The 116,557-nt window shown below is 40.8% G+C and overlaps 1 protein-coding gene across 3 annotated transcripts; it reads left to right on the top strand.

Moving 5' to 3' along the window:
* Positions 1-38,750: 38,750 nt before the first annotated feature.
* Positions 38,751-86,047, top strand: OLFM4 (olfactomedin 4). Of its 3 annotated transcripts, none has more exons than XM_085576979.1 (6): positions 38,751-38,876; positions 65,338-65,415; positions 68,932-69,084; positions 74,991-75,203; positions 76,086-76,239; positions 83,854-86,047. In XM_085576979.1, the coding sequence occupies exons 1-6, from the start codon at positions 38,766-38,768 to the stop codon at positions 84,645-84,647; spliced, it is 1,503 nt and encodes a 500-aa protein (XP_085433105.1). In that variant the 5' UTR covers positions 38,751-38,765; the 3' UTR covers positions 84,648-86,047. The 3 variants fall into 3 exon arrangements, with proteins under 3 accessions (XP_085433105.1, XP_085433113.1, XP_021386565.3); XM_085576987.1 differs by lacking the exon at positions 38,751-38,876 and adding an exon at positions 50,020-50,052; XM_021530890.4 differs by lacking the exon at positions 38,751-38,876 and adding an exon at positions 62,970-63,117.
* The last annotated feature ends 30,510 nt before the right edge of the window (positions 86,048-116,557 follow it).

The raw sequence follows: 116,557 nt of genomic DNA, 5'->3' as shown, positions 1-116,557 counted from the left end.
GGTTTCAGTGGAGGTTGAAGCTAGTGATTGTTTTCAGCATTAAGCTCTGGGATGTTGGTTGGATGAGGTGACCCCAGAGGTTTCTTCCAGCTTAAGCCTATGAGTCTGTGGGGATTTATTGCTAAATCAAGGCTGGAAACGGCATTAGATGTTTATTTGGCTTGAAAAAGTACTGCCACTTTTGTATGTCTGAGTGTGTGTGTACATGTAAATATGGGAATACTCCTGCTGCAACTAGTGAATGTGTGGCTCTGTGTACGTGAGGGACCATGACACTTGTGATGGATAAAACTTGCTTTAGGATGCATACCAAATCTTTGTTGGAGGCAAAGCCTTTCCAGTGAGTGGGGTATGGTATGACCAATGAGGACTACTTATGTTCTTCAGAATACACAGTTCATCTTACAATATTCAGTTTGAGACAGGTGGCATGGCAGATACACCACTCTGCTGCTTCCCTGCAGTGTTGAGTTGAAAGCTTTGTCAAGCACTGGAGAATTACCACTTTGGAGGCAGAAAGCTAATGTGCAATGGTTAGGATAGAAGAAGTCTCTTCAGGGATATAGAGGGACCTGGCTTCCATATGTCTTCATAAAACTACTGGAAAATGGTCCTCTTGATTCTGAGCTCCTGTTAAACCATATTCCTCACATGAACATAATGAAAATAAATCATCTGTCAATCTGGAGACACTGAGCAGCATGGAGAAGAAATAAAGCATTAGGTCTTAGAAATGCGCATCTTTCTTAGGCACCCCTGGGAAGCTTGGTCCGTGTATCAGTGCTGAGTGCAGTTGGCATATGAGGGCAGAGCAGTGATTTCCCTTCCCCAACACCACACATCTTTAGCCCATCTGGAGAACAGCATGGTTAAACTTACACTGACTGAAGGCTCTATGAATGAATCTAAATGAATGTACTGAAGGTTCCTCCATAGCCTGTTTGCACCCACTGTCAGGATCCCTCATGCTAGTGACTGATGGCATGCTGGCAATGACAAACCCTTGCACTGATGAAGCTGCACTGTGTATGTGGGCTCTGTCTTGCTGTGTCCTCTTTAATAGAATTATTTTATACAGCACAAATACTTCCAGGCTGGTGCTTTTATTTCAGCACAAATTGATCTGTGCTAGGTTGACTGCACGTGTCTTGTTGCCTGTCTTCAGCCCAGTTCGGGGCACCTTAGAAGGAATATCTGTTTGCTTTCCAACTGGCTGAGACACAGACTTCAATTTTGTGTGCTCCTTTGCATCCAGGCAATAAATCTTGTAATAGCTTAACTTTTTATATGAATGCTGCCTCAGGCAAGGACTGTGTGGCCTAGAAAACAGGAGGTTTAATATTTTATAAAATCTCCAAATGCTGTTTTGCTGCTACCTCTCCTTGAGTGAATGAAAGCCACAGTAGTTTGATAGACCTCCAGACTCTGAACAGGATCAGGGCACAGAAATAATCATGGACTATCTCAGTTAACTGACATTACATAGAAATCAAACACTGGGGAAAAATGGTTTGAGTAAAAACACTTGAGGAAATCACAATCCATTTGAGGAATAAGCAAAATCTAAAAAAACCTCAACCTGTGCCCCACAGGTAAGTAATTTGAGGAAAATTGGTCACTTGTCTCTAATAGTAGCAAGACTGGGGTGTGTTTTGAGCTAGGCAAACCATTCATATGAAGGTAGACATGAGATCAAACAGTGAAGTCAACAGCTTGGCTCTGTTCTTCAGTAGTGTTAGAACTTTGAATTACTGAGGTGACATTACTGTGGCCACTTTATTTGCATCTATTAGGCACCACTTGCAGCAAGTAATTGGGGACAGTTGGATTTGTTATGCTGGATCCCCCAAAAGGGAAATACTTCCCTTAGTGTGTGTGGGTTAGGACTGATCCATGTGACAGTGGCACTTAAGATTCATCCATGAGATTCATCAATACTGACATAGAGCTTCTTTTAGACTTTGATGCAGTTGAGGCCCTTTTGTCTTTCTCAACTGTCTCTCTGGTCTCAGGATAAAACTTTGAAAAGCCAAGTGAAAAACAAACCATGCAGAATGAAAAGAAGCCAAGAGACTCCACGACAAATCTTAAGATTGTAGCAATTGGCATTTTTCCAGGCATAACATACACATTTCTTGAGGCATTAAAGATTCTGTGTGTAGCTCTTGGTATCTTATGCAACCTCTTCTCAACAGTGCAACACAGAAAGGTGTGCATAATACCTTGGCTATGGGCTTATTATTGGTAGAAATTGTATCAGGAGAGCACTTACATGTGTTTCTCCCATGGAATTCCATAGAGTTGAGTGAAAGAGAGGGAAGAGTTAGGGGACTATGCATTCCCCCCTCTCTTTTTTTTGGTGTGATGGACTATGACATGTCACACACTGTGGTTGTATCCACTCCTCAATTTTCCCTCTTAAAATGACTGAAGACAGACAGGAAAGGCAATAGGGTTCACTTAAATACTTGAAATGAAACAAGGGACTAAATGGTTAGCAGAGCTGTATTTGTACAGCCCCTCTGGAGACTGGAATGAATTGGTTTGAGCCAGGCACTCACACTGCCATTTGCAAGCCCTGCTCAGGATCTCTCATTTTAAGCATAAGCTTAAAATGGTCAGGGAGGCATCCAGTGTTGTAGAGCCTGAATGCACTTCATCATTAGCTTCTTTTTTTCCCTTTTTTTTTTTTTTTTTTAACAGTGCTGTTCTGACCACATTTTCAACCAGAGAACAAGACCCATCTGATGGTGAGCAAAAATGCACGACTTCTTGGAATTTTTCATCTCCAAGTGTTATTACTACCAGTCAAGAAAGATATCAGATGGACAACTTGTACCAGTTTTTCTCAAAAAGAGGTGGGGAAGAGATAAATAATGGCTCTTGAACATGCTTCACTTATTCATCCATAACAACTGAATGGGTTAAAACTAGAAATGTGTTGAGAAAGGGTAACTGGCACTAAGATCTTCTACAAAGGTTGTGATAAATTACCTTTGGAAAGCCCCTTTGCCCTTCACATGGGTGACAGATAAGGGGTCATCAGGAAGCTGCGCTGGCAGTGCAGGGTGCTAGGGCTTCAGGCTACTTTTTTCTATACTTTCTTCCAGCCCTCTGTTCCCATTTTGTATTTTCATACCAGTGCAGCTGCTTGGCTTGGTTCTGCATTGCCTCTGCTTTCCACATTCCTGCCTTTCATTCCTGCACAGGTTCCTCACTCCTGTCTGTTCCTCCTCCCTCCTTACGTCAACCTCTTGCAACATACACCTTGGGATACCCGTCCTCCATGGAGCTTGTTGCCTCTGAGCAGAGAGTAGTGGTGGGGGGATGCAAACAGTGCCAGAGAGAAAATCCAGGCAATTAACAATGCAGAAAATAGTCAACCTGGGCTCTGTCTAATCTCTCTCTCTCTCTCTCCCCTTCCCCCTCCTTCTCCCTCCCTGTTTTTTTCTTGGGGACTTTGTCCTTTTTTCTGGAGCTGTGCTTGGCATGTTGATGCAGGTCCAGTGTGTGAAAAACAGGCTGGGTCTGGTTCTGTATTTAAGGGGGATTTCTTTAGAGCCATCTGCCATCTCGAAAATTAAAGCAGGGAAAGGTCATTGGGATAAACCGATTTGCTAAACAAAACGGTTAACAACTCATGAATAAAACTTTAAAAAAAAGAGAATATCCTGAGGGGAGGGGCAAACTTTATAACAAGAAAGAAACACACCCCAAAAAACCCACAGTCTGCCCATGCTGATCTCCACTCACCCCTTTCCAGTTAATTTCCATCCTTTTGGGGAAGGGGCTGGTCTCCTTCTTTCCTTCCTGAACCCCCCTCCCTCCTCCTCCTGAGCCCCCATGCCTTGTGTCTTCCCTGGGAGAGGAGGACTTGCAATCTGTACTGGGGTAGTGGCCCTGAGCTTCCTAACGACTTTCCAGTGGTAATGTCCAGGGAGCCTTGTGCCTCCCCTTAGCAACTCTGCAGCAGCAGCAGGAGCAACTAAGTCACTTTTGTCCCTTGCTTGCTTCAGCAATGCCTCCTTTACTCTTTTGCTGGGTTTCTTGCAGGTCACACACAGGAGCAGTGAGCCTGCCCCTGTGCAGACAAGAGAGAACTCACAGACCTGCACAGGCACAAAAAGCAGCAAAATCCTCCTCCTTCCCCTCCCCCATTTCAGCAGTGAGAAATAATAAGGATTATAGGAAAAGCTGGCTGCTGGAATATGGCTCACTGGCCATGCTGGCCACAGCTACTGCACTGCTTATCTGGGCTGAGCCTGACAAGGGAGCAAGCTACCTGAGATGGAAAAGGGGATGAGGGAAGCTCACAAGCCACCCATCACCTGCTTTTGTTTCTCTGCCCAGCAATCAGCTCTCTGTATTCTCCGATGAGACCTTAGCACAAACACAAGCAGATAGTTCCCATGTTTGTTTCCACTTTGCAGGGCCTGCCCTAAGCACCAGCTCTCAGGGGTCCCCCAATGGAAGAAATCCTTAAAATGGTTGCTGCCTGCAAGACCTGCTAGGGGCTATGAGGGGTCTTCTTGGGCATGGCTGAAGAGAGCCCCATAAGATCCAAAAAAAGTTCTTGCAAGGAGCACTGTGAGACTGTCCAGAGGGCCTATCTTTGAGGGTGAGTATCACATCTACCCACACAGCAGTGCTCTGGATCCACATCCTTGCCCTGCCCTCTAAACCATCAAGGTTGTGTTACAGCCTTCACTATCTTCCCCTTAGGTCTGCGGGAATGATGAAACCTGCCCATAACCTCAGGGACAGAAGCTGAAAACATCCAGTGCCAAAGGGATGCATGCCTGCCTCTTTATGGGTGATGAGGGTGCAAAGGGGGCCTGTTTGGTTCTCTCTCATGTTGTTTTTCTCACTCACAGGTTCCTGATGTGGGAAATTTCACCCATGCTCTGGCAACTGCCAGAGAAACTCAGGCATCATTGCATCCAGTCAGCAGGGTTTTGTCCATGTACTGCCAAAAAAGCTGTAAATGTTTTGGTGTGGGTTCTCTGGAGTCAGCTTCTTTCTTAGACTCACATGGCAAGCAGCTAGACAGTCTGGTTTCTCCCCCAGCCATGTGTGGACAAGGCCATGTGCCACCAAGGCTATGGGAAGAGGGTCTGAGAACACCAAGGTATATAAGGTGCAATCAGGCCTGCATCCCATCCAAATCCATTTTGTCATGGATCAGAACCACTGGCTCTGCTCCCATGGCCCACTCATGGCTTGCCAAACAGCAGCTGGAGGTGGGGAATGCTGCCTTGCCTGAGCTGCTGAAGGAAAACTACATGGGCTATTATGTAAGACCTTTCTAAAGCTACTTTTTGTTGGTATTTTGGGAAAAGTAAGAACACGTTAACGAAATTTGGCATTTATTTATCTGAAGTCTGATGACATCAATTGAAAGACATCCATTCAGCCAGTTCTTTTATAGTGGCTTTTAGTGTGTGCTCTTTTCTCTTGCCTTTCTCCATTTTATTTAGCTTTAGAATGGCTAAAATGAACAATATTAGGGGAAAATGGAAGTACTTGACTGAAAAGAATTAATGAATATTGTTATAGCTATTACTACAGCAGAGTTCAGCTTTTCTATTGGTCTTGCAAGAGAAAGCATTAAACTGCCAGAGCAGACAAGGAAGGTCCCTCTGACCATACAGCTTGCTTTATCATCAAACTCAAGTGGGCAGAAAGGCTTTTTCTGTGCTTTTGTTTAACTTCCCAGTGTAAATGAAGTTGGCCTACATTGCTGATATGCACCTATATCAAACTCATACTTGACTTTATAAATTGTTTATAGAATTCACACCATGAATTTTGCATAAAATAGTTGCAGAAGAATTGTGCTTGGACTATATTTGCTTTTGCATGAGTAAGGTGGTGAGTACTTGATGTTTAATTGATTAACAAACAGGACTGTCCAATATATTTTCTTTCTAAAATGCACACTATAAAACAAGAATCTGTAACAATTAAGGTCAAAACACCCCCAGAAGAAAAATCTCATGAAGGTTGAGCTGCAGAAACATTTATAAATGGAAAACTTCAAAATGGGTGATAGAATAAAAAATGTTGTCCGTTGATTAATTTTTACTCTCATTATGCCTCATTTCCCCTTAACTCATCCTACATAAGAACATGTAGCTGCTGATTGCAGTTCACATATCCAGGTGATTTTTCTTTTGGTTTTGGGAAGTAGAATATGCATTTAATATGTTGCTTACTCACTTTGATCTTTGACAGTCATTAATACAATTTTAATTTTAATTTTTGGACTTCCATGCTTATATTTAAAGTATTAACTCTGAAACATCATTCTTCTCCAGGAACATGATTGCTTCTGACTTGATGTATTTAGAGTTAGAAAGAATCAAAGAGCCCGACAGGGTTGTGGCAAAGCATTCGAGATAAGTGTTTTTCCCCCCCACATATTACTTATTTATTAAAGCTGGTGGAGCATAACTAAAGTGGGGAAAAAAAGACCAAGGAAATACAGAATACAATGGCCTTCAGATTTTAATGGGAGATATGGCTGGAAGCAGTTTCTAAATTATTAAATAAATCGATTTTGTTCTCGCAGTCGCCCTCCAAGGTGTGTTTGTCAGCCTTATTATATTCATCTTCAGTGCTATTCAAAACCACTTACAGAGAAACATGTTTTTCCTGGCCACAATTCTTCAACCCTCCTAATTAAACATGAGATTTACATTATAGGTACAGCATTCTTTCCTTTTCTTTCTCTTTTTCAACTTTCATTTTTCTTTTCCTCAGCCAGTTCTCCCCATGTTTGGTTTCTAGGCCCAAAGACGAGTAGATGTCGGGTGAGCAAACCTGTAGGCAGCCCTGTTCCCATTTAAAATTCAAGACCTATTGGCTAAAAACATTTTTTAAGATAATGTGTGCAGCACAGTCCTGCTTCTGCTGTTCGCCGAGGATGACAGGGCACAAAGTATTAAACAGCTTATTTGTGACAGCAGGGTTGTAATAAAAGGTTATTGCACAAAGGAAAATACTTTAAAAATATTTGATTTATCATTTAAGTGGTTCTGTGCTCTCTCACTCTCTCTCTGTGCAGATGCATATTACATAAAATCCATTTGCTCAGCTTTTCCCATGAGTAATCCAACCACAGTGGTTTGGAGAAAAAACCTGAAGAAGCAATTGAGAAAATTCCGGTTTTGAAAGTTATTATTAAATGCCCATCGATAAACCAAATGTGCTGTCGTGCTGAGAGGGGGAGAGGAAAGTAGTAAAGTATTTATTTCCCGAAGATCAACTTTACAGTCTCCAGCAATTAAAAATGGATAAAGGCAGTGCATTCTTCTCCCTTCCCCCAATTGCCAGTGGTGCTGGTACTCAGCACATTGAAGCATGGATGGAAACTGGGAGCAATTTTTGTTCCTCCCTTTATGGAGGAGAGGGACAATGCTCTGCTGAGAATCAGCACTTCAGAGCAGTGGCATGGGGTGTACCTTTTGTGACCATTCCCTCCGCCAGCATCTTTGATAGAATACAGACTGGGAGAGGTCTGTGAAAAGACAGCTGCATGGAACTCAAGGTGAGGTACTTTACAGCACATGCCTAGAGGTTGTGCTTTTAAACAGGGTTTCTTTGTACATGCATAAACATCGCTAGTGTTCTGCTTTCTGTGCGGGTTTACCACAGAGAAACAGAGCACAATCGTACTTAAAATAGATTACTACCTCTCTAGAAAATATATGCCCGCTGTGTAGTGTTCTTCCAGCTGACTCTTTGCTCATTGTTTTTTCTGAGAGATGTAATTTTTATTATTACACATTGTACCCATAAATAATATGCAACTTGAGAAAGAATGAAAACATTCCTCAGCTCAATTAAAAAGCAGGTTATCTCAAGGCTAGAGCTGTTGCCAAGTACATAATGGCTGTTTCACTTTACTGCCACAATCACTTTACTGCCAGAGCCAGGCTCATTACTTTGGGCTACTATGCATCTCAAGGCTTTGCTCTGAGCAATGCAGACGCTGGGTAGCTGCCTCATCTCAGGAACTGCTCTGGGAAACGCTGTGCATCTTGCACACCTCCCCACTTCAGCTTAGCTGCAGGGGACAATAATTCACTGTTAATCTATGGGCAGCAAATTGCATCAAGCCTTGTGCTGAGCAAGGTGTTTGGGAGCAGAGCCCATTCCCCAATTCTCTTTATTCCCTCACTGCTGCTTCCCCCTCCCCACAGCCCCCGGCTCTGGGAGCTGACAGATGGGCCCATGCCCACTGGTTTTCATTCTTCTGGATGCGTGGTGAAATGAGCCTGGGCAAGGCACAACCTGGAAGTTCCTCTTGTGCAGCTCCTCACCTTTAGTCACAGTCAAATCCTCTGAAGTGAGGGCACGGGGTGGGATGGTCACAGGAACAGACCCATACCATTCAGTGATGTACCACATGAAACTTCATTTACTTCACAAGGTGAGTTTAGTGGGTGGAAAGTGATTTTTTTACTCCAAGCATTTCGTTCTATAACACACAAATGTACAACACACATGAATCAGACCCCCAACCTCACTCTAGTCTAGACCAGCACCTCAGACCCCAGGGGCCAGATGTTTGCTCTGACAGGGGGACATGTCAAGTCCTTGGTGGCAGCTCGGCCCCTACATGGGGTGGTTTCACCTGGGGCAATAGCTGCTTTACTGTGTCAGCTGTCCTAGTACATACGTTCCCCTGCCCCCAGGAGACTGCTGTTTTTAACTATTTATTACTTTCTAAATTAGACTGTTGGCATAAGCTGCCAATGACTTTGCTAATTGCATTGCCCCAGGCCAATCTCGCTGACTTACTCCTTACTAAGGCCAATTAGCAGTTGCCAGAGTGGTTTCTGTCACCCGCTGGCCTGCCGCCCCAAATGTGAGTTCAGCGACAGTTATATAACAAAGTTCACCTAAATCTCTGTTCTCTGGATCATTATTTCCATCAGATAGAGCTGGGCAGATGCAGATGAGGTCTCACAGAGGGTCTTTTGAGGAGGCTAGTGCCTACTTCATGTGCCCAGGACTGTCTCAATAGAGATCTTACCAATGGTTTTGAAAGAAATATCTACCTGGTCCTCAGCCTTTCCAGGACTTCTTTTGAATACTTTGAAACTAATTTGAAAGCAGACACAAAAAAAGCTCCATCTGCCCTGTGAATGAGTGTATGGGGATGCAGCCATTTTTCTATAGCGCATGAAGTCATATAACACACATTGCTTTCAGTGATTTAAACAGAGAAATTGCTGGTTTTCCTGCCTCCATGTAAATGTGCAGGACATACATGAAGGCAGTGACATAGAGCAGAAGGAGAATGTATGTTTCCATCCTATTCTTGCAGTCCCTTAATGATGTGGTGTCCCTGTTGAGAGGTGTAATGGCTGGTGATGCTGACAGTGAACATGTTGCTCAGTCTCACCTTTCACTGGGGCACTCCACCAGAAACCTTGGGAGGCTTTGTGAGGTTCCGGCAGAGGGAAGCAAGCCTTGTGTAACACAAACTCAGTGAAGAGACTGTGCAGCCCTGTTGGTGGGTTATTGGTGCTGTTTTTTTAACCTTGTTCTGTTTTTAAGCTTATTTAAATTATGCCAATGCAAGGGCCTTGGTGGGCCAATTAGTCAAACATTGCTGTTGATTTTAATCATGGAAATTACACAAGGCTGAAGCTTTTCTCCTTTGGTTTTTCTCATCTGCACTCCACTGTGGAATGTGATTGCACTGCTTATGTTTATGATATCAGTGCCAGAGATAGATATAAAGCAGTCCATCTGGGTTCTGCCAGCGAGGTAGCAACAGCAGCAAAAACTTTGCCCAGAGTTTGCATGACCCTCACTGTAACACTTCAGAGACAGGATTTAGTTCCACTTTTATTTACCAGCCAGCTGGGGTGAGAAAGGAGGCATAGTTCAAGACCAGGGAAGAAGGCAGTTGGCAAGGATGCCCCTTTTACTCAGAATATAGGGAAAAATTATAAGAAAGGACTAAGAAGGAGATCTGATCAAGAACAACATGGCTTTTGTCTACAAGGGTGGCAATGGTGAAATGGAGATGGTTCATTGAGGTTTCCAGGTGGAGGGGGAACTAGGCATGATTTTGACAGCATGCTCAACAGAACCAGTAGGGACAGCTCCACTGCACTCATGCCTTTGGGCTGCACTCTGCACACCAGCACACAATTAGTTCTGAGGATATATAGCCTCATGTCAGCAGACCCTTCCCAACTGGAGCAACAATGTGGCTACTTAGGATATACAATAAATTCCATTCCTTCAGGACTGCAGTTCTGGCAACTCATCCCCAGAGATTCACTTTGCTGAATTAGTTCATGCAGTTGTTTGTGTAGGCACCAATAAAGTCTTTGCACATGCCTTTGAAAGTAATTTATAGTGAGCACTGTAGAGTTTGCTAAATATTCCCGGTGCTAAATCCTTTACAAGGAATCATTTGAACATGATGATATCCTTATCCACTTTCAAAGGCAGAATTGGAGAGGTTTTAATGATAACCACTGTCTCTGCATTTTATGCATTTTGGCTGAGTTTTTCAAAGTATGTAGGTAATGAGGACATCCAATTCCCATTAATTTTAGGGGCACCTTAAAAGGCTTTATAAATCTCAGCCTTTATGCTCTAGCCAAGAAGGGAAGATTGATTTCCATAGTGAGAAAAATTTTAGCAAAGTACAGATAACGTACTATAAAATTGTCCATGATAGCTCACAGAAAAATTAACCTCATTATCTGCACCATGTATGAATTTCTCTTCTTAGTGGCTTACCTTGCATATCAAGGTAGTTGAAGGCTATGATTGCTGATGTGGTTGATGTTACATTAAGGCTGAAATTGCTAAGTACTTATCTTTTTTTCTGCTATCCTCTTGGACTCATGAAGTTGCTTAGAATGCTTTACACAGCAATGTCACTTAGATTGGACTAAAATTTGTCTAGGAAACTGTTTCCTATTCCTAGAGCTTCTAGACATGTCTTGTTTGGAGCTGAGGTTTTTTGGCAAGATTTTTTCAGTTCAGATCAGTTCAGCTTTGATCACTTTTGACCGCTCTTTTTATGGTATTTTCTTCTTCCCCTAGGTTTTTCTTTGCTCTCCTTTTGATTGAGTGGAATTTGTGCTTTCTTCTGTAAATCTGTGATCCTTAAGCAGACTGGAGACTTTATACAAATTTCTGTGAACTACAAGCTTATATATAAGCTAATATATTTCAGCTCTTGGATTGCTCAATGGTTGCTTTCTGACAAATTTTACTTTAGGTTCATAATTTTGAATTTGATCTGCTTTGGTTGTATATAAGGGGTAAAATGATATATTTGCTAAAGAGAGTGATGTGGGAGAGAGATTGCTCTTAGTTCACATGCATTTTGTATGCTCTTAGTTCACATGCATGTGTTTGTATATAATGTGGGAAGTTGTTCTTAATTCAGAAATTGCATACATGTAAATTGCAATTGATACACATGTCTGTAGCTGCAGAAACACATACACTGATCTCAGTCAGTATAGCTCTCACCACTGCTGTCTCTCAGCACCTTTGGCTTCACCTTCCTAAACTCCCAGTGCTCCTCAGCTGACATTCCCAGTCTCATGTGGGAAAACTGAGGCTCAGGCCACCAGCTGGAGTGAGTGACATTTTTTACATGCACCGTGTAACTTAGCAAGTAAGGGTGTAAAGACTCATCTCTTGGTGTACAGTGGTTATATCCAAGAGGTGGCACCTGGTAGTTCCTCCTGGCTGCTGGTTCTGGTTACAGATCATTGCCATGTTCTGCCTGTTGGGATGGTGGGCTGAAGCCTTGATGTTGAGCAGCCCCTTCTGTGTCCCAATTTCTGTATAGTGGCAGCCTCCCCTTGCCTCCAATACCTACCTCTTCACTGACTACCATCTTATGAATGGATCTTGATGTAGAAAGAGTTACCATGGTACATATAATGTATTTAATACCTATACTCTCAGCTGGGTGGGATTCAGCTGGCCCAGCTTCAGCACCACATCAGGTTTGAGCTGTGTCTGAGCTCCTGCTATTCCAGATGAAGTCACAACAGCTGTCCAGACTCCACTGACCAGAGCATGACAGGGGACAACACCAGATCACAAGGCAAACTACAACATATAACCATGGCACATGGAACTAGTTCATAACTATGTCATAGATACCTCATGGTGGAGAAAAACTAAACGTTCCTAGAGACTGTGTTGGGGTCATTGTTTGGAAACATATTGAATGACCATTCTTACAGTTTGGGAGACAAGCTGTTTAAACTCAGCAGCTCTGTATGGAGAGGTTTTACTGGGAGATGTGGTGCTGTACTGTGTACTCTCCAAAGCAGAGCTATTCATCTAGTTCCTTATGTGGAAGTTTGCACGGCAATGAAAATGTGAATTATTTGGCTCAGGTCAGTCCCTATTATGTGGCTTGCTGAAAAATGTATTGGTTTCTTACAGGCAAAGCTATTCCCATGAATGCACAGCACTAAATTCATCCTTGTTATATGCCCAGTGAGTCACACTTGGGGTGAGTTTCATCCAGAATTTTTATAGGTATCAGAATTATATAAAGCCATAATTATTAAATGCTTCCTTTTTTTAGAGCTGCAATATGTAATTGTCATGTAGGTTGCGGTAGTTTATGCCTTTAGTTACATTGCCAAGGTACTTAATGTTTAATAAAATCCTTTCATAACCCTTTGTCATTAATACATAACTTGAAAGAGCTGGGACAACAGTCATGGAATCTAAATGAAGCAGTAAGCTTGTCACTTTTTAGTATTCCTCATTATCTATCTTTCAAAGTAGGCTACTCCTTAAACAAACAGACTTCCTGGAAAGTATTATTAAGACATACAAGACTAGTGCTATAGGAAGGAGCCCTGTGAAACAATTTTATATAGGGTTATTTGTTGATAATGTTTATTTCTTCAGAAAAAAACCCTGAAAATAGTATCTTGTTAGAACAAAAAGATTGTTGGAGTGTTTTTCCTTTTTTTTTTTTAATAAAGTTACTCTGTATGCTTAATAAAGTTCCTTTACTAAGCAATTATAGCATTTTATTCATTATGCATTACACCTTGTCAGATGTGATGAAGGAAACAGCAAACCCTTTCTCTGCTCTTGAAAACCAAAAATGTAAATAGTGGCATTAGTCCCGAGGGAAGAGCTGTGTTAACTGTGGAGCACTGCGTTAGAAATCCTGGATATTGTATGTCCCCATTGTTTAGTTAGTGTGGGGTGGTTACTGTGGGATTTAAACCATATGTCGCTTGAATTCCAAAATTGGCCTTTTCAGTAAGCTGTGCTTTATCATTCAGTATTGATCACAGATAATATGCTTTGCAAATTAGGGGTGGTTACAGTGCCTTTGTCCATAATAGATGTTGTCATTCATGTAGAATAGCCTGAAAGTGAAGAACACTTTAAACAGGGTTAGAGCTTCTATGGTCATCATTAATGAATTTTCTAATGCTGTCTGGATTCCATAATCGTGTGAAGATCAATAGCTATAACAGTATAATGTAAACAAACAGAGAATCCATTAGGAATGGAGGGGCTGCGCTGAAGCATTTTACTTCTCGTCTACAATGGTACATTACTTATTAGCAGGGCAAAACTGAATAATTGAATAAAACACAGCCTGAACGAGATGGTGATTAATGAAAGTGAGGCTATGGCTGAACGAAGACAGTCTTAGTACCTTTTTTAAGTGAAATGAATTTCAATGAATTTAGCTGCAGTAGCAGGATCAGTTTTAGGTATTGCTGTGATACTAGAATACTTATGAGCTGGATGTTTGAAAACAGTGAAATAACAAGACTGTTTTGTTGTCTCACACCAACACTTACATAGTGGCAGTGCACTGATGCTCCACTGGGGTGGGACCTGCATTACCACAGACACAGGAGAAATGCAGAGGAAATTGAAGTGCTTGTCCCTGAAGGGCATGGTCTTACATATAAAACTTAAGAAAAAGAAACTAACAAGGAGATGAAGGGATGATAGGAAGAGTGGCTGGTGTTGAGTTTCTCTCAGCATATTTTAGCATAGTCTGGATAGCTGTGAATCTCTCATCCAGCTGGCAATAGCAGCCCCCCTGCTAAGTCCATTGCTGACTTGTGGCATTGTGAGAATTCGCTGCTGCAGAATGACTGAAAGTTGAACTCAGATGACAGAGCAGCCAAATCCACCACAATGGAACCTGATAAATTGCATTTCTTCTATACAGTCTGTGATACTGGGCCACATGTGTGGTTTCTTTAGAGCTTCATTAGCTTGGTTGCAATAACAAACATGGAGGAATCTCTTGTCCTTATTTGCAGTGAATGTTGTATTTCTTCTCATTGTTGTGTGCCATTTACTGAAGATCTCCTTAGCAGATAATAGGAGAAGCTCAGACCTGGGCACTTCTCTGGGTTCTGGGGGGCTGAGCCTGTGGAGGCCTACTGGTGTTCATATACAGCACTTGGGCAGGGCTGACGGTGTATGTGCATGGACAGAGGACAACTGCCCAAGACTGAAATGTGTGCCACACTCTGCCTGCCAGCCTTCAGTGGGAAATGTCACCTGCAATATCTGTCATGCTGCAGAAAACTGCTCCAGCCTATTTCCCTGCCTGTTTACCTACATTACAGAAGAAATACGAGATGTGTGAGCCCAGGATGTAGCACAGCCCCAGTTTGTGGTTGTTGCGTACTGTTTCGTGGTTGGTTGACTTTTTAAGGGGAACTGTGGTGTGACACCAGACCCACCTGCCTTGATTGTGACAGGATGTCTCAAGCATTCCCAAGGATTTTTTTCTGTTGTAGTGCAAGCCTTACTGTGACTTTGTGATTAAGACATTCACAAACCCACATATCCCATGTATCTAGAGTCTAAAAAGCGCTGACCTCACTCAGCTGAGTTTCCTATGTGATGCCATTAATGTCTCTATTAGAGTCCCTATTTTCAGGAAATTTACAGGAACTTTGAGTCGGTTGTTCCTGTGTGATGCTTGAAACAGCTTGAAGACAGGCCATATGGAACTAACAAACAGAGAGACTGCATCTCCAAAAGAACCTGGGGGACAGAAAAGGGACAAGAGACTTCTCTCTCAAAGAAGTTTCCACTCCATAACACACCTCAACTGAAATACAGCACAGCATATCGTTGGCATGAATATAAAGTTACTGTTTTCCACTTACCAGCACTGACACCCTCTGAGGAGCCCAATCAGTTATGAATATATACTAGGGAGCCTTCTCTGTCCTGTCTGTGATGCTGAGATCCCCAGTCATGTCACTGCTTCCATTTCTGAGGGAAGGCACAGAAGAGCATTTGGTTTAATCTTTCCTGAGCTGACAGTTTGCTATTCGTGGCATTTTCTCAGATTACATACTTTGTGTATCTGACAGTAGCTTGTGATTTTTCAGCAAGTGGAATGCAAGGGAATGACATGGATCCCTGGAAGTCTAGTAACACATCCACAGTGAGCTATTCTCAGAACCCTGAAACATTGAGCCTGTGTCAACAAAGGGCCCGGAGAGGCAGGATCCATTGGTGTCTCCAGCCAGGCACTGTTGTCCCCATGTTTGCTATCCAGCTTCCAAAGCATTACTTGATTTTTGTCCGAGTGCAGACTTGCAGGACTGAACCCAAAGACTTGATCTTATTTCAAACCCGGATTTTCTTTTTTCCCATGTCTAAGAAATACCCAGCTGTAACTACCCTGGTCTGAAACTTGGCTGAGAGGATAAAAGGGCAAAAGCATTGTGTAATTTTCTGCTATTTCTGATTCCTGAGATCTTTCTGGAAGTTTCAAATTTTGTGCAACTATCATGTCTCTTGGAACATTTTTCTGTCATTCTAAATTGTCTTGCATTTCTTGTAAGCCCTTGAGGCTAATTGCTGCAGAGCTGTACACTTACTCCTCAGCTCTTCACGTCTGCAGCCTGCAGCCTGTGTGGGTGCACATCCACCATGGCTGACTCTGAGCATAACAGGTTTGGCTTGTGTGGCTTATTCTTTCAGACACAGCAGTGGCAGAGCAAGGCGATATCCTTTCTTGCCCAGCAGGGATAGGGAAGCATTTTAGTCCCTTTTGCACCACTGAGGCTATGCCTGTACACTGCAGGCAGCCCAGGCCTGTGGGCACTGTGTGCCCATGCCCTGGAAATGATGGAGCCTGTGTATGGCTCAGCATGGAGCAGCCCCACACAAAAATGGTCATCCCAGCTCTGCTATTAAATTAGACAGAAGCCAAGGACTGCTCCGAGGAGAAGTGACACAGCCTGGTTTGCGTCCATGGGCCTCTTCTCGCCTAAACAAAGCAGCCTAGTGAAAACTGCATATTTAGGAAAATCCAAAGCCTGTGCTAGTCTCTTAAGGATGCCTAGGCATTATGTTTAAGAAAATAAATTGTTATGGGGCAAAACCTTAGCAGGGAATGTGCTAAGAATTACCCAGTATAGACAACAGTAGAGCAGGGCACAAGCCATCACCACGGCCCTAGTTTATTTTCCTATACAATCTGCTGGATCCGTGGTGGCTCCTGAAAGGACTCCAGGTTTGCTTGTACTCTGCAGATGTGAGCTCACACTTGGCAGTGCTTTGCAATGAGGTGAGCTTGCTCTGCCTGCATTTTGAGCAGACTTGGTCTCATTCTGCCTCCACTCAGAGCTGAAAGGAACCCTTGTGACCTGCCAGTGTGCTGCTTTGACTGCATAAACTCTGCACAGTTCTGGGGTTTATTACTTTTGGCTCAGGGCTGGGCAAAGGTGTTACCAAAACTTCATTTTGTCCATGAGTAAACTTGGTGCTAATAACATCTGATACCTGGGATCAAAGTGCCACAGAAAATACATCTCATGTCATCCAGTGCACCAGCTTGCTGGGACAGTGACACTCACCTGAGTTAACAAATTGTCCAGAAATTCTGCATCTTGCAGAAGGGTGTAGGGAGATACTCCAGGAACAACGAGGCTCACTAACTCCAGGTCTGTGCCAGGTTCTGGTTTTCCCACAGAATCACACAGGATTTCTCCATGCTTTCTTCCCCAGCATGTATATTTTCCAAACTTTGTCCATGGCTTTTGATATTTTAACTTCCCATTTTTCTGAAAATAGAGGAAGAATATTTTTGTCTGGTAATATGTAACAAATAGCCAAACTGTTCATGTTCAGGATTTGAAATTCCTCAGTGTCTTGTCCTGATTTGAAAAGAACTATTCCATTTAAAAGAGAAGTTTCTGAGTAAGTGCTGCTGGACACACGTATTTTTGCTAGCATTTATATGGAACGTGCTTCAGGCTTATGTCAGGCAACAGTGGGACTCCAAAATCCTGTCTGTTACTGTATTTAGCTTCAGATTTCTTTGTACTGATTTTACATTTAATTTTCTAGGGGTTTTTATATATATATATATATATATATATATATATATAATGTTATATAACAGTGGTTTTAGTTGTGATCTTAAAAAACTAAGGAAGGGTAAGGTCTGAAAATAGTAAGCTACAGGTATCAAATGGTGTCTACACTGTGAGTTTGGGTTTGTCTGGAATGGCAGCACATGGAACCAGGACTACATGAATATCTACTGAAGTGTAAATGAGCAGATTGTTCATGTGTCACTCTGGACTCAGACTTGCTTGGGAATGCAAATCTCTTTTGTTTAAAAAAGAACATCCTGCTTTCAGGAAAATATTTAATTGAAACAGACGATCTACAACAAAGAAGACAAAATTTTTCAAAAGTGGTATTGAGAAAATGGGAAAGAAAAGGATATACCTTAATTTCTGGGATGTGAAGATTTCAGATGTGTGAGATTGAAGGAGGGAAGTTGTATCTACTGTGCTGCTGGATGTAATTAGTTTCCAGATTATATCACTTTTGATAATTAGATCTACATGAAACCTCCAGTCAAAGACTTCACAAGCATTTCTTGTATGTCAGCCTGGATATGTGCTAGTTGGAGTGATAGATCTACTGGATAGATCTAGGCTAGTAGATGCTTTGGGAAACACCTTCATCTTTCTTTTAAGCTGGCAGATGGTTTGAGTCCAGGCTGGACTGCCTGCTGTTGTTTTCAATGAAGGAGTGTTACCTTTTTGGATTCATGAAAGACTCTCAATCAAAGCTAAAATGGCAGGCTAGTGCAGCGAATCAATAAAATCTCTACTTTCAGCTGGAGTGTCGGATAGTAATTCTTCTCGTGTCACTGCCTGGTTAAACAGTCATACTCCCACTAAAAGCCCTATAAGACATAATAGATTCATGTGGCGTTAGTCTATTGTACTGCATTTACCCAGAAAAAGGGAGAGAGGTTACTGTTTCACTAAAACAAACCAGACACTGATGCATTGTGTATCAAAATGTATTCACCCATTCCGCTCTGCATCATTAGAGCAGGGGGAGCTTGTTTTCTATACCACTTGTGGAGCAGTGTGAAGACATCTGACAATATTCATTGCAAATCCCAGTTTAATGATGACTTAGACATCAAATCCCAAATGATTTTATACACTGGCTGTCTGATTTGCCATTACAGCACATATTGTGTGCTTCTGTTTATTAAATGACAATAAAGATGTACAAACTGGATGTATTCGAACATTTTCCAAGAGGCTTTAGAATAAATCATTTGGCCCTGTGGAGCAATTACCCAACTGTATCATTTCTAATTGCAGGAAATTAACTTGCTGCATCTGATTTGATGTATTAAATTTCATAGTGTATCATGTTTTAGTAGAAAATGTTTATGGGACAAAGAGTTTTCATTCAAAATGAATCTGAAAGTCCTTAAATGTTGAATATCAAGGTTCAGAGCATGCAAAAAGGAATGGCTGCTTTATGCCCTGCAGCTGGAAGCTTGTGGCCCTGAACCAGCTCTATTCAAATGCAGGCAACTTTCCGAGCCCTTGGGGATTGCCCAACTGCATAGATCAGCCAAAGATACCCTTCCCCTATTTACTCCTGCAGACTGACCTTGTATCAGAGAACTGAATTAACAAAACATATGCAAGGATCTGAGTTAAAACTCTGCTTGGAGGCCTCTCATGTACATCACACTCTCCTGAGACAGCCAGAAGATACATCCAAAGTCAGATCCAAAGGCAAAACAGTCAGTGCCTTTGAGGGGGAAAGTTCATGTTCCAAATTCTACCTGTCTCCCTTGAGAAAGAAAGCTGTTCAAGCAGTGGATGTTTTGTTTTCTGTGACCCACATGGTGCTCACACTTCTGCCATATCTACTCACCTACCTACCTACTTACCTATCCAGCTAATTACTTATCTTCATGCATATTACTAATGGGAATAATTGATTATTTTGAAGAAAACCATTAAGGCAGTATTTTCATTCCTTATTTTGGAGAGAGTCAGATTACACTTGCTAGTATACATAGCAGTGCAATGTGCTAACTTTGTAATTCAGAGGTGATGTGCAGGATTTTTATACTTAATGAGACTCGCATACCACATTATCTCACCATCTGCGTGGATTTGGGAATTGTAGAAAGTTCCCATTAGCCATATTAACATCCATCATTCTTTAAGCTCACTGTGAGGATACAACCATGGAAATGTTTCTTTCACATTCTTCCTTTGAAAATCCACTGAACTTTTGCATCTTGGACAACTTAAATATCTCTCTCTGCTGCTAGATCAGGTATGACCCTGGCTAAAAAAGGGCAGACTACAAAATATCAAGGGTACCCTCCTCCACCTCTCTGAAGCAAACCTCAGCAGATGTAGACAAGATTTTAATAGCTACAAAAAGAGAAATGCATGACAACCTAATTAAGGGAATATAATAGGCTGTCAGAATATCTCCAAGAAGACAATATATCAATGTCTAGTTTGTTGCAGCATTGCTAACTATGGTAGTTTGCCCCTCTCATAATCTTTCATTCATCCTCTATTGGTCTGATTTCCAATAATACTTCACCACCGCATGCATCCACTCTCCTTTTCAGTTACCTCACAATTGCTGACATAACTCTTTAAGTACAGAAGAATTGGAACTGGTAAGTGACAGTAATAAAATAGCAGTTAGTGGTCCACCCCACTGATAGCCCTGATACGGTACATTAGAAGGGTTTTCATTTTCTTTCCCTTTCTCCCATCCTGAGGACCATTTTGTCCCATCCCAACATCTGCAGGAGGTCAAGGTCCAAAGGGCCCAGGGATTTTACACCATCTGCCACCAGAAAAAAAAAAAAAAAAAAAAAAAAAAAAAAAAAAAAAGAAAAAAAGGAAAAGAAAAAAGAAAAAAAAAAGAGAAAAGAGAGGGAAAGGAAGCTCCTAAACATTGATCTAAAGAGCTATTTAAAGTTATTTATCACTGTAATGGCAAACCAATCATATTAATTGTACACGCCCATTGTCTTTCATGTACACCGCAAGGCCATGAGACATTATTAAAATAGATTTAAGGCACTGCAGTTGGAGTTCTTCACCCCTCCCCTTTCACCTTCCCCGACCCTTTGGGAAGAAGAAATGGAGTGCAGTGATTTTGCTTCTATTCTTTCACGGTGAAGCAGGCTCTCCTGTTCTGTTGGGGATCCAGCCCTCCTCTGAAGTAGGAATGCTCTGTAAGTGCTGTGAGACATCTCACCCTAGTCTGTGCCAACTTCTGAAACTGCTTCTGAAGCTGGGCTGGAAACAGACTCCAGAGACCCCATAACATTTCATCTTCCTGTATATTTTAAGATTTTTTCCCCCCCACTTGCCTAGGAGATGTAATTCCCAGTCAAAAGGCAAGAAGACAACAATGGACTTGGAGGCTTTTCTGTTCATGTGTCAGTAAACAGCACTTTTGGTGAACCTGGCTTTGTAAATGTTAGGCAGCTGTGGTTACAATAATGTGTCTTGAATGAAATGTGCCAATTGGAGGAAATTGTCAACTCATTATTGTGGCTAACAACTGAGATACAAATGTTTCAGTCAGAGCAGGAGGTGATTTTTTAAACAAGGAGAATTCCTGAGGGGATTTTTTTACTAAAATCCATATGAAGTAGACCTGAAATAATTGTAGTGACAATGTAGGGTGCAGCTCTACTCCAGCTGGAGTTGATGACAAACCTCCATCTGATTTCCACAGGGCCAGGATCATGCCCTTTGGGGAAACACACCTAACATTGGTTTGTGCTCTGCAGGGTTGCTGATGTGTGCCCAGCTATAACCCGGAGTTCAGCTCAGCCAATTTAAACTAGCTGGTCAGATGGCCCAGTGCCCACATGGATGCTGCATTTCCTCTGCTGATCCAAACACACTTAGCAACCTCCCACTGCTTGCTGGCTGTGACAGCTCAGGGCACAGACCTGAACTCTGCTGCCCAGTCCTCACAGTGCCCAGACGCTGCCTGACCTACTTTCAGACTCTACAGTGCTGTTTTAGAGAGGCCTCTTCTCTCGGCTTCCATTATATTTGTAAGCACATGTGCATGGCTCCCCAGAAAGCTACTCTGACACTGGTGTCCTTGTGCAGGCAGAGGACACTGGGGTGTGTTTGTATGGGAGGGTGAGAAGGAGGACAGGAGGAATGGGACCATGAAAACTTTAAATCACCAAGAGACTAAAGTTGCCTCTGGGGAGAAGCTGAGAAAGGCCAAGAGAGGAAGGAGGAAGGAGATGTGGTAGCCCTGAGCACAGAGAAGGCCCACAGGGAATTTCACACTGTCTTCATGCTGTTTGTCACAATGAAAGAACATTAATCCTTATTTTCTGAAAATTTATATTCTCCTGGGTCTCTCATACAGATGAGAAACCTTGGTCCAAAACAGAGGCAGAGGGTGGAATGGGATTCGTCAGGGGCAAAATGCCTTTGGCAGGGACTTCACCCTTGTCCTGGAAAGTGGTGGAAGGACTTCTCAAAGCACACACCAACAAAAGACTTGCTGAAGCCAGAGAGTGAAAGGGAACAAAAATGAAATTGAGGCCTGTAATCTCTTTGCAGTTCAACTGGGATAAAATATATTACAGAATTATAGAGTCATAGGATGGTTTGGATTGGAAGTGACCTTAAAGATAATCTAGTTTTCAACCCTCCATCATGGGCAGGGGTACCTTCAACTTAACCAGGTTGCTGTTTCAGTGGAAAACCCCAGCTGACCTGGCCTTGAATGTTTCCAGGCATGGGGCAGTGACAACTTCTCTGGGTAACCTGTGCAAGTATTTCATCAGAACAAAAATAAACTCTTGCCTGTTCCCTCAGAGCCCTTCTCCCTCTGGCCTTTCTTAAGAGAATGACTGCATGTGTAATGATACAGTAAAGAAGATAAAAAGTGCCTGGTTTACAATGAAATAATGTACCTTTTGTCATGATATAAAACAAAAAATACTTGAATGAGCAACCTTAAATTTCCATTAAGAACAGGTTTTCAAGTAAGGCAAGCAAAATATTAACTTCTAGTTGCAAATCTCCATGTTTAACACTCAAGAAGTGCTTTGCATAAATACTGTTGCTTCAGAATTCATCCATAGCCTATGAAATATTTAAAGTAATCTTGGCCAGCACCCCAGTAACTAGTCATTAGTATTCTATGAGTTGCAGAACAACCCAAATGTAAACAGGTAAATGCTGGATACTTCGTTTTTACTTGTCCAAGGCCGAAATAGATTAATTGCATGTTGGAAAGTTTCCAGTTGGTACTTACCACAAGGTGAATCGTTTCAGTGTTTCACACAGTGTTCACACAGATTCCTCCACCCAACCTGCTGCTACTCAGGGAATGCACACACAGCACTGGATCTTTCAGGCACCTCTGCACTGAAGGGTCTGTTTTCCACTGCATCATAACTGGCTGCAGCAGCAGATGCTGAAGCTCCTCAAAGGCTCCTCAAAGGCACATGTGATAGTGCACTGTCACCAGGGACAGTGCACTATCACATGTGACATCCAAGTCTCTGCTAAGAGAGAGCTGGCAGAGACATTGAATCTTGGCAGCTGGACAAGCAGATTCTGGGATGTCCCTTGGTGGAAGGATAGTGATTGAGGGATGTGACTATGGAAAGTTGTCTTGGTGGTCTCACAGTCCCCAGAGAACAAGGCTGATCTCCCACAAAGTAGACATTACTGTCCTACTAAGCAACAGATGTGCCAGGGAGTGACTTGGCACAAATCAATGAATCCTTTTCTGTAAGAACTCAAACTGAGACCACAAATTCTGATAAGGACCACATGTGCCTTTTCTAGTGAAACAGCAATTTCAAGCAGACTGCATCAGCAGAATCTGTCCTCTGAGGTAGGAGTGAAAGCACAATATTTCCAGTGGCATGCTGAAGGGAAGACAGGTTTGGGATTACAGCCATCATATTAAGAAAAAATTTATGTCCTTCTCTCCACTGCCTTCTCTTTACCAGTACAGATGAACTGTGTTCTTCTCCTCACCTGCTGCACCCCCTTCCCTTTTAGTGACCCACTTGCCCCAGAATATCCTGTCCCTGCGATGACATATTTCCAGGATGTGTACAAAGAAACTGAGGCTGTGCTATCATGTAACATACAATATTCTCATGCAGCACTTGCTGTTGCCAAATTGTGAAGTTTCTGTAGCTCCTCTGCTCTCATGCCTGGTTCCCTTGTGTCTACTCCTGTTTGCCAAAGTCTTCCTATAGCCAGTCTACATCGCTGAAATTATCAAAACCTCTTAATTTTCTTTTGGATTTCTTTTCTGCCATTTTCATGAGTTAGTTCAGCTTCCACAGGGACCCTTTAAGTAACAAACTGGATGAGTGAGAAGGGACTTTCCATACAGGGATAAACAGTCACATTGACTACCCAGCCCTCTAAAAAATTATTTTGAAACAAAATGAGTGTAAAAACTCAGTTGCCAAAATGCTGAGCAATTGGCATTTTTTGCTGAAGCCACTTCTGTTCTGGTGCTGGTTCTGTGGGAGATGCTTCATGCAGTGAGTTCCCAGACCTTGGCACTGAGGGTAGGTAGGCAGTTGCATGCACACCATTTACAGAGAAACTCAAAATGGAAAGCATCAGCAGACCTGGCTTTTCCTTTTATAGAACTATACACACACCTGGATACACAATGACTTGGTGAATGGCTCATAACAGGCATTCTGAAATAAAATGGAGATGAGTGTTTTCAGCTCAGGCACCTGGCAAAAATAATGTGTATGATGTGGGAAATAAACAGTAGCCCTCAAATCATGTGCAGTAGGGGTGGCTGTGAGCTCATCATTTGTTTTCATCCACAAAAGGACCAACAGCTACATCTGGGCAGAGTGAAAAAAATTATGATGAAAAGCTTGACAACTAGCCAGTTGAAAAATCTGGTCTAACTTTTCAGGATAGGATTTATCTCTACCATGTGAATGTATACAGGCAAATACAGTGTTTCTCCTTCTGTAGTATGAACATGAAAATAGCAGAAAATGACTACTTATTTTGTACTTGTTCTTCCTCACCTAAATGACAAGCTACCTTCTCTCCTTTTGGGCACTTCAGTGTTCCTGATTCCTTCACGTGCACTTCTAGTTCAAATTAAAGTCTGTGCAGGCATTAGCAGGCACATGTCTGGGATGAGATTGTACCTTGTTGCTCCTTGGAGGACTCAAGCAGGTGGTGCCTTACAGAGTAGCCTGAGGGAGCTGTTCTGAACCAGGTAGGGCTTTTTGCATTGTGCTGCGGCCTTTGCTAGTGAAGAGCTTCAAAAAGGTGTGGTTTACAGCCCTATCCTGCCCCATATTGCTTGTCTCATTTATTCCAGACAAAGCACAAACCCTTAGTTTTTAGATATGCTAAAATACTGTATTTTAAAAAATATTTCATTCTATTTGATCTGTCATTTTAAAGATTAAACTGATTTTTTTTCCAGTTCAGGAACATTTTGTTCTGTTTTAGAGCTCATTGTTATACTAAAACTTTTTGAGAAGACACACCAAGGAGAAAACCACAGACCTTGAGAGGAGATTCTTTGTGTGAAAATATTGATTTTACCTGACACACCTGCAGTGAGTGAACAAAGTTGTTCCACTTGTATAAATTTAATTCCTATTGAAATCTGTTTTCTGGCCTAAACTAAACAATTAAAAATCTGGAAAGAAATAACTTCCATTAATTTTCATGGTTTTGCTGGTCAGCTTCATTACTTTGCTTTTTGCAACCATCATTCTTCTATCAGACCACCCTTATTTGACATGGCATGAAGGGTGTTAAATATTTTCAACTTAAAGGCTGTCAGTATTAGAAGAGTTTTTGTTTAATATGAGTATTTATTGCTTTTCACTAAAGACATAGGGTAATAAAGAAACCTATTTTCTTCACATACTAATTACACAGGCGCATAATTAAACATCTTAAATAATGAAATAGATGCTCTGTTAAAGGCTAAAAATATGTGGCCATAAATTAGTCATTTAGACTATATTAATAAATAAGTCCTGGATGTCAGTTTACAAAGATTTCCTTTCTGTAATGTGACCACTGGTACGCACATGGCAAACACATCAGACTCCCCATCCAGACGCTGCTCAGTTGCATTTCTTTGTGTTCCTGGATCACTGCGCCTCACAGAGCTGCAGGGCTTTGTGCACATTTCGAGTCTGATGTGATTCTTGTACGGACAATGGTTTTGTGCAGAGGGGTAGGGTGGCTGTGTCTGTGGAGGATGCATATGAGGCTGTGTGTCAAACCCTTCTGAGTGCTGACCTGCCTGGGTATCAGTGAGGCTGGGGCTTCATCCCCAAAGCCGTCTGGGAAATCTCTGCGCTTGTTTGCCATAGATGCATTGTTTTCTTAGGGAGTTAATTACCTTTTGCTTCTTCATTCACCTTTGCAGAGTGAAGATTATATGTAGGTAAACTACCCAAATGAATTGCTCTGTGGACTCAATAACTAATATTCATACTGGACCAGGAAGAGTTCAAGCTACAAAGAAATGCTAGTGGTTACTCTTAGTGAGGCTTCCTAAGGAAATCAGACTTCCATGATCCCACAGTCTGTGGGATCTTCACCTTTACTGTTGTATTCTCTTCAATAACAATTGAAATGTCAATTTTAAGCAAATTCAACCCAGCAGCAAAGGCTCTAGGACATTGTGGTACTGCAACCTCTGTGAACACAGGCAGGTAAATAGAGGAAAGACAGGCTGATTAGTGCTGCCACCATAGGAAAACCTGCAGTGAGAGCAGAGCCAAGCAGCAGGCACTACAGAATCCACTTAGAAAAGAGAACATGGCCACTGGAAAAGCTGTGGACAAGGATCAGTTTATAAAACAAAGAAGTCACTCAAACTGTAAGCACCCTTGCACAAGAAGGCACTTGTTTAATTAGGTTAACTGAAAAGATAGGGAAAGGGCAAATTGTTTTTGGAAGAAAAAATCCACCCCACATCTCCACTGGCCTTTTGCCCTTTTCTAAAACCTTGCTCAAATTGAATCTTTGTGAAGGTTCTGAAATATTTAGTTACTGCCTATCCTTATTTTTCACATTTTTTTTCTTGTGTATTTCTGGACTGTGGCCAGAATGGAAACAGATTGCTGAATACAGCAAAAAAAGCTGTTCTCAAGGTACTCCCATGCCATCTGAAAGCTAGAAATGCCATAAATCTTGAGCTAACATGCACTCGAAACCTTGAAACTTGCTGATAGTGCACTTCATCTGTGCTACCAGGTATAACTGCTGACTGTTCTTGTATTAGCAGGTCTCATCTTACCAGGGCTGGCCCGCAGGTATCAAGGTAATACTGCTGTTCTACAGACAATTTTAACATCATTCAGTGCTGCTACTTTGCAATGCACACTCCTAGTGTCAGCCAGGCTCTCTGCTGCATTGCCTGTGCTCTGCTCTTGTCTCTGTCCATTTTATCCTCTGCTGTCTTAGAGCTGAAATAGCACTTGCCTGCAGGCTCCTATAAAGTCCACTTTGAGAACAGAAGATGGACTCTTTCTCCTACTTCTCTGCACGCCATCTCAGAGCCAATAGGTGCAGAAGAGCAGAGCTGCTCTGTATGTGAAAGCAGTGCAGGACTATGCTTGTGTTCAGGACATGCTTGGAAGAGGGTCTTATAAACCCCTACAGAGGCATGGAAATTCCTGTGCTGCTACTCTGTATTGCAAACTCATCACTGTGTCCTAGAGACTGGTCTTTGCTTCTGTTGTCCAGCAGGATCAGGTGACCTGAGGTAGAAAGAATTGTTTGGCTTTTGATGCTTGTCCCCTCAAACTCTTAATCTTTCCAGTGCTAGCAATGTGTCATTGTTGTATTACATTACAGTACTTGGTGATATTGCATTGCTTTTTCATCAGTATTATGAAACTTACAATCAATACTGCCTGCCTAAAGTCTCTTATTCCTTCTACTTGTTCGGTACAGCTTTGTCTTACTTTAATTTAAACATTCAAGATACAGGCTGTGCCTTTGCTAGGTTATTCATCTTTAGAATAACATATCCCTGATGATTCTCAGGATCTCAAGAAACTTCTGTAAGACAGAAAAGGAACAATGTCTTTATTAAAACTTCAGAATTTCTAGCCAGCTTTCAAGATGATTTAAATAAAAATACTTTAGATAAGTCCCAGGAAGTCCCAGTTTCATCATACCCCAAACATTTTCCATGACTATTTGACTTGGGGTTTTTTAAGCAAGCACAACCAAATCTAGTAAAGGGAAATGATGAATATTTTCACATCTATTTAATGAAAAATATTGAATTACTACAGAGTGCAAATGGATTCCAAATATGTTTGCTAAGAAAAGTCTTAGCAAGTTCTAAGAAAGTTCTTCTGTTATGGATTTTATTCTCCTGGACAGTCAGTCTCATAAGGGATAATCTTTACTTGCACAGATAAGCCTGTATTCACATGAGAACTCCATTGCTTTCCTGGAAAACTGCCTAGGGAAGTAAGTCCTGCCACTTTTGCTGAGCCCTTAGCAGATATGTGAATGGCAATAAACATAAGTAAATTATGTATCACTCAGATCTGTATCATCTATTCATTTGGAATGCCACTTGTCCATGTGAGTGTCAGCAGATCTCAGAGCAGAATGTGAAAACATGCCACAGAAAACTATAAAGAGACCTTTTCCCTCTTTGATTGTGAAGGAGGCACAAACCATTTATTTCATTTAATGTCTGGCAGAGACAGAGAGAGAAGAAAGCTGTTCAGACACCTCGAGAAAGACACTTATGAAGAGTTTGGGTTTAGTTATTCTGTCTTAGGTCGATTGGTATTTGTACCTTTGTTGAACCCAGTGTACCTTCTTTCTGGCCACAGGTCCTTTGTAGGCTGACCAAGCATTTGATAGTCTCGTATTCAATAATTTATGCAACTATAATTCTGAATATTAATGCCCTGCTGATGAAGCACCCTGCATATGGATACTTCCTGTCCCAAGTAATCTTCTTTCTAGAGAAGCAGACAAAGGATAGGTTTGGGCCACTTTATTTTTCCCTGAGGTGAGGAATAAGAGAGAAGGTTGTTAAAAAGGAAGTCTGTGTCCAAGCCAGAAACTGGCTTTGTGTTTCTTAAATCCCAAACTGCAGTTTTAACTGTCCCTTCCTCTCAAGTAAATGGAAACATTTATGAATTAGTCATGCTGGTGAGGTTATATAGTGATGGGACACAGGCCAGTGAGTGAGTGAGTGGGGATTTATAAGGAAGGGCACAAACATAAACTATACATATGACTGAAATAATCTTTACCCATAAATCAAAATTGTGCTCTTCCTGCCCTGGAAAGATGTATGCCTGTTTTTTTTCTTTATGGTCTTCTAGGAAATAAGGTTTGAAAGTTAACTTCTCATCTTTAAGATAGCTGTGTTAATATCTACAGTCCAATAATGTATCCTTTTGGGTTGAAATAATGTTGGGGGAATTATATGAATTCAGGTGGACCCTCAAGTTCATAAGAGTAAAATTAGTTACCCCTGTTGCCTGTCCCTGAACTTTGAGAGAAGAAAGGTTTCAAAGAAAGGAGAACACAGTGGAGATGAGATGTTCTCAGTACCGAATTTTTAGAGGCTGGATGAGAAAAGAGAAAAAGGAAAAAGACATCACTCATGCCAAACATACTGAAAGTTTTCACATGATTTCTACAAATGAGTTGCATTGGAAGAACCAACCATTTAAGTTATGCAAAATCAATATGCTGTGGATACGAACATGTCTCAAGGACAATTTCATTTCCACAGAGGAGGTTGATGGTATTTGGGAAGTGCACGTTGAGGGTTGGAATTAACCCAGAAGAGCCTGTTAGCTACGAAGAGAACTGAAGTCCAGTAGGTGACAGATTTACATAGGGGTAATCTAGGAGAACTAGAGGTTTACCTCCATATCCATGAATTTTCACATAGGCTTTTTTGTTTCTTTTGTGTTTAACAAAATAGCATCACATTAATCTGAGGACCCTCACAAACATTTAATTATCTTTATATTTCATGGCCAATATGGTGTCAAGTGTTCTGCTGCATTCCATGTGGTGAGGTCATCCTGATCTGGTGGTTGTGTTTTAAAGCTGCAAGATATTCAGAGGAGCTGAACTTTCACAGGCATGGCATGACTGGAAATCAGGGCTGGCTCATCCTCTGCTGTAAATGTGTGTCAGTGTCTCTTATTGCTCACAGGGCAATACAAGTTCTTACCAACAGCAAGGCTGGAATACATGGTGTGTGCTCACCATTTGCATTTCCACCCTGTGGAACAACACATTTTTGAATCTCAAAATCAAACAAATCTTCATTTTAACACATCAGTATCCTTTTATTTGTACAAAGCATTTTTTATTTCTCCTGGAAAAAAACCTAAAACCCACCCCAACAATTCTTGCTTAAAAATATCCTAAGTAACATTGGATTTACTTACTGAAGTGTTAAGTGGAGCATAGAGATTTATTTAAATTTCATTCATTGTCACTATTTAAAGGAAAATGAGCATCACAGAAAACATAACATTGTGGAGTATAAGGTTCTGGCAGCTTGGCATCTCTTTCATACTCTTATGGAAAGTAACTATCACGCCAAACATTTTCTGCTTTGTCTGCTTTGCCTGAGCCACTTTCTTCTAAAGCAGAAACAAAACCTGATATGGGATGGAGATAGTAAAACTGAGTAATGATGGAAAGAAATTTGGTAAATTCATAAGTTTGAATATGTTTGAATAAAGGAACCTGGAATGTCAGGAATTTGGTAGGAAGCAGCAAAGAAAATGACAATGTTCTTGATCATCTTGCCTCACTTGGCCCAATAAGAGTGTTTTTCAACGAAAATAAGGAGCCATCACATGCAAGTAAATCTTTGATCTCAGTGAATAATTGCCAGCTTTGTGAAAATGGGGGTGACAGCATTTTGTATGACAACGTTGCTGCTCCACATTCCCTTACTGCTGTGTATATTTTTATAGGTTCTTCATAAAAGTGAAATTGATGGGGGAAGTCAGCCTTGTCCTACAAAAACTGCCATGTTAAACTATGACTCTGGCAGTGGATGGACTTCTTCTTTCCATTTTAAGTAAATCCTACTTGGTTGTCCTTTAATATGCAATAGTTTTTTTTTTTTGTTTATATGTTTGTAGCTTTTGAGAACAGCAGCCCTGTGAATAGCTTTCAGAAGCATCACAAAATTTTTCCAAATTAGAATCCCAGGCAGAAATTTCCAACTCAAGTCAGTAGAGCAGTTATACCCACAGTCCTTTTTGATCATTGTCTAGTAACACCATGGTGCTCTGAGTGCTGGGAGCACCTGCTATGCAAAAAAAATGTGCTCATAGAAATTCCTTCCTATTTGTATCCCTGTCAGTAGATTTCTAGCCTACATCATGAACCAACAGTGATTTTTGGCCTCTTTCCTAATTCTATTGAGTGTAATTGCAGGAGCTGGTACTGTTTGGACAAGTCGAGGATCTTTTAAAAATCAGGCAGCTACTGCCTTCTGAGATGCCTTTGATAGCTGTCTTCTGATATGCAGTAGCTGTTTAGTTATGGTGGATGATTAATTCACAATTTATATTTCCCTATACCCTTTGCTGTTTTATATTTTTATATGGTGTCATTTTTTATTAATTTCCTTCCAGAATTAAACTTCCCTCACATTTTCTACTGGCTTTATACTGCTTTTCCTCTACTTAAAACAGTCTTGGTGATATAGCAAAGCACTGTCAAGGTTGTGCAAGGTTCCTGTGAGACCTCATCTGGACTACCTTGTGTAACTTCTGTTTGGGAATAGGCATACTTTTGCACAAGTGGTTGGGGAAAGGGAGGAAAAATAGAATATCCTAACTTGTTTTCCTTCAAAAACTGAAGACTGAGAGAGAATATAACTGCTCTATGTGGAGCAGGGGGTTAAACACCAGCAATGAAAAAAGAATTTCTTATGCAAATGTTGATGTTGGCATAAGAACCACATGGGTATGGACTTGCTCTGGATGTATAAAGCCTTGGAGTCATGAGAATGTTCCTAATGGTTGACACAGTGAGATTCTGCAATGGTGTTTTCATCAGAGGAGGAAGGAATAACTGCTTCAAGAATGGTTTTGAAGGAATAAAGCACAATGTGGTGCCTGGGGTGGTAAAGGACCAAAGTCAGTGAATTCACAGATTAATTCCAGTTTCTCTGTCTGGGAGTCCCAGGCCCAGACTGTAGATTTAGATTTCTAGAGGAGTCTTAAGTGTTTTGTCTCCCATTATATTCCACAGAGAACAGAGAACAATTGACCTCAGCCAAATATAAATATGAGTATTTTATCAGTCTCCACTTACTGTAATGAATAGACACCTACTTTTAGACACCTCAATTTAGATGTTAGCACTGGAATCTCACTGTACTCTGAATTAATTAATTGCATAGCCCATGGGGGTTTGACTCAGATGGCTCAGAGAAGTGTCTTGTCCCATCTGAGAGCCAGAGGGAAATCTGAAGAGGCAGGAAAATATGGCATAAAACCTGTTCTCTTCTGAAGGATCAGCTGGGGTTTCAGCAGACATGAGGGTAACTTAGAAAGCACAAACTGCCTATATTTTGGTAACTGGATCGGGTCTCAGACAGAGGGAACATCCAAAGTGAGAATAAATCCAAAGTCATAACCTTGATAACTTTCTCTCCTTTCCTTTCCTTGTCCCCTCTTGTCTTTCTCTGAATTTCTGTTGTATTTGCTTAATTTGGTTACATTTGCAGTTACATACTTCAGAACAGACTGCAGAATCTTGAAAAGCAAAAAGAATTAAGCATATTTAAACTGAAAAGAAATAAACTAAGATTGTAACTTTCCTTCCCAAGTAAAGGCTTCAGCGTGTAGTGGGCATGTGGATTCCCTCTGTTTAGCCCCAAACCTTCTGCTGATTTTGCACTAATGTTTTCAGCACGGTAAACTGAGCATTTTAACATTTACCACCAGGTTTCTCAATGACACCAGTGAGTTTCTTCTTAGCCAGCAGAAGTATTTTCATAATGTAGGCCAAGAAAGAACCTTAAGGAAGGGCAAACAGCACCAAAAGGCAAAGCGATGGTTCCCTGCAGGATCCTGGTTGCCAACCATTATTAATATGCCCATTTTTGGATTTGTCTTTGGGGCTTTCCTTGCACTGTGACATTAGAAGTCTTGGCAGATGTTGAAAGTAAACAAAATCTGCAGTGTTTTATGCTTCTCTGAATGGAAGGAAGGTGTGACTGATCACTGCCTTGCAACCCCTTGATAAGTACTGAGGCACGTGGAGGGAAAGAAATCCAGAAGCCAGACTGTTGTGAGGGCTTCTTGAGGGAGTAAGAAGAGAAGGAGAATAAACCAGAAGATTTAAGAGGAGACAAGAGATTATGCAAATATGAGCTGTGAATAACATCCTGGCAGTACAGCCCCTCCAGAGATAACTTGCCACCTGCATTTCTCTAACAGGCTCCTCCAAGTCAGTGAGAAAAATAGAGTAGCTTTTGAACAAAAAGGGAAGAGCTAGAAATCAAAATCTGACTAAGCGCTCTTTAATTCTAGCCACGTTAAACTCCAAATACTGCCAAAAACCCAGTAATAAAATTTAATTCTTTCTGAGGACATGATGATCAGTCATCCGGCCAAAAATCAAAGTCTCCTGGGAGTGTTTCTTCCATTGCAGGGCTTGAGTAGACTTGACCCTCTCAGCATTTCATATTTCATAATTGAACTCAATGTCCCTTACACTTTTAACATCTACCTAGATTAAAAAAGAGCATTAATCAATCTTTCCATGGAACAGCTCTGAAGGGGGAAGTAGGACATCAGGTTCGGTTTAGAGAGGCCTGGGGGATTAAGGTGATCAGCGTCGCTGTGCATGTGTTAGTTAGTGTGTGTCCATGTCTGCGTCACAAACAAACAACAAAGTCTCCAAAAATTGCTGCAATATATATGATCTACCACCACCCCAATAGCTTCACAAAATAGAGCACCATGCTTCTGCAGCTTATCTCTGGAGAAGTAAAAAGAAAAAAAATTTAACAAGCGCTTTTTAACTGGGTGCTTTGTTATGATTTATAAATTTCTTTTTTGAATAGCCGGGGTTTATCTCTTTCAGCTGCAGGAACTTAGAGCAAATGATAAACGAAAACATCAAGCCAGAGCCTGCGCTAATGTCTGACACAAACATGTCATTCGATATTTAAGTATTTATTTATTCATTTATGTTTTTGTAGTCTCTTTTTAGGCGCAGAACCTTTGTATTTATTGTAATAATGGTGACAAAATGTGGGAATGGGGCGGGGGTGCGGGGGGAAGAATGAACGCAAACGCACGGGAAAAAAGAAAGCAGCGACACCAGAGCCGGAGGACGGTCCCCGCAGAGGTGGGGCTGTCGCTCCCCCTCTTTGCTTTTGCTCCGAGTCAGGAAACCCATCTGGGGAGCGGGCTGCACCCCGCGTCCGAGGGGAGCGGGGCGGAGAGGGCGCGGGGCCGGGCCGGAGGGACACAGGGGAGCGGGGGCGGCCCGAGGGCGCTGCCGCCCGTGGGGCTCTCCGCGTCCCACGGCCCCGGGGGCGCGGGCCCCGCGGCGGGGTGGTCCCGCCACCAGCACGGCTACAAATCGCCGTGGCTGCGGGCCGGAGGGCGCGGGGCCCCGGGGCTGCCCTCCCGCCCGGACGGCCTGCAGCAGCCGCGGGCCAGGCGCGCAGCGGAGCGGGGAGCCGACAAAGGAGCTGGCTGGGGCTGGCTGCCGGAGAGGGGTGCCCGGCCGAAATCCTTCACTGCTCCGCCGCACAAACCCTCTAAATCTTCATCAGAAAGTCATTAGAAATCTGTTGGCGGGGCCTGGGGCAGATTGCCGGGGGAAGGGACTGCAAAGCCCCTCCGGGCTCCACAATACCTGAAATGAACTGGAAGGGATGGGGTGGGGCTGGGAAGCAGATTTCCTGCCATAACTAAAGACCCCTTTCAGCCTGCTCTGCTACAGTTTTACGATGTGTTAGAATTTACATTCACGTGTTGTTAACCATTCTTTGGTGCAATGAAACGTTTTATCTGTCTGACCTCAACCTTTGCCATATGCTGGTGCAAACTGTTCAACTTAAGCCTGGACGAGTTTAAGAAAAGGAGGAGAAAAAAAAAAAAAAAAAAAAAAAAAAGAGGGGGAGAAAAAGGAGGGTCCAAAAAGCACATTGCTGGGTAGCCTCTGTTGTTGCTTGTGATAGCTGCCTTCCTCTCCGTTTTCCATGGAAACGTTTTAAAAGCCAATTCCAAAAAAAAAAAAAAAAAAAAAGAAAAAAAAAAAAAGAAAAAGAAAAAGATCCATGCAGAATAATGAATAGGGGTTCAGAACATGCCAGCTCTTCACTAATTGTCCACTTTACTTATGCTACTTCATGTTTGAAGATTCTTTTTATGTTTTGGAGAGATGGCAATGAAACTTCTTGCTGGATAAAGGAGAGGTGTATGAAATGAATTTGAAAATGATCAGGAAGAGTTTTGTAAGGTTTTTATTTATTTTATTCTAATTTCCTGATTTCTTTCTCAGTCCAGTTATTTTGAAAGGATAAGAGATACAGACTGCGGAAGGAGAGTGATAGTTGTGTGAGATAGCCTGGTAATTCTGTAATGAAGGATCCTATTTTATGTTTTTAAAGATGTGCCTGGTTAACTTGTGAATTTGACCTCATTTTTGTCAGAGACTGGCATTGTGGCAATGCCTCAGGCTTGCTATTTTTTCTTTCTGAAACTGTGGTTATGGATTTGTCTCTACATCTTGCCTGTTTAGCTGTGGTTAGGTATTTCTCACCTTATGTTTTCTGTATACTAAGCAACCCAGGGTGCACTTCCTAATATCTGGTGTGATGGATTTTCATGGTATTTTCTATTTGAGAAACATCAGATTACCTTCATCTAACAGGTGCCTCTGGAATCTAGGAAGAATGGTCTTGGATAGGTCCCTCAAGAGGATGTCCACAAAGATGTTATAATGTTGTCATGTTCAGCAGCAGGGGGACTTTGGGATCAGAAAACCTTGAGTTCAGCCGTTTAGCTGTGAAGGTTTGTTTGCACACATATGGAGTTGTTTATGCCAAGGCTTTGAATGCTTGAGGATATTGGGTTATTTGGGAGTTAGGTAAGTCCTTAGTGACTCAACTGGTAGCACTTATGCTCCTGGAAGGCCCCCAGTGTTTTGTGAACCTCCCTCTGTAAAGCCATGCTTACCCTGGGGGGCATCCAGGTAAGAGACTACTTATGGCTAGATAGGCTCATATACTCACCATCATAACGAATCCCCAAATTCATTAAATTCAACCTAATTAGATGTATTCGCATTGATACAGCCCATCAGTAATCCCTGTCCTGGCTCAATCATTGCTGCAGTCCCTTGTATATATTTTTGCATTTCTTGGTATGCGGCATGATTCTCAGGGAAATAAAAATCATTGTTGCTTTCTGTGAAACCCTGTCATATTTTTATAAGTAATTTCCATTCTGTTATGGTCTATTACACATGATGTTTTGAAAGAGTGAGAAAGAGTTAAGCAAAATGAAGACCATTATCAATATTTCATTTGTCACGGTGGCTGAAAAAACTACATTTATAGGTCAGTCCTTTTCAATCCGTTCATTGATTTCAGTACTCAAAGCCCTTCAGGGAGTGTCTAAAATCCACTGATGTTTCAGAGTGCTAAGTTTTGTGTTTGGATGTCTGATAAAACTGAAAGATGTGTCAAAATCATGTAACAAGCTCTGGATCTGATTTACCACTGTACACTTTCAGTCTCTACTGGTGTTAACTCTGGTGATTTCATTGGAATGGAGCTAGTATTGATTTAATTCTTGTGTCGATGTGACCCTCCAGAGACACACTTCCCTGCTCTTATTCCCACTGACTTCAGTTCAGAATATAATCAGGATCATAATTAGAAATGATGACCTGATTCAGTCAGGCATAAAAATACAAGTCAGCCTTCAAGTTTCTCAGTAATGCTACTGACTGCAGTGGCACTACTTTCTTACTTGAACTCAAGTATGTGCTTACATCCCTTGCAGATGGCAACCTATGTATGTAGGTTCTCTCTTGAATTCTCTGAAAGTGGAAGTCTTTTGACTGGGTATAACAAGCTTTGGAACAAGCCCATAAATAGAAGAAACTTGGTAAGAGGAGGGAGCAAAAAAGAGACTTGGGAGCAAAACTGCGGTTGCTCCTCAATCTCCATTTATTCAATTCCATTTTCTTCAATTAACTTTAATGTTTACAACTGAAATGCTTGGAATTTGATCAAAGTCCTTTCAGAACATATTCATGGTATTGTCTACAAACTTATTACTCTAAGAAAGCAAAACAGGATAATGCATTTCTTCCTGCAGATTGTGCTGTCTATGCTAGGTGTCATTTAAATATCTGGTGTCTGAACAAGCATAACCAGCAGGATTCAAATGCCTTTGTTTATGTGTATTTTTCAGTCAAAAACTTGCCAAACTGCAGTTGCAGGCTTCTGGGGCGAGAACTTGGCTTGGAATTAAATACTCTGGAAGTGGACTGGATCCAAGAATAAATAAAATCATAGTTGAGGTGGAAACACCTAATTACAACCATTGTCCAAAAATTCAATGTAAAAATAAGGAAAATATTACTTATCACATGAAAAGGTGAATTTTTCTAGTTCCTTTAGGAGATTTTAAAATCAGCTGATATATCAAAAGCTAAATTATCTATAAATGACCTAAATAATTGAGCTAAATGATCAATATTTATATTCAAGTGAAAGAGGACCGAGGCAATGAAATTTAAAAATGCATGTATTGTAATGTGATTTGAACAGTCAACATTGGTAAAAAGCCTAACTGTTTACTAGAAGATTACTTTCTGATTCAGCATTACTACACAGATCTACATCTGTTGCTCTTCATTTGAATACTAAAATTACTTCTAATCTAATTAAAAATAGAAAGCAAGAAGGAGCTTGCTGTCCTTTGAATGTCCTCAAACTTGTTAAAGCTAAAAGTTATTCAACATTTTTTAAGGAATTAATTGGATTAATTAATCAGGGGCTAGATGCTAGCTAGTGAGCTCCAGCTGGAAAGGTAACTGTGAGGAATAAGATTTTTAATGGAACACCAACAATGTACTTATTGCCTGCTGGCATCAAATAAGTACCTGTGATATACCTAAGTTACCTTTGAAACAGCTAAATTGACCTATGTTGCCTTTGAAATGGCCGATTTGTGTTGGCCTAGTGGCAGCAGTGCTGGGGTCAGTATGGCTTGGTTGATCTCATACTGCAGCAGACCAGCTACTGCACTTGGGCTGGTAGCACTGCAGGGTGGCTCAGATCTACATTTTCTCTCTCTGAGGAGTAAGAGGTTACGTGACAGGAGGAGAATGCAAATTCAGGTAGGCTGGGTTGCGTCTTGCCTGGTATTACTTTTCTTTTCTTGCAGATCTTTAAACTGTGACCTAAAAAGGATTTGCATGACAGTTTCCCCTCCAATATTATAAAAGCATTATTTCTCTTAAAAACATTATATTGCCTCTAAAAATTTAATCTAGCATCATAGCAATAACTTTTTTTTTTCTCCTGTAGTAATCGTTTGCTTGGAAAAGCCTCCTGTTCCTGAAAAGAGCAGGAAACAAACACAGGTATATGCAGGGAACAGAGTGTGAATTTCTGAGTATTACATCTTATGATAAGTGACCAGGTAAAATAGGCAGAAACATAGTAGCTTTAAGTTTTCATGTAACATTTTATATTCCTATTTAAGGTGTCCACTTTCTGTAACTACGAGAGGACATTGGTTTGTCTTTTTTTTAATGTGGAGGTGAGTGAACACAGTGTAATAAATGCCATACTTGTTCCTGGTCTTCTAGTAAGTCTTGCTGAATTGCTTTGCAAATTTCAGATGAGATTAATTTCACTCAACTTTAGCTGTTCACAAAACCCAGTGACCTTTGGTGAGCACCAAGAAATATATCTTCACAGTGACTCTGGAGGAGAAAATGCAGGGAGCAACTGGCTTACATCAGATGCTTCAGTCTTTGGCAGCTACAGTGAGCTGAGGTAAAGCTCTCCCATTATGGTGCTGCTGCATGTCTGGGAAAGGGAAAACTACTCCAGGTGGTGGTTTTAGTTGACCAGATGTAGATTGTCAGATGTAGATTTGGTAAGGTGAATGCTCTCTCTGGCATTCCTGGAAGAAGACCTTCATTTCTTATTGTCCTTTTAGGGAATGATCATGGTGTGTAGGCACAGAGTTTGTGGTGACTGGGATGGAGCTGCGGCCGAGCCTCATCCTCAGTGGGCCACAGCTGTGCAGGGCAGGCGAGCAGCATTGCAGGTAATGAGACCTGGAGTGCCCAGGTGCACTGGCCAAGCAGGAAAGGGAACAGAGGGCACACAGGTGCAATGCATGAACAATGAGGGGTGTGAAAGGCTGGGATAAAGCACAAGAAGAACAGATGCTTGCTGCCTTCTGGAGTGGTACATTGGTACTCTGTATGGGCAGATGCCTGAAGCCTTCTGATCAGGTATGGTGTTACTCTGTATGGGTTGAAGCCTTCTGAAATTATATGGTGAAACTGTGTTTTCTGGCTGTCTGGACTGTTGCATATATTATGACAGTGGTGTATCACAGCAGTTTATTGTTCAGCACTTGTGTGTCATGTCTAGGTGCTGCACTGGAAGTGGGGTCAGTGTGTGGTTGGCTGCTAAGAGGAGCTGTGATCCTGTAGGTACAGCCTAAGGCACCCTATTGTCACAAAGAAGGGAGTGAGTGTGGTATGCTTGCCAAAGGTAGAGGCTTGCAGGATCTCTGAGTGAAACTATTTGGGTAAGACTGAGGTGGGACTTAACTGCAGATGTGTCTGCTCTGCAAATCTCTTATTTCAAAAATGTTGAGACCCTAGACCTAATTACCCAGATAAATTATTAGCTATTAGTTTTGGTCTGTCCTTTTGGAAAGTGTCAAAACAGGAAGGTTTAATACTACAGGGGTAACTTTCAAAGAATTCAGGACCAGTTTTTCAAAAATATGGCATAGGATTCATTTCACCTGCCTCTAGATGTCTGCAATTTAGATCATGTCTGTTTATGACTTAGAAGTATTAAAGGGTGTGTTTTCAACACCTGCTCTATAAGAAATGGCTTGCCCACCTGCAAGTGCTTAACTCTTCCCACTGACTAGGCTAGCCTGAAGCAGTGAGTGCAGATGAGGCACCTTGGCTTTAGACATTCATCATTAAGAGGGACAAATCCTTTTCTTAGTTTGTAGGTACTGCTGTTTCAAAATTACAGATTAAATTAATGGAAAACTTGCTGCTAATTTGCATGGGAAGTGTAACCTTCCAGCCCCATGGGACTTAGTCATGCGACTGTTTCACTGCTCACAGGATCTAAGCTGTGTTTACTACTGTTTAAATAAAAATAAGTCTCAGTTGATTTTAACTAGTATCATGCTATAATCCCAGTATAGCTCCTTCCTCAGTATAAGCCATTGTGTACGAGGATGAGTTTTCTAGTTTGACATTGGTACTTTCCAGAGCACATACAGGAAGATTCCAAACTCTCCATTGCAGCCATGGAGTGCAGCTGTAGCTAGCAAGGAGCCTTGCAGTACCTGTGTGTCATCCTCTGGCAGGTGCTCTTTGTGCAGCTGTGGGCTGCTGTGGCTGACATGAGATCTGCTTCAGCCCACACACACATATAGGGTGTGCTCCTTGCTGAGTGCTACAGCCACTGTCTTATGCTGCCTGCTCCTGTTTGCTCTCCAGCAGTCCCTCTGGCTCCTGCTGCTGTGCAGGCAGTGGGCCAGGATGCCAGAAGTGGCTTCTGGTGCTGAGGATTGTGATGTGTGTATGACGAAGAAATGGTGCAGTCTGTCCCTAAGAGCCTCACCTTCATCTCGGATATTCCCCCTTGGAGTTGCTTCTGCTGCTGCCTGCTATTGAGCTGCCACCAGTGATTGCTCTAGGTGGCCAGAGGAATGGCAAGAAGATGAAGAGTCAAAAATACAGAAAGATGGTAGTATCAGAAGTCTAGAGGTCTTGTTACCTACACATAGGACGTCTCCTGCTAATACACCTGGTGTAAATATCTCTCTTGCTGTCCTTCTTGTGCTGCCAAATGCAGAACTTTGTTTGCAGCGATGGTCATACTATTCTTGTCATCTCTTTCATGAAGAGTGGCAGAATACAATTAAGACAGAGAATTGTTTTGCCATTTTGGGATTTCAGGGCATATGTCTCCCTTCATTTCACCTCCTGATAGCCTTCGGGGAATGTAGGGAAATTAACCCCATTCACAATATGAGTGCTTGTAATTAGAATTCTCATTCACTCTTAATAGTCACTGATCTCCATTAAAGGCTTGATTTCCAGGTCTGTTGCATAGTGCAGTGAAGAGGAAAAGAGCTCAAGGTATGAAGCTTGTTGTCAGAATGAGGGGAGCTGCTCTGTTGGCTCTGAGAGCAGGCTTGAGAGGACCCAGCTATGCTTGACATACCCCAGGGTGCTGTGTGGTCTGGAAAAGCCAGTCAGAGGAGTGAGGGGGGCTTTTAGCAGCATTTTATTAGACACTAGGGCCAGGAATGGGTTTATAATCTGTTGTCATGGTTCAGCTGACAGATGGGAGCTGGTGAGCAGGGGAGTCTTGGATGGGTTTGATGCCTGGGCTAGCTACTCTAACTTGATGGTAAGCTGATGATGAAAGTGCCCCTGTGCAAAGAAGCTGTGCTGGCTAGAGGCTGAGGCAATCTGAGAACCAGTTTTAATCACACCAGTGCAAATTTTGTGAGCAAGCACACAGTCACCTTGGCAGTAAGCAGAGAGATGTTGTTAGGGGTGTGTAACTCTGGTCCATGCTCTCTAGACCAGGCTAGCACAGACTGGAAAGAATATCAGACACAAAGTAATCACTGTAATATAAAGGTTAAAAGTTCACCTATATTACGATGTACATGTCCCTTCTTAAAAGCATCTAACTGTTGAAAAACCTAATTCAGGAACCAGGAAATAATGTAATTCAAAAGCAGGAAAAACCCACTAAATAGGGCTCTGTAAGGTATAGGAACAGTGGATTAACAGGGTACAAGGAAGCCTGCCAGATTTGTGTTGTATCCGAAGCTCCACCATCCTGTTTGGCAATCTTGTCTTTACAGCTCAACAAGTGTCACGAGCTGGCTGTGTGCTGACACATCAGATCTGTGACCTCTCTTTTCAGCCCTGTGCAGCTGAACTGACCCTTGCAGCCAGGGATCAGATGGAAAGCCATTACGGCTGATTCCTCACCAGCACCATGTCCAGACTCATGTCACTCCTGCTTCGAGTCATCCTGGGAGCAATCATCCATGCATTGATTTTATAGCAGTGCTGACACTTGCTTTCATTCTTTTGGAGCCGGGGAGAATTGCTCTTAACCATGCCCCCTGCTGCCTCGGGATATAATCTCAGGAGCATAGTTTAGGGGCACAGCCAGCTTCAAGGAGCATTACTTTGCTTCAGTGCATTTTTATGTTTCCTTTTCCCTGCAGGCCTGTTTATGCTAAGGGGGATGTTTGAACCAGGGAATGCACTTCTTTTTTCTTCTCCTTAGTAAAGTGACAGTCAAAAAGTCTAAGTATGTGTGCTGTTGTAAGAAAAGTATAGACATTTGCCCCATTTGCTCCTGGGTAGTGTCATGGGCTTGTGTTAGCATTTAGCTTGGTAATAATACCCTCCCTTAAAGGACTTTGCAAGCAAATCAGTTCATCAATACAACAACAATATGAAGCCTGCATTTGCCAAATGCACATCCTGGGAATAAGTTTTCAAGGATAAAGCTTCAGTAAGAGTATTTATGCAAAAACTTTTTTTTTTTTTTAGCATCAGGACCAAAATAAGATTTTTTTTTTCATAGATTAGAAATTGTTTGAAGTACATGTTTATTTTTTTCCCTCTGTAATTCTAATTAGCTAAATTAATTTTTGCTTTCTTTTGAAATTAAGGAGAACAAATTTTCTTGTACTGAAAGGCACAAGCAAATAGTTTCCAACAGTCTGTTTGTACCTGAGTTTTTATTATATTTCTCTTGAATGGAATCTCAGGAAAAAAGTGAAGAAAACTGTTCACAGGGGAAAGAAAAGCCCAACATATTGAAAAAGAAATATATTTGTATGATGATTTCTTGTGGATGCATACAGCATGTCAGTGTTTTGATAATGGAAACAATTAGTTTTAGAAACAGTATAATGCTTGCTAATTTCCAAATAATGGGAAATGGTCTGCCTGACAGGCTTTTCTTTCTGGTATTTATACTGCTTATATAGGAGCAAAATAGGAGCAGAGGCAAAGCAGGGCAGGCTCTCCAACAGCTGCATTGGACCCCTGCTGTGTCTCTGCCAAAGCCTGTGCAGTGGAACAGCAACAAGGAGACAGGCTTTTGGGGGTCCCCTTATGTGATTAGCCCTCTCCTTTTGGCCTAAAAAGGGAGAGAAATGTCAGGGTTTTTTAGGAGGGAAATGAAGGCCACACCCACATAGGCAGATGGGTTGTTTTCCATGTTTTTCCATTGCATGAACAAATATCGTTTGAAAACGAGCATGATTTGGAAAAGTAACCTGGCTGAGGGTCTTGAAGAGCTACATTATACTAAACCATTTTTCCTTTTCCTATTTAATTTCCTTTCTGAAACAAGGGGAGGGAATTGTGCCTTACTTTTTGCTGTTGTATAAAGCAAATGGGGTTGGAGGTCTGTGGATTAATAGAAGAGGAGACAGCTTCCTGCCCTCTGTCAGTGGGAGATAAAGATACCATCTAATTTCACGGGTGTTTCTGAAAGAATCCATGAAGTTTGGTGTTAATAGGAAGAGTGGGTGGAGAGAAGGACTTTCCTGGAGTAGAGTGCATACTTTACACTGACCAGTGATCTCATGAGCTAGTGATATTGCTCTGGCAATAATTGGGATGAAGGACTATAGTGGACTATTTAGGCAGCTAGAGGTGATTTTTGGGAAGAGGGATTAGTTAGCCTGGCTCCTATTTAGTTGAAGAAGTACCTGAGATGGGACAGCATGAACACAACCATCCATACATTACCCTCTTTGCAAGATATGAAGGTTGAAGGTCTGTCATACGTGGTGCCTTTGGCTGCTCATTTCTTCCCTGGTCTACATGCTCAGGAGGCAAAGAGGGATTGGTTCCCCATTGGTAGTGAGAATATGTGGTGGCACTGTAAGTCACTGAAAAGCATCACATATTTTGTGAACCATCTATTCCTCTCTGTAGAGATAAGGTCAAGTGTTCAAGTCTTTTCAGTTTCCTACCGAATTCCTTACAGTGACATCTTTTTGGAATATTTTATAAAAGTGAACTGTCCCTTAAGAATACTATAAACTTAGAGCAATAAGGATCTTCCAGTTTACTGTCTTTTGGGATTTTATACCTGCTAAATGCTAGAAAGCTGTACATGTGACCCAAACTGCAAATATGTAGCAGAAAAAGGGTGGGACACACAAGCCCAGAGAACATGGGTGGCAGGAAGATGCAAGGCTTCCCCTCGAGGGCTAGCTGTGTACCATCTGCTCAAGAAGGGCTGGAAAGCTACGTGGTCAAGGAAGGCTTAAAAGGATGAAAGAACAAATAAACAGAAGTTAAAAATTAAAATTAAACAGAGTGTTATGAAATGCCCAGGAGAAAAGAAGACTTCTACACTTATGAGGCTTTAAGGCTCTGTGGAGCAAGGGCCAGTCATCTTCCACACTCTTCAGCAGGCACAATATACAGCCTTGTACATGGAAGCACACATAACAAATCTTATCATTTTTGATATGAGTATTTTGATTATTCAGTGTAACATGGATGAGAATGAGCAATTAAAATAAAATCTAAATGTAGATTTTATTTGCACAGATACTGAAAAGTATCTCTCTTTAGCAAAGCCTTTTGCTATTGCTCTTTGCACCCTAGGGAGTCTTCAGATGCCTGATCATTTCCCTTGACTCCCTATCTCTGGGGAAATCACATCTTTTTGTTGGTTTCCTTGGCTTCCCAGGCAATGTGAGGAGCTGGCTCAATGTGGGACATGAATGACAATTCATTGCCAGAAGGGAAGTAATTTTCAGGCCTCCTCCCCGTCTTTTCTTGCCGTGAGTGTAATAATACACTTTGGAAACATTACTGTGGTAATCTGAAAACAGCAATGCTGTCAGAATTCAGAAAATGCCTGATAGAACTGATCATTCACATAGCTTAGCTATGATGTTTAGAATTGCTGTACATCATATTTCATTCCTCACTAACATCCTGATGGATTTTTCCCCAGTGAGCTGTCTTTGCACTGAAGCAGTATGAGAGCACTATAGGTTGGATGTTATTTTTCTTCTCCTTCTTTCCTGTCTACCTCTTTTTTTTTCTTTTTTTTTTTTTTTTCCCCTTTTTTCTCCTTTCCAAAAAGCTACTTCGTGTTGCAAAGATCATCAGATGAAATGAATGCAGCCCAGCTGGGATTTGCTGGAAATGTGTTCAGCTTGGCAACACCTCTCACAGAGTAGCTGGGTCCCTAAAAGCTTTGTTTAAAACGATGAAATGAAAACAAAGGAGACATAATTAGCTACTGTGTAATAATAGAAAAGGCTTGTATCCAGTTACTGTAAAAGTCATTTAATGAAGGGTAATCTGGACATAAGCCTGCACACTATAGCCGTGAAATATTTAAGCTTTTTAATGAGAGGGAAAATGGAGAGAAGGGTTTGCTAACGTGATTAGGAAAAATGCCTTTCATAACCATTTTTACAGGGGCTTGCAATTCTGAAATGGAGGTTTGAAGCTTTCTTCAAGCCAAAGCAGCAATAAAACTTTTATGCTGCACCAACACTTAAAAGCTACATACATCATGTTGGTTTTATATGTCTGAGTGGGAACATCAGCGTACTGCTTTTTATGTCTGCAAAGGGCTACACTGGCTATTGAGTCGCAGCTCCAGTTTCTTCCACTTACTTCAGATTGTAGAGTGCCTGTGGATGAGCAGTCATTAATCTTAAACTGCAGTAAAAGTTGTTTTCAGTGATGCTCTTTCTCATCTCCCCCTCCTTGTTCTGTTTTTGCTGTCTCTGTTCCCTATCTTCTCCTTCTTTCGCCTTCCTGCAAAGCTCCCTTTTCTCATGCTTGCTCTGCTATTGAAACCAAAGCAAATGCTCCTTGGTCTGAGGTAGACCAGCTGCTCTGATGTGATGAATACACAGAATTATTTTGAGTCCATTGTCAGGTTACTAGACAAAATGCAGGAATCAGCTGGGGATTTTCTGTGATGGGACAATCATAAATGATGTAATAAAACATTATTGTATACCTGTGTGGTATTTAGAGGTGGGATTTACTATTACTATGGTATTTACTTAACCTGAGTGCAAATGTGTCTGTTTTTGCTACCTATACCAGGGAGGAAGGGACAATCCTGTCCCCCTGCAGGGAACCCCATCTTTCTAATCAATGGAGAAAGGTGGGCACATCTGTAAACCCTCTGAATTATAGATGTTCCTCTTTGTTCAAGAAAATGGAGTTTCACAGTGGTACACCAGATTTCCCAGTCTTTTCTAAGATACAGGAATGGCTGAGAAGGGCCACATTGAGACAGTGTGAAGAGTTATCCATGGCTATCTGACATCTAGTGGGGAATTATCCTGGAGACAGGGTGGTTTCCACCCTAAACCTCTCCATGAAAAGTCTGATGGTTGTTGATAGCAGGATGCACAGTGGTAGAGCCTTCTCTGTAGTCCTCAGGACAGTGACTGGCAAGAGCTAAGGAGGGCTTGGAAGTGAGGAAGCTCTGGGCAGTGGTTGGAAGTTTTGCCACTGAAAATTTGAAGGGTGGAAAGGAGAAAGGAATGTGAGTTTGTGTCCTTACTGTGCCAAAATATCGCTTGGCTTCTATGCACTGCCATAGCTCAGCTGAGCTCTTCCCCTGGTTTCTAGATGCCTATTTTCAAGGGCTCCATGAATTGTACTCATTGTCAGTGCTGCCAATTAGAGTAATTGTTGCCATTATTTCAGTGATATCTCACAGAAATAACATGCTCATAGACACAGCTTTTTCACTCCTTCAAAGTCATTGCTGTACCATCAGAATTTTAGCTCAAAGGTTTTTCTTCAACATATACATATCTGTAGGTCTGCCCCTCATATTCTTGCAAATTCTTCATTTAGTCTTCCATGTAGAAATGGAGATAATAAATATTCATACACTTTTCTTACCTTGATATGCTAATTCTGGTATGAATGGTAATCTAGAAGCAGCTGAAAAAGATGCTTGATTCTGCTATTATTTGTGAATCCTGCACTGAAGTATTTGGCTGAGGGTGTGACAATGCCAGTTAAGAGTGATTTAACAAGAATTGTTCTCTGGAGATACTGTTTTTGCTATATCCATTGCATAAAATCACTTAAGATTATTGAATTTCCTATTTATTACCTTATAACATCGGTGATTTGTCTCAAATTAAGTGAAACTGATTGATTATTTTTTCTCATCTCTTTCACAGCCTTCTAAATAATGTGCTGATCTCAAGTGCTTGGAGGTGTGCACCTAATAGTCCCTTTTACTTCAATGGGCTAGTATAATGAAATCAAATACTTGTAGGAGATGGATCTTCTATAGTTACCGGCTGTATGGTATAAAATGAAGAGTTTGTTTCTGGCCAAGATGAATGGATGTTCAAAATGGTTCATTTAGTGTTAGAAACAGTCACAAAAATACCCTTAATTCTCCAATAGTATGAAAATATGTCTCAAATGAATCTCAAACACTAAGACTCCCAGACTTTTTAAAAAGCTTTGTATTTGAAAAGTCTGGGACTGAAACCTGTTTTTTTTGGTTTGTTTTTTTTTTTTTTTCACTCATATTGAGCAGGGATCCAGGCAGTTGCACTATACTTGATATTGGTGGATTTAGGATGAAAATATAGAATAATGACTGTCTCTCAGCCAATTATTTGTAGTATGGAACTCGGGACTCTGCTATTGCCTTCAGTGGCAGCAGAGACCTACTTTCATCTGTGCCAGAACTCGATGGGTTAGAAAAGCAGCAGTGGCTCAAATCAAACCAGTCATTCCAAGGTAACCTCTGATAGATGCTTGAAAGAAAGACAAAAGATCACTGGACCTACTTCTAAATTGGTAACTCTGATCAGTATGTAACCTCTCATGTACCATTGCATATTTGCTGGAAGAGGTGTCATGGAAATGGCAGAATTTTTTATTGTTATTAGTGTTTCAGTGTAATTGCAAATAACAGGAAGGATCAGAAAAACATATAACCCTCTGATGGTCAATTTTACATGTCACTAACTTGTCTCTATTTTTAATAAATATGAAATGTTTGTTGTCTCAGCAAACCTTGACTGGTAAAAGATCAAATGACCTTTGAATATAAGGGGTTCAAAAGACCAGATGCTTGGAATTGAGCTAATTGTAGATTCAAAGTGCATAAAGCTGAAAGACTGAGCTTGTGTTTTCTCATTTAATGCTACAGGTCACTGGGGTTACATGCTCTTAACTGTGTGAAAGCCTTGTAAGTATGAAGGCTTCTTCCTTTATGTCCTAGCGGCTTGGCAGCAGAATAACTCATTATGGTTAGAAATTACAATTTCCTTTCTAAATGTCTGGAAAGACAAGAAGGACAAAAATTTAAAGCCCTGATTCAAATATGCCCAGTTTCAAGCTCTTTAGCATGGGAACTGTGAGGATTGTATTTAACTGGTGGTAGCTGACACTCAAATAATATCAATTTGGCTCACAGCATTACCAGATGTAGCCATAAACTGCAAACATCCTCTTTATTTCATTTTCCCAACACTGTGTAGGTTAAAGAAGAATATTTGCCTTTCTAAATGGTCAAAAATTTAAGTCCATAAAAATGACAAAAGTTAGTAAAAAATTGTTTAAAACATTTAGAATAATTAAATTTTACTTCTCTATGGTTTTGGTAATAGAGTTACTGTAAAATATCACTATAATTTTCAAACAATGTTTTCTGTTTGTGAGATAAATTGTTTATCATATTGATTTTATTGTGGAGAGGATGGTTTGGATATTTTCATCCTAATTAGACACAAAATTTTTGTCTCGGACCTGGCCTAACTGGACCCAAATAATGTGATTTACGGAGGCTTCAGATGTAAAACTATCTTTTGTGTTTTCTCTAGACCCTGTTAGTCCTAAGAAAAGTGAAATTCACTTATCGGATTTATTCAGTCTCACTACTGCTATTTCACCCTGCTGCAAGGAGGGGCCTAGTGGGAAGGACTCTGAGGATGTGGGAGTTTAATAATTCTCATCATAGATGTGCAAGACAATGGAGGGAAGAGTGGGACCTCTGCCAGAGGTGTCAGTCGGAGGAGGTGGGTCATTGACGCTTTGTATCAAAATGACAACACCCAGTAGGAGTTCCAGCAGAGGCTGCTTGGGAGCGCTGGAAAAGCAGTCAGTTTTGTTCTGACAGGGTGACCAGGAGCTGGCATTGTATCCATGGCACCCTCCCCACTGCACTGCTGTATGACCTGCTGGTGGGAAATGCACTGTGCAAAGACAGGCTCTGCTGCCATGGGAGGAGTCCTGCAGAAGTTCTGTCAGGAAAGTTCTGACAGCTTGTGCTTTTCTGATTTGGTAACCAGCTGATGCATGGCTTGTTTAGCTGTGCTATGAGGGTAGCAGGCCTTTACATGCTGTTTTGTGGTGGTGTGAGAAATGTATGCTTCTCATAAGTTGGTTTGCTCTGCTGCTGCTTAAGATTTACTTGTGCTTTTATTACTTTCCTTGTTTCAGAAAGCAGATTATGAGAATTACTTTTGTTTCAGCAAAACATACCCTTAATCTACCCTAATCTTCAATTTAAAGTTGCTGTAGGCTATTTCCTGCATTGGTCTTAGCTAAATATTACTGTCTAAAAATGAGGTGTCTAGCCTATAATTACATAGCTTGCCTCTAAGACTCCACTGCCAGTGGGGGGAGAGAGAGAGTTAATCCAGCTAGCCTGCTTTGTACGGACTTGATCCTCTCTGGACCAGCTCATGCTTCCCCCCTTTATGAAAGGATTTGGTGACCACATCATTGACAATTAACAGATTTCTGAGCCTCAGCTTTGCCGTATGTACTGACTGAAAATGCGTTCTGTCCAATGCTGCACCACTCCACAAGAAATCAAACGTCACTGCTGAAGGTAGACTTAGAGGTTGTTTGCTGCCATTGTCATCTCAGGGAGTGGTAGCAAGAGGGGAACTTGCATCTGCAAACATTTCTTCTTGTCTGTAATCCATGTGTGCACATTTGAAGTGCTTTCCAGGTTCTGGCCTCATTACTGTCTTCATGGGAAATTTTTACACTGCAACTGTTTTGTCCCTAGACACAAAATGAATGAATTCTCTGTAACATACAGTGACACGCATTGCTAGAGGGATAGAAGTGAGTGTTTTACTGACAAAAAGACTCTGTTAAACAGCATCCATCTTCCTCTTTGGAAAATGGGCAGTTTTTATTAAGATATTTCTGTGAGTGCCCCTGCTATAATGCATTTTCTTTTGCATTTAGACTTGTTCAGTACCTCTTCATTAGTACTGTTAGATCATCAGGAAGAGCAATCCATTGCACTAACTGGCTGGGATTCCAGACACAGAAGCTGGCACAGAATGAAACTCAAATGGTCACTATCTGCCTGCCAGGAATGGGTTTCACCGGGAATGTGAGTTGTTTAACACATCTTTAAAAAGGAGCACATCTTTTTTTGGTGCTCATACCTTCTCCCCTCTGTTCAAGTGAACACTGGCTTTTTGCTTTCTCAAGAGTGTGGCTGGTCCTGTTGGAAAAGTTTGTTGACACTTAGAAAGTCTCTACTAAAATACTTTTGGCCTTGAGAGATTGTGAATTTTTATGCAAAACCATAGTATTTTGGGTACTGAATATTCCTAAATTTCATAATCTAGAAACGCTGGGGTTTTTGCATGCTTCAATCTAAAAGAAGAAAATCTTTGTAAAAGAATACCAGCTTTGATATAGACACCAATAAAAGGATTTATTTAATGTCTGAAAGTCAGAAGTCCAGTTGAAACTAGCTGTCTTCCTTTCTCTCCGATTAACAGAAGGAGATACCGTAAATACCATAAATATTTCCAAAACACTTGCCTTAGTGTTATGTATGTCATTCCTTGGAATTACTTTGCTGTCTACTTATTTTAGAGATGAATCCCATCCCAGTTTCCCATTGTTTATCCCTTGATATCAAGGTGAAGCTGGATGTTGACATAGAAATTGAACATCTAAATACCATTATGGATATAGGTCCAAGCTGGAAATTTTTTAAATGAAGTTTGTTCACGAGTATTATCTTACCTTTTCAAAGGGCAGAGGAGAAAAATCTCTATTTAAATCCTTTCCTTTGAAAAATACTACAATCTGCTGAACACCAGTAATTGTGTTCTAAATCTTTATAGCCTTAGTTCTAGCCTTTAAAATATATTTAGAATAACATACTTAGCTGTATTTCTTCTCTTGCCTTTAGAATGCCAGGCACACCAATAGAACTATATGAATAATAAATTATAATACTGTTTATCATCTAAATTGTTATCATTTAGAATTTTTCTTTCAAGTGTTTCTTCTAGAAATCTATTCAACCCTCCCTGATGACACATTTGGATGAACATTTTTCAACTGTGAATGCCTAAAGTTAATAATCTAGATCTAAATTTAGGCACAAAAATGAATGACCTGATTTTTCAGAGTTGCTGATTACTTATTTTGACGCATTAATATGAATTTAATAGCTTTGCTGTAGGTGCCAAAGTCTTAAGAATGTTGTTTTTTTTTTCCCATGCACAACTTGTCTATCAAACTGCAGAACATGCAGAATTAAATTACTAATGAACGATGACAATATGCCATATAAAAACAATGTTACATTGATTCATTTATTTATTTACATGGTTGGGCAGGCTAATATTACGCAGAAAGTTCATGATGAAAGCTGATTTATAGTGGTTTGGACAGAAAAGCAGGCATTTCTCCCACTTGGAAAGAGACAATAGTGAATTCTGTGTGAAGAAAGTGCATCCTCTGTTTGTTCTTTGTTGTATGCCAAAATGAAATATAATCTGAACATACTTTGTTCATTCTATAGAAAAGCAAAATTAGTTTTTCCTGATGACTTTCATTGTTCCAAAAATTGTGGAAAACTGGATGCTGCACAATAAATTGATGCATATTGTGAAACAAAAGCCTTTCAGAAAGCATTAAGAGCCATATGCTCATTTTAGAGATATGTGGTGCTGCTTTAAAATGTGGCTTCCTTGCTGTGTGAAGACCTGAATTGTCAAAGCTCTTGGCTACTTACATTAAGGGGCCATAAGGATTTGCTTAAAGACATTGCTGAATTGGGGCCTAATAATCTGCTTTGATATTCCTTGTCTGGCTTAGTTTGAGAAGGTCCCTAAGCTACTTTAAGAATGCCCAGGACTTCAAGCAGAGTCTACTGCACTGTCGAACTGTAGGATCTAGACTTCAAAGATAAGGGTAATAAATACCCTTTGCTCGATGTGTTGTCTGTTTTTTCATTGAGTTATTTTTTGATGCACACAAGGGCATTTTGTAAAGAAAGTCAAAAAGGACCAGATGCTAATTTTCTTCATCTTTGAGTTGGTCTTTGGGCCTTGATCAAACCAGTGGGGAGATTGAACCACAGGGAAAGTGGGTGCAGCATCCTACCTACTGCACTTAATTTGCTTGCAGAAGCTTTCAGGAGAATGTCTTGAATAGAAGTAAGCTTGGTGAGAGTGGCACAGCTCCACCTGACATTATATTGACAGCAGGTGGCAAATGTGGATGGAAGTGCCTGACTGTTGCTGAATTAAGCATACAGTCCCTTCAGCATCAGCAGCTGTGTGATCACTGGGGAGTTGGTTGGTTACATGTGTTTTTTTTTCACATCTGTCAATTTAACTAAATTGGTGGTCTAAATGAATAGTGTCATGCACAGGAACATTACATGGATTTATGACAGCTGAAATGTATAGAACCTAGTGGTTTTGGGGTCCATGAAGCAGTGAATAGATTTCAGAAAAAGCATGATTTTCATCTGTGGTAGGCATAAACTCGATCCATTATTCAAAAGAGGAAAAAATAAGAATGCAAAAAAAAATTGCAGATTGGATTCACAGGGCAGTCTTCTGTCATTTCAAGAAGAAGAAAAACGAATTTGAGAGAAAGATTTATGTTTGTTGCCTCTTTTTATGATGCTAGCAAAGGAAGTCCAATTTCCTCCTAATTAGATTATAACAGGTGCAAGCAAATCCAACGGAAGGGAAGCTGCTTGTATAATATCTGTAGTGCATTTGGAGTAGTGTAGCAGGAAGCATCTCTCAGCCATGGTTTTCCTGTGGTACTGTCTGAGACCTGTCCCGTGCTCTGCCATCAAATAACCCTGTTACTGGGCTTGGAGAGATGACCTTACCCTCAGGTCAGGTGGCTGAGTTCAGCTGAACCAAGTGGGACAGCGAGTCCCCTTCTGACACTTGTTTCACACTGATTTGTTCCTCTGAGAGCTGTGTTGCCTTGGGTTCTCCTGTTCCATCTTGTGCACTCTGTTTATTGGAAGCTTGGGGCTACTGCTTTCAGCTGTGTGAGAGTGCTGCAGCCCTCACCAGTTCTTCACTGCTGATCCTGCCTCAGGTTCTCCTTCCCCCCTCCAAACCAAAGAGGCAGAAGAAAAGGATAACACATCCTGCATGCAGACTTTGCCTCCTTCAGCCACTTAAGCTGAGGTGCTGAGATATGAACAGAGAAGGCTTGAAGAGGGTCATGTTTTCTGCTGTGTTGCCATGTTGGTTCTGCCAGCACAGTGGGAGGCGGAAACTTGTAGAAATGTCATGCCAAGAATGGTCACAACTTGCTTTTCAGATTTCAGGTTGTCTTGGTGTGTAAAGATGGTAGAATTTTTCTCCTTTCTCCTCAAACTTGCACTGAGGAAGCTCTATTGACATGCCTCTGATAATGAGAATGGAGTCCAGATGGGCAGAAACTGAACAAATGGTGTAAGAAGATGAATGGATGTTTTGCTCCTGCTTTTAAGCAACCCAGGGAGAAATGTTACTTCAATTAAAATGAAAACTAATGAGTTGAGAAACTTTAATTGCATTTTAAAGGAGGGGTAGATTTTCTACTTTAATTTTGAGTCTATAACTTAATATATAAGAAGGGTGATGATCTACTTTTTAATTAAACAACTGAAGAGATCAGAACTGAGATCCTAGTTGACTAGGATGCTAATGCTCTCCTTTAAAAACTGCTAATGAAAAACAGAGGATTAATGTATGATTATTATAAAGGAATGCATAGAATCATTCATGATGGAGGATTTAATAATTTTCTTGTGGGCAAATTGAACTATTCTGATATAATGTGTATTTTTGAGGAAACAAGGTAAAGTCTGTTTCTGTGTAAATACATTTTACTATTGCTTCAAACTCCTGGTGAGATTGTAATGATAAAGCTGCATAAATACTGTCACAAACTGGCAGAAACTAGCCTGGCAGGAAATTTCAAATCCAATGGTAAACTTCCACAGGCTATGGGAAATTAGTAGCTGTACTGCTAAAACAGCCATTGCGAGTCTAATGGGAAGAAGCCTGAGTTTTAATACATAGATGTGCAGATGGGGCCTTGTCAGGTTTATGGTGTGACACTCTTTTACCTTCAGGGAGAAGCTAAAATCCAGACTGTAAAGAAAAGGTTCCAGAGGCTGGATCTGTGGGGAAAAAAAACCCCAAACCAACTTTTTTCAGATTTGTTTTAACTAGTCAGAGTGGTATATAAGTGCATTTCCAGAAATTAATGGCTAAATAACTGAACATTATAATCCCTTTTTAAAAATCAATTTTGATTTTTTTTCCCTACTTCTTTCCTTTTGGCCATAACTTCATCTGGTGCTACATTCTTACCTGTTTTTGATATGTGTTTTGAGGAATTTCTTCAGGCTTGTCTATATCTATTAACAGCAATGCATTCTCTTGGCAGATGCACTAATTCCACTAATTGGGTGTCTTCTTTTTGAGTTAGCTTAACTCCAGTGGGTGTGGATGTAAACTATTTCAGATATTTCCTGTTCTGAAATGAGAGCCTATCCAAATATTGAGGAAAAACTTATTTTTCGTTAAAGCTGACACCATCTCAGTTTAAACACACTTTGTGGTGTAAACAAGCCTGGGAGAGCATACCATATGTTTTGACTTACATTTGCAAGCTCTTGTGAGTACTCCAACCCATGTTCATGTGCAATTCAACCTATAGCAATTCAAGATGTTATCACTTCCCCACCTTCTCTGCTATTTATCACAGTTGGTCCATCAGAAGTTCCTGCCAAAGTGGCAGATAGCAGACTGGAGCACCAGCTCATTCAAGTTCCAGTGAGAAGTGTACTGCCTTAGCACAAGCTTGGATTCACACATGAGTTACACTGGACTATGAAGTGGAATGTGATTGAGGATGCAGTTCTGGTTTTTTTGACTCTTGTTTTAGGGTTGCTAAACTGTTGCATGGCAGCAGATGGATGCAACATAAGCACCGCTGGAGTGAGATTAACAAGGTGCAACACTTTGTCAAGATGCCTGAGGGGTGGTGTGGCTCAGTACCTCACTTGGGGTCTGGGCATTATAGACTCATTCTTTCTCCTTCCTTGTCAAAGTGATCTTTCATGGTGTCTTTGATATTTTTCTATAAAGAAATCAGGTTTTTCTTGGGGTCAACAAGCAAGGTTTTTCAGCCCCAGCTCCAGGTTCATTTGAATATCAGATTCCTCTGGATGCCAGTGAGGTTGTTCAGAATTCTGCCAAAAAAATAGTATTCAGAAGAACTACCTGCTCTCCTTTAACCTTGTTCTCAAAGCAACAGCAACAAAAAAATTTTCTGGTCCCCTGGAGTCTTAAAAAATCATTAAGGCAGGCACTGAGCTCAGACACTTGAAATCTGGCTGTATTACAAAGGACTGAAAATAAGACATTTGCCCTAGTAAATGTCTTAATAGGGGGGTCATTACCTGTGCTCTCTCTGTGACTGGATTAAGCCCACTGCATCTGAGGATGGATTGGACTAATAAACTCTGGAACCTACAGAAAAGTCAGTGGTAGTCAACAGCAGAGAAAGCAATCAGGGTGTGTTACAGTGGGAGCGTTATTGGAGGAAAGCTTGCCTTGCTCCAGGGTCCCCAGGGCTTCTTGGGCAACTCTATTTCCTTCAATTGTCTGAGAAGTTGAAAGCTGGTATGTTAACTTGTTCTGAGAAGCAGTCTAAGTTGGATAAGAGCAGCTGTAGGTGACAAAGTGCCTATCCCATCCTGAGGTTTGCAGAAATCTAGCATGCCACTAGATATTGCAGGTCAGGTCAATCAGCTGCAGAGACTATCTCTGAGCGTGGCTCCTCTTTGTGCTGCCCAATTCTTGTGTGGTGCATCTATTTATTTCTGGGAGACCAGGGCTGCTTTGGCATTGCCTGCAGTAACCATTATGCAAATTATGTATCTAGTCAGAATGGATCATTGTGTTCCATTGCGAAGCCCAAAGAACACATATCCATGTCTACAGGTACTGCAAAACAGAACATTTGAATAGCTTATAAAACCAAATGATGACTTTCTTTTCCAGCATCAAGTGTTATTTATTTGGGTGCGAGTTTTCTTTCCTCTGAGTGATGAATGTGGCTGAAATAAGGGTCTAGTCAAGAGAATAGCTGCTGGTCTGGTCTATTTGTACAACCAAGCCCCTGTACAGCCTGTCTGACATGAATAGATCAGGTCTGTGCCACAAAGTGTTGGGCAACTTGAAGATAAAATGGTCACACCTTGATCCTGGATGTAATAATGCTGCGATGATACAATGTTCCAAGGAGGCTGAGTGAGTAGGTGTAGGATTGGTTTAACTTTTGTGTGCATGCCACAGGAAAGGGATGAGAATATTCTCCTTGCCTGGGATCAATGAGGTCTTTGAAATGCATGCTACAGATCTCTTTAGGAGTATCTAATACTAATGTGAAAATATTCATGATGCTAAAGGCTAAACAAAGCTGCAGCTGTTTCCAGCTAAAAGTCTATAAGTTTCCTCATCTTATTTCAGCTTAGATATTTCCCATGCCACCTTCATTGGGATATCTGGCTGAAGATGAAATCCTGAAGGAGGACCTTTTTTTGCCACCATGCCAAGCCCAGAAGGTTTTGTCAATTAAGGAGAAAGTGTTCATTAATATTTTTGGTGTGACTGAACACTTTATTTGGCCTATAGAGAGGAAAAAGATTGTCTTATTTTTGAGAAGGAAAGTATTTACAGAACTATTATGAAGACACATTTCTCTCATTATCTCCTTAGGCTGGTCAAGACAACCCTGATCTGAGATTCAGAATGGGGTATGAAGAGTAAAAAGGAGAGTGCTACAGCTTTCAGACATGGGGTTATTGTGGGGAATAAGATTATTTTTCTTTCTTGTCCCTTAGCTCTGCATATCGAGGTGCACTTTTAATCAGGGGGTTGCTAACACTTGGTACTTCCAGGCTGGGCTGGAGCCACGTTTCCTGTTCACAGAGCAGCCAGGGCTGATGGTGCATAAGGCTGGTGCTGCTCTGCAGCTTGGCAGAGGCAGCAGTTTGCCTGCAATGTGCAAAGCCATAAAAAGCATCTGGGAGCCTTTTCCCTCTGGCCAAGTGGCTGCATTTATATTCACCAGCCACAGGCATGTGTGGGCATTAGAGAAATGTCTTTTGCTTTTTTTAATAAAGATCTTATTTTTGTTGGGACTTGTGGTATGTGGAACAGATGTTTCAAAGACCTTTCTATATTAAGTCTTTATTATATAGGTGCCAGTAAGTGTTTGGGTTCAAATTAGTGACTCAGATTACATCTAGGCTATATTCCCGTGTTCCTTGGGACTGGGACATATGTATGAAGGACACATTTTTTTTGAGGGAGAGAGATTTCTCTTTGCTGGATACACTTTCAGGGGGAAGAGAAAGAAATAAGTGCAAGACTCAGAGTTTGAGCTGCAGTGTACTGAAGTGCTATGCAAATAGCTGCTCAGATGAGAAGAAAACCATTATTAGTTTGAAGCCTTTTCTAATTGTGTGTCAACTTTTACCTTTGAAAATTATTTATCCACAACATAAAACCAAACTAAATAATTTCTTTCAATGTCATGCTGGGTTTGTTTCCAAGATGCCTTTGGAAGGAGCAGTTTTCTGTTGTCAGCAATAACATGTCCCCTACCTTGTCATTGCCCCAGGTTGTTGTTAAGCAATTATTCCTTCTTCTTTAAAAAAATTTGCATGCAGGTTTCTCCTGCCTTTATACATGTGGCTAGCTGTCCATGAAAATCTATCATAATCCCAAGGCAGCTGTATACATTTTTTGTAACCAAAATGTCCTCTAACACTCCTCCTCCTGGATGTTTTTTTCTGCCTTCCTTTGCCATGCTGTATAAATATACACTCTTCTCTGGGTTTGCTCTTGTTTCTTTTAAGGAATTAGTGATTTCTTTTTAAGCATCCTTGAATGGGAATTGATTCTCACTCACCACCCCAGCATATTCTGATACTGCTGTCAGTGTCTCATATATACACCCTTATACTCCTCTTCTAGATTTTCTTTTCACACATTTTGATGTTCTCTAACAAAATATGCCAGTTTTCATGTATGGTCTTACCATTTTGCCATCCACTCTCCCTTCTGCTTGTTATCTTCCTGTTCTTCCAGACCAGGACTATACTTACTTGGTACCTTTTAGCTTTGAAATCGGGCAGATGATGTTTAGACTCAATTCATTTATCCAAGAGTCTCTGGATTGCTTTGTTTCAGGGTCACTAGCTCTTTTGCCAAGCTACAGAATCTGTGGTCAATATCTCATAGTTTTGGCTGGTGGCACCTCAGCTGCTGTTTTCCTGGGCTTATGTCTTAGTGAAGGTCTGTCTTTTTTTGACTTTATGGATATTTTTTTTTTTCTTTCTGTTTTGGTGGATGAATCAGGCATTTTTAAAGCTGTAAAGGAAACTTCACCTTTTCTGCAAATTCTACTCAGTTTCTCATTCTGCTCCAGGATGATGCCCCTTTCCTACAGTCTCAGAAAACTAAGGCTCACCCTTACTAACATAATTTTTAAACTAGGTGTTAATATTTCCCATACACTTTCTTATTTTGAACATGGCCTAGAGGGATATTTTTAAAAACACTAACCTGACATTCTACTGATAAAGGGATTAAATGAAAGTATTTGCATAATGTCTTCCAAATAGATGAGCTTTATGATAGATGACACCAAAATATATTGCATAAAAATGTGAATTGCTTGGAGAGGGAAAAAGTGCAGGCAATTTATAAAGAGATTAGCAGAGTAAAACAGGTCTATGTAGAACATTGGTATCATGAAATAGATGGATTTCATGATGACAATTGTTCCAGAACACTTTAGTGAAGAAAGTTGACCCCCCTAACCTCCTTATTTCACTATAGGATGATCCTATAATCAAAGAAGACCAGACTCATTATTTTCAGAAAAAAACACCTTCAGAAAATAAGAAGGAATATTAGCTGTGATGTTCTTGTATCATAGGATGAATTTGAATTAATATTTTCTCCTTAGTTTTGGCTTTACTTCAGGAATACGTAGTTTGGTGGGAGGAGGGATTTAGCAAGCTTTAGGCAAGCTTTGCTAAATCCACAGTATGAAGGGTGCTGGACGACATGCACTGAAATGCTGATTCCACGAGGCTCGGAGTCTTATCGCGTCTGCAGGCAAACAGTAGAAATGCTTTTACATTAGACTTGCAAAATGTAATGTGCAGTGCAGCACTTTCTGTCTGAACTATTTTGACAAGTTAGCACAGGGAGGTACTATATACCACTTTGGATTCAGTGATTTTTATTTTCTTGTTTTAAGGAAGTGCAGGTCATACAGCTGTCCTGGGAATGTACTGAACAGTTCAGAGAGAACTTGAAGTTGTGGCATCAGCTAGGATAAATATGTGTGGATGCTTACTTGATAGATAGAACCACCAAGATACATAACCTACATTCAATTCATCCTGTTTTCTGCCTAGTAAACCAAGACAAGTTTTATCTCTTTTTTGGCCTGCATTTTTGCATGTTTAATGTCCCTGTTCTTTAATAGTTGAATGCCTCTTAGTCTTGTTAATGCATATAATTGCAAAACATGGCTCTGAGGCAGGGAAATTTTATCTTTTCCAAATGTTGATGGGAAACTGAGATGTAAAAGGTTATGCTCATACCACCAAGCATGCTCAAGTAATACTGTGACTTTGTATTGAGCTTTAGAGAGCGGATGATATGAATCACCTATCTCTGTTAAATAATAATCATTGCAATCTCTGCTGTAATAAAATCATTGATAAGCTGGTTTGAGAAGGACTCTGCTGAACAGGTGTCTGAGAGACACAAGTGTGCTTTTTGAGAAGGTATTTTTTAGCTCCCACTGAAATCAAAGACAAGGTCTGTTGCAAAAGAAGGGACTTTGTCCTGAATTGCCCACTAGGACTGTTGCAAACAAGGAAGTACTGGTGAGGGTGTAGCTCTAACAAAAGAAAATCCTTGTATTTCCCTGTTTTCCCCAGTGGAAATTCCTAAGTAATCGCAACATTCCATATGCCATATATAGTTTTTCTCCTCTAAAATGTAGAAAATTAGTTGAAGTTATTTTTTCAGATTAAGAGTTATACATAGATCCAGAGAAAAGTATTTTTATTTAGCATTAATTACTCTTCAATTAGGAATAAAAATATAGATCCCCATTGTCTCTGCTAGGTCACGTGGAAACACAAATACTGCGGAAAATGCCAAAGCAACAGATTAACTGTCATTGCTTAGCCAATATTTGCTTCCTATCTTGGAACTGCCTGTTAAACATAAAAGAAAAACTATTGAGAAACTTTTATGCAGTCCCAGCCTCTGGAAAGAACAGAGACTCACTGTTATGCTCACAAAACAGGTTTTCTCCTGGTTAGATATCAGGCTCCAAACTCTATGCTGTGTCTTTGCTGGCAGCACAAAGCTGCCTACAAAATTTTACTTGCTTGTTACACAGTAGAGCTTGTGAGTGTGGCCATGTGGGCTGCAAAGCAGCTCTCTCTGTAGCCAGCAGGACTTGTGGTGCCTTAGCAAAACCAGTGATGTTGTGGGTGCTGTGGGCGGCTGCCTTCAGGCAGGTTGCAAGCTGACAAGGAGATGGAGCATGCTAATAATCTGGAGTCTTCATATACACATGTGCATCTGTACTGTCAGCTTGATTTACCTGTGTCTCTGTGTTGTGCTTTCCCTTGCTACTTCATCTGTCATGCTAAATGCATTCACCTCTTGGAATAATGCCTGGACCTCAGGAAAAGTGGCCTGTTTGTATGCTGCTCAGAGCTTGTTCCCTTCCAGCAGCCCAATGGTTTCCCTTGTATCCACATCATGGAACACTTGTCCTCTTAGATCTCTTCTGGGCCCTTTGGTGCTAAGATGTGATCATTACTTTTCTGTGTGGGTTTGTGTAGGTCTTTTTGGCGTGGGTCTTTCTTTTTGTTTGGATCATCAGAACCTGAGGCATGGTTTAAAGACTTTTTCATAACAAGTGATATGATAAAGGGCTTATGCCAGGAGTTAGAGAGCTTGTTAGGACCAGGCAGGGCTGATAAGGAACAAACCTTCATCTGTGACACCTTTTGGGAGTGATCTGTTTCCAGAGTTTCCCTTGCTCTCAAAAAAACCCAAAAACAAAATAAAACAACCAACCTCAGAGAAGGAAGTGGCAACTCTGCAATATCAGAACAACCTGAGAAGAGCTGCCCTGGTGGGCAGCATAGGCTTACCCGTTGTCTGCAACGTGTATGTGATGGTTTGCACCTGAACTCTGCTCTGATGTGGCCAAAGAGTTTTCTTATAGTGTAAAGGGTATTTCACAGCCTTCAGCTGCTCTGACAGGGGCCAATCTGCTTCTCATGGAGCTCAGGGCTTTATTCCTGACTGTACTTACAGCATCAGTCTCTCCATTCCCTTGACAGCACTGTGGTTTACACAGGAAAGCACAGCACTGTAACCTGAGAGGAAGAAGCCTGGATTCATTTTCTTGCTATACCAGCATGGCTCTGGTTCTTTTTGCTTGCACATTATTGTATGCCTTCCAGGTCTTGTCAATCTTATATTGAATTATTAGCCATTAAATCCTCCAGTAGAGATGCACATTCTGCTGTGAAAAAATGTCTTTGCAAGAAGTTATTATATCGTTACCCTGCAAGATGCTGCTGCCAGCTTTGTGAATATGTCGGGAAACTTATGTTTATACAAAGCTGTGGTTAAAAACCATGCTACTCCAATGGACATGGCTTCTCTTGAGAGTTTTCTAGGTTGGATTTGCTCTAAGCCTCAGCTCTCCCATTGCCACCTGGAGTTGATAGTGCTATGGTAATACAAGGAAGCCTCACCAGGGAGATGAGTTTCATATGGGGCAGCACTGCTGCTCCTGCCCTGACCTCTACTCACCAAATTTGGAAAGGAATTGGAGTCTCCTAACCACTTTATTCACTTAAGCACAGCTACAGCATTTTGTTGCTGACTCAGTAGAGCAACTAAACCTGACAGAATGAAGAAGGAAAAGGATGTTTTGTCATGGTCACATTTTGGTCTAGAGACTTGACTTTTACAAGTGCCTAGATAGAGCCATTCCCTTAGTCCCAACTAGAACCTTCCTTCCAAACACAAAACTAATTTTCCCAATGATCCAAAGAACTCAAGAGAGAAATCTTAGTCTCCTCTGCACAGGAGGCTTGCAGCTGACTCTGTCAAGGTAGTAGCTTGTTGGAAGTGGAGAATTCCCATGATGGGTTGAGTGCTCTAGAGACTATAGGCAGCTTGCTAGCTCTCATGGGGTGGTGTGGCACAGCTGGGGAGTGTGGGGGCCACACTAATTGCGTGTGACCTTTTTTCATCTTTCTGGATCAGTGCTCTGGAGACAGGACAGTGAATTGTTGTGGTCAGGTGGAATGCAGCCCCATGGGAACAGCAGGCAAGTAAGCACAGTTGGGTACACAGTGTTAATGCCCAAGTAAGCATTAATGGGCATGTAGCATTAATATGACTCACAAACCTGATGGGAACGAAATGGGAGGTATTCTGTATCCCACCTGTGCTATGTGAGAATCAAGGGAACTGAAAAACTGTGGACACCTCTGTGTATTTTACTTATTGTCAGGTCTGTTGGCCTCTGGGAAAAGGGAAACATGGTTCTGGGGTGTGAGCAGTCTAGCCTTACCTGCTCTTTTCTATACATGTAATAAATACCACAATGATGTGTATTGTCTGCGCAACTTTGAAGGAATCTTCCAAGAATCTGCAAGGATTTTTATGATTGAGTCACTGTAAGGGGGATGTCTGTTGACCTCTTGTAGCAGATAAGCACCTGATGTTCTATAGAATCAAGATTAAGATCAGGTTTCCTGTTAGAAAACTGGATATAGTTAATTTACAATGGTAACTCGTGTACTCTTTGTACGTTAATAATTTGCTTATTATAGGAGTTTATGACATCACTTATCCAAATTGTGTAAAAATATCATACAAGTTCCTTAAAGTTTGGTTGGGGAAATCCCCAGACTGTACTATAAAAGACATCCTTTCTCCCTTTGTTGGCACATCTGCAGGCTGAGAAGATGAAGCACACACTGGTGGCTGTGCTTTTTCTCATGCAGGGCATGAGTGCTCTGGCTGAGGCGACAGCATCAACAGCAGCGGTAAGACAGGGGTCTCATAATCTGAGCTTTGGTGCCTTCTTGTCGTCTTATGCAGTTTAGATTGATGAAATTCTTTTAAGGTTACTGGAAAATTGTTAGACAAATGTTGAGGTCTCTGCATGGAGAAAGTTTAAAGTGTTCCCCCATCCTCCCCCCAGCTAACGTATAGGGACTGGGTAATAAATGTAAAAGTGAGGCACAGGTTTAAAGTCGGAGTCAAATTCTGCCTTTGGTTAGATGAGTGCAACTCCCAGTGAGGATCTGAGTGGATATTAAATGCTCTGTGTAGCTTCTAATTAATTAGCAAGGGCTTATAGCAGGAACAGATCCACATCTTTGATGTGGAAGGAATTGGGAGATGGGAGCTTTCCCAGTTGCATGATTGCTGTCATACTGTGTGCCTGGGCACATTAAAGCTATATTGGTTGGTTATTGTTGGGTGCTCTTCCCTCAAAAACTGTATCTAGCTATGCAAGAGAGAAAATCAAAGCAGAATAAAAGCAATCAGAAAAACTCCCACAATAACCCCCAACCAAAAGCTACATCAAATTCAGGTGGGAAAGAGAAAACTATGAAAAATGCTTTTTTAAAGCAAAAGATTTCACTAATATTAGTGAAAGATAGTTTTGATTTTGTTCTATCTTTTTTTCTTTTTGTTCTTTTATTTTTCAAATTTAAAATGGGGCTTCAATTTTCAGGAAAAGAGTTTATGAAAATCTTAAGAACTTTTTCAAATGAGGCAAAGCATTTTGGTTTTGTTTGACCACAAATGACTGCCTTTTTTTGGTATTTATTATTTAAAACAGAGAGAACAACATTTTGGCTACCCGTAATTCTTTCTAATTTATCTGGTTTATTCACCAACCAGAAAATTCCTGTGTGCCCCTAGTTACATTTCTTAAAGTTTGTGAGTGCTGTGGATGCAGGCAGTGAAATTAGCACCTCCTGGGAAGGTGCTTTTATCTGCTCAAGGAATGAAAAGCTGTAAAATTCAAGATGGAGGTGTAAATATATGTTAAGCTGAGGATAGAAAGCTTAGTAGGGGAGAAAGTCCTCCTTTAGTCTGCTTAGATTTAAGCTAGTCCTCAATTTGTGCAAATTACACAATCTGAGATGCTCTCTGCCCTAACACTGTTAATTGCTACCAGCTGCCCATCATGCTCAGTGTAACTGTATGAGCACACAAGTACCTGTTCAAGAGGGTTTATTTGACAAATTGTCCCACAAAGCTTGTTTATACTGTACCACTTAATAGACCTGTCCTTTGGCAGCCATTTGGATATCCCCACTATCCCCTGGGTCCAGGAGCAGGGTTCCAGCTGGGATTTGGGAAATGAAGAAAGACCCAGCAGTGAGTGTCCTGTTGCAGGGGAAGCCCATTTGATGCTCCATCTGTTACACCATTTGACACAGAGTGTGTCTCTCTCCAGTTCCCAGTTTGATGCAGGCTTTGGTGAGGTCCTGTTATGGGTGACAGTGTGCTGTGCCACGGGAATGCACCGTGCTCTTCACACTGTGTGGGGCTGTGGTAACCCCCAGTTACGGTGTCAGGGTGGCAGCTGCAGTCCTTGCTGTGGCAGAAAGGCAGGCATTAGCTGCGGATGGAAGTTAAAGGGAATGTACATATTCTTATTGCATGAAAGGCTCCCAAGGTGGATCTGGATGTATCCTTGGTGTCTTCTCCTGGTACTTCCTCTCCACAGTGGGGTGCTGTCACCTCCATGGTGCTAGCAGTAGAGTGGGACATGTTTCCTAGCCATCACAGCTCACAGCCTGACAGCTTGGTGTGAAAGGGGCAGCGAGTCCTCTGCTTAGAAGCTGGGGCATGAGCTGGGTGGTGAGAAGGGGACGTTCCTGCTGGGAAGACAGTATTCTCTGGATTTGGGGCAGTAGGACATGGCACTGTCCTTTTAGACTGCCATGCAGTCTGCCACGGCTGCCTGTCACATCCTCAGCTCACACCTCCTGGACAGGCTGAGCATCCCCTGCCTTGCTCTGGTCACACAGAGCCTTTCTTCACAAAGAAGTGTCTGTGAAGTGACACTGTGCCCTGGGAAACTCTCGCCTCAGTAGCAGATCAGAAATTTTACAGTTGCTCAGGATAGTTCCCATAATAAAATCAAAGTGCTTTCGAGCTGCAGGATGGGGGCTATCTGTTGGGGAAGGGATAATGCTATATGCAGAAAATCACACTAAAAAAACCTTTCCTTTTCTTTTCAGACTGCTCATCTCAGTACGATGCTTCCATATCTGACTCAGCCTACGAATACGAATGGCAAATTGCTCACTTCCCCAAAGGTATAACCATTACTATTCTTCAGTATAGTCCAGAAAAGACAAAATTTAAGAAGTTGTGTCCTTTTCTTTAAATGCTGCAGAGTTACTTAGTGATTTAACTCTGACACAGGTAAGCCAGTTGTGCTGCCTGGGAGAAGCATTTATGTGTTGTGTATCCAGTACTTTAGGAAGTAGTGAATCTCCAAAATCATCACTACGGTTGCCATGTCATTCAGTGTCTTAAGTCAGAGCCAAACCTTTGGCATTAACCTTGTAACTACTGGACTGGACCACAGACATGAAACAGATGAGGCCCTGGGGATTTAATGCCAATGTGGCAAACAGTTTGGTAATTACAGTCTCCCTGAGGAAGTCTTATCTCATAAGCTAGACAAGGCCTTGAAAGTCTCTTCTGAGTAGTGCCCACTTGTGGTTGCTGGGAGTGAGAAAATCTCGATTCTCCCTGTTCTAGACCTGAATCTTATTTATGTTCCTTCTGTTACAGTGCTTAAGTTTGTGGTCTGCAGATTTCAGAGTTCATTTTCTTTCCCTCTTTTTATTCCGTGACTGTTTAATAACATGTTCACTTTGGAGCAGATTCTGTTGATCACAATTTCTCTGTATGGTCCTGCAAATTACTGTAAAAAATAGAGTTCATCCAAAGCACAGGTTCAGCTTCACAACAGATCTTTCATCCAGGCAAGCCCAGTGTGACATATGGAATGTGTGGAGGGACCTCTTCTGAGACAGGGCTGAGTCTCTGGCTCCAGTAGAGTATTTAGAAAATCAGTGTTCTCTTTCAGAGCCTGATTTGCAGGACCCAAACATTATCCATTTCCTTGCCCAGCTGAGGTGGCTTTTGTCTGTACTGTGGCCCTGCTATGTGCTTTCTGTGGATCCCATTCTTTGTCTTAGGATGAGCAAATACCTGATTTAGAGCTCTGAATGTCACTAGGCTACAGTGACAAATTTCCTGATTTTCAGAAAATGGGGTAACTGCTCTCTACTCCCTTTCTTAATTTGAAGGGATGTGGAGAAGGAGCATATCTCATAGCTTCAAATATGTACATGTAACAATTTTTCAGAGTGAAGTGCTGCTGTCAAGTCCTTGTTGTAGGCTCTCTTTTAAGTGTTCTGTATAAATTATTAAACTTTAAAACTTGTACAACTCCATCAAAAGTAGCAGTCCATCTCATGTATTTTTCTACAGGATGAAGAAAGACATTTTTGTTGCATGGCTGTCATTTGGCTGGTATTATGTTTTGATTGAAGCACTTATTGACCCAAGGGGCTTTTAACTAAACAATACTTCTTGGTCTTGTCAACATCATGATCCCAATGTTTGTAATGTCAATGGAAGAATGGAAGCAGTTCTGTCTGCCCAGGCTGTTTCCACTCTTTTGGGGAAAATGTTGGCTTCAATATAAGCGGCATTTACTGCAGTGAAGCTCTGCCTTCAACTCAAAGCTCCCTCTTAGCTCAAATGTTAAAATATAATGATTGTTTTTCACAGGGAGGTTAAAAGCACGAGTTCAAGGTTTTTTTTGAGATATCTGAATACATTTATGAATTTTTTTTTTAGCACATGAAATAGGCAGAGTAAGTTGAGAAAACTGATTGGAATAATACAGTCGAGACTGGTTTATAGCAGGATGTGTAGTGCATATGAAAGAATAGCACACATTACTGCTATACAATGTATAACATACTCTCATGTAGACATGGGCTCATATTTATGTTACACACAGAAGGAACAGAACACAATACCTTCCACACAAAAATTAGCATGCTAGTATGCAACAGTCTCAAAGAAGCTCCCATAAACTCACTAAGCCACATTTATTTCTTCTTTTGGTCTTTCCCACCTGTTCCTTTTTTATTGCTGAGCAACTTCCCTGCCATCCCAACCATGCCAATGCACTGAGGACTCAGTCAGAGGTGTAGAAATACCTAAGTGACTTAGGAACTAATTTTTCATAGTAATTTACATACTGATAGCCATATCTTCAAAAATATGTGGAAACTTAGATAAAATGTGTTTTCAGTGGGATTTTCAGAAGTGCTTTTGTAACCTACCTGGCAGAGAAATAAATGCAAGTTATGTGCTGGGGCATTCTGGGATGCCATGGGATACTTCTTTAATTCCTTTCATGTTAAATGTCTTCAGCAATCTGAGTGAAGTTTTAAGACCCATGGTGCTTGAATAACACAGATAAAATGACTTCCCATGCTTTCTTTCAAAATGAGATGTATGCTGTTTGTTGTGTCTGCAGTAAAGAGGCTGCCAGAAGTGCGAACTGGGATCATTACTGCTTGCTGCTCTTCTCTTTTTGGGCTCACAGATGAAGACAACTTTGGTGCTGGTCATCACTGTGTGTTCTGGGCTGGTTTTTCAGTGGGGGCATTACTTGAAAGCACTGTGAAAAAGGCAGGGAAGAAGTGCTGAAATGTCAGCTTTTGGGACAGGTTTTATTGTTTGCTTTTTTATTTTTAAGAGGGAAAGAAAAGGAGAAAACACATGAATAACACTGGGATTTCTGCAAGGCAGAAGAGATTATAGAAAGAAGTGTTTTTAAAGAACAAGTCTGTAGCTTTAAAATATGCAGCTACATTGAAGTGTGTGCCAGAATATTTTAAAGTAACATCAAAAATCTTTATTAATAAATTCGTGATAGGTTTATGAATTGGTAACATTTTATGTACAAACAAAAATAACTGTTCTGAACACGCTCAATATTCAGCCTGGTGTTTATAGACTACAGTGTGCCTTGGCTGTAAATTAAGGCAAGATCAGTGGGTGCCAGCCCTGACCTTTCTGTCCCTCATGCACATTGCTCGGTGATGATGCTGTGAGCATGCAGGCAGCTGGGGCAAGGCAGTTCATGGGCAAGAGTTTTGCCAGCTATCCACAAGGATGGATGGGCAGGCTGTGATGTGTGGGTGTTATGAGCAATATTTTGTAGCAAAATAAGAACCCTAGGCCAAACCTGCATATTTAATTCATCACCTTTCAGTGGTGTATAATTAAATGCACATATCTGTTTGCTGTGGCTGGCTGCAAATCTTCAAATGGAATATTTTTTTTTTCAAATCTATTTTAGTGCTTTCCTCTCTTTGGATGTAAATGACTAAATTATTTGTCCAATTTATATGAACAGAATAGTAGCTGTAAGACCTAACTTACTACATTATTATTTTCCTGCTGTTGCCTGCTTTTCTATCTGTTGGAAAAGTTATTTCATTATCTTAGGAACATTGTCCACAAGATTGGGAATATAAGGACTATTATATGTCTCTATTTTTTCCAATGGTAAAATCTTTAAAGCAATATTTAACTATTTTTAGAGCGATTTGTAAGGATGAGTAATAAAAGTTGCTAGATTTTGAGTTCCTTGGAAGAAAAAGGTGAAAGATAACTAGTTAAAGAAATTGTTGATCTCATGATTCGCACAACTCATGTTATTGCCAAACATTATTAGATACTAATTCTAGAGATGAATGTTAACACCCTTTTTTGTTACCAATTTGTTTTTGCAGCTCTTTGCCAACGTGTCCGGCTCTGTGAATGATCAGGGAACTTGTCAGTGCTCGGTGTACTTGCCAGATACCACCTTTCCAGTGCAGAAGGCTGAGCAACTGGAAATTATAGCCACAACGCTCTCAGAGAAGTTTGAGGCAGAGCTTTCTAAAGTAAGGTGTTCTTTTGTCTTAAAAATAACCATTGTATATTTTCTGAAGAGTGGCTGCTTCAAAAAAGTACAGCAGTCAGCATTTTTCTGTGGTGCGCCTTTGAGTGGGAAAGAGAGCTCTGTAAGAACAAGGAGAAATGTGATTAAATCTCTAATCTTTGTCATTGTAACATGTCATACATTTGAATATTTTCAGGTTTCTTTTCTAAGCCTTTTCAGCTATAGACATATGGTATGTTTTGGAAGAATGGTTATGCTTTTCCTTTTTTGGCTCAGTTTTATTAGTTTGTGATTGCTACACGATGCTATAGGAAGCCAAGCCTCCTGCTCTTTCATGTGTTATTATTTGTATCAAGCCAGCCAGATTGTGAGAAGGCAGTGAAGGAAAAGAGGAGAAAGGTCACCACAGTCCAGAGTGAAGAAGTAGGTGAATAATTGCCCCTTCACTGCTTCTGCTCTCACAGGGAAAAATAAATAAATAAATAAAAAATCATTCTTTTCAACATCTGAAGTTGTGGCAGTGAGACTGTTGAATTATGCATTTCTGTTGAAGACAAACACTGCTTTGGTTGCTTGTTGCATGAATTGAGATCCATTTTTTTAGGAGTTCGGGCAAACCTACACATGCTGAAGTGCACTGGGTGAAGCTGCCTGTGAAGACTGGAGTCTGCTTTTGACTTTTTATGATGGATAAATATTCAGGATTTAGATTGGGTGTCCAGCAAAAGTGTTTTCTTTGGAAACCAAGCATCTTAAGAAACAAAGTGTCCTTGAATTAATCAGCAGAAAAGGCAAAGCATTAAATTATAAATTCTAATCATAAATATTCATAACCCTCCTCTAGTATAATCAAGAACAGATAAGAAGTTGTGCATAAAACCCACAACAACAGACGTAGGATCCTGTGGTAAGTTGTTTCAGTTCAAATAGTTTGTTTTGAAAGAGCTGGAGCTAACAGTGAAGCACATTCAGCTGTCAGCAGGCATATGAAGGACAAACTGACGTAAGTCCTGCTACCTCCAAGTGCAGGAGTTACCTGATCCCTTGGAGGATGGAAGTGCAGCTCAGGGCTAATGAACCATGAAAATACCTGAGATTTCAGGTCCCCATACTGTTCCCACTGTGGTCAGTGCCAGCATTTGAAATTAGCTGAGCTGGGATGGGATGGAGGGGTGTGATTCCTAGCCAGATATTGGCATGATTCTTTGAGGTGATTGTGTACCACCTTTCCCAGTCTCTTGTGCTGGTGTAACCTCTTAGTGGTATTTTACTCAGAATGGTAAATGTTCCCTTTAGGCTACTGTCAGGCAGATGTGGGAGCATCTCAAGTGCTGCTTGACCTCTTTATGAGGAAAACCTCAGATCTTCAATAAGTTCAGACAACTTGCTCACATGAAAACACAGGTTACTGCTATAGATACCTAAAATTAGGTGTCTGGATTTGTACCTGAAACTCACCTCTAAAATCAGGGCAAGCTGAGTCCCCACCCTAGACTTTAATGTCTAGGTTGCCAGCTGGTGTCAGCTGCTGTGACTGTTGTCACCCTTCTGTGCCCAGCAGTGCACCACAGTGTAGACATTGCCCTCAACTTGCAATTCTTGCTGCAGACAGTGAAAATTCCTGACCTGTCTCAGGCTTCATTGAATTTCATCCTGTCGAGACCAATCAGCCAAGCAGTGTTACAATGCATCTAGTTGAAGTGTGACATACTTTGGTCTGATATGGGCAAAGAGACACCTTAGGTCAGAAACTGAAATTAGCAGATTGAATTTGGTGTAAATTGATGTAAGATTTCTCAGTTATAATGTTCTATTTTTTAATAGAAAGAAGAGAGTTTTTGAGCATTACCTTATTGATATCTGAACTTAAGTATTCTGAGATCCTGTCATGCATGGATCTCCATGCTCAAAAATTCTTTATCTTTCCAATTGTAGAAAAAAATGCTTCTTATGCAATTCTGTATCTTAATTCAATCATGATAATACTCGTAGAGACCAGGAAATAATGAAATGGAGGAAACCCAAGCTTTCAATACTGATTATTATTAGAAATGATCCTGAGCAAAATCCTAGGGTATTCAGACATAACCTAGTCTCACCACAGAAGTGGGACTTTCTACTGTGTGCTTCCTTTTTTGGCTCTGAGAATCCATGCTTTTGTTGCTCTTCTAAAACACCCTCTGTAGCTCATGGGAACATTTCCCAGATTAGAGCTGCAGGATTGGACCCTCTTAAGGATGCTTTCCATGTGCTAAAAGTCCCAGATAAACAACCTGATTGAATCATTAACCTTTTGCCTGATTGTTGGCTAATTCAAAAAGCAAGGGGGTCCTTTTATAGAATCAGCAGGCAAGGAAGCTTGCAGATAAAGAGATGCTCTCATGTGCCAAGTGAGTACAAACCGTAGGCTGAAAATACCAGACTAATTTTTCCTCTGTCACATCAACCTTTGCCAGCATAATTATGATTACAGAAGAAAATTAACCTTTTAAAGCAAAGTGGGAATTGGCTGTTCCTCTCAATAGGAAGGGGGAGAGGACAATTCTATGACAGGGGTAGATCAGCACATAGTCAGAAGGAGAGAACGTAGAGAAAGTGCCTTTCAGAACACGGTTCATGATGGCCACAACACTCTCGCTTAACAGAAAACAGGAGCAAAAAAGCCCCAGCTTTTCAAAGCAGGTTAACCTGCAATGGAACTCTTCTCCATCTCAGAAGGCAGACTGCCAGCCTTGTTCCTTATGGATCTGTAGAGGTCAGCCTGCTCGAAGTCAGTGTCCTGGGCTGAGTGATTTTTGAAAGTTGCTGGGTTTGTAATTTATCTTCTCTCATTCCTCCCACATTTTTTCTTTTACATCTTCATCTTGCACCTTTGTTCCCCCTTCTGTACTCTCCAAATGTGTGCTGGAGAAATGTCTGCTTGCATGCTGCAAAACCTGTTTTGATAAATACCAGTTGCAGGTAAATGACACACTAAATGAGCATTGCAGATTTTTCCTGCCCTTTTCATTAAATTAAAGTGGTGATGCTTGGAATGAGGAAAAAAAACTTGAACTGAGGATTTTTCCCCTTACATATTCCTCATATGGTTCAATTTTCTTCCCATAAAGGGCTAATCCAGGCCCTATGCACTCATCATACCCTACTTTAGGCTTTTATGACAAATGCAGCAGCAATCAGTACTAGTTATTGATCTGTACCCCTAAAAATAGGATATGCGCAGAATTTCTGTGCCAGCCTGTCAAGAGACTACAGGAAGTCCCTAGCAGGTAGATGCAGTAGAAGAGCAGGGATTACAAGCTGCTTAAATCTATCTGCCAATCAACAGAGCAATATAGTGTTTTTTTCTTCCACTGATATTTCTAACCCAAAGAAACCTCCTAAACCAGATCTGAGCAGGTGGGAATCTCCACACAGAGCATTGCAGTGTTTAACATATGTGCTGGATTTATCTGCATAAGCAGTATAGACCTGGTAGTGCAGCACTGCTGAGAAAATTTTATTTGTCCAATAATTCACCAGGGGAGCTATTAGCTTAAATTCTCTGTGACACTGGTGTGGCTGTGCAGAACACTGCAGAGTGATGGTGCTAGTTCAGGCTCAGCTATACTCTGCTGGATGTGTCCTTAAATGACCTAGATGGTTGACTGAGTGAAAATCCTCTGATATGGGAGGAGAACTTCAGGTCTGCATTCTGCAGTCAGGACTGAAATAACTATGTATGCCTTGTTCCAGCCCTCAGCATTTTGTCCAGGCTCTGAAAACCCCAGAGAAAATTTCAAATTCACAGGTTACTCACTAATGAGTGACCATCATTAATTCCAGCAGCCTGTTTATGTCAGTGGTTTGTAGATTTGGTCTGTATTGCATTATTATTGCCAGTATTACCATGCGAAAGTTAATTATTCCAGTATTACTGTGTGAGGTTATTAATACCGAGATAGATTTCCAGATACCTGTGTGACAGACATAACTTTGCACAGCAGAGCAATTTTGCTCAAAAATGGACTTGCTTCATACTTCTCAGGCTGTAATAATTTTTGTTGTTCTTGATCAAACTCTAGGTACACAGTTTAAACATTTGCCTTTGAATAATTTTTCCACATGATTTTTCAGATGTTCTCTTTCAACGCTGAACTGGTTTTGGTGATCACTGAAAGTGTGAAGTCTAAGTACCTCTGACTTTTCCAAAAGGATTGGTTCTTCCTGTATTCCCTACCAGATGATGGTGGCACCTAGGGCAAGGGGTCCCAGCTATCCCTGTTGCTAGCCAGTTACAAGGAACTAGGTCTAGGTCATTTAGGGTGTTATTTTTAAAATTATTAATTGTATAACTTTTTATTCTTAATTCAATAACAAAGTTATCCTGGCTGATCAGGGAGATCTAGAGCATCCAGTGCTGTGAGCCAGGGTGCTTCTGCTACAGCTTGTGGAAATTTGACAGTTTTGAGTAGCTTGAAGTCTGGCTGCACACATTTAGAACAGAAGATGTGTTTCAAAGTCAGATTTAAATACATGGAACTGAGCATCCTGGTTTTGGTGTATAATATGCAGGGATTTTGTAGTGGCTTAAGATTTATAGTGTAGTTGTGCCATTATTGATGATTATATTTCTGAACAGAGTATTGACTCTTATGCTTCTCTTCCTTAATCTACATGACTATATAACTTATAAATTTCCACTGGCTCCCATACGATCTCTTTGGTACACAAGGATTCAATCAAGATTGAAATTTGATAAATGTGGGGTCTTTTTCTGGTTCCCTATCTCAAGGGCTGCTGCCAGTGCAGAAAAACAGAGGGTCCATGGTCTTCACATAATGGCAGGATTTCAGACAATGGGAAAAAATATTGACTTTTTTTAAGGTTAAGATAATGCAAGAATGCTTGAGATGATGTAGGCTGTCTTTCATCTGAAGAAATAACAGTAATGGAAACTACACTGCTGTAGATAGAGGAACGAATACCATCTGAGGGTATAAATATGAAGTTACTAGAGCAACAAATTATGTATTCCTACTTATCTTTTTTGATATAATGATATATGCGGCATATGGGAGAGAAATTGTGCCCCTTTACCAAAGCGTTAAATTTCAAGGAACTAACATAACTAAGGAAAGTCCCAAATCCATATAACATTAACATTCTGCTTCACAATGCTTGTGCTGTGACCTTTATCTCAGCAGATATATGTGTGAAAATATATTTATCTGGACAACTATTTAATGCTTCAAAGACTGAAAAGGCCGCTATATAAATTACTCCAACTAACGCCTGCCATATTTTTAACACTTCCATTTCCATCAGATTTGATTTTTAACACTATGTTTAAGTATTTTCTCCCTGACCAAAGACAAGTATCAAATCAGTTCTGCCAATGTTTAACACAATTCAAATGTACACAGGGTAAAGTCCTATTTGGATTCAGAGTTAATAGGAAATGAAGTTGAAAAATTTGGAGATCCTTTATTGCATTTTGCAGCCTTCTCTGGTTGCTTTTGGGAGATAATACACTGCAGATTTCCTAGTAAAATTTTCACCAATGTAAGTTCTTGGCATATTGAGGATAAAATTATCTCACAGAGACAATATTGGCAATGACTTAAAAAAACGGAAGACTGTGAGTAAAATTCTGCCTTCACTTATTCCCAGGCATTTCTGAGGGGATTTTGTGAAACTGCTGACAAAAAATGAGGGCTAAATTTTTATCTTTTTTAATGGATGTGATGAGAATTACATTTATGCAGTTTATGTGAAGAATATATATGGCAAGTATGTGTAAGATATGCATAGGGTACTCAGAAACAAATATATTATTTTTTTTTCTCAGAAATACGATAAGTATGTGAGCCTTGTCTTATTTCATAACCTGGCCTTGAATATGTATCTTTTTTTTTTTTCTTTCAGGTTAAGGAGTACTCAAAAAGAATTGAACTGTATCAGCAGCAAATTGTCAATCTAACCATCAGAGTGCATCAAGTGGAAACGGGCAGTGTCTCTTACACAGAACTGGACTTCCAGTTACTGAAAGTGGAAATCAGTGACCTAGAGAGACTGGTCACTCAGCTGAAACCCAGCCTTGTTGGAAGCAATGTCATCGTTGAGCAAATATATTTGGAGGTATTGCCAAGGTCTTAATTAGCCACAGAGGGTTCAAGTACACAGATAGTCCATTCTTTCTTTAGCATTTAACTTGAGAAAATGCAGTCTTTCTCTACTGTAGCTAGCAGAATTATTTTAGCATTTAATCAGCATAAATTAAAAGAAAGCTTGACCTTAAATGTATTAACATCTTCCTTGATATAGAGCACAGAAAAGTAAAGAAACCCCAAAGCAAATGGTGTCCACTCTGGTTTTGCCAAACATCTGCCTGAAAGTTAAAAGTTTTGCATAGTGTTAAACACACAAGTTGATTAAATTATTATAATAAATATTAATTTACAGACCCCTGTGCTTGAAAGCCTCCGTGCTTTAATTTAGATAATTAAAAAATTTGCTTCTGGTTGCTAAGGCAGTGGTTCAATCAATAAGAAATAGAGAAGTGGGAGAGACTATCACCTTCCTGGCAGATTACAAATCACATTTTCAAAATTGTAGTTAATCACGCACCTAGAGAGAATAATTACTTAAGATGGAAAGTGAAATCTCATTTGCTCCATTGTCCTCTATATAATCAAGCAGGTGATTAAAAAAAACTATTTATCTTTGCAGATACTTTTGTAAGGCTAGAATAAGTATTTATGTCCAACAGATACTTGCCTAAGACTTACTGGATAGTTTTACGCTACGAGTAAAGTAACACTATTTTTGCATACTGTTACACAGCTTAGTCCTAAAGCATATCCTTGTGGTTATGTACTCTGCTGGAAATGTCAAGCTGAGGCTATGAGGATAAGGCCTATTTCTTAGAACCTTTTTCTGTAGCGTCCTCTGTCAGCCCTGCCTGCAAATATCTGTAGAATAATCTTGATATTAAACTTGCTGTCTTTTTTTCCCCTCTAGATCACCAATCTGACTATACTGGTAAATGAACTAGAGTCACTGGACAAAAACAATGTCCTTGCAATTCGTCGACAAATTACCTCTCTGCAGCAACGATTGAAAGAGTGTGAGGAGAATGCAACCAAAACTACATCACCCCCTTATTTCCCACCAGGTAAGCATTTCTGTTGGGTAACACATAAGAGATAAGATAATACATAGTTAGAACTGTAAATGCAGAGACTTCCCTTTGTTAATATTAAATACAATTGTAATGATACTCCTTAGCTCTTGAAAAATTTAGCTGACAGCTCCTAATGTTTCATCAATGGTACAAAAAGAAAATGAAGGCAGGAATCAAATTCTTACAAATACAGTAACTGTTTTCAACTAGAACAAGTTGCAGTCTTCCTCTTATCTATAGTTTGAAAAGTGGATCTCTATCTCTTTTCTATTTTTTTTTTTTTTTCCGGAACAATTACCTGTGGGAAATGATGTAATTTTACTAACTAGCTTTGATTTTCAGTAGTTCCTGTGAAAGTGGCCTGTGTTCATGGCAATACTGCTCTAAGGCTGCTTGGAAAATGTATGAGCAACTGTTGATGTACTAAAGCTGTAGATATGTAAGCTCCAGAAGGGAGATTTGCATGGAGATTACCTTTGCTTGACAATCAAAAGATGCTTCTAAAACAGGTGGTCAAGGGAGCTGGGGGAAAATTCTGGTCTCGGGAAGATAAAGAGAAAGCTGTATTACTGAATTCAATGAAACTAAGATTTTATAGTTTTCTTAACTAGGAAAGGTTATATTCTGGGGCCTGGATCAATGGCTCTCAGAGTGCAGTTCATATAATGGTGTTGAGTGGTAATTAGTTTATAACTGAAAGAACTTTTGTTTGGACAATGTGTTCAGTTTGAAAAGATCATATTGTGAGTGAATCATAATCTGAGAGATTTTGAGAGTCAGATATGACATACTGGAGCAAAACATTTAGGAAACACTAGATGAGATATGCCAAGTCAAGAATCCCAGTTGCTAACAGAAAGGAGGATTTCTAAAACCATGTTGGTTCCCTGAGTGTTTTATACACAGGGGTTTCCTTTAGCCAGAGTATTGTAAGAGCAAAAGTGCTATGTTGTATACAATACCCAGGGGAAGATTCTTGCTTTTTCACATAAGCTGGTTAACAATCAGCTAGAGGAGCCTATAGTAAAGGAGGAGCCATGTCCTGCTTTCAAGGAGCACAAATTTACATCTACCAGCATTTAGCTCTCATTGCCTTGAGGTCAGCTAATTAATTTGAAAGGTGAGAGGCAGAAATACAAGTTTCTTTTAGAGTGAGCAGTCCTTCCTTAGGACTTCATGGCAATGCAAGCAGGTGCTGTGTTTCTCAGACAGAATGCATGAGTAACACCTTGTCTGGGAGTAAGACAAGAGAGAAATCTGAAAAAAAAACCTGCAGTAAAAAAATCTCAAGGCCTTTCTCTGCTCCTTATGGAAGGACTCAAAATATTTCAATGAAAAAAATTCCACATCTTTTAGAAGAATGTTTCTTTCCACACACCACCACCCTCAAACAATCTCGTTCTCTTTGAGACTACAGCAAGCTTTTGTTTTGGTGGGAAAGTACTGAACAAGAATACTGTGTCCTTCCATGGGTGATGGAGGAGAGGGCTGCTTTTATCACCTGGCTGGTTGGTGTGTCTGTGGGGTATAGCAGCTTTCACTGTGTAGGAAAGGGGAAACCACTTGGAGTGCAACTCCAAGCTGGGATAGGCAAGTCGTGGTCTAGAACAGGATGGTAGCTCTGGGGTGGGTAAATGGAACTGTGTGGAATTGTGACTGTAATAGACTTATTCAGCATTGTTTCCCACACAGTACAGTAGGGAGATGGGTAGACCTTATCTGGACCCAAAATGGTATTGCTTCAGCATTGCCGTATTCCTGAATGGTCAGACAGCTCAGGCACCTTTGCATAAGGCAACACTGCATTCTATTAGAAAAGAATGAAGGAGGTAAAAACAACTTGGTATAACAACTTCCAGAGAGTTACCAGCACTGAAATCAGCTGAGGACAACCTCTGGTGTTGTCTGTGAGTTTTTGTGTCCAGAGTTAGGACCTTGGGAGGAGTTGGAAGATGTGTGTGAGTATATTAGCACATGGCCTCCTTTGGGGCGAGTGTGGTCTCCGAGGATGGCACAAAGGACTGGCAGAGAAACTCTTGTAGGCTGGCAAGTTTTCTTTGTGTTGGGAGATGCTAGCTCTACAGAAAACCCAGGTGTTTTGTAGGTCCAGATCCCTGCTAATCCACACAGGATTAGCATATTATGACTTTGTGTGACTCATGGGGAGCAGCTATCATCTGTGCAGAGGACTTTATAGAGCAGCTACATGTCCAGCAGACTATATCTGAAAACACTTAAAAGCAGTAAGATATTTTTGCTTGGGAAGATGGAGTAAGTATGTGAGAAAGCTGCATCTCCTGGCTGGTCATTTTGGGGGTGCTGCATGGATGCTCACAGCTAAGCCTCTGGAGCTTTCTAGCACCCATTTGTGTGTTTGAATACAATTTCAGTATGTTTTCTCTGCAAGCTTGAATGTCTTGAATTCCTGCCAAACCTCTTGGCCTTGCCCCGATTTTAGTTCATATTATATTTATAATGTTTGTATTAAACTGACTCTTTGTCCTGTTTTCAGATTGCTTTTTCTTTCCCCCTTCATCCTCCTCCTGCATATTTTGGGTAGGCAGTGTGAACTAGAGAGAAATTGGCTAATCCCCAAGCTGTCTAAGATCACGAGTCTAAATGCAAGTTTAATTAAAGCTTCTTGCTTCACATTGCTGTAGTATGTAGCCCCTCTGACTCTGTCCCCCAAGGCTTTTGCTGCTGTATTTCTTTGAGTGAGCAGACTGGTTCTCAAATAACAGAGCAGAAAGAAATCACTGGTTTCCATTTTCCTTACCCTGACTGGAGTGTTGTGTGCCTGAATATCTGATATATAGGTAGTCATCCCCATTGTCACTGACTCTCCTATCTGCAATGGTTCATGGCATTGTCTCCTCACCACTCCAGTGGGAAGAAATAGTTATCCATTAGTTTTCCTTTGGGCTGATCTCATGTGGCTGCATTGGGTAGGTATGGACAGAAAAGACCCCCAGGGTGGTCTTTGGAGGACTCTGCAGCAGATGCTGTGTTGCACCTCACTGAAATAATCTGAGAGAGGAACTGGTGAGAAGTGAGTTAGGTGAAATTCAAAGGCAAAATGGAAAGGAAGGAAAAAATGAGCAGTGTTGTTTTTCTTTTCTTCCTGGATTTTGTATACTGAGAAATTAAGGATTTTGAGCTACTGGTGAGTAGGTCTCAGCAGGAGGAATACCTGGAGTAGCCCAGTGCTGAAACTTGGGCAATCCTATTGGAGTCTTGCAGTGATTTCTCTCTTAGCTTATGTTTTACCTCCTATGAACCTAAGCCGTCTGTGTTTTTTGAATATCTGGGGCTGTGTTTTGAACTGAATGCATCCATGCACAAAGAGAGATATGCCTAGAGGCACCTGAAAAGGACTGGCCAGTTGTCCTCCCCAGGAGTTCCTGAACTGCCCCTGGAGACACATGCATTTATTCACTGGCATTGGAAAGAGCTGATTTGAAGGACCTTAGCTGCTTAGTTGCCTTAAGGCATGTCAGTTGAAACACAGCCCTCCCTCCACTCCATCCCCTGTTAGATGTTGCCAACACAGGTCGTCTTTTATGCAGCTTCAAGCCTGTGTCTGTCCCCCATGATACTGGTGGAAGACTGGAATGTCTTTGCCGGTCTTCCTGTTTATTGAGACATTAGGAGCCAGGATTAACCTTTCTTTTAGAGCTCAGTCTTTTGTATCTCAAGCCCTAGTAAGGCTAGGAAAAACAGCTCCCACATCTGGATGCAGCAGTTGATCTGATGGGAGGGTGCATATTATGGTGCTTGGGAGCCTGTGTGAGAATGTAGCACCAGCCTGCTTCTGGTGTTGGTGCCCCCTGTGGGAGTTCCTTCCAGTGCGGGTCCCACCTAGTCTTGTGACCTTTGTCTGCATAGGCCAAGGGTGGTCCCTTCTTTTCTGCAATCAGATACAGCTGCCTGGTGGGAAGAGGATGCTGGAATGTTTCCTTGTATTGCTGGAGTAAGAAGCTGATATGCTCTGCCAGCGCTTCAGAGTGAAGTGGGTAAAGGAAGACCCAACAGCATGTGCCTCATGCTCAGTTCTGCAGCCTGTTAGCCAAGCAAGTCAGGCTCTCTTCAGTCCCGAAAACTAGGTGTCAGCTCTTTTTCTGATGACTCAGAGGATTAGTATATAATCTGTAGAGCTGAGATGCTGGTTCTTTATGTGGGGACAAGTATGTGTGTATGTACCTTTGCTAGTCCTTCCCTTGTCTGTTTGCTACGAAGGAAGGCAGAAATACCAGGATGTCATTTATCTGTGGCCCAAAACAATGGAGAAAGGAGTTAAAAACTTGAAAGTTTGAATAATGCATATGGATTTATTTCAAGTACCTTCTAATATTTACAAAATTACATGACACTTCGTTTCCTTTGTGTGATTTTTTTCCCCCCAAGATCTAGACAGGGAGGCAAGTTTAGATTAAATAAACAACAATGAATTCTTCTGAACCTGTGTGAAAGACAGATCACCCCCGACTACCACAGAGGAGTTTTGTAAAAAAAAATATGGGAGAATTTTCAAGGAAATAAAAATCAAGCACATACTCTATAGAAACCTCAGACAATTTTTGATGTCATTAAAAAGGAACACACTTCTAACTTTATTTTAATAATTCATTGTTTCATAAATAAAAACCAAACAAGTGTTCAGCAGAGAGATCTCTTTAAGGGAAGAAATAATAATTTATTATTTCTTTTGTAAGAAAAGGTCTCTCTGCTGAACACACGTTTGTTTTTTATTTATGAAACAATGTATAAATTATTAAAATAAATCTGGAATTGTGTTCTGCTTAATGACATGAAAAATTATTTGAGGTCGCATATAGATGAGCTTAGCAGTGCTTTACTACCTGCAAGCTTCAGTACTACATTTTTTAAAACAAATGAAGAATTTTAGAGCATTTAATAGCCATTTAATTCTGAGATAAGTTTATTGTGATTTAAGCACAGTAATATATTCAATATATCACCAGTTTTAAAGAAGTCCTCATGCCAGAGTTAACAATACATAATAGAGATATGAGGAAAAAAAAACAGTTCAAATTGATTTATGAAGTTGGCAGGCTGCAAGTCATTTTGCACTGGCTGCCTTAGCTTTCTTCCTTTGCATGAACTGAGGTGTAAGCACCTCCAAATGCTGGTAGCTGTGCCAAGTGCTGAGGCCATGTTACTAGACATGCTACGTGCCATTTCCAGAGATCCAGCCTGGCCAGCCACACAGCAGTGCCTGCCTGTCTGCTATATTTGGAAATGAGGTTTCTGCTCCAGGGCCTCGTCCTTTGTAAAGCACTTAAGTGCATGCTTAAATGCTCATCTGCTCCAAGCCAGGAATGCTGATTCGAATGGATTCTTGGTGGCACGAAGGAAAGCAGCATTCAACCAGGGTCATGCCATGTTTCAGCTGCAAGAAACCCAGGATGTAAAAGTGTCTGGGGGAGGAGATGGGAGTGCTTACAATTTCTGCTGCCCTCTCTGCCATCAGATGGAGACTTGGTGATGAAGAGCTACTCCCATGGACAATACTGCCCCCAAGGAAGTTGCCAACATGGCCTGGGGGACACAGGGATTTAGCTCATTATAGTGATTTATATTTAATATAAAACTGCTCCCCACCTTCCTCAGATGTTGAGAGAAGGCTGTGGGTGAATCACATGTCCTCCAGGTCACAGTCACTAGCATAAGACAGTACAAAACTGTGAGGAGTGAAGGTGTTATGCAGTAGAAAAAGACAAATAATACATTTTGAGAGAGGGGAAGACACACAGTTCTTCACTGCCCAAACCAACTTTGCACATTGGCACAAATGTCAGTGCTTGGACACTTACTAATATTCAGGACACAGGTTTTCTAGTCCCATAGGTAGAGCACCTTTCTTCTAGGCAAAGGAGATCAGAAAAAGATTTCTCTGCTTTTGTAACTGTGCATTTTTTTTTCACCAATTATGTTGTTTCCCAGTCTTTTTCCAAGTAGAATACTTCAGATTGGTCTGCCTCTAATTTTACTTCTTTCTGTGAGATAGACTGCAAAGCCTTTGAGAACAAAATGTCTCCTAGACTTTTCCTGTCTGTGGTTTCAGGAGTTTCCATTTCATCTCCATAAGTATTGTCTGGCCATGCTTTAGGGATGGTCAGCTTTGAGGGCAAAACAAAAAATCTTTCTCTTATTCCTCTTTCTTCTTTGTGTTAAAACAGAGGTTATTTTTATGTCAGGCATCCTTTCTTATGATTGAGCTTATGAGCCATTCTTGTCATAGAAGCTGCAAGAAATCGTGACATGATTCCCAGTCAAAGTATTAAAACCTCAAAAGTTAGTTTTGACTTTCATCAGCACCATAGCTGTCAGAAAAGAGTTCCCATTTTGAGTGAGGTATTATTAACACCAAAATTTGCGGTCATTGTTTATTTATTAATTGATGTGTGAGACTTGGGTCTATTCATATTATACTCCATCTTTAATATGGAAGGCTATCCTGTGGCTAGAGCACCCTGGTGAACTGGGAAACACTGGAGTACCACTAAGCTTGTGAGCTGGTGCCAGCCACTTGATATCTCTGTCTCCATTACCTCAGGTGAAGATAACCTTACAGAGAAAAATCTGTGACACTTTTGTGGCAGTAATACAAAAAGCTAGTTTAACACTTGGAAAAGTACATGCTGGTTTTTGCCGGTGGAAGCTTCACACTCATCAGAAGCCCAGGGACATTTTTGAGTGGAGTTTTTTTTCCTACTAATGACTTACAATATTAAGAATTTATCAGGAAACAGGAATGTCACTAATTCAGCATGAGTAAAATAAAACTGTTTCTTGTATTTAAATTATTTTTTTCCATGATGTTGAAAATGGTTTTATAGTTGATATGTGTAAAACAGAGGTGTTCTGGTTCAGCTTGAAATCATATCTTCTTTAGCGTCGCCCTATGTGAAAAGCCAGAGTATATCAGTGTGCATTTCCTGTACTGTGGTTGTTACTGTCTGAAGATTTCTTTGAGGGCCTGAGGTGGAAGGCACCATGTGGCTGTGACACATAGTTGTAAAGCTGTGATTCTGACAGCAGAATGCTAATCTGAAATGTGACTCTGGAATTACTGCTGTTTCTGCTCCTTTCTTCCCCTTCACAGTGAAATACACAGAAATCAGATGCTCCTCATTCTTTTTCCCCCCCCAACTCCTATGCTTTCAGTTCCACTGAGGTAGAAAATAACCTCAAATGCTTCTGAAATTGTATTTTCCAAGGGATTTCCTAATGCATCAGGCTGGCCTGCCTCAAATGGGTAGAAACAGAAATCTGTGCCTTGTATGTAACAGCACAGTGAGCACTTACTTTCTGTGATTTAATCCCCCATATTCTCTTTAAAATAAGTGTAATAATGTGTAGTCTATTTTTTTTTTTTTTGAGTCAACCTGGAACACTAGGTGCCGTCCAGTTGCTGACCTTGGCCCAAAATGTGCATTTTACACTTGAAGCTGTGCATTTATGTGTGTGCTTGGTCACAAAGCTATTCCTACTAAGCACAGTCTAGAGGCTACGGTCTGCAAAACCTCTCCCCTAGTAATGACATTTGGAAAACCTGTTTGGTTTTTTTCTCTTTACTTACAGGTACCTGTGTTCACCATGGACCGATGAATGTTAGCCAGCCTTATGTTGCCAAGCTGAACTGGAGAGGATTTTCCTACAAATATGGTTCCTGGGGTAGAGATTACGATCCCTCTAACCCAGACAAGGAAGTCTATTGGGTTGCACCATTGAACACCGATGGGAGATACTTGGAATACTTCAGAATTTATAATTCCTTTGATGAATTGCTGCTGTTTAAATACACGTATGAAAGGAGAATAACATATGGGGAAGGAAGTGGTGCTGCCCTTTATAAAAACTACTTGTACTATCATCTTTATGGTTCGAGATATATGGTGAAGCACAACATAAAAACAAACACAGAGGTTTTGAGGAAGCAGCTTCCAGATGCTGCTATTGGTAACCGTTTCTCTTATGCAGGCGTAGCATGGCAGGACATAGATTTTGCCGTGGATGAAAGTGGGTTATGGGTAATATATTCAACTGAAAATAACGTGGGCAACATTGTGATTAGCAAGCTCAATGAGACCACACTTGATGTGCTAAATACTTGGCAGACGAGACAGTACAAGCCATCTGTTTCCAATGCTTTCATGTTATGTGGTGTTCTTTATGCCACAAGGCCGTTGAACACCAAGAAAGAGGAGATCTTCTACATGTATGACACAAGAACTGGCCAAGAAAATAGAGTTAGTATCATCATGGATAAAAAGTTAGATACAATCCAGAGTATTGATTATAGCCCCACAGATCAGAGACTTTATGTTTACAGTGATGGCTACCTTGTAAGATATGATGTGACTTTTCAGCCTTAGTACCTTGGGGATGTATGCATATGATAAAACTGGCAGCAGCCAATATGAGAGATCCAATGGACCTTTAGACAATGCTACTGCCAGTTCAGAGTTCATCTGATTTGATGACCAGTGTGTGGGGGTGTCATACAGGTACTTATACTCTTTAAAGGGATTGCCCACTCTGACCACTAATATTGCTGGCAGGAGTTGGCACTACGAGGTTTTTTAGGTTTTTCTTGGTGTTTATTGGTTCTCAATACTTTAAAATTGTCCTGTCTCTGGGGGTAGATTCAGTGCATAGATTTAGTGCTTTTTGTTTGAAGAAATAGCTGGGCACAGACTATCTGGTGGCTGAGTAGCTAATTACCCACCAATTTGCATTTGTCAGAGTAACACAAGCAAGGTACTCAGAAACAGAATGATTTTCCACTGATCATCATCAGAGTGAAATGAGGCCTCGGAGAAATTAAATCAAGGGTTAAAATAGAGTAGGAATAAGACTTGGTCAGAAGATAGCAATCCATTTGTTAGCTGGAAGCAGCGGTATCTGGCTCAAGACTTCAGGAGGGAGGGTAAAAATGCACTTTGCTGTATAAGTGCTACCACAGGAAGGGAAGGCATTGTGGAAGGAACAGGATTTACTGCCCTTGATAGCAGTGATGCAGTGGGATACTGGCCCCTGGCCCCCAGCTATAGCTGCCTCCATGCAGTTCAACACTCTTCCAAGCTGCCACACTACTAGGCTGCCTTATTGGAGTGCTTGTGGAGGCAAAACTGGCAGTATGGTTTTCCTCAATGTTCCCTTCTGCTCTGCTTCCCTTATTAATTCTGTGTGTCTAAACCTGACCCTACAAGTGGTCTTACCTAGTTATATACTTAATTTTCTAGCCAGTGCAGTGCAAAGAACACTGTTTTCCTTTTCTTTATGTTCTTTGAAGTTTATGCAAATCCTCCTATTGACTTTATTGGCCACAAATGGCTCTTGGTGTATATAATGCATTGCCATAGAATAACAGACGTGCCTCTTTTCAACATTTTTGCCATTCTGTAATTAGATTCCTGAGAGCCTCATTAATCTAGGCTCCTATTTGTTCCCTGGGTAATTCTGTTTTAAAGCAAGGTAAGAGGTATTGTGGAAAACATGAGTCTGGTCAAACTAGTTGAATATATGATACGGTTTTCATTTTTTAATGGTTATTTTGTGATAGTTTCTGAATATGTGCACTGTAACAAGGTCTTATTTTCATAATGCCAGAAAGCAAGCTAAACCACAAATTTAGATCTCTGAAATGACAAAGAATGCAGTTCATGTGGTTTATTTTCTTCTGTTACATATACAACCATGTCTGTGTCCTCTGATAATCAAAATCAACATGCAAATGATTGCTTTTGTTTTAATAAAAAACTGTTTCAAAGAATCTCAGCTGTTCTATAGACCCATTTAAAGCTATTTGTGACAAATAGGTAACTTCCGGGATGCAATGGGAGCCCTGGGCACCTGATATTTGAAACAGGATTACTGCACTCACTTGGTCTCTGTGTGCTTAAGTAGGAGCAATGAAAGGTGTGAATCTGTATGTCAACAAGTATGGAAGAGGAACTTTATTTCCCTTCATGGAAATATGTTAGCTGGTTAGGGCAACACTTCACCAAGCTGAGATGTTACTCAAGATATTGGAGGCAGATGAACTGATAACATGTTTTGAATCCAGGTGCTGCCACTTATCAGGTATCAGCATCTGTTTCTTGGAAACCTGTGAAATGAATTTGAAAGCCATGGAGGTGTTGGTGCAGTAATCTGATCAGGCAGTACAGGCAGGGCTGCTGTGTGAATAATCTGCAACAGACAAATAAGCATTTGGCTGAGAAAGAAAGAAGAAAATACTGCAAAATTTCCCCCCTCTTCATCTGTGTGTGTCAAGGAAGGTGAATAGCTCATCACTTATCAAGAAATGCCATCAGCAAGAGCCTTGAGGCTCCTCAGCTCACCACCTTTTAGGGAGGGAGTTGATGTTAGCATGCAAATAATAGATTCTAGTGAATTGCTTGTGGTTCTCAAGTCCTTCCTTCAATGTCTTTAATATTTCAATGGCTTTCAGCTGAAGAAGTGTAGATTTAGGTTAGGTATTAGGAAGAAATTCTTTGAGAGTGGTGAGATTCTGGAACAGGTTGCCCAGAGAGACTCTGGATACCTCAACTATGGAAGTGTTCAAAGCCAGGTTGGATGGGTCAAGTGGAAGGTGTCCCTTGCCGATGGCAGAAGGGTTGGAGCTAGAAGATCTTTAAGGTCTCTTCCAGCCCTGACCATTCTATGATTCTATTGTTCTATGATTCCTGGGGGCAGCTTTCTCCCCTTTGAAAACCACATTTGGCCTGGACTGGAGGCTTCTATGGTGATCTGGAGGTAGGGATGCTCTGGCTGCCCACCATGTTCAATTGCAGTGTGGCCCAGACCCTGTGTGGCTTGGCATCGGGCTCCAACTGTGGGGGGAAGATTGTGACAGCAGCCATCTCTTCAGGATGCCATTCAGCAGGAGTAGATAAAGCCCAACTGGGTTGACCCTTGGTAATTCAGTACCAGAAGGAAAGCAGAAACATCCCTGCAGTTTTAAAACTTCAAAATATCTTGTGCAGAGGGGCTGGGTTGGGATGTTTTGGTGCTGGCAAGGCTGAGCTTATCCTTTGATTTTTGTCCTGTGCTAATATTTCTCAGGTGGCAGGTGCCAGGGTGCACTGGGGACTCCCCATGGGTTTGTCAGACCAGGCAGCCAGGAACCATCCCACTGCACCTGCCAAAATCAGGGCAGCTGGGGGGCACCAGGGCAGCCCCAGGCACCAGGCATCCCTCTGGGGACAGTCCAAGGCTGGGCAGAGCTGTGGGGAGCTGGAGGTGGCATCACTGTTTGGGGGCTGATGGCCCTTGGGCTGACAAGGGGTCCTGTGCAGGATGGAGGGAGCCACAGAGAGTGGGTATAGTGGAAAGTGCCCCTGGGGCACTGGCAGTGCTCTGTTAATAAGAGGCTTTGCAGAGTTTAAGATCACTGTCCTTTTAAAAGCAGAAAAAAATAAAAGCATACAATGACTTTATTTCAGCTCTTAGCCTATTGACTTGGCATTTCCCCATGGAGATTTTGGGGTCTATAAACAATATTGAACATAAATATTCCTGCCACAGAGGTAGGTGGAGAGGACATCTGTCTGCATGGTGACACAGGGATCTAGAGGCAATTTCGCTGATGAGTGGTTTTCACACCACTTATCTTAAGGCAACTAAAGTGGGAGCCTTGGCCCTGATCCATGCATTGATGGCATGTAGGGAAAGGGGATCTTCTGCAAAGGAGCACTTCAAGAAGTGAGAGTAATACATCTTTTCACTTTTTCTCTTAGACTTGTCCTTTCAGGCCTTGGCTGAAGGTGGTTCAGTAGAGATGGCTGTGAAAATTAAAGTTTTCTTGAGCTGGCCATGGCACACAGCCTTGGGCAGGTCTCACTCGCTGTCCCTGTTGCCCCCTCTCCAGTTGCTGGTGCTACCTCTGCTTTTGCTTGGGGAGTATTCACTCTTTTCCTTCTTCCTTGGATGTGGAGAAGACCCTTCCCCATACTTCTCAGCATAGACTCTTACAGGTTTGGTGGCTCTGCACTGTTTCTCGAGAAGGATTTTGCCTACAATGACATGAGTTGTAGTTGACCCTTTTCACTCAGACATTCCTATGCTCCCTGACCTTGCTCTGCCTGGTCTATTCAAAGTGTAGTGACATCCTTTTTTTGCCTTTTTCAGTCCTCATTGGTCCCTCTATTTTTTTAATAGGTTAGATATTATCTCTCTATTCCTTGATCCAGGACTTCCACATCCTTTCCTCTCAGCAACCAAGTTACCCAGGTCTCCTTCTTTTGCTGTCTAAACAATGCAACAGTGCCAACCTCCTTCATCCTCCTTCTCCCTTGTTATATACTCTTCTGTTTATCCCACTTGACACTTTTTTCTGGGATGACCTTGCCTGTACTCCTTCAAATTTCTCATTAATTTCTCTGTGAAGTTCCTGATAAATTGCTAACTGGCTACAGTTAACTTGTTGCCTTCAATAGACTGGTATTTATATGCATCGTGTATTCAATTAGCTGGCACATGAGCACATAAAGCTGGCACACATAAACTCTCTTATTATTCATTCCCGTATGTCACTGCCTCACTCTGTGTTACATTTACTTGTTATATCTTGTCTAAAACAGAGACTGCATCTTCCTCAAGTGAAATACCTGTCTTTGAGCTTGGGGTAGTACAGCACTCAGCATAATGGGCTACCACCTTCCTCCTCTTTCCTGGGTACTTCTGAGAAACAAACAATGAGGAACAACAAGAGCTGGCCAGGGATTGTTGCATGCATCTGTGTTTTTGTCTGAATTTTCGTGCATGCTGCGATGTGTGCTGCATATAAATTGGCTTTGAAAAGTAGGCAAACAATATGCTTCCAGACAACAGTGTAAACATTCTGTTGGAAACTGTTTCAGTAGCTATAGCACATGATGTAGCTACGATGCATCCCTAAATTTGTACCATGTGGGGTAGAATCACTTTTTCTCCTGTAAATATTTGGTTTCTTTCCCTTCTTTCTTTGCGTTTTTGTCACTGCACAACAGTTGCTCCCTGAAAGCCACAGACCAATGGCACAAATGGGAGCCATGTGCAGAGTCTGCAGCCACAACCTGTTTCATACTGCCAAACAACCTGTCGTTTTGCAGGACTAGGAGTTCTCATATTAGGACAAAATGCTTTCTTTGTTGATGAGTTGGGTTTGGAGAGATGAGAATTAAGAACTTGCAACATGCTGGTTTCTAAAAGTGAGCATGTCTGAGGGTGCATGTGTATGCCTTCCCCTCTGCTTTCTGGGTTGCTGCCAGTTTGCAAGCTGTCAGCCATGTACAGAGAAGCAAATGGAAGGAGGGAGGATGCATGGGCAACCTTTCTTTCAGGCTTCAGGGAATGGCTCCTGCCACTGGCCTACATTGTCTAGTATGTTTGGCCAGGTTGGCTATACTTGTCCTTGGAACACATGTGAAGGCAAATCTGGCTTTAAACCATTGCTCTTCCTCAGCAATGAGGTGTGAAATCAGTGACCCAGTCCCCAGCTCAGCAGCTCCTGAACGTCCTTAAATTCTGCCTGCTAAGTGTGATTCCTATGGAGGAACTGGACACAGCCATATCCCGTGTACATCTCTCTGCCTTGGGTCCATGTGTTATGCTGGAGAGAGAAGGTGTTGGACAGCAGTGCTGTACAGCTAGTGGATCTGCTGATGGTGGGAAGTGTCACTGGAAGAAGACATCTGAGTGTACTGCTTTTGGCTAGAGCTGTGCAAAAGAGGGCAGAATCTTAGACCCAGGTCCCAGGAGGTCTCCTTGTCTACACCTCTGCTCAAAGGTAGGAACATGTTATATCTGAGCTGCCTTTGACAGCTGTTTGTGTAACCTGTTCTTTAAAATCTCTAATGATGGAGATTTCACAGTATCTTTAGTGGCCTCTTTTGGCACTTAACTCCTCTCACAAGTAGGAAATTTTTCGTAATTCTTCTTTGCTGAAAATTAAGTGGATTTAAGGCGATAAGCATGACTACGTTGCTGAGACCAAAGGCTCAGCTGCCCCAGCATCTCTACACAGCAATAGCCAATAACAGAGGCTTCACAGAAGTGTACAGCAACAGGACAAAGATGCAGTGATAATCCTGCCACTGGACTACTGTAGCCTGATTTGGGAATGTTTTGTTGGTCTATTTGCAAGAGGTTAAAAGAACAGCCCTCTTAACTCTCTTCTGTGTAAGAATCATTTGTGTAGTAGATAATGTTTTCCATAAAGGTACAATATCTTCTCTTTTCTAGATAAAGAATGTCCTGATTCCTGCCTCTTCCACTTTGGTCAAGTTTTCTAAACCTTTTAAAATGTGTGTTGATTCTCATTTCAGTTGACCTACGCCTTCTTTAATAATCTTTTAGGAGAATAGCCCAATTACCTGCAGTCTTATAGTTTATAACACTTTGAACTAGCACCATCTTTTCTATTGCTGGTGAGTTTTGACCCAATCTGGTTTGAAAGGAAAGAATTAAGGAGAGAATCTGTAAAGAGAAAAAACCCAAGAAAATAGGTATAATACCCTAGCCCAAGCAATATCCTGATCATGGAGAAGTCCCATGGCATGCCACCTGCACTGGTGTCCATGAGATAACACAGAAGCTGCCCTGTAGAGAAACTAACCTAGCACTTTTTCCTCAGTGAAGTTCAGAAGAATTGGGCAGTCATTACCCTTTCGGGCCCAGGGATATTGCATTTCTGCATGGTAATATGTTTTCAGTGGAGGATGGAGAATTTTCATCCAAACCCCAGCACCTGCATTATTCCCTGCTGTGCTGTAATGGGAGTTGAAGGATTTGTGGATTTGTATGGGGTTTGGCTCTAACTCCTAGTGTTGCAGTGCCAACTTACTGGGAGATTTCATTCTTTGGCATTTCCTTCTGGCTGGCTCAGTGTGTTTGTTGGTTGTTCTGCATCCTCCTGTGAGAAGCTCAGGTCTCTCACAATATCACGTGGGGAGCTGCAGACATGTCTATGCCCTGCAGTGCAAATCTTTACAGTGACACTTGAGTCACTCAGCTGTGATGATGCAAAGTTGCCAGTGCCTTTTGGACCAAGGACAGAATCCTCTTTGCTGTCTTTCATTTGGCAGGATAGACAGATTCTTGAAGCTGAAGAACAGTATAGCTGTTTTAGCAGATGCTAACATGAGCACTTGGCTAGCAGGCTATGCTAATGTGGCTAACTGGCTTCCAGGGTGCAAGCACTCTGCCACAGAAATGACCCAGCTTGCTTAGAAATTCCTGACGAGCCCCTCAGTGCAGTGTGGTGTGGGTGCATTGACAAGCAACTTCCTCAGTGCCGGACACTCTGCAGCAGAGGGTGGGAATAAATTTTGTGCCTTTACCTAGTGAGCTGTAGTTTGGTTAACCTATTGGGTTCTTGGCTCATTTTACATGCATCTATGTGACTCAGTTAATTAGCTCCTGATCTGTAATCAGGGAGGGCAAAAGAATGCTCTGGAAAGACCCAGGTGATGGAAGATTGCTGCCATTGTCCATGTGATGGAAGATCATTGTTGGAAAGATTGATGAAAATAGCTCAGGTTTATGTGGGAAGCACATGCACAAGCTACTCAAATCATTATAATCTGTGTTATGAACAGACCCCAGAGCATTAACCTGTTCTATTAGTTGCCTATGCTGGAAATACTGTTTTATGTTAGCAAAACTGAGGTACAAATCCTTCTTATGCATAATGCAGGACATTTTATACATTTTACAGGAATGCAATTTGAAATATTTTGAATGGAAACATTCTCTGCTGAATTGTTTTATTGTGATGAAAAATACCCCCAAGAAACAGTGACGTTAAAGATGCCGAGTCTTTGTAACTCAGGAAAGTTTGGAGTGATAAATTGCAGCTTGATTTAAGATTTTCTGCATCTCCATTTTGCTCTATTTTAAAGATTAGGAAAAAGGAAAAGATTAGTTTGGCTTTTAAAATGGTTAGCTCTTAATAAAGTGGTTTTCTTCTGTGGGCCACCCAGCTTTTCACTAGCAGTAATTTAACTTGGAAACCTCAATGTGAGGAAGGGAAGATATAACAATAATCCTCATATTCATGCTAAATTCCATGCCTTTAAAAATGGGGAAGGAGTAAAAAACAGCTGGAAGTTGTGAAAGATCTCTTTATCTGCAAAACATTCCTTTTATGTCTTCTCTTCTTTTGAAGAATCTGCAGCTTTCCAGAATGGGGGACAGTCAGGTTTCTGTAGAACGAAAGATGTGTGTGCACCTGGGCTTTTGTCTGCAGACTACTGAGACTTTTTTCCCTTTTGACCAATATGACTCCCTTACAGACTTGGGAGTGCAGTCTGTGCAGCTTCACACCATGCCCTGTCACGAAGGACAGGATCCAGGATGGGGAATGGTACTGTTCCTGGCATCACCAGCTCCTGGGGATTTCTTAGTGCAAATCTTTGGCAACTGGATTATGTTTTGGAAGTGATTCTTTGATGTCTTCGTATTGAGAGCCTGGGGGTTTTAACTGTGTGTCTGTTCTCTGCTGGAGATGGGAAGTATTTTCTCTTTTCCGTAGCTCAGAATAATTCCTGCTTTTCCCTTTGTATTAGCTGTAAGTGAAGTGGCCCAGAGAGATTCAGATGTGCATCTGTAGCACAGAAAAGGCTCAAGGAGGTTGGCAATTATTTTTCTTATTCTGATCCCTGGAGTAATGTCTGGAATCTTGGGTGATAGTCATGGCATATGAGCCTTAAGACAAAAAAATGATCTGTTGATTTTTATTTTTATCCAGTCTTAATTCTTCATGTTTCTATATGGAGAAGTATGAGCAAGGAAAGTCTGTTGCAAAGCAACCTTTCTAAAAGCATTTGAATGTAGTTAGATTCATAAATAAATGACTTTTTAAGTGCACTTACTCCTCCTGGGAATCGAGGTGGATTAATAAGCAGATCACAGAAATCCATTGTTGAAACTCTCAGGAAAAAACTGGCACTATGTATATTGCAAGAAGAATGGGGCTGAATTCAAGTGACACAGACTGACCTACTGGTCCCATCTCTTTCATAACTAATTCTTGAAGAAATCTGCTTGGAGAGCAGAGACAGTGAGTGAAGAAACACTGCGTGGATGATCAGCAGTGCAGCATGGTTACTCATCCTTGGATATTTATGAATATACATCTTCTGTTAGTGCATAGCTTCAGCTTCCAGCATTAGGACTTCTATACCTCACAGGATATCATATGGATATACTTTTTAAAAATTTTTTTATTTTAGCTTGGGAAACAGACTTCCATATGAAATGTGTCTGTAAAACATTAGCAAGAAGTTTTTCCATTGCCAGCCTGTGGTGGGTTTTGAGCTGAGTGTCCTAAGTGGTGTGTCCAAGGTAGTCTAAAGATGATAAAGGATAAAGGTGAACGTGGTAGATAGAGGTTTGTTGTCAAAATGAGAAGGAAGAAGTTAAATTATTTGGCTTTGAAAAGCTTTTGGGGATGAACAAATAACAAGGACAGACTACAAGGTTTCTGGACTTTCAGTTTTCAAGAGAAATAAGGCTTAACCAAAATTTCCTGGAATACTTTAGTAAGTAAGCTTTTACAATATTCACCTTTAAATAGTGTGTGTTTATAGCTTGTTCACAACATTCACAATGTACTTTTGACCAAGAGTTATTTTGTACCCATAAATCACACAAATTTATTTCATAAAGTGAAAAATATTGTTTGTTAATTGAGCAATGCACTAAACAGGATTTAGCAGTAGCACCTGTGGGGCATTCTCAGGAGTTAATCCTTCACATATCTTAGTAAGGAATTATTAGCAACCTGAAAAAGGATGAAAAGCATCCTGCATCAATCCACATTATAAAATTCCTTCTACTTTGGGGAATGAATTACAAGATAGGTGTTACCATAGGTACTAGTGGCTGTATTGACAAGGTCTCAGTTTTACTGCTGAATTAGGGCACTCTAAAGAGCACCACTTAGTTCTAGACATTTCAGACATGATCAGCAGAAAAGTGGTTAATGTGCTGAGAGTTGGAAAAGAGATTATGGTTAAATGGAGCAAAAATTGCCATTTTGTACCTGACTCTTCACAATCCTGCCTTCGTTTGCAGCTGCATTGTGTCATCAAACCATGAGCAATCCATGGGGTTTCAGCTGCATGACTCCCATTAATTTTAATCAGAGTCAGGAGAATAAACTGCTGAGCAAAGCACTCTGAAAATGTACCCCTCCGTTCTTAACAATTATATTACTCTGCTTTGTGTGGTGGGCAATCTTTAGGAGGCAGAGTCTGAATGCTGAATCATTTCAATACCTGCTCTTTGTGCATAATGAAATCAGCGCCGTTTGCAGCCTGCTCCCTACTATAGTTGACAACTGATTTCACTACACAAATGCCCAAATTATTGACTTCAGCATTTCTCTCCATGAAACAGGTACAAATCTTTCAGGGATATATACAGGATGGAAAGACTGTTTAGGAATATTTGGTGATGTCATCCTTTAATTGAAATAGTTGCCGGGATACTATCAAATTACAGAAGATAATTGTGACTGCGGCAGTTCTAGTGTTAAAGTGATGAACAAATAACAGCAGTCAGAACCAGTGCCATGTGTTTAAAGCTGGAACAGAAGTCCAGGTGCAAGCTGATATATCCCCACTGCCATATTCCCATGAACTATAGCAGGCATGCACACTCTGGAATGATCCATCCAAACATCCCTGCAGCAGTCAGAGCCTGTGAGATGCTTAAAATCCTCATCCCTTGTTAGTGTCACTGACTGGGAAATACTCAGTGCTGCTGAGAACCACAGATAGGCAGCGAGCAAGTAGAGCTATCATCTAACCCTCTCACTGTATATGTGTTTCCTGGCTTTTAAGCCCAGGCTCAATTGTTCTGAGTAAATAACCGCCCTAGTTTACAAATCTGCATTCTGAATAATTTCTTCAGCATTCAAATGTGCCCCAACCTTTTACATGACCCTCCGAGTGCAGATAAAACCTCAGAGATTTCCTGTGGGAACTTTAAAAAAACAATAACCACAAACTCCTCTGAAGGGCAGATAAAAATGTGGTGAAAATTTCTTTAGCAACAAACTCTAGCCCTTTTAGTTGCATTAGCAGCCATATTTTTTGTTTGGTGGGACAGTTTTTGCACAGATGTCAAGTTTTGCTACTTGAGGAATGTGAAAATGAGAACAGAGTTTTCAATGCATTCGGATCAGTAGGCATAATCAGGTCTTAAGACTACCCTTCCTTATCCAGATAAACAGTAATTCTTTACAATGATTTCTGAAGTGTGCCATGTTCCCATTTACTCAGACACACAGTGCTTATAGTGGGAACCATTGAAAAGCGTTGTCTTGCATTATCTGAGGGATTTTGAAGGAAATGAAGCCAATCTGCTTTACAATACATTGTTCCTGCAAGGACAGATCTCACAGAATCTAATCTTTTTTTCATTCATTTTTTTAGTGTAGCCTGCACAAGAGGCAGGCTCTTCAGCATCATTTGTATGATAATAGCATTGTTTTGTCCCAAATATGGTGCACATCTCAAGGACCTCCATAGTTACATCATGGGGATTGTTCAGTCCAGACAAGGGGGAGGCAATTGTGGAGGGAACAAGTCTAAACACAGTGAAGTGAATTTCAAATATTATGTTAAATTGTTACATTACCTTTTTCGTCTGCCACCAAAGAACCTTTTCAGCAAGAGGGACATTTGGCTTCCCATGAAATTTCTGCCAAACCAGTACACACTGAGCTTTTCCAAGAGACTTAGTCTCCTGAATGTCACCTGTCTGCCTAATCCTGCACTGCAATAGAGCTTTAGGCAGTCAATAAATACTTAGCCTCAAGACAGAGCTCCCTTTTAGTGTGCATGGATAATTAAGGACAAACTTCTGAGAATTTTGAGGTGAAGTGGGAAGTCAGACATTAATGTAGTTTAGGCCTAGAGCTGTCTGAGATGCTGTGCCTGGTCCCCACAGCAATTCCAGAGAAGTTTGTGCTTCCTATCTGATAGCCATGTGTCCTGCTTTAGGGCAATTTTGGGAGAAAACCTCCAGAAGGAGCTCCCAGAAAGGAAACTCCAAAGGCCCCTCCCCCCCACCTGGTTTGGGAAGAATTTCCTTGGAGAGAAGTGGAAAAAAACCTGTTTATTTAACAGGCAAAGCACTCCCCAGCACAAAAAATGAACATCAGATGACAAAACTCTTTCACCGCTCTGAAGAGATGACAAATTCAGAAAGTCTCTCCTGGGAGTAGTCTCTCTGTTATCGGTCCCTCTGGCGCTGGGAATGGCTGCTGCAGGGCACAAAGTGCAAAACTCTCAGTGTTTTCCAGGTCTCAGTCCAGAGCAGGTTCAAATGGTTCCAAGAAAAGGGAAAGAAAAACAGTCCAGGGAAAATTCGTACTGCCCAGCTAAACTAACAAGCAAAAAGCAAAAGCAAGCAGAAGCAAGAGCAAAGAGCAAAAGCAAAGGCAAAAGCAAAAAGAGAAGCTATGTACCATCGTCTTTGTCCAGAGGTCTGTGGGGCAGGCTGACAACAAAACAAAACTTCACTTTTCGGAGCCAGTCTTGAAGGCACAGAACATAATATCCAGCATAAACAAAACGGGTGACTGGGGATACAAGCATCATAGCATCACCCTAGGACACCATGATACCCCAGGGTAAGTTGCAAGGTCCTAAATACCCACGTGAGAGCAGCCACAAACTCATTTATTAATTATTTGAATCATCTATAGGGCTAGGAGGGCTCTAAAGTCTGCAGAATGGATTGGTGTTTGAGACTGAGGTGTTCTACAGGGAGATTGGTTCCATTTGTTTTCTCCCTGTGGATTATGCAAGGAGCCCAGGGAAACTGGACTCCTAATTTAGGCACTTCACTCGGATGCCTAAAGCTGGCAACATGAATCCCCCAAATGCTATTTAGAACAGTGCTTGGGCTTCCACAAGTGAAACGAAGTGCTGTTATGACTCTATAATGAGTAGTTTTCTTATAATACAGCAAATGATTTGGCATGGATGCTTTAATTATAAAACTGAACCCACTTATCCTCTTTGCAAAATATTAATGAATAGCTCATGAAGTGCTTGTTGTGACTGGTTGTGTAACATTCATGGTCCTCTCAGTGTGATGAGTTTGCTGTGAATATTCAAAGTTCACACTTGTTATTGTACTGCAAAGCCACATGAATCAAATGGAATGAAATTTATTTTATATACCTTTATCAATCTAAAATACATATTGCTCTAAGCTAGTTGAATAGGCGCTATCCATGGAAAAAGTTAGAAATTGCCCAGCTAATTCACTTTCTTCTTAAGGAAAACATGAAATAGTTAAAATAGGTAGGTAAGATAACACTGGAGTGTTTTTTCATGTTAGGTGGGTTAGATTAAACATGCGGGGTTTGCTTCTGTGTCCTGCCCTGATATTTTTAGGGCTGTTTGAGGTGCCCTAGAAGAGGTATGTGTGACAGGGGCCATGGAAATGTATCTCCCTAGACCAGACAGAAGGAAGGCAATGTACCTTGGGGCTCTTCAAATGGCTTAGATGCTTACATACTGTAGATGCTCACAGTGTGTGGCAACTGAATACCTAATGTCCCTCATTCATCATGGTCACTGAAATTGGAGATTTCCTTAATAATCAGGTGTACATGTTTACTCTAAGTTAACCGCGGTACCTTTGTAGTTTCTGTTGGTTCTATTCTCTTTTCCTCTTGGATGAAACCCACCTCAGATGCAGAGGCCAGAACCCTGGACATCTGCACATAAATATCTGAATTCCACTGGTGCATTTGGGGGGAATTAAGTTGAATGAGATGAATGTTACCCAAGGCTGGGACAAAAAACTGTGAGGAAAAAAAAAGCTAGCTTAAATGACATCAAACTAGAGCATTTTTCCTTTTGTGGGGGGAGATGCAGGACCCCAAAACAATATGACATGCTTCATAGTGGCATAACTAAAATTTGTAGCTAACTAAAACAACCCATTCCCTATATGGTTGAATCCTCTTATTTTTAAATGAGGTCAATTTTGATATGAAAAGCCATTTCAAAATAAAAAATGCAAAAGATTCCTTTTGAAAGTGTTGAAATGAAATGTGCCATTTTGAAAGTTTCACTCCTGTTTTTTTTCAAATGAAATGTCAAATAAATGCAAATCAAATTTACACAGTTTCTATCATGTGAAAACAACATATTTTATCAAATCTATTATTCACCTATATTTTCAGGATAGATCCTTGTCTGATGTGTGAGCAGGCAACTTATAAAACTAGCACAGTGTGAATTCAGTTGTAAGAGGAAGATGACAACTCATTCCCTGTGATTCTCTACGTTGTAAAAGAACAACTGAAAATTCAGCTCCTATGGTATTTGTGTTAAAAAGGTTGGCTGTATGATGGTTTTTACTGAATAGATTATGAATGGAAAATAATTTTGATTTCTAAGGAAATAATTTTGACTTCTAAGGAAATAATTTTTGACAGTGTTTTTTTTTTTTAATGGAAAACCAAAACAAACTGAACTTGGCATAAAAGATGAAAACAAGGTCTAGTTCTCCTACTTTATGTATTTAATTTTAGCTTATATTTTAAGCTGCTGTTTAAATTATTTTTCCATAGTAATTATCTAAGTATTTATAGGGCTGACTTCTATGTAAATATTTGGGAAATATAAAGGTTTTTGAAAAAACTCTAAAAAGTTATGTTGTCCATCTATATTTGGCCATTTGATTTGAGAACATAACCTCTCTACTGAAGTCTTCGCTATTCCATATTCGCTATTTAGGGACTGAAACATAGTTGAGGAGATCTGCCTCATCATAAGCCTAGCATTCAAAGTTCAACATTTGAGCCAAAATGATTGAGTGGATTCTGTTATAATTGTCTAATGACACTGTTTCCAGACCACTGGTGAAGGTTAGGGATAGAAGGACTGTAGACACCTCTAGGAGGAAAAGAAAATGAAATTATGTTTCTGCTGATGTACACATCACTTTCTTAAGTGTGGTGAAAAACTTCAGCTGGCAGGGACTTGTGCAGGAATTAGGTTCTTATTTTTGGCAGTGAATTCTTAAATTATGATACCATAAGGCTCAGGTTTTGTGTCTCTCCTTCAAAAACAGCCTGACAGCCAAATAGGTCAGACTTTCTGGGCAATGGAACTGCCCAGACTGGAGACTCAGATGGAGTGAATCCACACCTCCTGCTCAGGGAGCTTGCCTCACTGCACAGACAGAGAGTATCTCTGATGCACATGCTTACAGTAGCCATGGCCTCCAGCATCCTTAAGACACCATGGATTTCTGGAGTGAGTTTTCTATATGACTTTGGACAAGTCACGCTTTAGTTTCCTCATCTATAGGCTGGGGATTATGTTGCTGGAGTGAATGGAGGCTAAAATCACTGATGTTTGTAATTTGTGTTGATATTCTCTGAGGGGAGGCAAGCACAATAGAAGTGCAAATAAATTGTTGTGACTGGTTAGTATTTCAGTAAATGGATAAAATCTTCAAAGCAGAGTTCAGAGCAAGTACAATAGAGTGGAAAATTACATATGCCAAGATAAGAAAGACAAAGACATGAGCAAGTAATTTCATTTCAGTCATTCTGGTAATCAATGCGATGTGTACATTTATTTGCCAGTGTGGATTATAATATTAGCAATGAGTGTTTCACAAAAAACATTATTGAATTTGGGCAGGCAAGGCAAATTTGAAACAGGTCCACGTTTTGTCATAAAGATTTCCACTTCCCTTTCCCCGCCTGTTGATTATAATTAGGAAGCAGAGCTGCACATTTCTCTAGGAAGGGAGAGCTGAACAGGCTTCTGACTTTCAGACTGAGCTGCACCTTCCTCATGAGTATGGCTACAGTGGGACCAGGCATATGACAGCTTGGAGAAACAAGGGATGGTGGTGGACCTGGTGAGCTGAGACCATCTCTATGTGTGTGGGTGGAGGGCACGTGGATCATGGAGCTTGTCATGACCACCCCAGATCTGCCCATCTTGCAGTGGGTAAACACAAGCTTTGTAGATACTGGAGGGGCGAGCATAACTGTTGAGTGGGAAAAGGGAGCCAGCTTCTGCTTGGGCTGTGATGTTAGAAGTCATTGCCATTTGGTGAGGAGGGACTGGTCTGGTGGAAACTGGCCTCTGCAGGAGGCAGCTCCAGGGAGTGAATTAGGAGAACCAATTCCTTATGGGCAAGTTACTCACACTGTCACTATCATGGTTCCTTTCCTTAAGAGAGTATGCATTCCTAACAGGGCTGAGCAGGGTGTCTGCAAGTACAGTTTGAATACAAAAGCCTCCATCTACATACCATGGGCTGTGACTGTGGAAATGGCCATTTGGCAGCCAGTGGGAAAGTAATTATTTTTCAGCCTGGCTCTTAACAGAAAGGTTATCTCCACATCAGCATTGTCACTGTAATGCTTTTCATTGTTGGGCATATCAGCAAACACATCAGAGAAGGATGAATGTCTTTTACTCCTATGGGTATGTTTCCTCAAACTCAGCATTGACACATACCATGAACTAAAGTCCTTGTCCTGTTTTTACTTATTCTACATAATTTCTGTCCCTGAGCAAGTCTCCTAAATTCCCAGACTGTCATTCTTGCTCTTCTAATGAGCAGTTATAGAACAGTTACATCTCCCTTACAGAGAGGGATGGCACTGAACCAGACCCCAGAGAGGAGTGTAAGATAACGGGACCTTAGAGTTTGCAATTTGTCTATATATATGGCAAGCTTCCCTTCCTCAGTTCAAGTGCTCCTGACCTTTGATCTCAAAGAAGTATTGGTTATAAGCAATGACTGAAAACTGGAATCTCTCCTATATAAAAGATATAAGAAAATATTCTGATCTGTGATAGGTTATAACAGCTCTAGGGCAGTGGGAAGATGATGGTGCACAGCAGATCACAATAAGCACTAATTTTTAACACTTATGTATCACACAAATGACAGGAGATGGAAATATTGAGTGAAGAAAAGATGTGAAGGGGTAAAGAATAGAAAGCATGAAGTGAATCCTAAACCCCTAAACGGCTCATACCTGAAAGCTATATGAAATAGCACAGGAGGTTAGCTGTGCTGAAGAATTAGGACAGACATAATCTGAGCTGTGATAATACAGCATTAGGTTATTTAAATAATCTATTTAATTCTTTTTAATTTGTGGGATCTTTTTCTTGGAAACTGGGGTCCTTTTGACACTAAAGGAGTGCTAGCCGTTCTTAAAAAGCTGACCCTGCCACAAAAGGGACTGCTAAGAAAAATTGAAAACAGCTCCTTAACAATGGATACTTCAGTTATAGTGTGGAAGTGTTGGAAAAGCATGTCTCAGGACTTCCAGAGAGCTGCTGCATAGAGCTGAAAAGCGATTAAGGCTGGCAAATCACTGTATAGTTTTGCACTGCCAGTCTTGAGACTGCCTCAGTAATGGTGTGACTTACTCAATTCAATATAGCCTTGAAAAGGGACCTCTTGAGCTCAGAAATGCTGTTGTGTAGACCACTCATTTGCCTTGAGGGGATTGTCACAACATTTCCATGGCAATTGCTCTTGTAAGCTGAGAAACGTTCAGGAGGCTGCCATAATATAGGAGCTGGATAGTATGTCCTGACTTATGTGCATGTATGTGTGTGAGAGGGAATGACTGTCTAATGGAAGACCTTTTTTTCTGACCTACCAACGGAGCTGAGGTGGCTGAGGGGTTTCTCTCTGTGCTGAAAAGATCTGGTTTTAGACCACTTGCTAAGCTTTGAGTGGGTACATTTGCAGAAATTTGGATTGTTTTGTGAATTATTTGTCATCAGAAAAAGCAATCAAAATCCATGAGATAATGTATTCCTAATGCATAATTTGACTCTTTTAGAAGCAATTATGTTTTTGAAGCCATCAGTGTAAGTTTAATGCCACCCCTAAAGCCCTCTTCATTTCCTCTGCCACTGGGCATCATACTTATCTCACCTGGATCCTTTCTCCAAATCCCAATAGACCAGTCATGTTAAAATCTTCCTGTAAAATAATAGTGTTGCTTTTCCCTCCTCCCTGCCACTGATAATTTCCCACCCCTGCCACCTCTCATTTCACAAACCATCATTATGTTTAGACACCTCAGGAAGATATCTGAAAATTTAGTGTAAAATAGGTGCTGGATTGGAATTTTGGGTCATATTTTCAGCAAAACGTTAGCCATGGTTCTGGTCAGCAGTCATGTACATTGAATAGCAGCATTTCTGGAATGTTGTAGGACTTAGTTCTGCCCACCAGCTGACCTGAAGTGGAATCACCGACAGTTTGTGGTTGCAGAGAGGTGAGGCAACATGGATTTTGCAACATCCTGAATATACCAGCCAGGTCCCTGGAGCAGGCTCCTGCAGCAGTGCAAAAGAAGCCTGGTTGAGTTTGTGGCTGCACTTCAGCTACAAAGGCAGGGTAAAGAATGAAGTCCTATCTGGTGGTGCTATCTGTTTGTATGGTGCTTTTTACTGTGTGTACCATACACTTGTCACTTTATTGCTGCAATTGCCATGTGCAAAGGCTACTGTCACCTGGCTGTGGTTTGTGGCATATTAAATCCCTTTCCTTTTGATCTGATGTGTGGCAAGGAAAAAAATAGCTGGGGTGTTTTGCTATTTTTGAGATACTTCTTTGCTATTATTTTCTTAGCCCTATGGTGCTTCTTTCCATGTCACCATGCAGAAGTGTTGTTTATTGTGGCCCACCTGGACAACTTCAAAATGACTTAACTGTGAAAATGTGTGAAAAAACCCCTAATCTATCAGTGCTTTTCTTTCTGATGGTAGATGGTGCTGAGCGGAGGCAAAGGGTTGTGCCAACTGAGAAAGGAACGAGCTGTTTTACACGTCAGCAGGACATAGCACAAGGAATCACAGCCTTCAGTTACAGCAAGCAACCAGTATGATCAGGAGTTAGGAAGATTTTCTAAGTGGAAGGACAGTCAAACACCTAAGAGAATGACTGGAGATAAAAGCATCTTTAAGGCTGCACAAATATCTGTGAAGAATAACAGGAACTTGATTGTTTGTGGTGCGCTGCTGATTCTAGTCTGAACAGTCTCTTGTCATGACAGAAGTCCTGTTCTTGTGTTTGTGCATCCATTTTCTGTCTGGTAGCTCCACAATAAGTTTTTCCTTTTTCTAACTTACATCGATTTCCAGAATTAGATTTAATACTGAGCTCCAGCTTCATCCCTGAATTTTGCTAATTGCCACTTACTTTCTTACATACATTCACAAGGCATCTTGGTTTGCTTTTTTAATCAGTTTACAAAGGATCTAAAAAGTAGCAGCCTGACTAGTTGTCATGCTTTTTATAGTGATCTATATTTGTGTCCTGTATTTCTAACCTTGAATCTGTCCCAAGTGGCTTTACATAGTTTCCCAAGGCTTTTTAGGGTATTTCAGAATTGACCCAAGCAATCAGATGTGTCATGTAGGGCTCAAATTTTTAAAAGCACATTGACAGTTGAAAGGTATTTCACCTCTCCTTTATGACTGCAAAGAAAATTCTTCAGAAAGGGAGTCCTGAAATATTTGTCAAACTCTTTAGGAAAAGAGTGTGTTCCTATTATTTAACCAGTCACTGTAGATGACCTGATATCCCATATCAGGGAGCAGCATTGAATTTCTGTTTTCTGTGTTGACATTTGCAGAAGCTCATCAAAGGCAGTTCATTTCTGCTTTCTCTGCTGTGATCAGAGGAAAACCTTCTCATATTGAATATCACAGTCCAACCAATATGGACTTACACGGTGTTTCAGAGTGTATTGACTTTTCTCCATGACTTCCAAACCACCTTCTGAGTCAATGTCTGATTTATTTTCTCTAAGTGGTTCAGACACAGTCCTCTGGTTGCACCCTGAACCTCACTGTAACACACAGTATATTAATCTAAAATGTCTTTATCTTTCTGATTGAAACATGCAGACCAACAATTCTGTTTCTCAAAAGTGTTGCAGGGATTTTTTGTTATCTTGCTCTTTTTATATTCTTGGTGGGGTCGTCGGTCATGGTGACCACTGCAAGAACAATTTTGTATGCTTTCTGCTTTGAAAAGCATGCCCATATTTGCCTGCTCGTCTGTCTGTGTATGAATGCATGTGTATATTTATTTCCTACTGGAATCAAGACAGTATAAGGAATGAAAATCTTATATGACAAGCTCTCAGTTGCCAGTAATGAACACAGAATACAAAATCAAATTTAAACCCTGTATGCTAGAAGATAGCATTAGGAACAATTTGACATTTATTGAACCACAGACAGTGATTAAAAGAGTAAAACCTTGATTGTCTTGCTAAAAGCCAAACCTTATAGTTCTGTCTAAGGAATGTCTAACATTTCAAATAAAACACTCAAGGGATCAATGAAATCATAGGGAGATCAATGTAAAAGGGGTTTTTATATATGTTGTTATCAGAAGTACAGTAAATATCTCCTCTTCAAAAGTATCATATTTTTATCTAGGTAGCTTTCTGGAAATTAATCTTCTCCTCCAGAAGATACAGGTAGTAAACAAGAGAGACAGCACAAGTGATAAACTGTATTAAATGAGGGGAGAACTGAATACACTCTTTCCCTTCTACTCTGTTCTTTCAGTGCTGTTCAGCTTTCCTTATAAAAGGATGCAGTGTACAGTCCTGTCCTTCAGAGTGGGAACCCCATGGCAGTGTGGAGGTATCTATGTCACTCTCACTGTAGTGAATGGGGGGGCCAGAAACAAACTCTCAGAAATTATCTGGTAGCTTGTTCTGTCCTCTTTCTCTTGCACCAAGTAATTAAGTGCTGCTCTCCAAGGGGTGCCTGTGAGCTACATAATAAAGGTGTTTAATCAGTAGTTTTGTGTCACAGAATCCCAAAGGTTCGTACCCTACCTGTGAAGGAATACATGAAAGATGAGAATCAGTCTATTGGCAGGAGATTTAGATTCACTTTCTTAGAGTGGGTGAATGCATATTGCACCGGGCAAAGGTCTTGGGAAAGTGGTTCCATTTTACCTCCAACTAGTGTACTTTGCGTGTCTGATGGCACTCAGAAATTGTCTGCTCTGAACGAACCTTCTGGCTGAGTCTGTCAATGGACACAGACTGAGATATGCAGAATTTATATTTCTAGGATCAGTTATGAATAGTTTTGCTTCATCTCCTTCCCTTTTGTGCTAAACAATTTAGCACATCTTTGTGTGTAATCACTGTGGTGCTCTTAGGAGCGATACACTGATAATTAGCAATAATTGCTAGACATATTCAGCCTAATTTTTTCATTGTTCTGGCTGTGCATCCTTCTCTCCATGTGTAGTTGTCATGTCATCTGTTGATGGATGAGTTTTGTTTTATTCTTTCTATCTAAAGCTGTTCTGCACACTTCAGAGTTGTTTGCTGTCATGTCTTTCTTTGCTCAGACCCTTTTGCTTCTCTGCATTGACCACACTTCTTTTTTTACCTTTAGCATTTTCAGCTTTCCTTTCTCTTCTGTCTTGGCCTTGATCCTGACTCCCCCATGTTTCACTAACTGAGCAGAGTGAATTTTCAGTTGTCATTCACACATATTTGCCCTGCCACACCTGTTTCACAGATTGCATTTGCTCTGTCTAGGAACAGTAGCCAACAGCATGGTCCAAGACACTTGACGATACAAGATATTTCTTGTTAGAAATATCCTCTCAAGATCTTTGGAAGTCAATGACTATTAAAGTACAGAGACAGACAGTAGGATCTTAAAAGGGACGGAGATGCCCATGGGTGGAGACAAGGAGAGAAAAGCTTATGCAGTAATAGTACCTTGGGACAAATGTCATAAAATGGCTGGATCTCTCTCTGCAGCAATTATACCTTTCTACTAACTATCAGGGTTGGCTAAATAGCTGTCTCAAAGTGGATGTTTATATAATGGGAAGTAGAGTTATGGCCATGAGTATGGAGCAGGAGACACTGGGGTTTTAAATTCCACGTGCCAGCATCACTCAGTTTCAACAAAATATTTATATTTTTTCATTAACAGTATTCATAGTTCGCTTTTTTTTTAATTTTTTTTTTTTTTGGCCAGAATGTTTGGGGGTTTTGCTTTTTTTTTTTTTTTTTCCTTAACATATTTTTTCATAATATTTTAAGCATTTTAAGTCAACATGTAATAGCAAATTAGAATGTAACTTTGAGAGTAAAAAAGGCTGATATGAATATGTGGTATTTTAACACTAGAAGAGAACCCCAATGAAAAATCTTAATACAGAATTTGAAGTATCCTGACCTTGACCTAAAGGATATGAAAGATGTCCGAAAACCATTACTTCCAGTTAAGGAAAATGCAATAGTATCTACTCATATTTGACACAGAAACCAAGACACAAACAGTGAAATTTGGAGAGGGAATACTGTGATGAGAGAAAGTGAGATGGAACACTGGTGAATGGAACATCTAAATGTCTGCGCACTGAATGCTCTGGCTCTGCCTCAGAAGGTGCAGGATGGCCAGTGAAAGCCATCAAATGAAGAGAGATAATACATGTAGAAAGGCAGAGAAGATTAAATTCTTGCAATGCTCCATGGGAACCTCAGGATTCTCTGTTTTCAGAGGTGTTCAGATCTCAAGCCCTGAGAAAATCTCAAACCCTGAACTGGGTCAACCCCAGCTTCATCAGGGTGTCACATGAGATTATTTCAGAGGTGCCTTCCAACTTCAGCAACTCTATTATTTCATACCTTTTTTCCCAACTCAATTATAGAAACATGGTATTTTTTTTCTTTAATTTATCCATCAATAAGGGACATAAGTTCTTTTCATTGGCATTATGTACACAAAGGCCTCCTCTTATTATCCTGTAAAATGTCATACTGAAGACATAAACTAATGAAATCTTCTTTACCGTAGGGTTAATGTTAATGCATCAGTAGAAAATAGTAAAAGGAGACAGTAAAAAAAAGGAAAAAACTTTATTTTGCTGATGTTTGCAATAGGTAATGACAATATCAGCAGTAAGAACCTATTAAGCCACTTTAAATTAGTATCTGATCTGCTTTAAAAAGACACTTATTACCAGTTAATTCATTAAGGGTATTTGTTGAGGTTTAAAGCAGATGAAACAAAAATACCTAATTTGCAAGTAATTAATACAGAATTACTTAAGCAATACAGCTTCACAAATGAAATACTTATATTTGAATTTCTTTTAATCCACTTGAAAGAGATACTTAGATCTTTAATCATCATCTAAATTAGATATGTTTTGTTAATTACCTATCAATCAGTATTCCAGTTCAGCATCTATGTTGCTTGAGAGAAGGGCACACAGTTGAGGCAGGAGCCTTTTTCCTTCGTTAAAAATACTTCTTTCTTTATTTTCTTCGTGCAACTGGCATTGATTGTATTAATGAATTCAATTGTTCAATAATTCAAAGGAGAATTACTGTGTTCATTTATTTATTTCTTGCTGTGTTTTAAGTAACAGTCCCAGAAGATTTGGTCATTTATTCCTATGCAGTGAAATCTTCACGAGTAATGCAGTTTTATTTAGAAATGTTATCATTAAGACAACATTGCATTTAATCTTTGATTTCAAGCCTGAATGAATTGTGTGGCAATTGTGTGGATCTACAGGTTCTGCAGAAACAGCTCCATGTTCTATGAAAGTCCACTCCTGAGTCTGAGTGATCCACTGGATCCTCATTTGCACTCAGCACCTGCAAAGGGCAGACTTTATTATTCACTAGACTTTTTGCATACTTTGGAGAACTGGGAAGAAGAGATCCTGGAAAGTTAAACCACCAGCAGAAATTGCCTTCACTGTGGTTTAAGCTCCAGCACTCAGTAGAAATCCTGCTTTTGTTCCGCTGAGAAGAAAAAATGGATCTTTGGATAAAAAGTAGGCCAGAATGTTTCTTTAAAAATTATTCCAAATTATTCTCACCTAAGTTTTAAATATCTACCAGTCTAAAGCCAAGGATAAGAATTATGTTAATGTCTGACTTGAAAAGCACTGAAAAGCTAGTGTTAATAATGAAATGCTGACACAACTTTATCTATAGCCCTTCTAGCGGAGCAGTTATAATATGAAAAAGTAAGGTTCAATAATATGCAAGGCAGAAATAGCAAATTATATTAGATGTGACATATTAGCCATAAGGCCTTTTCTAAACCACACTGAAAAAATTAGGACAAGGGTATGGTAGTATATTTCTCCCCAAAGCACAAGAAAGGCCTAACCCCCAAAGCATTCCCTCTGAACTTGTATTCTATTTCTAGCATGTGTTTTATTAACTTTTATTTTTGTTTTGCAGGATAGACACACAGCACCAACCTTAATGTCAAATTAGATAATGAAAAGCAATAGTCATCTTAAGAAAAATCATTCAAATAACTGTCATGTTGCATTATAGTTTTTGCTGCTAGCAAAAGCCTTAATTAAGTCTGCAGAATGGTTTCTTTTCTCATCTTCCTATTTCAAATGCTCTGAGCTTCCTAGGCAATTTTTTCTGTTAGAGCCACATCTTTACATTCTTACAGAAATCATCCCATGCATAGAATAGAGACATAACTAAAAAAAAAATAAATGTAAGGGGAGAGTTTCACACAGGGTTGTGGCATTTATCAAGCTGTAGGAAAAAGAGTGAATACTAGAACTTTGCGTTTTGCTAGATTTAATCCGGAATGATGAACACCAGCCGAATGTCTGCTGCTGATATACAGTGATTAACAAATCAGAACAACATCAAGTGACATATTATGTATGATAATCTGGAAATATGCAGTCATACTGATCCTGTCCTTCTCAAGCTGCAGTGAGGTTTCCCAAGCTGGGAGTAATCCCTGGCTGGTGCAGAACCAAGCCTACCCCGAGATAAATTTTCCAAAAGGAACGAGCACTGGTGGATCATTGTTGCTTTGAGCAATCTCTGACTGAATCAGTAATTCCCAACAGGGAATCTAATCATGCCAGGGGCTGAAATGATGAGTACAGGCACCGGAAAGTGCAAGGAAAATTATGCTGCGCCCGGGTGCTGAATCAAGCAGAGCACAGCCAGATCTGGAGGAATGGGCCTAATGAATGCATGCATAACAAATTGCAATTAATACACTGAAAGAGTCATTGGTGTGATAGGCACTACCTACTATAAATGCATTATTGGAATTGGTAAGTCAAATGTGTTTCTACTGCTTAGGAGCCTCCAACAGTTCTCCATAACCTTAAAAGCAAACTCTCCATTCTGTGCTTTGATTTCTGTCATGAAGTGATCTTAGCATTCATGATCCATTCATGATTCTTTTAGCTTGGAAATGAATTGGAAGTGATGATTGAGGAGATCACCTATTATGTACGAGCTGCAGACAGGCACTTAGTCCATAAAACCAGACTAGAATTCTTTTTAAGTGAAATACTGACAAATATGCTTATTGGGATGCCAGAACCCCTCTGCACCAATCTCCGAGGCCTTTAGATCCACTTCTAGTAGTCCAAAAGGCTTGCTAAAGCCCTTGGAGAGATCCCCTGGCCTGAACACAAACTTTGGCCATGCAGGAGCCACAGTCTCTTCTGCCTGACATTTGCATAATGTGGGTACAAAATGTTTCTTGGCCAGAACACTCCATTGTCACACGTTCCTATTTACACAATGTCCTGTAGAAATGACAATGATTACATGAGGTAGTAAGTTCCAGTGAGCCAGGCTCACATTTTTTTTCCACTGAATTTCCCGGCTGCATTTTCCCTCACTTTAACTCCTGATTTCAGCTGGATCTACTGCTTGTTGCACCAGTGAAACCAACAGTGTTGCTGTCTCGAGGCTTGACTATGAAGCCAAGTATTGCACATTTCTTCAGGCTATTACAAGAGAGTATGATATTCTAAGATGATATTTAATGTTGACCTAAATTCCCCTTCTGCAAGACTGAAACAGTAAAATAACACTTCCGCAAAAATTGTACTTCCCCCCAAAAATTTTACTTCCCCAAAGTAAAATTACTTTGCCCCTCTGTCTTAGTGTTAAGTGCTCTGTAACATAAGAACATACAATTATCAGGCCGGTCCATCTTTGTGGGATTGTGTGCAGCAGGGGAAATGATGTCTTCCTGGAAATACATCCTGATTTTGACAAGCAGCCTGATTACCTTAGTCCACCAAGAAGAAAACCAACTTGAAGTACAGAAGCTTTCCACAGAAAATGAAAATATGGTCAAGTGGGGAAGAAAAGAAGAAAAGGAAAGCAAGCAAACAAAATACTTTAAAGAAATTTAAATTTTGTTCTTTGAACTTGAGTGCTGTAAAAATTTGTATGTTTTGACCAGTTCTAAAAGATCACAGCAGAGCTAGTTGGAAGAAGAAAGGGTCAGGGCATGCCAAGTTGAAACTGGAGTATGCATCCCCCCCAAAAGTAGTCATGCTTGCTGCATACAACAAATGGTTTGCTCATAGAGACCTGAAGCTAATTCTGTCCAATTCTTCAGAGTTATGACCTATTTGCATGGGAAGAATGAGCCAAATTTAGACCCTTTGGGGACATGCAGTCATATTTTCAAATTCCTTCCTTCCTTCCTTCCTTCCTTCCTTCCTTCCTTCCTTCCTTCCTTCCTTCCTTCCTTCCTTCCTGCCTCCCTTTTCCCTAAATTGATTTCCTTTACATAGATCTGTTATAACAGAAAAAAACAACTCTGTCACTACATACATTTAATAAGTGTCTTGGCCACCCCTATATTTCACAGTGCTTTTTAAAAAGATTTGTACCTGGAATGGAGGCACTGATTTCTAACCTGGAAATGAGAAAGTAAGGAAAAGTGTATGAGAAATATTTATACAGTGAATTGAAAAAAAACTTTGTTAAGTAGGGTCTTTGTAGTATTTTTTTTTTTTGTTTTGATCTTTAGTTTAGTTTGTTTATAGGTCCTGTGAAAATCCATCAGATTAAAATACATCAGAAAATCCCCAGGAACAGGGTGAAAGTGAACAAGAATTTAATCTTTCTTCATCACTGTCAACAGAAATTCTTTCCTCCTGATAAATATAAGTAGATGCTGTTTCTCCTTCTTTATTGATGTTGGTGATTTCAATCCAATAGTGCAGAAGAAGGTGGAAGATTAAGATGTATTGTAAAGCAGGATTCCAAGATTATTGCAATAAAATGGAAAAGCTGTCAGTCACATATTGCCTTAAGATGGAATTTTACAATGCTTTTGTGGTTAGGAAAGGTTAAAATTCTTCCAAGAAATCTTTCTTACTGGGAGACTTTCCCTGGAGAAGACCTTGTAGTCATTAAAGCTCTTAGTGGCCTGACTATAAATCTGATGTCAAAAGCACAAAAATAAACTGACTTGCTAAAGGCTCTTCAGCTGGTGAAATTATAAGTGATGTCAGTTGCATGGAAGAGGAAATTAGAATCTAAGTAAAAATCAGACTATATAATGCTTTCTGGCCTAATCCCAGCATTTCAATATTAAATTAACTAGATGTTAGGAGTTATTGAATAATAAGGTCCATGTATTGACCAAGGAAATCAGCTGGAATGAGATGAAAAGTAACTTAAGCCAGTATCCCAAAAGGAGGACCAAGGTTATTTTGACAAATCATAATTGCTCATGAGATTTTAGCAAGACTCTAAGAGTGTCTGGAACCTGCTCTTTGACAATTTAAGATTTAAAAGAGTAAAAATAAAAGCAGCATACAAAGAGTTGGGGGTTATTTTAGCACTCAGACTGTGACCTGAAGATAGAATGAGTTGTGAGTGCTGCAGCAGAAGATTCTGTGCAGGGGAAATCTGAATTAACTGGTGAAGGCATGCAGTTGCCTTTACAGGGGCACAGGGTCGGGAAATGTGCTGTATGCAGAAGCACCACAGGAGAACATGAGCAGAGCCCTTTCCCAGCACAAAGGTGCTAACACTGAAACCTTACAATAACATCAGGCTTGTCCACGTTTTTTCACACACTCTCTGCTTGTATGGCTTGGATGATTTGTATTGTGAAAAGGACTGGACAGAGGATCACTCCCATTCTAGTACCCTTTGACACTGAGTTGAAAATATTTAAGCCTGCAGGGAGATTGGTGAATGACCCTTTTGAATATGTTTCCATCTAAATCATTAGGCACATGGGTAGTGAGGGGAAGGATCCCCAACAATGTTGCATGCCATATGTCTTAACATTTCTGAACTACTGAGAAAAAAATGACCACAGAAAAAGTTGGTCTAAGGCCCCTGTATGTCAAAGCATTTCCAAAATGCTTGCACTCCCTATTTACATCCCCCTATTTGCATGTGAAAGGCCTGTATTTGCAGATGTCAAGATTTCACCAAGGGTCAGACTGAACCAAAACCCTGAGATTCAAACATTTCAGAAGGCCTAAGAAAGCTTGTTTTCATGGCTCTGGTTTATGTCATTGTTGGACATAGGCAAGTGAGATGATTCAGTGCAGAAATAAATTCCTCCAGGGTTGGTGTATGCTTTTGGTTTCGGTCACTTCTGTCAGATAGCATTGTCTGATTGTCTTGCTTGGCTGTTAAGAGCTCACACTTTCACATTTTGCTCTCATCTGAAGTGGAGCTTACTTGATCACGATGCTTTGGTTTGCCAGAGTGCTATTCTACAGAACTGCTCTGGGGCACTTTTCAGCATGATCAGACATGTCCGGGACTGGCATGGCAGCCAAAAAAGCATGCCAGGAGAGCAAGGGAAAGAATGAGAAGTATGTTTTTGGTGTCATAGTGGCTACTGCACTGCTGGACTCATAAGGTGAGCTTATTCAGGCTCATCTGAGGCAGGGCAGATTTCTCCTGCTGGTATAGTCTTTCCTGAGCAACTCACAATGCCATGACTGGTGGACATCCATGTCCCTGTCAGTGGCTAGCCATGATCCCACTGCCTGCATGGCCACCCCCACTATCAAGCCTCCACCATGCCAGCTCCTCTGCATCCTCAGCAGCTGGCTGCGGCAGGGTGGAGCTCGGGGCTAATGCGGCACTGCATTTCCTTATCCAGTACTGAGACTGCAAGAATTTGTCCTCATTCCTGGGACAGTAAAATTTGATTTTTTCTGTGCTGCTGTGAATCCTTGATCTTCCCCTGAGGACAGCTCTTACAGACTTCAGAATGAGACTATTATTACATTACCATTTAGGGAGAGCTTGCCAACATAATTATTCCTATTAGAAATGCCTGCATCATTGCAATTTCAGAATATTGAATTTGCATTACACAAAACTATTGGTCAAGATCCTAGCTGGTGTAACCCTCCTAAATTTGCTGAAAGCATTTCTAGTAGGTATGAATTTGGCTATACGTATGTACATATGTATATATAGATCCAACAGAAATGTGTCATAGAACAATGACATTAATAGGAAAAATTCTGCTTTGTATTCACTTTGATGCTTCTTTGATAGAGACCACTCTAGAGAACAAGTTTGATTTTTCAGACAAAGATGGGAATTGGTCAGTTTTGCCTTTTAGTAGAATTAAACTTTGAATTATGTACTATAAGTCTTCAAACAAAACACTGCAATTGCCTGTACATTCGCTTTTCTGTTGAGAGATTTTGTGTCAGGGAGTATGTATGCAGAATGGGAAGGAAAATAATGATCAGATTTAAATGAAACTAAAAGACATTTTCTCAGCTGGAGGTTAGGAAAAAATTATTTCATAAATGCAGAATTTTGTGCGAAGTCCTTGATGATGTCTAGAATATCATTACATGCAGCATAACATAATAATGATAAGAGAAAACAATAACCCCAACCCCTGCTTCAAACTTAGTTCATTCAATGCATGTACATTTTTCATTTTGGCATTGTTCTTGTTTTACACAATGCGTATTTTAAAGAGGACTTAGATGTTTAACTGCATTGAGATTATGCATTATACTCTTTGTCCTTTACAAAAGCAAGCACACCTGCCAGGAGCACATAATTTAATAAAGAAAATATCATTATAACTAGATTTTAGTGACAACATAATCAGGAAACACAGGCGAGAGGTCAGCCAGCCAAATTGTTTTTACCAGGTATTTGAGAACAGTGGGCTGCTGTTATTTTCAGCAACACCATAATTTTATTTTATTGTGGACAATAAATCAATGTTTTAAAAGGAGGCTATTTTTTTCATATCTATAAGCTACAGCTGTTGGCACGAGAATTGCTTGTTGCTGAAACTAGCTGTAAGCATATTTAGCCCAGGAGAAAATTATCAGGTTGGTAGCTTAGAGGTCAAAAAAACACCCTTATGACAATCATGTTCCCTTTGGCATCAGCACAGCTTCTCTTATGCACTCCTGTCCTTGCTCCTTCATTCTCCTTTACGTTATTTTCTTGTTATTGTGTCCTTTCGGGTACGGGCTTTGCAGGCTGTTCAGCCTCTGAATGGGTTCAGTCCCTCGCTTCCGCGGAGGCTGCTGAGAAGGGTGTCACTTGTGAAGGCAGTTTTGTGAAGAGGCAACTCACTAATAAGACCCACTCTCAGCCAGGCAGCCTGCTCGGTGCAAGCCTCCGAGCAGCTATCAGAAGCTAATTGTGATGCTTATTAAAGACAGCTTAGCCGGGATGTGAAAATGGCAGGCAGAGCTTTGCTATTATCTACACCAGCCCTCTTACTCAGCAGCTCTGCTCCCTGGGTCTATTCAGGGACAGAAATGTTGCTTTTCTAAAAGGAGGTGGGAAAAAAAAAAATCCAAACCCATATAACTTGGCAACTCTGAAAAACTGGGAAGGCTGACAGAGACTCTTTAGGCTGCATTTGCATCATGTGCCCTCTCTTTTGATAGAAAGCTGTTTGCAGGACCTCTAAGCAAGTTGCACCTTCTTCACAGTCAGCAGGCGAGCATGACACAGGTGTTTCTGTGCATGTACAGATGCACCTAATATCCTTTATTAGTAGAGATAATGAAGAAAATGGAGAGCCAGAAAACTACAGTTTGACTTAAGTGTTTAAGTTTAAGCTTTTGAGTGTCATATCTTATCATTTACAACATCTCCTTCTCACCTCCTCCCACCTCCTTCAGTTTTTCCTGTGAAAACCAAGCAAGTATGGTATGGAAATCAGGGACACAATGTGTGTTAAACTCGATGTGCCATATCCTTAAACTCCCTGTCAGAGTAAAAATACAGTTTGAGGCTTTGCATCCTGTTATTCCTCATGCAAACTGCCACTGCAGACAAGCACTTTGCCTGTGGTAAATGCTCTTGTTCAGAGCAGATGTTTCCCTCAATTAGCATTTATTCAACTATTTAGCAAGTACATTCTATTAAAATATTTTAATTTATGCAGAAAGTATGTTATTAAATTTACAAATTTTTTTATAAGACACATCCTGTAGTTTCAAGCTAATAATTTTCGATCAGTAACAGTCATCATGGACCAGAGAGTATTCCTGTAAAAGAAATCTTGGCATTATTTTCTCCAACAGTGAGATATTTTCTCCTTTCATCTATTCCTCATAGCATGATGATTGCATTTTAAAAAATTCCCTCAAAAAGATAATTAACGTTTAAGACACTTGACAGGTTTTTGAAAACATGGGAATACAGATTTTTGAAAGTTCTGCACATATGTAATAAACCTTTTGTTCTTATTCTATTAACTTCCCCTCTTTCAAAGGCACGGATAGACGACAGTCTTTTTCTTCTTATCTTTCCATCTGTTCAGAACATTTTCACGCACTCTGACAATGCGCTTCTGTCCCAATGTTCCTTTTCCCCTGAATATTGACTTATGCGAACAGCGTAGCTTGAGAAGCCCACATATAGGTCAGCATCATTTCTGATCGCGTTTTGCCCTATCGGTCGAAATCAGCTATTTGCTGCGAGCCTGAGCAGCTCGCGCGTTGATGCCAAAGGCAGCGTGTTTGCGCATCCCGGCAGCGGCAGGAATCCGGCTCAGGTTAGCAGGGACCGACAGCTGCTTCCATCTGCTGGCTGCTCGCGGGGCACGGCCGGAGCTGCCGCTGCACGGAGCCTCCCGGGGCTGGCAGCTCACAAGCGGGGCAGCGTGGCCACAAGCCTTCCTGGCATGTCTTTTGCTCGGGTACAGTTTAATGTTTTCGCCTCTCGCTATGTAACGCGCTGCTCGTTGTTTGCTTCAGGTGGCAATAATGCTCAGGTGAGTGCCGGCTAATTGCTGCTGCGCTGCGATTTGACACAAAGCAGCCCTTGGATGTTAACATTCAGTGCCCCATCAGTTAACCTGTGTTTATCTGTACATTTTTGACGGCCGTTCTCAGTGCTCGCAAACCCCTAGGGCTTTGCAGGTAAAAACCCCAGTGTCTTTTATCAAGGCTAGTCCCGAAAGACAGTAAGTTAGCTCTGAAGGTCCTA

Source organism: Lonchura striata, chromosome 1 (assembly GCF_050655825.1).
Source record: "Lonchura striata isolate lonStrDom1 chromosome 1, ASM5065582v1, whole genome shotgun sequence".
Taxonomy (NCBI): Eukaryota; Metazoa; Chordata; class Aves; order Passeriformes; family Estrildidae; genus Lonchura; species Lonchura striata.
This window is presented reverse-complemented; position numbering and strand designations above follow the sequence as displayed.

What these genes read in the sequence shown, in the direction of transcription:
- OLFM4 (XM_085576979.1), top strand. Translation starts at nt 38,766, where the DNA reads ATGAGGGGTGTGAAAGGCTGGGATAAAGCACAAGAAGAACAGATGCTT. An exon ending in GCCTGAAGCCTTCTGATCAG is followed by an intron (nt 38,877 to 65,337) that starts GTATGGTGTTAC and finishes TTTTCTTTTCAG; the next exon opens with ACTGCTCATCTCAGTACGAT. An exon ending in TTGAGGCAGAGCTTTCTAAA is followed by an intron (nt 69,085 to 74,990) that starts GTAAGGTGTTCT and finishes TTTTTCTTTCAG; the next exon opens with GTTAAGGAGTACTCAAAAAG.